The sequence below is a fragment of the Parasteatoda tepidariorum genome, chromosome 11 (genome assembly GCF_982258835.1).
Source record: "Parasteatoda tepidariorum strain Cologne lab strain chromosome 11, Ptep-v5.0, whole genome shotgun sequence".
Taxonomy (NCBI): Eukaryota; Metazoa; Arthropoda; class Arachnida; order Araneae; family Theridiidae; genus Parasteatoda; species Parasteatoda tepidariorum.
This window is the reverse complement of record NC_141765.1, coordinates 66,646,722-66,790,900: the sequence shown is the minus strand read 5'-3', so window position 1 is coordinate 66,790,900 and position 144,179 is coordinate 66,646,722. Positions and strand designations below refer to the sequence as shown.

General features: G+C 29.6%; 2 protein-coding genes across 3 annotated transcripts; one reads left to right on the top strand and one right to left on the bottom strand.

Annotated features, from left to right (window-relative positions):
- Positions 1–7,800: 7,800 nt before the first annotated feature.
- LOC107437525 (uncharacterized) lies at positions 7,801–26,899 on the bottom strand. 2 transcript variants are annotated; one of them, XM_016049561.4, is made up of 7 exons: positions 26,334–26,899; positions 23,288–24,178; positions 21,785–21,881; positions 18,711–19,337; positions 14,601–14,682; positions 12,678–12,834; positions 7,801–7,970 (listed from the first exon to the last, which is right to left on the bottom strand). In XM_016049561.4, the coding sequence occupies exons 2-5, from the start codon at positions 24,155–24,157 to the stop codon at positions 14,648–14,650; spliced, it is 1,629 nt and encodes a 542-aa protein (XP_015905047.2). In that variant the 5' UTR covers positions 24,158–24,178; positions 26,334–26,899; the 3' UTR covers positions 7,801–7,970; positions 12,678–12,834; positions 14,601–14,647. The 2 variants fall into 2 exon arrangements, with proteins under 2 accessions (XP_015905047.2, XP_071043432.2); XM_071187331.2 differs by lacking the exon at positions 26,334–26,899 and adding an exon at positions 26,186–26,316.
- A 35,056-nt stretch (positions 26,900–61,955) lies between these two features.
- Positions 61,956–143,838, top strand: LOC107437522 (uncharacterized). The gene is made up of 5 exons (XM_071187967.2): positions 61,956–62,017; positions 122,131–122,285; positions 133,596–133,705; positions 134,631–134,810; positions 143,057–143,838. The coding sequence occupies exons 3-5, from the start codon at positions 133,624–133,626 to the stop codon at positions 143,305–143,307; spliced, it is 513 nt and encodes a 170-aa protein (XP_071044068.1). The 5' UTR covers positions 61,956–62,017; positions 122,131–122,285; positions 133,596–133,623; the 3' UTR covers positions 143,308–143,838.
- Positions 143,839–144,179: the final 341 nt, after the last annotated feature.

The following is a 144,179-nucleotide window of genomic DNA, read 5'->3' as shown; positions in this document are numbered from 1 at the left end:
AAATTTTTCTTAACGTGCAATAAAATCAGATAACCTGTCGAAATAAAATAAAAAATTTTTAAAGCTGAGTTAATATCTACGAAATTAAAGTTAAGTTTAGTTGTAATTAACAAACGGTACAGGAAAAAAATTTTGCATCATTCTAATATGTTAAACTTAAACATACTTACTTTGCTCTCTTGTTAAAAAGAACCAATTTATGTAAGTTGAAGTTTTAAATGAACAATGATTTGCCAATAACCGTCTCATTCTTAGAAACACTATTTGAAGAAAGATTTATTACATAACTTAAAACAGCTTTCGGTCTGGAGAAGCATAAATTATTGGATCGTATTATCCTTGGCAAAGGAGCCATTCTAAGAAAAAGTCAGTTCGATTATAGCAGCAATAGCAAAAGAATCAATTTCAACACTTTAGTTACTTACAAACATTGAATGAGATTGGGTTATTTTAGGCGAAGATTCAAAGAGAAGGGTGTTGTCCTTCACACAATTGATCAAGATTGTTAACCAAGTCTTACGTTGAACTTGCACTTTCTTCAAGACTTCGTCAATTGACAACATCCGTGATTCTAAGTTCAGTTAGAGAAACGGAAAATAAGGGTTTGTTCTTTTTATTTGTAATTTAATAGAAAGACGTTAGAATGCTTTAAGCTCCATAAATTAATTATACATTTAATTTAAATTTAGCAATTATCTTATTTGTCTTTTATTTATTTTTTGAGACACTATTGATCTTTAATCGGAAAGAGGAAGAAAAAATTCTTGAAGTAAATGCTTCTCAAATTTAAACTTGAACTTTTTCTCTAAAATCGTTATTCTATTGATCTAAAACGAAATAAAAATTTTATTTTATGTATTTTTCAATGTTTTTAACTATGTTGCTAGTGAAACATTAAACATATATTTATTATAAATATACATAATTGCTTGCTTACTGTTAATTATAGCAATCACAAATTTCCAACAATTGTATTATGATACAATAATGTACAAATAGAACTTTCTTCAATTAGTAATTTTTTAAAAAAAATTGTACTTAAAACTTCATAGTTTTATTTAGTATTTTCAATTTATCATATTTAACCCAGCTGAAGTGACTGGTTATTCATACATTACCAATAAATTTAAATATATTGGATAGTTGCATTTCTCACCTCACAGTACATATATATATTGTTTTATTAAAATTTATATGTTTTATTTATAAGTTTTTATTAAACAAATAGACGAACTCTTACAAAATTTGAGAAAAATAAAGGCTATCCAACTAAAGTATTTAAGTTCTGAGTAATCATTGAGTAAATTATATGTTATTATTAATAAACTTACGAAAAATTTCCTTGATAATTTATATTCTTACCGTGTGCAAATCCAATTCGGGCAAATCCGTGGATAGAAATCTGTACAAAACGTGCAAATCATACTTCTCTCTTTTTTTTTAAAAAAAAAAATAATGTTAATTTTCTAAAATCATTAAAATTGTGTAATTAAATATCAACCTTCTTAATTTTATTTTATTTTACAATCGTCGTTAAACAGCCGACCCAATTTTGGGTTTACGGCTAATAATGTTCAACTCCGTAGCCTTGTAATTTTGAACCAATCCAGAAGACAAGGAAGCTCCTGGAACCCCCAGAGGTATGATTTTTTATGAGAACATGGAGGACTTTGTTACTCAACAGATTTAACGTGCATCAATCACCATTCACTACGCGGGGAGTCATCTGCCAATGACGGTCGAACCCGCGACCTCTTGGACATAGGCCCAGTGCCCTACCAACCATATTATCCCGGTCCCAACCTCATTAGTTGTAAACTTCTTTAAATTATCCAGTATAACATTATCTTACGCAAATCCATTTTTGGGACAATCCTTGGTTACTAACAAATCAAACGAGCTGCAGTAAGAATGCGCCATAACAAGTCCCTCTATTTACGCTTCGAACTCCATTTGCACTTCTGTTTTCATAGTTTGCAATGTGGCTATCTTATTACTAAAGTATTTTAAAACATTCTTAAAAGATTTCGGTACGTGTAAGTTCAATTAAATTTGCAACTCACTTTTCTGCATTTTCGTTGCATTTTGTTTTCTGTTTCTTGCTTAATATATTTTTTTACTTAATGTGTTCTATTTTCGTTAAAAATTCGTTTTGAGTGCTCATCATACTATTGATATATTTTGCTGTGGCTATATTGATACAATATTAGAAAGGATTATTCTTGCGGATATAATCGTGTTAGCTGAAGACGAGATTATATCTTTTCATTATATCTTTTCATTATTTTGTTTTCTGGCTTTTTATCATAAGTACTTTTTCAAAAATATTTTTTTAATATTTTTAAAAATATTTTATTTTAATAATTTTTCTTCTTATCTTTGCATTAATCTTTATTATTTTCCACGTATATATATATATATATATATATATATATATAATATATATATATATATATATATATATATATATATATATATATATATATAGACAGATAGATAGATATATGTAAAATTTGTGCACGGTTAAAGCAGTTTATCTTATCAGTTCAGAATTATCAGAAATTGTTTGATTAAAATCGTATTAATACCCAAGACATTTTCTATTATCTATATTTCGGTTTTCAAATCTTAAATTTCTATTATGAATGTGTATAATAATATATATATATATATCATTTCAATACATTTTTTTAGCTTCTATACATCTCATGATAATTACAGCATATTACTTTACAAAAAACCAAGTAATAAGGAAGGAAAAAATATTGTACTTAAGACGAAATTCAAAAGTGTGCTTAATTTCAGTGCTACATTTTAGAAGTAAATATTGCTACATTTCTGTAGAAGTAAATAAAAAATAATGAAAATAAGCAAAAGGAGTAAACTGATTTTTTACGCAAATTCGGATTACTAACAAAATGATTAGTAATAGCTCGCAGTTTTAGCTTTCTATTCGCACATACTTTCCAAAAGTCTTCTAACTTATTAGCTGTATTCAAAGAAGAAAGAAAAAAAAAAGAACTCGAATTTTTATTTTGCATTTCAAAAAGATTGATTGCTTCGAGAGCATCCATCAGAGGAAAGTTAACCAAAGTATTCGCTAGTGAAATTTAAGAAAAATTTTAGCTTCAAACAATTTTAGCTGTAAAAATGCAATTCAGCACTATCAATTTCTTAGAACAACCTATGAGAGTGTGAGAGAAATCACTATCCATAACGAACAAAGGATCAAAACGGGTAGTCATTTCTCAGGAAAACATGGTTCATTACATTCACACTCATGAGGCATTACCATGAAGTGAATAAAAAACTAAATTCGCATTAGAGGACAAAAGGGCTTATGTTGTTTCCTGTAATGCCCCCTCAACAGTTCTAACTCGTTCATATGATTGCAGTAATTTTGCAATTATTTTGCAAGATTATTATTTTGCAAGAAACCACTTTTATAGATATAGAACTGTGAATGATCAGTTTTCTTACTGGTCAGAGGGGAAAAATTTTTTCTGCTCACATTAAAAGAAATTTTTTTTCCATGGGTAATAAAATGAGTTTACTTTAAAAGTATTTTAAGGTATTATATCCGTGTACAATTTGACGGGAGTCGGGATAGCCAGGTCGGTAGGGCGCTGGGTCTATGTCCGAGAGTTCGTGGGCTTGAACCCCGCCAGCCGAAGACTCCCCGCGTAGTTGGTGACTGAAGTACATTAAAATTCTGTCGAGTCGCAAAGTCCTCCATGTTCCCATAACAAATCAAGACCTCTGGGGGTACTGGATTGGAGATCGATCATTCTCTGATTCAGGTCAAAATTACGAACTGTGGATGAATGGATGTATGAATGGGTCCGCCTTATAAACAGGTGTGACGTATGATGTGGCAGAAGTCGAATTCTTGGCCATAGATGGCACCACTGAAAAACAAGAATCGCACACTCTGCCTTAAATTTGTTCGGTTTCACCGAGCAGGCTTACCCGTGTGGCAAATGGCATTAGAACCAACCAACCAACCAACAATTTGACCGTAATTTAACATTTGTTTACGTTAAGAGAAATTCACGTTAAGCGTTTTCACGTTAACAAAGTTTGAAGATTGATTGTATATATATGTTAAAGGTTTGTTCTCACAAATTTCAAATTAAACTTAGCATGTTAATTTTTTTTTAAAAAGTATTTTTGTAAAAAAGTACATTGGAATTATTATTTTGTTGTATTTAATTCGTATTCAGCGGCCAGACTCTAATAACCGGTCATTAAATTTCTGTTAGTTAAATGCTTTTTTTTCCCCTCCGGGTTTTTACTTCCGGAGCTTGTTTTTCTCAAGCTTTCTTCCTGTTTTTATTTATTTTTTTTATCTCCAGTGATGTCTAATATTAAGCAGATATTTTTTGACAGATCTATGGTTGATAGTTTAATTATTGGTAATTATATCTGAATTAATTTTGGTCATGTTAATTACGTTGTTATATGCAAGTGCATCAAAAAGTGTTGCTCCACAATGCATATAAATACTAAATACTTCATAATGTATACAGTATGATGTATTATTCTTTGAAGTATGTTCTGTTGGATAAAATATTTGAAGGAATTTGAAATAAGATATTTAGTGATGTTAAATTTGGAAGAAAAAAAAACTATAGATCTTTTATTTGAGTCTTATTTTTTCGTTTCTTTCGAGAACAGGCGTTGTAGCTTAAAGAAAGATACTTTGCTAAAATAAGATTTTTTTTACTTTTCAACTGTTTCTTTATTAAACCTTTGAAAAGTTAGGCTTAAAGCCTCTTTTGCGGTTGGAAGATAAACTTCTGTGAAACTAAAAGTGCAGAGAACTCTTTTAATCAAATTTGAAGATTTGAAAAAGACATTTTTATCAACTCCAGGAATAACCTTTATGTGGGTAAGTAAAAAATCTAGAATTTTTAACCTAATTATAAATAAATCGGTATTGGAATAAATTTAGTAGCAAGATTAGATTAGGGAAATGAAACGCTGGCAATGTAATTCGTATGGAAAAGTTTTGCGAGGTATAGTGCATAAATGTTGCATGTGCTTGCAATTTGTACTGCATCCCCTTAAACTAGGAATAAATTAATTAGTTTTGAACGATAAATTTAGTTTTTAAAACCATTTAAGAATGAATGTATTATAGTTTCAAGAATAAATTTAGCGAACGAAACTCAAATGAGTTAAATTTTTTTAAGGCACAGCTTTTAAATTTTGTATACTCTTAAATTTTTTCATTTTATGTTTACTCAACTAGGATGAAAAAATGTTTTAAATAGGATTGGATGTTGAGTTTGGCATAAGAGCAAGATCAACGTTATTACGCCTCAATTGAACGATATTAAGGAGATTTTGCAAAGCGTTACGTTGTCCTTTAACTAAAGTTGAGTTTCACAACGCGTGCACGAAAATTTACTTGCGAATTGCAGCGTTAATAAAAGGTAAAAAATAAAGTTTGCATAAGAAAAACGCTTTGCGAAACCTCGTGTATTCTAATGTAACGGAATCCAGAAGTGTTTCAAATTAAGCCTGAAGGGGGGGGGGTAATATCGCGCAATATTTCATTCGTGAGTTTTTAAATCTGGAACACCCCTCGAATTTACGAAAATTGACAGTTAAAATCTAATGCTCCCAATATTTTTTTTCCTAAAGTTCTTTACTACTCTATACGTTGGCTATTTTTCTGAACTGCAGACCAATTTCATTACGATTGTGAATCCCTTAATACCACTTAAATAGCTTGTGGTAATAATGAGTAAGGTAATACCTTAGTTTTCGAGTAGACAGACTAGTTACCGAAAAGATAAAGTTTCTATCATTATTTATAGTTAGGTAACAGAATGCCTGGTCAGTTTCTTGTATCTGGACCTTAAAAAAAATTAAATTTAAAAAAATACCTTATGAAACAGTATTGAACTGCAAAAATAAATAATAAAAAAAGTAACAATTTATCAAGTGGATCTACGGAACGGTATCTTATTCGCAATTCTACAAATTCAGGTCTTGAAGAAGTCAAAACTAAATCAGAAGTTTCTTATTACGAAACCAAATCATTCAGCTTAAAATAATTAATCTGTCATTTCAACTGAAACTAAAAATAAAAAATAAAAAAAGAATTTTGATGTTTATTAATTATTGAAAACCATTAATACACATAAACAAAAATTTATATTTTCTTTTTGCTATACAATAAATTTCACATTTTTCCCAGTTGCAATAGAATTTGCTTAATCTTACTCTAAGTGTACAGAAAATTGTGATTGGACATGTGTAGTTTTATGCATATAGTTAAGTGCTTTGAAAGAAATTGCATTCTTATTATCAAATGAAAGCTCATGGCATTTTTCTCCTACTCTTAAAAATCATATTAGTGGTGTGGTATTGATATCGCATATGAATATTTATTTACAACATAAACATACCTTATTATATATAACCTTGGCAAATTAATATACATATGTTAAATATTTGGCAATCAATATCGCTACGTTAATTCAAGATGGCGTATCTTAGATAAATTAATAATTTTTAATTAAGAATAATTGAATTGATTCAGCTAAAAATTATTAATTTAACAAAGATACACCATCTTAAATTAACGTAATGATATTGATTGCCAAATATTTAACATATGTATATCAATTTGCGAAGGACACATACGACGTATTTTTATGTTATAAATAAATATTCATATGTGTTATCAATACAAGGGGTCTAATTCACTTTTGTTTGTAGATTTAGTATGTTTTAAATAACAGTAGCGTACTTAAGTTTCCAATAAGTTTATTGTTAATCTCATTAAAAGAAATTCTTTTAAAGCAGTTTTATATTTTCAATATGGCACAGATTTTGCACGCTTATTTTAAAATATTGTTTCTTTTCAAAGAAATATATAAAGTCAAAAACTAAAAGAAGTTATATACTGGCCGGAGACATTTTTCCGCATGTCTATTTTTGCATAGTTATGATGACCACGATATATTGTGGATTAGTACAGCAACGCTTCCTAATTGTTTTCAGCTATATAGAACCCTAAATGATGAACTTCTTTCGGTGGAACCCAAACTTTATAAATACATAAACGTATTAAACAATAGTGTATTTTTTTAAGATTATTAAGACTAATGGATTTTTGAATGGGTTTTATCATTTATAATCTTTCATTAGATTTTAAATCCAACAGTTACAATTGAACTCCTGGAGCTTTGTCTAGATTAGTACTGAATTTGCTTTTAGTGTATATACAAACTGAAAACTAATTAAATAACCCGAATTATGGTTTTCTTTGAAATGAAAACATCAAAGAATTGTTATAAATGTTGAAAAATGGTTATTAGGGAAATATATTTCTGTATGAGAAAATTTAGTAATTTAATTTGATTTGAAAATTCCGGTGGGAAATACGTATACAATTTATTTTTAAACACATGTCTTTTTCAATTTATTTAATAAACTTTTATTAAAAAAATTATGTCTCTTTTTTTAAACACTATCATTTCTATATTATTGGCATTACAGTTAGTAATTTCATAAAGGCAACCGAAATATTAAATGTTTCATTGATTGAATTTAAATGCAATTAAAAGTTAAAATCATGGTGGGTTAAAAAAGAAAAAAAAACTATGGGAACCCCATAGCTATTCCACCGAACCTTAGGGTTCCGAGGAACACCATTTGGGAATAGCTGAAGTAGAGTAATAACTGATATTGAATTCTTTAGAAAAAATTGTGACCACCTTCCACGTTTTAAACCGAATCATAAAGATAAAAATATGTAAGAGAATCTAAGAGACCAAAAATAGATAAAGAGCAAAATATAAAATTTATTTTGCTCAAAAAATGTGGGTACAGAGGTATACAATTTCACTAGTTAAAAGTACAATAAACATACTGTTTTAAAAATCTTATAAAACCAATACGCATATAAAACTATCGCCCTGACAAAGGCTTGTCTTTTCAGTCCTTGTGATGTCCTATTAAAAAAGAAGACAATGTCAAACTGATTGTTCAAAAATCAGAAGTAAAATTAGCATAATACTACTACATAAAGCAGATACTACATAAACCAGTGGAGTACTCATTAATTTTAAGTAATTAAAAACTACGCTTAATGCTTTTTCCTCAATTCATTACGGAAACAAATTATCGCTATCTAATAAACTTATGAATCAGAATTATTTGCTATTATTTTTCAGTGAAAAAAAATATTAGGCAGATATTTAATTGACTCACTTATTAAAAATATTTCTTCAGTATTTGTATTTTAAATTATAAGCATGTAAAGAAATTTATACTAAATTATGATATAATAAAAGTAATAACAAAGTTTAATTAACTACCTTTGTGTCTGTTAAGATGAAATCTTAGTTAAAATTAGTTTCTTTTTGATAAACTGGAGGACTCAAATCTACCGAAGCTCCGTGGCTGGAGAAAATGCAATTTCAATAAATTCCTCACCGCTGCAAACAGAATTTATTACGATACATCATCGCCAAATTAAATTTATCTTGAGTCAAAATTTCAACAATTTTCAGACTAGCTAGACTAATTAAATTGAAGTTCTTTGTTGGATGCGAATACAAGTTGAAGTAATTTCCTGTCCGCTACAAGTAGAATTTATCATATTATAACCAAAGAGTTTATTGTAAATCGAAATTTCCAGCACATTCTGACAGGTTAGAGTATTTAAATCCAAACTGAATTCTATTTTATAGTCCTCAATTCTACGATAAATTAATGTTAATTCTACAAATAGAAATATTGTTAATTTTTCGTGGAATTTCTCTCGAATGAAATTTATTGACAATCGAAAAATCGATCATTTTGACCAACTGAAGATCTCAAATCTCACATGGATTTCTGCGACTATGACAATGTAACTTATTAACAAAATAAGTTACACTTTTCGAAATGGTGCAATCAAAATTTTTCAATTTTGTCACCAATCAAAATTTTGCCAGCAGACAAAACTGAAATAAACAGCTAAACTAAAGTGAAAATAAAATTATATATAAAAAAAAACATAATTATTTTAACGTAAACTAAAAAGGAGAAAATAGTTATATTTTGCTAGGCCTTAGATGTAAAATACAGACTTATGATCACTATTAACCCCTTTGTTTTCAGAAGTTATGAACTCTACTTGTTCTGTTTTAAGAATGACGATTTTCTCCCTTTTAGAGTACTTGGAAAATAGACTCTAAAATTTTATTTTATGTAAATTGTTAGTATAAATTATGTAAAGATATTTTGTTTGGTTTATTGTGTGCAAAAATTACAAATTCGAGAGTTTGAGTTAGGTTTTAATTTAATTCTTGTTTCAACATAATTTGTGCAATAAAAAATGAAATAAAAAACTTTTAAATAGGCTAATTTATTACAAAATAAAGGAACAGAAAAAGTGCTTGTAAAAGTATGGAAGGGAAAGTGATGATTTTTTCAAGTTATTTTAAAGTCGTTCAGAATAAATTTATGATTATCTTTAAAACGGACTGAAAATTGGACAAAATGCTGTTCTGTAAAAAATGTCATACGTAAATGATAAAAACGGAGATACGATCAAATCTAATGTAAATGATCATTTTACGGATAATGTTAAAATGATTGTGGGGTGATATCCCTAAGGAAAGTGATTTGATCAAATCCCTTAATAGTTTATGTGAAGAGACGCAATAAACGAATAGGATGAAAATTACAAACAATGAATAAACATAAGGATTTTTATTTACCCTTTAATTTAAAATAGCTTGATAATTTTTTTTTATTTTTTTATTTTTTTTAAACGAACATTGATGAATTGCAATGATTCACATAATTTGAAATCTTTAATTCATAAATTTTAATAACGTTATAAAAGATTAATAAAAATATTAGCGTATTGAATGCGGGTATTGACAATAATTGCTGTTTATTATTTTTAATAATCGGATTAATCAAATTGGCTCTATTGTCCGGTTTATTCTACACTCGGATTACGAATACATATTATATCTTAGTAATTTGATTTCCTATTTATGAATACACATTTTAAATTTTTTTTTTGTAACTAACAAAAAAAACATTAAAAAAAATTAGAAAAGAGGACTAAATGCAGAGATAAATAGCATAAAAACTATTTTAAATTGAAAACTTAAAGTTAAGTTACTGGAACATAGAATATTTAAGAAAAAAAAAATCTAGTTTAAAAAAATGAGTTAGTTGCAGTTTAATTTATACAACTAAAATAAACTTAAGATTTTCAATTTTTAATAAATGTTAGTAATAAAATATTGCTACTAGTAATTTAAGGCTGAAAATGTTAAGCTAATAACATTTTACACGTTAACGTTTTGGAAATATGAAAAATATATGTCCAATTAATAGCTTGAAAAAATTTATACAAATTTATGTTGGACTAAATTTTAAATTTCAGTTTCGTCACGAGGTTTTCTGAAACTAGATAAATGGTTTATTTTACAAATAACTAAAACTAAATTTGATGATAAGCATGCATACACTTTGAATAAATAAAATTTTACGAACTGAAAACTTCATTGTTTAAGAGGCTGACTACATCTAGGATTGCTTGTGGTAACCAGTTTAATAAGCAGAACAATAAGATTTAAAAATAAATGTAAAAATACACTGGTATTAACTACGACGTCAGTTTAATTTTTAATACGATTAAAAGATGGCAGCATGAGCGTAGTTGCAAGCCTAATCAATGAGGAATTCAGATTCTAACTATTAAAAAAGTATTTCTTCAGAGATATGATTTAAAAAAAAAAAAAAGCTATTCTAACTTCTGCCATAATTTTTTCAAATATTATTTGATGCTTAAGATATATCACGATAATTTATTTTCTTTACTCATAAATTTGATCCTAACAATTTAATTCATTTTAATTCAGAGATCAGACTCATAAGATACTTCATGAAATACGGTCAAAATATTGCGAAAAATGAAGATGCTGATCTTAAAAGCATTTAATTGACCAATAATTTTACTTTTCATGAAATAAAAAAGTTTTTATTTCGAAACTTTAAAATACAGATTGCGAGATATAGATGGCGCCATTAGAGCTGACTTTTTCTACTATCCTTAAATCAATCGCTATAATAAAAAGTCAAATTTAATATCAAAATTTTTAGTTTCTACTGAAGAGAAAGAATTAGAAAATAAATAGGAAAATAAAACAAGCTATGCGAAATTATAAAATGCTAATTATTTATTTGAATATTAAAATTTATTTTTGAAAATGCAATAAGACTAATAAAAATCTAGCTTTATTTAGAAATTCAAACTTTTTTTAAAATCTGTAATAAAGAAAAAGATTCCCGTTCTGATAAATTTAATTCTACTACAATATATTTGAGCCTTTTTTTTTAACACCATTAAATAAATAATTCTAAGAAACTGAATCGGTAAGAGAGTACCTGATTAAAAACTTGATTCATTTCAAAAATTCATTTTTCTTTATTCATTCTTTATTTGCTATTTACTTTTTAGTTTTAGTTTTAATCAGGTATTTATTTAATCAGGTATTAAAAGTGTATTTTGCTATTTATTTTTAATCAGGTAAGACAATGAATAGATTAGTGATATAGTTTTCAATGCATATTTTTAGACTAAGTATTGTTTGTAAGTAGTCTGTTTTTAATTTATTCTCATTACAGAAAAAAGAAAAATTAAAAAAGAAAAATGATTTTTTAAGACTATAATTATATTTATTTGCAAGACAGTAGCATTTTTCGACGACTTTTAACTTCATCCTGACAGGGGGGAAACTATGACCTACAGAGGGATAATTGCCCCTGGTGCCACCCTTGAAAATTTAGGGAAAAAATCCATCATGTGTCCTCTAAAGAAAGTAAGTCAGCTTTAAGATAAGATAAACACCCAGAAAAAGTTTTTGTAGAAATATGTAATTCAAGTTTAGATTTTCCTTTGCCATGAAGGAGAAAGAAGTGCTAAACTGATTTATTCGCAGTTTCATTATTTTCTTATAATAGCGAAAAATAGGGAAATAAATTGTTGGAAAAGAACAAAACAAAAAATTAGTTTCTTGTAGTTTATGGAATAAGAGCCGAAGTACGCTTAACTGCTGTAACATTCGCTGTTGCGCACTTGAAGTAAGCAGATCAGTGTTTTAAACGAAATCTATCCCCAAACAGAAAAGATTAAAAATTAGAGTTGCGGAACATGCATATATAGGAAAGAAAAAGGAATTTACTTTCGTAAATCAATTAAAACACTGCATTTATAGGATGCTGTTGTTGAAAATCGAAAGTCACGAGTTTGATTACCATTGAAAATATCCATTGTAATTATCAATTCTTTTGATTCATTTAACAGTGAGCTAACTGTATAGCTAGATTGCATAGTATTACTATTATTCACTAGTATTACACTAAATAAGATAAATTATTTCACCTTTGCAGTAAAAAATAAGGATATCAATTGTCCGGGTGCATAGAGTCCATAAAAAAAGTTAGCGATATTTCCTAATAAATCAGTCAAATTTCTTTTTATTAGTTTTCACTCAAAAATTAAATTAGATACTTCCGATATTATGACTAGATAGTTATTTGGAAGATGCCGCGATAACAAATTAATCTTAAAATCTTATTTTCTTAAATTTACCACAACTAACTTTAAGGACTGTATGAACCCTGGAAGTTTTAGTGGAAATAAGATTTACCTTTATTAGTGCTTAAGAAATGCTGCTTCCAACAACCCAAGATCAGTTTCTGCTTTTGTCTTGATGTATCTATTTTAAGACAGTCTTTCTAAAAACACTTCTGTGCCATCATGGCAACCAAGACAAATTGTTCAAATTGAAAGATTGATAACTTAATCTGTAAAAATAAGGGTTTAATGATCGGAAATTACTACAGAATTAACTTTTTAAATTTCATTTTATTGCTCCATATATCTCTATAAATTATTTTTAAAACTAGTATTCTAAGTATTATCTGGAATCTAGAACTCTGGATACATTTACAGAGCAATAGTAAGATTTCTGATATCTTGTACTGAGAATTCTGAAGATTACTAATAATTCAAGGGAGTTATAAATTGCTCTATTTGATTTTAGAGAACAGCATCGAAAACTTAGTATTTTATTCCTTATTTTTACACAATACTTTTAAGATAAAAACAAAATTACTAGCTGAAGCTGGTATTTGTTACAACGAAAGTCCAGAAGAATTTTAACTTTTTGGGACTGTTCTTAAATACTTATGCAAAATAAAGAGGTTTCTTTTTCCATACATGTTTTGCATATGCATCAAAAGTTTTTTTTGGAATTTCAGAGAGATGTCTCATTTGAGGAAATAAGAGTTACAGCCCTGGCATCTATATTTTAGAGTTCATGACAATGTCAAGTCACATTTTCAAATTGTTTAATAGACAGTTTAAGAGTTTTCGATAAAAGAGAAAAAAAAAAAACAAACGAGATTTTCAAGCAGACAATAAGATGCTTCAGTGTAATGTATTAATCCTTTCAGGCAGCATTTAGCAAACACATTTTTCCTACTTTTTCTGTTATTTTGTATTAATTTAAGTCAAAATAAGTGAAATATATTTAACATTTTAATAATTTATAACTAAGAAATACAGCACAAAACACTAGATGTTTTTTCAGTATTAAAGGTAAATTCTTCCGAACAAAACTCACTTCCGCACAATTTTTCAAATTTGCACTTATTTGAACCTAAGAAAGTTATTTATTGAAATTTCTGTAACTTCAAAAAAAAAAAAAAAAAAAAAAAAAAAAAAATTCTTTAATATAAATGAAAAACAAATTTCAATATTTTTTTTTAGAATCTTATATTTTAGTACAATTCTGATAATCTAATAGATTTTTTTAAATAACTATTAGACTGCCTGTTTAGTTAACAAAATACTATTTTACTTGTAATTAGAACGTCAGAAATATTACATCAAAAGGGACACTGGTGTCCCAGTGTCAAAGGGTTAATCTAGTGCCAGTGGAAGTTCTAGAAAATTATAAGTATCCGCCTGGAAGCATCAATAAGCAGTAGGATATAATATTTTTGGCAAAAATTTGACTTGTTACAATATTTATCCAAGCTATTCAATCGCAAAATTTTAGTTCCGGTAAAAGTCTGATCTAATCAATCTTGAAGGCTAACTACATAAGATACCGACTTAAATCTAAACTTCGAAGAAGCAGATTCATTTAATATTTAATAAAAATAAATGATTCATTGATATCAAATAAAGTTCACAACCACAAATAAGTCACATGAACTAGTTTAAAGGGGGCGACATTGTATTAACTTGGGGGCAAAATTAAATTTCTTAACGCGGAAGAATATTTTTAGGTCAAACGGCAGATGAGTTCCCCGGGCAACTTTCTCATTTTATTAAAGATCAAAGAATAACAACGCGAATGAGGACGGATGAGAAAGAACCGGTTATTGTCGCCATTCATTATTTTAAAACTTCTTTGATGAGAAAGCAAAGCTCATCTAAAGAGTTTCTATTTTTAATCCTGTCTGTAAAATATAAATTAAAAAACTTTTATACTAATATTTGTTAACAGTTGTTCATAAAAACATTAGCAGAAGAAAATGAAATAGCAATAGATTTTACTTACGTAAAGTTTGTCTCGTATAGTAATTGCAGTTTCTCTTCAAAAACATTTCAACTAACAGATCGTTTACATCTGAAGTCATGTACTGAAACAGAACAAGTTAATATTTGTATGCAGACAAGCTACTGGATTCAATAATTTTTAGACAACCGTATTTTATCTATTAAAAATATATTCGTATCTAATATTCGTATCTAAAATCAGTAACAGTTTGGTTAGATAAGAAGTTCCCAAACTTTGTTCACTTTGAAAAGCAGAAAGTTTACTATGCCCACTTTCAAAAATATTTCTTATTCACTTTTGAATTATTTAATATCTTTATGATTACACGTGGTGTTAAGTTCTAGAAAATTCCTACTGACCAATGCATTTGACTTTTAATACAAACAAGTTCTTGCGTAAATATAATATTCCTTCAATATATACTTTTAGACTTCATTTTTAAGGCAGTCAAAAAATTACACATTAATGGTTTTATAATTAGTAGAGGGGAAAAACACAATATAAATTTGAGGTACAAATCTAGTTTACTTAGTTTCGATAATCAGCAGCAGGAACAATATTACAATTGAAATACTAAGGAGAGTTACTACAGCAAATAGATATTTTAATGGAATTCGAAAATGCATAAAATGCAATGTAATTCCTAGAAAAACTAAGTTTTATTATACAAATCTCTTTCAATATCAATTTTAACATATGCTTCTGAAACCATGATCATATCTTGTACGGATGAGGCTATGTTGGGTACCTTTGAAAGATTTTGAAGTATTTTTCGAGAAATTTAAAGAAAAAAAAAATGATGCGTGGCTTAGAACAAATTTAGAGTTTTATCATTCATATAATGAACCTGACATTAACTTAAACGACAAATGAAATGGGCAGGCCACGTAATCAGAATGGATGAAGACCGTACCACAAAGAGTTCAATGCTAGACCAGTTGTTAGCACACGAAAAAAAGGCAGGCCGAATTTGAGATGGCCTGGAAAAAGACCTTTTGGTCTTAAAAACTAAAAACTGGAAAACGCTAGCAGGAAAAGGTTAGTCTGGAAAAAAAACTTAAGACCAAGGCCCCCCTTGGGCTGTCGAGCCATTTATGATGAAAAACAAGCTTCATTTCCAGATTCATAGAAAGGCATGAACGAAAATATCAAAGCCTATTTGATTGCCGGAGGAAATAGGAATTGAAAGCATATTATTAGAAACACTAGGTTTCAGTCAAACACGTTTGGATATTTCTTATCTACCCTTTCATTAGTGATTATACACATTTCGATGACTTTATTAGTAGCTTGCTTAAATATTAGTTTGAGACTCATGTGTGTCCTGGCATTTTCGACCAGGTTTCTAAAACTGTATATTAAAGGCATTGATCTCTGAACATATTGCATTTTGCTTATCGATACTTGAACACGAGATCTAAGAACAATGCTATCTGTGAAATCGACTGAAGCTTACTGTTCATAAGACACGGGTAGAGGGCCTTCGATTAAAAAGTTTAAGCTATTACTTCCTTGAAAGACATGTCTTAAATACTTTAAGGAAAGAAAATAATTTCCTCGTCCTGAGAGTTTCCTAAAAATGTAAGATCGAATAAGCCTCCTCTTACATTGAAATTCGAATACATAGTGCTTTATTAAAACAAAGAATTTCATTCAATTCAAACGCAAAATTTAAAATTTATTAAGACGGAAAAATTTCCAGGTTTCTAATAAGTGTTAAAATCTTGAGTAGAGCAGTGAACGTTTAAAGCTTGTAGTAGTTCAATGTGAGTATCGATTTCACTATAAAATATGTTCAATACTAGTTTACCAAATAAATCGCTACTTTAATTAACATGTTATGTATACAGTATTAAGAATGTATACGAGTTTTTGTCACAAAGCAAAATTAATAGTTTTAAAATGCACTCAAATAATCTCAGCAAGTTATTACTGTTCCCTCCGACAGATTACAACCGACATTTAAAAATTAATTTGGTAGTAAGGGTTCTCATCACGGCTTTATAAATCCTTAAAAATATTTAAAATTTCACCAACAATATCTAGTGTCGTTAACTTTGAATAAACTGTTTAAACTTATCAATCTGAAGACTGCACCCGAAATTAACAAATTAAAATCCACTGGATTATTCAAAACTAAATCCCAATGAGGCTCCAAACTTGCAAATCTTAAGAATCTGGACAATTCTCAAAACAAAAGGAATTACCACTCCAAACGTAAATATTCAGCACTCTAAATAGAGACATTATATGGGGCATATATGTATGAATGAAATAAGTAGTGTGACAGGGAAAAAAAAAGATTAATATTCTTGCGGGGTCATGGTAACCATGTTATCTTGAAAGAACCTTAAGGTCTGGTTTCTTAGGACAAGCGCCTTATCTGGGTATCAGCGGAAAGTTGACGTAAAGCTGACGCCAAAAAAATACTTTTTTGTTAGCTCAGCCTGAGCAGTCGGTCCAACGCAGACATTATCTCTCCATGCGCATGCGTTAATAACGTAAACAAATATTTATTTTGAATTTGTATTGATTTTGTTATTGTCGACCAGTGTTTTAGAGAACAAATAATGACTTTGTCCAAGAAAAAACACATTATAGCTGAGCTAAGTGAAGAGTGCTATGTTTAATGAAGAAGCTATGTTTATTGTCAAAATCTTGGCTGATTTCAATGTGCTGTTGGATGTTGTCCGCGATTGCTTCTGTGGTTAACGTTACGTTGTAATCCAACTGCAGTTGAGTTGGACGGCAATTGTAGTTCAAGATGAGCGTTCGATGACGTATACTATCAAACTCACAAATGGACCAATCAGAGGTTAGCGCTGATTTCCAGCTGACGGCGTCCTGTCCTAAGAAACCAGGCCTTTACCGACTTTATACGATTTAGTTTTGGTTTGCACAATGTCTGCATAAAATTTTGCACATATTTTCTGCACGGTACTCAAAATATCAAATTAAAATGGGCATTCTAAATAAAATGTTTGGCAACTTGAAAGTACAAATTTCTGCAGAAGTTGCTTTACAGATTCGACAAGACAGAACTATTAATTAAAAGTCAAACGGCTTAAATAATATCTAATTTTAAATGACGTTTAAGATTTGGAAGTAACCTTGTTTCCTTACTATGTTGCCACAAACGAACATTCTTAAGTTATCAAATTGAGGCTTGCACAAGACCCGGAAAACCATATATTTAGTCAAATATAAATATTACGTTTTTTACATTGAGTATGCTCACAAATCGATGGCTATAATGGTCCTAAATGACGCTATAAGCCATGATTGACCAAAAATAAGAGAAAACAAGGGTGACATTTAAGGGTGACATGGTCATGACCTTCATGACTATATAATAAACTAAGAGGTCTTTTATAAAGTTAGATGTAGCTGAATTATCATGCAATCAATAAATATAATACGCTATCTATATGCATTTATATATCTTTTATAATAATTGGATTAAGGTCTTAAATCAGTTTAATGCATAAACGATAAAGCAGACTAGGAGAACTATTATGTTGGTCGTAAGTCTGGGTTTACAAATCTGTCGCAGAGTCACTGAAAATCGAAGCTAGAGCCCAGTATTTTAGTTTAATTTAAGTTATTAATATGCTGGCTCCAAAAAGTTGGTATTAGAAATTTTTTAGATCCTTCGTAGTAAAAATAGTCAAGAGTATTAACCCTGAAATACTTTGACTTTCTGCACGTGACTAAGTATGAAAAGCGTGAAAACAGTAAGCTACTTTTTTACGTGACCCGTGAAAAAATCTGCCTTTGAATACTGACACTTTCTGAAATACATCGAGTACAGAGTAAACACTCTACTCGCATGTCACCCTATTTTGATGAAATCGAAGCAAACTTGACTCACGCGCAATTGTGAGAAAGGTATTTCCATAATAAAATACTCAATTGCTTAGAGTAATTTAAAGATTTCCTTTTAAAACTAACTAAAACAGCCCTTCGTCATTTTGATTTGAAAAGCAAATTTCACACACTGCTAACAATATCGCTAAGGTTAATTCAAATCATTTTTTTAGTGATATACATACTTTAAATGCATTAAATTAGAAACCTTATATAAAATATTATAAATACACAAAATCTTACCTCGTTTATGAGGAAGAGGAATTTTAGTATTTGTTTCTACACATTCTGGTAAAGGCTGCCAAAGACTATCTTCGCTATTCACAAATTTCCACATCGAGTCCTTTTCACAGATCTCGTCAAATATATCATCTTCCGAAGACGATCGGGATACAAATCCACTGTCTGAATCATCCCAAGATCCGCTTCCATAATATGACTTGGAATTTACGGCGTCCTTTTGAAGAAAAGTGAACTTTTCTTTTGATGTGATCAAGTTCGAAGCATAAGCAGTTACTCCAATGTCAACATTTGTTTTATAGTAATAGGGATCCCAATCACCCATTTTATTACCACAGAATTTTGGAGCAGACTTCAACATCATGTTTATCGGCTCTGTTTTCTTTTTTGAATACAGCTGTTCTGAGGAAACCAAATCAACCAAATCTTTAAATCTCGGATTTTCTGATAAGTCGGAAGGTATTTTTACTGAATCTTCAACGCCATTTCCTTTCTTTACTGAATCGCACCATATACTGCAAGGAGGGTCACAGACCTCTTTCTCTTCATCCACAACGAAAGGGGTTATGAATTTGTCTGTCGTAGGAGTTAAGCTCTTCCGAATCATTTCTTTAACTTCAGAAGACACGTCTAAATATTAAAAGAAAAAAATTACAATTTGAAAAGGTCTTAGCAACGATACAAATTTTAAAAAATCATAAATGGAATAAATAGTGTAAAATTAAAATTATTTTTACGTACAGTAAAAAAATTCGAAAAAAATTACTAGTGGGACCTTGTTTCAAACAAACTATTTTAGAAGGTTGAATATTGTGTACAACTTGTTTCTTGAAAGTAAAGTTAAAATCTTGCCAATCTTATTTTATTAATAATTAAACTAATAACGTAGAGTTGTGACGTCACTTCGCTCCAACTTTAGCAGTGACTTAGAATTTCATTTAATTTTGTGATTTGTTTATTTTTCATTGAAGCATAGGCAAGTCGAAAACTGATCTAATGAGAAACTGAAGCACGAATTACAATCTTACACCGGAACAGTATGATATTTAAGGGAAATTTCTAAGATTAGTTCGTTTTTTTACGATTGTTTCGTTGTTTATAAATTAGCTCATTCTACAATGGAGAAATAAATCTAGCAATAATTTAAGTATTTTCAGAATTCTCAAAGAATTTCAAACTCATCTAAGTTTCCTTAACGGGGGAATTTTATATGAACGCATTGTTTCTTTTAAATTTCTAAATTTCAACTAAACACAGAAGTATTTGTTTCATTAAAGTTTGAATGATTCAATTTTCCAATTCAAAGAACAAAGATACCAAATTGAATGAAGCGAAAAGTTGGAAATTCATTTAAGGGTATAAACTTATATATTCTTTAAAATTTATCAGCTTACTAACTTCGGTAGTTGAAAGTATTCGAGGTAACAGTCAAGTAAACTTAAATATGAATATTCCATATAGAGAAATTTAATAAAGATCACTTTCATTCTTTTTTCATAACAGTCGTTGAACACCCGACCTAAATTTGAACTTACGACTACCAATGTTCAACTCCGTAGCCTTGTAATTTTTAACCTAATCCAGAAGACAAGGAAACTCCTGGATAATATATTGGGAAAAATTTGCCTTCGTGAAGAACTTTGAGGAAACTTACACGCATTTAACGAAAACGACGAAGATTTGCACTGTTAGCTTGACGGCAAGGGAACTAAACCATGATCCATCTATCACTAAGAACATCTTACGTCAGCACTGTGATTGGTGCTAGCCGGGTGCGGAATTCGAACCAACCAGCTATTGCCGGGATTCGAACCTGGCTCACCTCATTGGGAGGCGAGCACTATCACTGAGCCAACACGTCTCGATCACTTTCATTGCATAGATTTGAGTCCTTAAACGCACAAGGTTGACGCATTTCTAGGAACTATCAGAAAAATATTTCAGAATACAAAGTAGTAGGAGCATTTTCCCTCCAAATAGTTCTGAGATTTGGATATTTCTTTAAAAGCTTATTGACTATCCATCCTATTAAACTTTTCTATAATAAAACGAATTTTCAGTTGAAGCAATTCTCATGCTTTATTAAAAAAAAAGTTATGTAAAATTAAAAACTCTTTCATCGCAAACCAAATGCTTTACCTCAAAGATTTACAGCAAATAGATTTATCCTTTAGCAAAAATCGCAATGAAAAATGTAATTAATATATAGCATCGTTGTTATGCCACCAAAAAAGAAATAAAAAGAATTCTCAAAGCTAGTGTTGCTACTTAACATCTGCTTATTAAATACTCACAATAACTAGCTAGAAAATTTTTACAGGAGATTTATAAAATTACTTATCAGTATTAATTTACGACAAGAGTGACATCCCAAGTCAAAATTCTTGATGGTCCCATCAAAAAACTGATAGTTTATGTTGTTTCAGTGCGATCCAACATCATTTGATTGTCACTATCATCCAACATTTTCCGATTTTTGATATGCCAACAAACTTTCATCATTCCATGATAGAAAATGCTATTTTAATACCATGATGGTTAACCATCAAGAGAAGTTTGACTCTCAAGGACCAACAATCCATGATGATCCTTGATGGTTCAAACTATTCATTTCTATGATGGTTTAATGGGAATTCTTGTTGGTTCTCTGGAATATACCATCAATTTCGGTTCAACAGAATTGTTAAAAACCAATTAAACAGAACAATTTCGGTTTTTTATGTTGGATCATAATAAATCAATCCGAATTCCTACATTGGGATGGTGGTTGTTCATGATCGTCCCAACATTTGATTTCTAAGATACTGTGATGGAAATTCGTTATGGTTCAACATGAACAAACCTTCCAAAACAAGTTTCTATTCTTTCGTTGGACTATCATAAATCAGTCTGAATTCCTACAATTAGGTGATGGTTACTTATGTTGGTTACCATCAAAAAATATAATGGTTCATGATGGAATTGATGGTTACCATCAAGATTAGGTTGGTCAATCAATGAAAAACAATCAAAAATTTTGAATTTGGATTGAACAGATAGTCAAGCAAGACTTGAAACAAAAACTGCATTAAGATTACCTTGTTCCTGGCTCATTTCTGTGACTACCAAAAGGGGGTGGTCATCGTCATCAAACAAAGTTTCCCTGTTCTGTTGAGAGAATGGAACATGCGAGATCTGAAAAATTATAAATTTAAACTACAATTTAAACATATTGAGGCATTTAATTTTCAGGATTTCACAAATATGCCTTATTATCTAAAAAAAGTATAAGCACTGGCCAGACTGTTCATAACCAAAATAATTTGAGAGACTAGTTTCTTTGCAAAAAATAATCAAATTGAAAGATTTTAAAATTTTTACGAACGTTTCGATTTTTTTTTCAAATTATATAAACCTTGCATGCCTAAAAATAAATATTTTTTTTAGTTTAGAAAAGTAGTTTTCCCAGATTACTTTGTGTTGGAAGGTTTATGGGTAACTACCAGAGACTTCATACAATAGGCAGTTAAATTTTGTTAATAAAATTGGTTTGGTAAATTTTACAATTTAAGTTACCTTGCGTTGAGCTTAAAAATTATCACAACGTTTTCTCAAGGGGAAATAAGAAATAAGACACCGTTGAAAGAAGGAATTTAATGCATTTTGTAATCAATTGCGTCTAAAAACTATTTCCAACATAAGTAAAGAATTTAAGTTATTTTGTAATACACTTGCGTACTTTTCAGCTCATTTTGGAAGAAAAAAAATACAGCACTCATTGTAATCAATGCATCACTGATATTGCATTGTAACCAATGCGATGTCAAGCTAGATCATACTTTTTGAATTATTGCCGACATAAAAGCAAAATTAGGAAATTTTTGCTAATCTAAATGAATCTTATTTTTGGTCATTATCCCGGCATATAATCATGTATACCAAAATTTATATTCTCTTAACATAAATTTTTATTTTAATATCACTACTAAGAGAGTCAAATTTATCTAAATTTTATTTCATTAAAATATCACTTAATCTGTTATAGTTTTCTTAATTTTAAAAACAGAAATGAATTTAAAGGTATTTGACGTTATCAAGGGTAACTTAAGCTGCCTCCAGGGTGATTTAAATCACTTTGGTAGGTTGAATTTAGGACACTGGCTTTAGCAACACTGTTTCGAGTGTGATAGTTAATTTAGTTCTGTCACAAGTTAGAAGTTTCGGATCACGTGCATTAAAGAAAAGCTTACGAGTCTTTATATTTAAAATTATTTCATTAAACTAACTTTAATTACCAGGCTTAATTTTCCGTTCTAATTTCTGCAAACAACCTCAATCCATTTATGGTTAGTTTAGTTTGCTTAATTTATTATATTTCCATTTTTCTCAAAATTTTAATTGGGTACTTTTATAAGTAATGAATTTGATTTCACAAATAGATATAAGAAAAATCACCTACATTCTGTAATCTAATTAACGTAATTTATTAAAATTCTAATAATTTAACATGCTAAGTAAAGCTATAAAGGGTATGTGTAACCTTTAATAACGATACATTAAAATTTTATAAATTTTTTTAAACCTAAATAAGGCAAACTTACTTTTGAAGGGCTATCATCCCAAAATGAATTGTAAAAATCAACTTCATCCACTTCCTGGTCCTCGATTCCACTATCCGTATCTTCTTCACACTTTATGAGTATGCTGCAAATTCCCGATACAATAGTTTCAAATTGGTTTGTAAGAGTATCTACATCAGCTACGTTGCTTGTATCCACTATTATATCTTCAAACGGCTGTTCATCCACAAATCCATGCCAATTATTGGTCAAAATGAACTCATTGCCGTTAGTACTTTCAGGATAGTGATTAAGATGTATCTCTTTTTCTGAGCACGAATACACGTAGAAAGACACACCAAAGAAGTCCGATGGGATTGAATATCCAAACATAGGCGGGCATTTGCATACTTTTGAAACGCAAGATTGATTCCACAACTTGTAATCTGATGCATCGACTGACCATACCTTATCTTTCAAGGCATCAGGACGATTTGTTAGAGATAATAGCGGTCGTTGCGCTTGCTCATGTCTATACAAACCCCAAAAAGCAACCAACAAAAATGGTAGGTTTGGTGTTTCAAAAGATTCAGGTTTCGTGCGTTTCATGCTAAGCTTTGATCTAATCTTGCAAAGATCTGATATCGGTCTTACAGAAGGGACCTTTGTAAGTTTCTTGTTAATGTAATTCTGGATTTTTACTTTGTCAGAATGAGCCAGTTCTTTGAAGCCTATGGAAATAAAATGTCCCACGAGTTTCGCTAATTCTTCATTTGTTACTGTTGTTTCACCATTAGCTTTCTTTTTCTCCCATAGTTCTGTAATAGACTTTGCAGCCATTTCTCTTATGACTTCCGTTTTTCGATTTGGTATGAAAGAAGAGGCATATGGGTTTAATCTGCTCTCGAACATCGTGAATCAAATACTTCAAGACTTGAAAAAAGATAAATAGTATTATTCCAAGTCATAATTTATATTAGATACGAAATACAATAAATGTTACGAGATAAACTTTAGTTATACCAGGACGTAGCTTCCCCAATATGATCTAACTCAATTCCAATAACAAACGGAATTTTTTGGGTTTGCGACAAAAAATGGAACTAATACTTGATGGTTAATTACTAATTGCTGTGAATTTATTGACTTTAGCAAACCGGAATTCTAAAGCAAACTTTGCACTCCAATATCAAAACATTGGGACGAGTACATGTATTTTTGCATTTTTTCATTAATGCAAAGAAAAAATTCACATGAAAAAGTTGAGTAAGAAAACAAAGTCCAAAAGGGTAAGATATAGAATAAATTTATAAATTTTAAAAGGACAGTACAGGGATTTACTTAAATTGCAGAACTATTTAAATTAATTTAAAAAGCATTAAATTCTGAAAAATTAAAATTTGAAGGAAAAAAAAACCTTTTTTGGATGGTGCAATTTTATTTACAATGCGTATTCTAAATTTGCATCGTTACTAACAAACATGGCAAGGAATTTCCTTAAAATCCCACAAATTGCACTGCTATCTTTCTGAAAAAAATGAACCAGTTTCCTATTTATTCTTCAAATACATGAAACACTAAGCTCATATGAATTTAACGTATTATATATCAATTTTTAAAATAAAATATGCTCGCCGTTCTGCATTAAAAAATGAAATTTGACTAAGATCTAAATTATTGACTATTGAATTCTCGTTAATGGTTGAAATCTGTACAATTAGAGAGTTAAATTTTAGGAAGTTGTCACATATAAAACTGCAACTATTGATTTACAACATATGTTATTGATTCGTTATTATTATTTTTAAATAAAGTAGATAATTTCGTACATTAAACAGTGCAAAAAATACAAATAACATTGCAAATAAAATTTAATAAGTGAAATTTTAGTTTTGAACATCTCAAAGTAGTATTTTTGTACGAGAAAGGATGAAAATTTATTCATATTGATTGTAAATTTTACACTATCATTAAACAAATTGATTAGTTATTGCCCAATGCATGGAAATGTTAGGTTTTAAGAAATTTCATTAATAATCGATATTTTAAGATGAAAATATTTAGGCAAAAAATTTTTTTTATACAGGCATACAGTGGGACGAAAATTACTTTCGGTCAAAAATTGGATTTTCAAGATTGATATTTTCAAGAGTTACTTTAAACATCTATTTGTTGCAGTAAAATGTCCGAGGAATATGATAGTGAACTTTATTTAGGTGTTAAGTACTAAGTGCAATAAAATTATGATAAAGTTAATCTAAAAATATATTGGAAAATAGAGTTATGTTTATCAGAATAAAATAACCGTCCACAATAGATATTTATATGAAAATTAAATCTAAAAATTTTATTAATAACCCTTCAATACTTAAATAAAGAAAAATTTAATACATTTTATGAATCGTGTAATTATTGGCATATTTCTATATTATAAACTCAAATTTTATCTTTTGTAAGGAGTATACTTACTAAAGGTATATCTTAGGTATTATATTTTGTAGACAAAAAGGTAGAATGAATGAAATTTTACAGATCTTTGACCCATGTACTTAAGAGTAAAACAAATTAGCAGCAAATATATGCTGATTCGGTTTAAGTATCAATTTTCATAATCATACCGATTTATTTTTTAATACTTTATTTTTCATAAAAATGACTACAATATGAATAATAGTTTTAAAGTCTTATTTCTCTATTAAAAGGTTATTAATTTAAAATTAATTTTTAATTTTCATGTAAATATTCAACGTTAATGTTTATTTAATTCATATAAACACATCTCAATTTCCAATATTATTTTAGGTAAGCTTTATCTGAGTTTTATTGCATTCAAATTTAACAGCAAAGTGAAATTCATTATCATAGTCTTTGGACACGTTACAAAAAAGAAAACGCTTGAAAATAATTAATTTTTGCTTTTGACGGCTGAAATCTATTTACATTTCACAGTAAGGCATAATTTGCTCAGAAAACTAGAAGAGTAGTTTAGCTTATTTTATAAACCAAATCAATCCTGTTGGAGTTACTAATATTCAAACTATTTATAAAATGGTTGAAAAGAGCATTATATAAGTGCAAATTAACTCACCAAATGATAGAAATAAATCAACATCCAAAAGATCAAGGGTTGTATGGAATAATTGAAATATTTTGATTATAAGACTTTTAGACTTTCAAACAAATCAGTTCACTTCACTGCATGTATGCTACTTTTCCAATTTATATTCAGGGTTCTTCCGCTAAGCGTTTTAAGCAGGTAGTGGGTTTGATTCCCAGTCTAATCCTAGGAATATCCTCTTTTTGTCAGGTTCTATAATTTATATTTTTAGTCTTTTCTTTTGACAAGGGCCTATAAATCCTTACTATTACTGAGAACACAAGTCTGTAGATTTATGTATATGGGAATAAATAAATAAATTATCTACATTCTTGGTTATGATAGGTTATTGCTCCACGAAACATTTTGTGGTAATCGGACTTTTATTGCTTTTGAAGTATGGCTGCTCCACCAAATGTTCAGAGGGGTCGTTATTGTGGTTTCGTAAACCAGTAAGATTCTTTCATTTCATACATAGAATTTATTTCCGTAAATTGCTTGTCTGTCTTTCAATTTGACGTTGACTTGTAATCCTCATTTTGTTTATTTATTGTTACAACACAAATTTGTAGGCTTGTGTGCTTAATTAAGACTTATAAACCTTTATTAAATAGAAGGACAGATAGCACAATGCAGTGAAGGACAGCATGAATACACGGGTAGCAGAGGGATTCGAACCTGCTACCTCTACGCTTTCCATAGCTGTTTGGCGGGCACTACCCTCTCGACCAGGGAGGTTTCCGCCTTCTTTTGTATTGAGTACAGAAGTACTCAATTCAATGTATGAGAAGTAAAGCTTGTCCTACTTCAATGAAGCGATTATATGGTATTGGGCTGTCCCGTGCAGGCCTCGTCCTTTTGGGGAAAATCAACACGAACTTTCCGGAGTACCATACGTGCTAGTAAACATTGAGATTCTCCAGTGATATAAATTTCCGAACATGACAGAGAAACTAGCAAATCATAATTCCAACTCATAAACGGACACTCAGGGTAAGAAGTGAACCCCCTTCCGTCAAACATTTTGAATCTCGTTTTAACCCTGGATTCTCTAATCTGCAATTTGACATATATTGAACTCACAGACTTGTATATTTATGTTAATATATGCATATAAATAACTCACTTTCTAAACATATCTTCTCAGCAAAATTGTTCGAATTTTATTGTTGTTGTTGTTGTTAATTTACGTCGCACTAGAGCTGCACAATGGGCTTTTGGCGACGGTCTGGGAAACATCCCGGAGGATGATCCGAAGACATGCCATCACAATTTTGATCCTCTGCAGAGGGGATGGCACCCCCGGTTCGGTAGCCCGACGACTTGCATGCGAAGACGAGCACTTTACGGTAGAACAGACGCACACCCTCGGTCCCTACGCAGACTGATCCAAGTGGTCACCCACCAGCACACTGACCGTAGCCAGTGATGCTTGACTTCGGTGATCTGCTGGGAACCGTGTCTTAACGATCAGTTTACTGCGGGACTCAAATTTTATTGAAGAAGCTTTTTATGGCAATGGTTGTTGTAGGAATGTAAGCTAAAACCTAAAGGATTAAAGGAAGTTCATGTACGCATTCAAGTCTGAAAATTTATGTACGAATAAATGAAGAATATTGAAAGAAATAATTTAAGTATTAAACTGGGAAGAGGAAGGTTGCAGGTTTGTGTTCATAATTCAAAATTTTATAGCTAGAATTACACAAATTCATTGCAAATGGTATAGAAGGTAGCATTTTAAATCCAATAGTTACTCTAGGTTTGTTTAAATTTCTCCGCACACAGTCATTTGAACTTTCTGTCTGTTGTTCGTAAAAAAAAAGTTTTTCAAGTGTCCCAGTTATAACAACCTCACTGAAGTTTACAAATTATTTACATTAATTTATAAGTATAATACATTGCACAGAAATACGTACAACGCAATAGATGATAGGTTCAACTTCTGAATTTAGAGAAGAAAGTCTGTGCTTACAAGCGAATAACGTTCAAGTAGCGGTCTCTTAATTCAGGAGCTAGTAATGTATGGTGAACACAAAGCACTCGAGCTATTATATATTTATTTCCGCGCATAAATATGCAGGATTGAGTTCTCTGAACAAATAAGGCTTATAAAACCTTGTCAATTTGAGGAAAGGATAGTACAAGTTAGAGGCAGGTATTACAAAGATACATAGCAATGCATAAATATTGCAGCGCTACGGTGGGATTATAACTCGCTATCTCAACGCTACAGAGCGTTTGGTGGCAAGAAGAGACTGTGTGGCTAGGGAGGCTCCTTTTTAATACAGGCATCTTACCATTAATAAACTTTCTGATCTTCAAATAATAATCGTCCCGCAGTGGACTGATCGTTAAGACATGGTTCCCAGCAGATCACCGAAGTCAAGCATCACTGGCTGCGGTCAGTGTGCGGGTGGGTGACCACTTGGATTAGTCTGCGTATGGATCGAGGGTGTGCGGTATTGGCACTCGTTAAACTGTTGCTCGACTTCGCGTGCAGGTCGTGGGGCTACCGAAGCGGGGGTGCCATCCCCTCTGTAGAGGACCAAAATTGCGACGTCATGTCTTCGGATCATCCTCAGGGATGTTTCCCAGACCGTCGCCAATAGCCCATTGTGCAGCTCTAGTGCGACGTAAATGAACTACAACAACAATCAAATAATAATCCCAATAGCCTCTTGTGCAGCTCAATTTCGACGTAAATAAAAAACTACAACTCAAATAATAACCAAGTTTTTTAGCATTATTGCATGCACTGGTTCGCGCGCAGGTCGTCGGGCTACCGAAGCGGGGGAGTCATCCCCTCCGCAGAGGATCAAAATTGTGATGGAATGTCTTCGGATCATCCTCAGGGATGTTTCCCAGACCGTCGCCAATAGCCCATTGTGCAGCCCTAGTGCGACGTAAATGAACAACAACAACAACAACATGCACTGGTTCAATTTTATTTGGACACAATGAGAAGACTATTAAGAACGTTTTTATATATGGACTTACTATATAATAATATATAATAATAATGTATTATTATTATATATTATTATTATATATCACTATTGTATATAGTAGGTAGATACTTTATTTACGTCGCACTATAACTGTGCAATAAGCTATTGGCGACGGACTGAAAAGCATCTATGATGATGCTCCGAAGACATGCCATAACGATTTTGATCCTCTGCAGAGTGATGGCTCCTTCGCTTTGGTAGCCCGACGAACGCGTTCGAAGTCGAGCTCTTTACGGTAGAACAGTTTAACTAGCACCTGTACCGCGCATCCTTGGTTCCAACGCTGGCTGATCAAAGGGGTCACGCACCCGCTTACTGACCGCAGCCAGAGATGCTTGGCCTTGGTGTTCTACTGAGAATCGTGTCTTTACGATCGGTCCACTGCGGGAGGAAATGCTACTTTTAGTATTAATTTTCCTATTCACATAGATATACATATCATAAACCTTTGTCAAACTGAAGATCAGAACAGAAATTAGAGAAGGAATACACAAAGATGCAGTCAGGACTACGATGGGATTCGAACCCGCTATTTTCACACTCCTGAGCACTTTCCTTGACTACAAAGGTTCCTACTGTTAAAATTAACTTGAGGCTAAAAATGACATTTCTCACTACCAAAACTTTGAATTAAAGTAGTATTTCACTTACGTCGAGCTAGATCTTCTCAATTGGTGACTGTCTGGAAAATATACCTGAGGAGGATCCGAAGATATGCCATCTCATCTTTTTGATCTTCTGCTTCCCCGTTTTGGTAGCCCGACGACCTGCGCGTAATGTTCCTTTCTAGGTTGATCAAAGAGGCCTGTGCACAGTGGGCCAGCATCCAAGGTTTCGTGGCTAAAATTAGTATTTTGATAAAATTTGTTTCAAAATTTGGGGATTTTTATTTAGGGGTTTTTATATGCAGGTAAATTGAATTCATAGTTGAAATTTTGAAATACCCTAAAAATACCCCAAAAAACAAAATGGCAGCTGAAATACGGCGAGTAAAAATAAAAAAAATAATATAGTACGTTTAAATAATTAAATATAGCAATGGAAATATAATAATTTTCGTAATTTTATATTAAAAATGAAAAGCAAATTATATTTCCGAAGTAATATTACAAAATAACGCGAATTAATTACAAAATAACGCGAAAACATGAAAAAAAAAACATAATTTTCGTTTTTTCGGTATATTTAGTTCTCTTTTGCAATGCGGGCTAAACGAGGCAGGTTTTTTCGAAAGAAGAAACATCAAAGAAGACAACAAAAAAAAGTTTAGCTAATTACCTCGTGGAACTTTTTGGAACTAAGTTTCGAAAGTAATTCAAACATTGTAAAATGTAAAATGATAAGATATAAACTATAAGTTTGTCAAGAGTATTAACTAATCCAACAAATTGAAAAATTGTACTATAATTTCAGACTAGTTACTCTGATAAAAATGTAACAGTAAGGTGAAATTCCTATATAAATTTCTGAAATAAAAATTTAAAAGTTACATTAAGAAAATTTTTTTTAACAAATTTTTCATTACATTGTACTCTCGTCGGTCCAAAAAGTAAATTATAATGTTTGGAATGATTACGAATACTTAATTTGAGCTATGTTAAAACAGCCTACACACATTTTAGTTGAAAATTCAATTCTTGACTTTAGGCCAAAGATCATGGTCTTCTGGCCTACAGTGCAGTGTGCTTAACTTCAGTGATCTACTGGGAGCAATGTCTTACGATCACTTCACAGTGGGGCATCATTAACGTGGTGACAAAATAACATGTCATTTCTCAGTGCCAACAGTTTTAGCTATTGGAGGAAAATGACCAAGAATTGGACTTAAAAATAAATTAAAGCATTTTTTTTTTCAAATTTGAGTAAAATAAATGGAAGTGTGTTTTGTTTAACAAACTATCTGAAAGCTTAAAAGGAAGGAATCAGCTGTTATATAAAAATTATATAAATATTTTTGGGCTAACCTTGGCAAAGAAACGCGATTTTTATATCGAAACATTGGTTAAAATTAATAGGGGAGGAATAAAACATGTCATTCAATTTTCTTCAATGAAACTATGAGCTTTTTGAGAAAACTAAAGAAGAATCGAATATTCAAATAGGTTAGAACTTTTTTTCCCTACCAAATGCTAGTGAATAAGAATGTATTCTATTTAGTAGTCAAATTTGAAAACTTAAAAGTCAGGAATCAGCTATTAAGGAAAAAATATGGTCTAGATCAATGATGTAGAGTGAAATAAAAGCTGTCTTTTTTGGAAATCTAAATAAAACACTAGATGTTTAAAATAAAGTAACAAAATATGGTAAATAAAAGACGAAAAGTGATAAATTAAGGATGAAGACAAGATGTAGTTCCATATTTTTAAAATTTGCATACAATTTCATTTGTTTTCTTAATTCATGGAAATATGCATTTTTTAGAAAATAAAAAATACACTAGATGATGAATAAATAAGGATATTTAACATTCGTTCAATTAATCGTAAAATAATTTAGAAGGAAGTTAATAGTTATCTGAATGTTGTTGATAAGTTTGCAGTAGTGGGGTAAAATTAAGCAAATACAAATAAATCTTTAAAAAAATGCTTGTTTTCCATTTACCTCATAAAAGCTAGTTTAATATAGATAAAAAAAATAATCTTTCATTATTCTGAAAAATAACATAAAAAAATATTGATGGAAATAAGCAAAAACTGTCAAATAAGCATTTTCTGTTCGTAAATATATATTTTATATAGATGGCAGTCTTTTCAATGCTATAAAATTTCTTTAAAGTATTAATTTAATTTTTTGAAATCAAAAGGAATGTTAAAAAATAGAGTCACTGAAAAAAAAATTTTTTTTCGAATTGCATCGACCTGAAATGTTTAATTTTTTATCAATCCGTTTAAAATATTCGTGGGTCTTAATTGCATGCACTAAAATTCCATAATATTAGTAAGTTACGAAAATAAATCCTATTTCCTTGCCAGTTGTACTTTTTTAGCCCTTGATTATATGAATCTATGGTCTTATTTGAACAGAACCATGGTTCATTTCCTAACTTTATTAAGATTATATAAAATTTGTTGCTCATGCTTTACCGTACTTTAAAATGAAACCAAGCTAGACAGGGTGTTCCATAAAGAATGCCTTTAATATGTATTTTTAGAACTCTTATGAACTCTCTAAAATGTAATAAAAAATATACTCATTGGGAGTATATATTCATCAAATTAATATTTAAGCCTTATACCTTTAAATAAGTATTTTTAGAATTCTTAACAAAAATTAAGAAAATTCAGTCTCATATTAAACTAACAGAGAAACGAAGACACTATCGATTTTTGATCAATTACAGTAGAAAAAGGCGGTTGCAAAAAACAGCAAAATATGTTTAATTGAAGGTTAAAACTAGAAGGTGTTTCTAACAATCGTCTTTCAACTCATCTCTGTTTTCGATTTTAATCAAATCAGTGTTGTTGTTTATTACTTCTTTTTTCCTGTATTGTGATTAGTTAGATTTCAAGAGTGTTTCTGCTTTTATATTGGTAAAATATTAATTTTCGATCCCCAATGTGAGTATTTTTTTATTCTCATTTTTGATGACAATTTACGTTAGACAATTCTTTAAAAGTATGACCTTTCTTTTCACTTTTACGATTTTATTTTTTATTTTATAACAGTCGTTGAACAACTGTTTGGGTTTGACTACTAATGTTCAATTCCGTGGACTCGTAATTTTGAATCCAATGCACAGAAGACAAGGGAACTCCTGGATGAAATATTGGGAAAAAATTTCCCTTCTTGGAGGATTGTTGCCGTTGTTTTTTTAATGCTACTTGCCACCCGGGCAAGCCTGCTTGGTGAAACCGACCGAATTTAAGGCAGAGTGTGCGTTTCTTGCTTTTCAGTGGCTCCATCTATGGTCAAGAATTTGACTTCTGCCACACCATACGTCGCACCCGTTTATAGGGCGGACCCATTCATACATCCATTCATTCATCCACAGATCGTAATTTTGACCTGAATCAGAGAACGATCGATCTCCAATCCAGTACCCCCAGAGGTATTGATTTGTTATGGTAACATGGAGGACTTTTGTGACTCAACAGATTTAACGTGCATCAGTCACTTTACAACACGGGGGAGACTTCGGCCGGCGGTGTTCGAATCCACGAACTCTCGGACATAAGCACAGCGCCCTACCGACCAGACTATTCCGGCCTTCGTGGAGGACTTTTTGATTGAACTTACCCGCATTTGAGTTACATGGAAAGGAAAACCACGAAAACCTCCCATGCTTAGTCTGACGGCAAGGGGACTCTAATCCAGGCTCCGTCTACCACTGAGGATATTTTTTGTCAACACTGTGGTCGGTGCAAGCTGGATGTGGAATTCGTATCGACCAGCCATTGCTGGGATTCGAACCCGGAGTTACCTCATTGGAAGACGAGCGCTTTATCTCCTGAGCCGTCACGGCTCTCACTTTTATTATTATCATTATTGGTGCTCATGGTTTTGGAACTTAAAACCATGATAAAAGAAACTAAGCTATACTCAATCTATATAAGCGCTTTGGTGCTGCTGTAAACCGAACCAATGATCGATTTTGGATTTTTTTTAAATTTATTTATTTATTTTATTTATTTATTTGTAATTTTTTTTCCTTAACAACTTTACAATGTGGTAAATCCAAGCTGAGTTTATCCTTAGTTTATAATTTTGATCTAGGAAATAGAAAATATGAATTTTAAATCTGTATGATTTTAGTTCGGACAGCGGTTAGAAAACTTTCAATAAAGAAAGCGTTATTCGGAACTGTAGTATGAAAATAGAATGAACAGCAGAACGTAATAAGAGAAATCTTGCCACCATTTTGAAAAATGTTTTTTTTGGAATAAAACAATTTCTGAGGAATAAAATGTGTGTTAAAGTTCAAGGTAGGAAAGAATAAAATCTTTTTTTATCATATTTTCAAATTATATCATAAAAAATTTATGTTTTAATTTTTTTTATCTAAAATTACAGCAGATTTGCAATAAGACACATCTTTTTTATACTAAGGAATCTTCTTCAATTTTTTACATCATATGTCTTATTTTGTAAAATGGCAAAAGTTCCTTAAAAAGATCACCGTGTTAAGAAGAGTCAAAGTCGGAAAAAAAGCAGTAATATTTCTTTGTCCTACTTTTAAACATCAAGTGATATATACATCCGATGATTTCTTTCCTTGGATTTCAAGAAACAGAATGTGAAAATATTACAAAAAAAAAGTATTTCATGACTGTTTTCTTTAATAATTGCTTTCATTAATCTTTCTTCAAAATACTTTTCTTTTATTCGCGCGTGTTAAAGTTCAAGTTAGGAAAGATTCACCAGTTTTCCTTTTTGGCTTATGTTCAAATGCTTTTACGATTCTTTCTTTAATCGCAAACTAATTTCTTTCTTGAAATTCTTTTCTACTTTAGGAACGAAAGAAAAAATAAACTGCAAAAGTCATTTTTACTTCTGTTGCCTGATGAACAGTCTTGACACTAAATGTAACGAAAATTAAACTTTTTGTACTTTTCTCATTGATTGCTTCGCTGTGGGAAGTTATTTCCTGGTACATGCTAATTACTTTGGGAGTTATTAGATTTTTCTTTATCTTAGTGTTAAATGATTTCATGATCGTCTCCACTGATTAATTTTTTACGTAAAAGAAAAATTAAGGCAAACTCATGAGATGAAATCAAATCTTGTATTTCATTTAACTTTACTTTTATGACATTAAAAAACATTTAAGGTATTTGTATTTACCATTAATGATACCTACTTAATTGGTTATTTAAATGCAAAGGATTTTAAATTTGACTTAACCTGTTTTATTGAATTCTAATCATATTTATAGGACTTCATAGCATGTAAATGCAATTTTACTTATTTCATTTTATATTTCCAATTAAGTGGCTAAAATAAAAAGAATTAAGTTACTTAATAGACAAAAATTATTTTTTAACGTGTTTATGACAAAATATTATACACACGAGAATCACAATAGCCAATAAGTGTTTTTATGGTATAAGAAAATATCTTAAGTCAAGCCAAATAAAAAGAAAAGCAAAAGTGTTACTCTATAAATGTCTCATACGATCAGTGCTTACATACGCATGTGAGACCTGGACAATGACCCGTGGAGATGAAAATATGAAAACTAGATTTGAGAGAAAAATACTACGAAGCATTTTTGATGGAATAAGTAAAAACGGTACCTGGTTTACAAGATCAAACACGGAACTTTACAAAGCATATAAAGAACCTAATGTCATTAAATTTATCAAAAATCAAAGGATTAAATGTGCAGGCCACATTATAAGAATGGAGGATAGCAGGACAACCAAATAAAGTTTTCAGTGCCAGGCCAACAGGTACAAGAAAAAGAGGACGACCAAACCTAAGATTTTTAGACTGTCTTGAAAAGGACCTACGATTTTTAAAGATAATGAACTGGAGAACCTTGGCTAAAGGAAGAATGTTTTGGCATAGGCTTGTTGAGAAGGCCATGGCCCTTCCTGGGCTGTCGTGCCAATGAGAGGGAGAAGAAAGACAAAATATTCATAAAATTGATTAATTTTGTTACTTAAAATTAGAATTAAAATTAAAGTAAAATTAAACTGCATTAAGATACTTGCAGTGTAAGCTTTGCATTTTTTAATCTATCGATTGTTTAGTATAATTATAAACAGGGTTACTAGACAAGTATTCTCATTAAATGTATTATAGAAATTAAATTAAAAGGAACAATGAAATTCCCTCCCCGATTCAAACACCAAATCATTAAAGTACGAGAAAACAACTATTTCTGAGCATATTTGAATGCATTTTTCTACAATAACGATGAGAAAGCATAAAATTAACATAAAATTAATATAATTCAGATGAATAAAAGTACTTTTTCAAATGCGTATGAACAGCCAATTCATAATGGAATATTGAGAAGGTGCTCCTAACGGCGTATGATGACATCTTCTCTCAGAGGTTCTATTCTAATTCCTAATAATAAAAGTTGGCTCCTCTAATTTTGAGAACTCTCCACACATAAATGCGTAAAACTTCGAATAAAAACTGAATGATCAAATACCGAGTATCCCAATAATGACTGACGTTTTGAAATGACATTTAAAATCAAAGCAAAGTAATAAAATTATAAGGTCTGCTGCGTTGTGTTGAGGAAACCAGAGATCTCGCAAAGTTGGTACTGTATGAGGACATCTAAAAGACTATTTTCTTTTGCTACATATTAGTTCATTCTAATAAAAAATATTTGCGTATGAGTATTTAAGTTTTGTTCTCAGTTTTCATCACGTTATTGTACAAATAGTAGTTATTTCAAAAATATTGTTTTATAGCTTTTCATATTCAACACTACCTTTTGATAAATTTGTAACCAATTTTTTAAATTTTTGTGTGAATAAAGAAACTGATTTTCAAAGCAGAAAGCAGTAAATCATAAATTCTCCAACTCCTTCCTTTTTGTAAGTGATTTTTCATATAATTGGTCATTTTAGGGGCATCTAGTATTATCTTTTATTAATTTATTTAAATGCATATATCAATATATAAATATGCGAGCTTCAATCTATAACCTTCTGAACTTTGGCTGCATGTGGAACTTTTTCATTTGCGCATCGTATAAAATTCTCGAAAATTTAAATGCTGTTTGAGTGCATTTAAAATACAAAATATAACAAAAAGGTATGTTTAATATGTCTAAGCCTATTCTTAAAGTATAGAGGCTGTTCAAGAAATTTTGCATTCTGTACAAGATTTAAAATACTTAAAAATTAATTAGCTTAAATAAGCATTAAAAACGCGGTTAAGCATTTCTTTAAGTGTTGTTCATTATGCGCAAATAAATTCGCGTAATCTTGATCTTGATTCTCATTTCTTAATAGGATTTTATAACACATTCAGATACTTTTTAAAAAATTCCGCATTGAAAATGCTACACATTAAAATCATGGTCGTAGTTTAAGGAATTCACATATGTTTAAATTACAAAATCATTTAAAACTGTAAAAACTTTGAGGGTATTAAACTAAATGAAGCGTAATAATCGTTAAACCATAAAAGAAGATGCTTAAAACTTGAGACTTTGTAACAAATATGGTAATTCTTATTTGAAAAGGATATAGTTATTTTTTTTATCATTTACATCTCTAAAAATGTAACCGTCTTCTTGAATCGTAATCCTACTCTTAAACTGCTACTTTATTAAAGTCGAATATACTTTTTTTTATATTCTTTATTTACTAGATATGAAATTCCTTAAATCAAAAGCATTTCTCATACATTCTTTTCATTAGTTAAAGTGCTCTCTTTAACATTTTTCTTTAAGATTTCTAAGTACTACTCAAATATTTTCTTTCTAATTTGTAAAAGGTTGCTCATTGGAAGAATACTATGATACAAATAAAAATTGTTTTTAGAAATCAATTTTTTTCTTCCTCAATTTCAAGATATTTGTCTATTCGAGTAAAAATAAAAAAAAGCTAAAAATTAGACTGAAATAGAGAAGATAAAATTTTTAGGTTTTATTTAATAGTTTTTAATTTAAGAAAATGTTCGCCGCACGAAATGCTTCAAGGTTTTGAAATTTTTTCTTGAATGTTATTAAAAAAAGAAGAAGAATTAATAATGTGAAAATATAAGTATCTATCATAAAGAATATTTTTTGGTTTTTATCTTGTGTTATAAACTCGAACAATTTCGCAATTTAAACACTTTTTGTTTGATGAATATGTTTTGTGTGTCCAATCCCAAATAGAGGAATTTAAAGCAATTTCTTTTAGTTACCACACATGAGGTAAGAAAATTTAAAAAGCTTTTTCTGCGGAGCAGCTAGCTTTTTTAATTAAAGAAGAAAAATAATTAAATTACTAGATTCTTAAAATTTGTCTTCAAGAAGTTAAGGGCCATATTAAAAATGTTTTAATTATGTTCATACATTAATGTATGAATAAATTCTGATGAGATATCAAAACAAACGAATCTTTGCAAAATTATGAGTAAATGAATATGAATATTTATGAATCTTTTTTACTTAAAACTGTTAGTAGCACTATTTTTATTATTCCAATTGCAAGTTAGAATTCTTACTAAATATGCATCAAAACTTTTGACAAAATTATTAAAAATTTTTAAAATTATTAAAAATATTATTAAAAATTTGACAAACTTACAGACTAACTGAGACTAAAATATCTGATTCACGTTTAAACATATTTTTAATCTCAGCAAAACGTGGAATCAGTTTTTAGATGATCAATGATGTTTCTTTGATTTAGATTTAAAAATATAACGTTTTGGTAGTGCATATTTGAGATACTTTATGAAAGGTTTAATTCATATTGATCATACATAGTAGTAGTGGTTTAGTTCAGAAAACTCGTGTGAGTATCTTATTTTTTAAATGAATATCAATGAGTATCTCTACAGTGGTTTGAAACTAAAATGAAAAAAACAGTTAAAAGATTCAAACTTAGTAAAAGTAGATGAGAAAATATTAAACGAAAGTGTCTTAAGTTTCATCAGTTTCTTTGCTATTAATGTTCGAAATGTGCATTATCTATTGCAATTAAACAAATTAAAATCGTTTGAGTATTTATTAGCTATAATTTTTAAATAAACAATTAATTACTTTCAAAATACTAGACCTAGTTTTTAACATATAATAATTGTTCTTCATGATTGTGTCAACTATTGTTTTTATCCGCATGCGGCTTGCACCGACCACAGTGCTGACGTGAAATATCTTCAGTGGTAGGCGGATCATGGATAAGAGTCCCTTTGCCGTCAGGCTAACTGTGGGAGGTTCTCGTTGTCTTCTCCACGAAGGCAAATTTCTCCCTATACTTGATTCAAGACTTCCTATATCTTCTGGATTGGGTTCAAAATTATAAGGCTACGGAGTTGAACATTAGTAGTCGTAAACCCACAAAAAAATTGGGTCGGCTGTAATAAAATGAAATTAGTTATTTTGCCACTTTTCTATCTGATTTACGTTTTCGATTCAGAATATAAATTTTATTTCCTTATAAATTTTGTTTTATTTTTATGGCAGTTAAAGAGTATATTAAACGATTGCAGCTTGCTCGCAAATTTATATTTCTGAATCTTTCTGAAAATGTTTGGAAAAAAATATTTTTTAATTCTGTATTATCTAAACAGGCACCCATTATCAAAATCAGCTGACAGGTGAATGAGGAAAAAGCTTGAGAAAAAGAGAAACAATGTTGCCAACAAAACACGAAAAATTAAAAAAAGTGAAAAACAAAACATAAAAAATCACGGTGACCGAGAGGAGCAATGGTGGCTGAAAGTGGCAAAGCAAGACAAGGAACACTGTTGTATTTTTTCTTGTTTTGTTTTTCTTTTTTATTTTATTTTCGGTTTTTTTGTTGGTAACTCTGTCTTTTCTTTTCAAATCTGTTTTGTTTTAATCATTCACGTGTTGCAGGTCTTGAAAATGAGTACCTGTTTTGAGCGTTGGAAACATGTCGACTTTTTCAACCTTTCCTTTTGAAGCTACTAAAGTTTTTCTTCTGAAATTTCTTCTACTTCAGCTCTTATGGAATATTCATTTCCTCATATCGATGTCTAACTTTGCAAACAATCTAAGTGTGCAGAGGTAAAAAAAGTTTCATCGAATGACTTTTAATCTAAGGTTCAGAATTTCAAGAATTAAGGAATGAAATTTAAATTTTTTTGGAAACAGAAATACAAATGAATTAGATTCGCTTCCACCCCCTGCCTATTTAGAATGCTTAGATTTGAAATGTGTTAAAAGAAGCACATTTAGATGAAATCGATTTCCTTGTCTATAAATTATCTAATGACTATTTATAAAACATCATAAACTTTAATGTCTTAACATCGTTTAAATTACTTATTATTAACGGTGCTCAAGTCATTTTAATTGGGTTTATAATATTCTGTAGTTTGTAATTAAGCGTTTGTTTAACTATTAGGCATGCATTATACTCACTACGAAGGTCTCATATGAATGATAGTTTAATTATTGTCAGAATACAGAAGACTGAGCAGTGTAGTTTACTTAAGTTATTATTATCGATTTTAACACACTTAGCAGTTTCAATATATTTAAGCGATTGAATACTTACACAATCGTAAATTATATGTTTCACTTCACATTTAAAATAGTGTCACAATTGTTATTAAATTACATTCTATTAAACAAGATATAATTTCTTATATTTTGTGAAATTATATTTAGGTGAACGTAAAAGGGACTAATCATTCCAAAGCAATCAATAAAAGTGCAAAATTCTTTGTCCTGTAAGTCCCGTAGTGGATTGATCGTTAAGACACGGTTCTCAGCAGATCACCGAAGTCAAGCATCACTGGCTGCGGTCAGTGTGCGGGAGCGTGACCACTTGGATCAGTTTGCGTAGGGACCGAGGGTGTGCGGTATTGGTCCACGTTAAACTGTTCTACCGTAAAGTGCTCGACTTCGCGTGCAGGTCGTCGGGCTACCGAAGCGGGGGTGCCATCCCCTCTGCAGAGGATCAAAATTGGAATAGCATGTCTTCGGATCATTCTCAGAGATGTTTCCCAGGCATCCCCACTATTAGGCATGCATTATACTCACTACGACAGTCTTATATGAATGATAGTTTAATTATTGTCAGAATACAGAAGACTAAGCAGTGTAGTTTACTTAAGTTATTATTATCGATTTTAACACACTGAGCAGTTTCAATATAGGGCAATTCCATATGTGACGGAATGACATTTTGACTTGCAAAATAAGAATTAATTGAAGTTTCTATGTATCTAATTTCAAATAAAAAATTTTTTTCTCATGCATATCATTATTATTGGCATAATGCGCTTCATAAACTAAAAAAACAGGATTTTCTATCTTTTTTACTTTTAATTTTACGAACTTTTTATTTGCGTGACGGAATGACATTTTGGCAACCAGGCTTTTGGCATGCCGCTTAGAACTAGTAGCTTCTGCGAATTTTGCAGCTATTATTTTTCTGAACTATTTTATACTTTTAGTATAATGTGTAAGCAATGTAAAATGTGAATTTGGAAAATTAACCTCATGTTGGCTTGCAGTTATTAACATCTATTTGCTGTGACGGAATGACAAAAAGTTTAGTAGAAGAAAGCCTTCATTTAAAAAATGTTTTATTAATATGTAAATGATAAACAGAATGTAACAGATAAACAGGATTAATATTTATTTAAGAATTAGTAAAAATTTCAACAGTTTGAAAATTAGGTTGTCTCTGAAGAGGTTTTATATCTAACTTGCCAATGTCACATCTTATCTTCGTTCTCAGGAAATTTTTGCATTATTAAGACATGTGACGTAATGACCCAAAAGAAGTTACTTTTATTTCATATATTAAACTTAATATGTTTAAATTCTGTTCTATATGCATATTTTTATCAAAATATTGCAATAGAAAGATACATTTCTTTCATTTTATAAGTATTTTTCAAGAAAAAAATTTGAGCACAAATGTGAACAATTCACTTGTCAGCCATGTGATTACTTTAGAATGCTGCCAGATTCAAAAAATTTGAAATTATCAAAAATGAAACGGCAATATGTAGACTTTGGCTATTTTAGAACATATTTTTAAAATTAAAATATGCAATTCATAAAAAACGAAAATTTCACTTAAAAGTTGACACTTCTGTGGAATTGCCCTATATTTAAGCGTTTGAATACTTACATAATCGTAAATTATCTGTTTCACTTCACATTTAAAATAGTGTCACAATTGTAATTAAATTACATTCTATTAAACAAGATATAATTTTTAAAAAAATTATATTTTTGCGAAATTATATTTAGGTGAGCAAATTGAACTCCAAAAGGGACTAATTATTCCAAATCAATCAATAAAAGTGCAAAATTCTTTGTCCTGTAAATCCCGTAGTGGACTGATCGTTAAGACACAATTCTCAGCAGATCACCGAAGTCAAGCATCACTGGCTACGGTCAGTGTGTGGGTGGGTGACCACTTGGATCAGTCTGCGTAGGGACCGAGGGTGTGCGGTATTGGTCCTCGTTAAACTGTGCTACCTTAGAGTGCTCGACTTCGAGTGCAGATCGTTGGACTACCGAAGCGGGAGTGCCATCCCCTCTGCAGAGGATCAAAATCGTGATGGCATGTCTTCGGATCATCCTCAGGGATGTTCCCCAGACCATTGTACATGGCCCATTGTACAGCTCTGGTGCGACGTAAATTAACTACAACTACAACAAATTGTCCTGTATACTATCGGTAACATACTAACCAAAGAGCAGTTTATAGGAAAAAGCTAAATTAATTAATTTTGAATTAAATTTGCTTAAATTTGCTTAAATATTTAAAATTGCCTTAAATTTGCTCGGTTTCACCAAGCAGGCTTGCCTGTGTGGCAAGTGGCATTAGAGACAACAGCAGTTTTAACTGTATTCGCACCAGATATGGATATTTTATGACTGCACTGTTGTTGGTGCAAGCCGAGAGCAGATTTCATATTCTCTAGTTATCGCTGGGATGCAAGCCTGGATTACTTTGTTTGGAGGCGAGATCTCTGTCCCCTGAGCCATTGCTGCTCTTGTGTTTTAGTATTTTAATTTTTTTAAATTTTATAACCGAGTAGCTGACAAAATTTTGAGTTAACGACTAGAAATGTTCAGCTCCGGGGCCTTGTAATTTTGAACTTAACACAGAAAATAAGGGAACTCCTGGCTTAACCATTGGGACAAATTAGCCTTCGTTACATGGAATCGAAAACCATGAAAACCTCAACAAGGAAACTCTAACACATGATCCGTAAATCACTGAGGTTTATTTACGTCAGCACTGGGGTCAGTTCTGACACCGCTAACCAGCCACCTCTGAGATTTGAACCTGGGTCACCTCATTGGGAGGCAAACGCTCTATCCCTGAGCCACCACGGTTTTGTGTTTTATTATGAAGAAAAACCAGAAACTGTCTTTGCCTGAAAAGTCTTTCATATTGAAACCATACTTAAGTGTAAAAACGTTCGAAACTATCGATTACAGTATATTGATTACAGTATAAATTTTAAAACTAAAACGAAGCAAAGGTTCTAGTAAAATGTTATATATTTATAATTTTGAAATTTAACAATCACTTTGTGAATGTTTTTTTCTTCAAATGTGTTTGCTTGAAATTTTAAATTCAGAAAGAAAATAGTAAAGTTAATTTGATGCAGATATATATCTGCATGAAATACAGGAGTAAATTTTTTTAAAGTTTCTTTTATCACAAATAGAAAGCACTCAACTTTATTCATATCTTACAGAATTATACGCTTCATCTTTTACAGACTGATTAAATTTTCTTATAAATTTTATTAAATTATAAATAACAACTTTCTTCGTTAGAAGTAATACCTCCTGAAAAATATAATAACTTTTTTATCTTAAAAAAGTAACTCAACACAATAGCAATATTTTTATTGAAATGATCTAACATATTCGTTTAAGCTTTACGAAGTGATTGTTTAATTTTTGTAAAATTCAGTTGAGCTGATTTAATTTCTTCTACAGCAGTTTTTTTCTTTAAATATATCTTTAATTTAATTTATAAATAGTTTTTTTTCATTTAATACTTCTAGATACTAGAAATACCATACTTTAAACTTTTTTTTTTAAATGACTTGCTTCATTATTTCTTTTCCTTTTGACTTTTTACCGTGTTTAAAATTTATTAATTGAATTTTAAAAGCTTCGCATTCTTTTGTTTAAGAGTTAGTGTAAGTGCAATAACGAAATTTAAAAAGAAAAACTTTTTTTTCATCTTTGAAAGAAACGAATAAAAGTAGTTTGCTGAATTATCGAAAACTGGAATTTCTATTTAAGAACTAATTGAGTTTAGGAGTATATTCGTTTGTTGCGGATTAGGAATAAAAAATTAAAAAATTATTCTATTAATGGTGTTTTTGAATTAGAATAAATTATTCTTGCACTGATAAAAATTAAATTGATTTTTTAAAACTGTTAAATGTCTGGGTAGCTAATAAATTAATTTAAAAAAAACAATTACCTAAATTAAAAGTTACTTAAAAATAAAAATATTAGAGAGAAATTATTTTCTTTTAAGCAGAAAAATGCATTAAAGTTAGCAATTGAATGACCATAACTTCCTTAAGGTAAAGATAAATTAACTTAAATACAATATGACTTAAATACCTTGTGATCCTTTTTGTAAAATATTTTTGTTAAAATATATCGGGCAAACGATAAAAAGTTTTTAATTTTAATTTTGTTGTTTAAAAAAATGGTGTGATATAAATTTCACGTACTTTTATGTTGGTAAGTACGAAAAAGTGTCTACATAAAAATATGATGTATATGATAAAACAGCTTAGAAAACATTAAGAACATTTTAAATCAAATATATAATATAGGTATGTAATATATATTTTTAAGCAAATATATATATATATATGGGTCATTCTCACGAAAACTGTCATTTTTCAGTTCATAAAATCCCAAAAAAGTAAAGTGAATAAAAAGCTCTGAAACTTTCTATATTAATAGAAATATGTAATGGCATTATAAAGAAAGTATATATCCTATAAATTATACTTAATATTTAAATTAATTAATTTTTTAAATAATTAATTTATAATTATTAATTTATAATAATTAATAATTAATTAATTAATTTAATAAATAAATTAATTAGTTTAATAAATCAATTTATTAATTTATTTTTCAAAGTAATTAATAAGTAAATTAATTATTTTCACTATTTAAAAAGTGAGGGACTGACACTAATAGTGAGGGAATGATATTTTATTTTAATACATGTTTTTATCTAAGTTACATCTACCTAAAGTTTGAAAATGATAAAATACTAAGTATATCTAATATTTATTATAATTTAATCTTATATATTTAATAGTTTTTACAGCTTTGGGAAATAAAATTGGCTGGCACGATTGAACAAAAAAAAATTTAATAATATACTCATCTTGAATCATTCCCTCACTTTATACACTAGTGAGGGAATGACGAATTCAATAAAATTTAAAAATAACAGTTAGGCTTTATTAATTTCTGAAGTCAATCACATACAATTATATTCATGCAAGAAAGCAACATATAATTATCCACTTTCTCGCTGAAGTTGTATTTTATTTTACTCTAAAAAACGACATGAGGGAATGACAAATGTAAAAAATTTTACCTGGTTTGATTCATTCAAATTTATTCCACAGCAAAGCTTCTTTAAGTTGAAGATGGAAACATACTGCAATTTTGTTCTATGATGCCAGTTGTTAACTTCTGAAGTTTTTATTAAAATATTTTTATTCTAAGATGATTGCAGGTGATAAGAACATTGTTGTGAGGGAATGACGCGAAACACTGGGGACAAAGTTTAAAATAGTGCTGTGTTAATATTTTTATCAGAAATTAAATTTAAAATTTATTTTCTGAATTCTATATTTCAATATTCTCAAATAAAAAACTCAAATTTGTAAAAAAATTTTTTTTATTTCAGAAACAATTTTTTTCTTTTTTTAAATCAGCAGTGGGGACAAGTGAGGGAATGACATATTGGTATATTTTTATTACCTAAAATTAATAAAAAATAAAAATTGATAATTTTATTTTTATTCTTTTGTTAGCTTGCATTCTGAAGGACACTTTCCCTGAAAAAATTTTTTTCGTAGGTTGTAAAACAAACATAAAATATACTGGGGACATGAAAATGACTGTTTTTGTGAGAATGACCCATATATATATATATATATATATATATATATATATATATATATATATATATATATATACTTTCAATCCCCACCTGGCGAATGACTTACGTCATGCAGGCATCTGAAGGGCAGATTTGTTGGCCACTCTTTCAGGGGCACCATATTAGGTGGGCCAACGTTGCTCCCTTACTAAGGACAGATAGAACAGAGAAGGAAAGAACATCTATGCCTTGCCCGGGATTCGAACCCAAAACCATTCTGATGCAAGGGCAGTTCCCTAATAGACCGGTCGGCTAGCAAATATATATAAAATATAATATATTTTTTCTTACAATTTCGTATGAAAATGTAGCTTTTTCAATGAGAGGGAAAATTTCATTTTTTTAAGATAACAATAAAAAAATTTAAAAAAAAAAGAAATTTAAAAAAAATGAAGTGAAAAATACAAATAAAAATAAAATTTAGAATAAATAAGTTTAATATAGAAAACTGGTAAAGCTATACAATAAAAATTAAAAATAAGTAAACACGAAATAAAGACACAGTAAAATTAAAGGCAAAACCAAAATTAGATTTTATAAACAAACAAAATAAAGAAAAATTAAAAAACAGGGGGGTAATTCAACAAAAAATGGTAGAAGAGTAAAGAAATGAAACAAAAGAACAGTTAAAAAAAGTAAGGAAAAACATATGAAATAAAATTTAAACTCGAAACTAAAATTTGAGGTGAATTAAAATAACATTAAAAAAAAGAGTTCAATAAAAATTAAGGGGAAAATAAAACAAAAGTTAAAATAGTATTTGAAAAGTCAAATTTAATTTATTCAACTAAGATTGAAAAACAAAATCAATAACCAAATTTCAATTTACATACTATTAATACAAAGTGCTTCGTTTATTTACCCCTGTATTTACAATATTTAAAATTTCAAATAAGAATGACAAGTTGACAGAACAGTATCATTTACGAATTCTGAAATATAATAGTAAAATTAAAGAACAATAAATACGCAAAACATATTTTACTATTTAAATAGACTTGTCATAATCCACACACATACACACACAAAAAATTATTTTGGAATATTCTGAATGGATCATTATATCTCTTCAACTGAAGTTTCAAAAGCATAAATTTCTGCATATTAAATAAAATAAAGTGATGTTCATAATAAAGATTTCGAAATGATTTAAAAGAAACAAGATTTCTTTTCTTTTCAAAGAAATCTTTAAATACTAGAGTTATCTTTGAATTTTGATGTACGGTGCCCTGGTAAAGCAATTGTTAGTCTTTCAAATGCCACACCATTGTCGCAGTATTTTTTCTCGACGCAAAGATACATTCCTAAATTCGGCGATTATTCATGAAAATCACGTCGTTTCTTAAATGAAAATACTTAGTGTGTTGAATTTTAAACTATTTTGGAGACAAATCGTTATTAACCTTCGAGGAAAGACTTGACGTTTTGACAATGAAGCTTTTAGCTGTTATGATTGGATGCAGTGAAGAATATGAAAACACCTTTCAATAACTTTCATCCAACTGGTTTATAGAGAATATTTGTTTAAATGCCTGAAATCCTTTTATTTAGAATGTAATGCAAATGTGGGTTTTTGTCATGTTAAAAATTATTAAGCAATAACATTGTTATTGTTTTAACTCTTTTTTTATTTATTTTAATGCAAGTATTTTAGTTAGCTAACATTAAAAATAATGGCTTGGTGAAGTCATTTATTTTTATCATTAACATAGAGTAAAGTGTTAATTAAAACTATACAGGAACTTTAAACACAGGATTATAACTTTAATTAACATGTTACATTTACTTTCTTCAATGTAATCGTCGTTACTATTTAATAACCCCCCGTTTATTTGTTTAAATGTCTAAAATCATTTTATCTAGAATGTAATGCAAATGTGGATCTTTGTCTGTCATGTTAAAAATTATTAAACAATAACATTGTTATTTGTTTAACTCTTTTTTTAAATTTGTTTTAATGCAAGTATTTTAGTCCTCTAACACTAAAAATAATGGCTTAGTGAAATCGTTCATTTTTATCATTAACATAGTGTGAAATGTTCATTAAAACTATACAGGAACTTTAATCACAGGATTATGACTTTAATGAACATGTTAAACTTACGCTTTTTTTCTCTCAATGTAATCGCAGTTAATATTAAATACCGCTTGGCGACAACGTTTTGCATTTAAACGGTGGTGGAGGACGGTTTCCATATAACACAGATAAAAATGTCTGAAACAGTTATTACCATGTTATTAGAAGAAGAAAAGTTACAGAAGAAGAAAAAAACTAAAAATAAAATAAAGGTGAAAGAACACAACTTAAAAAAACTGCAGGAGCCAAGAGGCTTAACATGGCAGGCTGCATTTCTGAGTGTTAGTGAGAAGAGCTAATATCTTTAAACAGGGTATCGGCCAAAATAAGATTTCTATGCATGAAGATGAATTGATTAACAGAGTTGGTAAGAATTTTGGCGTTATCAATAGTAAATTTGTCCTAGGTTACAACAATGTTCAGCAATTAATGATTCGCTAAATCCTTCTGTTCCTCTTTTCGTCTTGATAAGTTTTATTGAATCCTGTTTCATTCATATCGACGTTGTTGTTGTTGTTGTTGACGTATGCCTGTTTAGGCGGAAGGGGTGCGATTGTTCTTGTTTTCTAGTGGCGCCATCTATGGCCAAGAATTTGACTTCTACCACACCATACGTCGTACCCGTTTACAGGGCGAACCCATTCATACATCCATTCATTCATCCACAGATCGTAATTTTGACCTGAATCAGAGAACGATCGATCTCTAATCCCGTACCCCCAGAGGTACTGTTTTGTTATGGGAACATGGAGGACTTTTGCGACTCGACAGATTTCAGGTGCATCAGTCACTTTACTACACGGGGAGTCTTCGGCCGGCGGTGTTCGTGGGTTCGAGCCCCACCGGCCGAAGACTCCCGGGCTCTAACGACCAGGCTATCCCGGCTCATATGGAAGTGGATTTTCTGGTTGACGACTTGAATTTCTCACCCACCCTCAACAGCACTTTAAATGGCATCCTGCCATGATTAGCCTCTTGATTGCTGCGGTTTTCTAGTTTTGTTTCTTCCCCGTTTCAATTTTTCGTTGGCAACTTTGAGTTTTCTTTTTTAAATATGTTTTGTTCATTCACTTCTTAAGCCTATTTTTAAGCGCTGGAGACAAGTTATCTTTTCCACCTTCAAAATACATGAAGCAAATGAAGTGTTCACATTGTCAAGTATATACTACTACTTATTTTATTTGAGATTAGTTCCAACAACAATAATATCTTAAAAAGGCGAAGTTTTCGAATGGTTTTGTTAGAAATTAAAAAATGTGGCCTAACAATTATGAAACGATTCTAAGCAATTAAAAAATTCAAAACAATTCATAAATAATTTTTAAGAATATCTTTTGAATTATTATAATAGGATTTCAATTAATTAATTATTATTAATTATTAACACAATTTTAATATAATTCTCAAATATAATTTTTGAATTTTTCATTTTATATACCGAAGTATCAAAGTACTTTCTTTATTTTTAATTCAATGTTTTAAAGGAAAACTTTAAAAACTTATTATGTATTTTTTAAATGAACCTTATTATGTATTTTTTAGAACTTTATTCTGTATTTTTTGTGTAAATGAGCTACTGCAGAGTAAGATGATAATTTGATTGACTTAGTAGTACTTAGTAGTATTTGATTGTTGTTGTTGTTGACGTATGAGGCAGAGGGGTTGCGATTGTTCTTGTTTTCCTGTGGCGCCATCTATGGCCAAGAATTCGACTTCTGCCACACTTATACGTCACACCCGTTTATAGAGCGGACAAATTCATACATCCATTCATTCATCCACAGATCGTAATTTAGACCTGAATCAGAGAACGATCAATCTCCAATCCAGTACCCCCTGAGATATTGATTTGTTATGGGAACATGGAGGACTTCGAAACTCGACAGATTTAACGTGCATCAGTTACCATTTACTACACAGAGAGTCTTCGGCCAGCAGGGATAAAACCCACGACCTCTTGGACATGGGCCCAATGCCCTACCAACCAGGCTATCCCGGCCCAGCAGTATTTGATTAACTTATAATTTGATTAACCTAGTATTCTTATTTAAGTTATGAACAAACTTGCTTCAATTTATATTTTTTTCATTGAAAAATATTTTTAAAATAAGAAAACACATTTGTGATAAAAATATTTCTTATATTCAGAATATTGAGAATTATTAAGACATTGAGAATTTGGATTAAAAGTAGTAGTTAAATAACTGACAAGTAGTTAAAAAATTTACTAATAAAATTGTATAATTAAGTGTCAATCTACTTTATCTGTTTTAAAAATATTTGGCGTTCATTCCGTAAATATATTTGGCGCAAACCTACAGTTTTTCAAAATATGTATATCTAAGATGTAAATATTTGAAGACCTTCAATTATATAAAAAGAATTCTCAATTGGAAAGAGTCTTGTTTGAAACATAAAGCTCGAAATCGCCCTAAAAGGTTCTGTTATGCATGCTTTCTACCAAATATTCGAATGTCTTTCCACTTCAGTACACTTGTGTCATAATCGTATATATTTTCGCGTGTACTTGAGCAGTTAAGATGAATAATATATATATATGCGACTCATAGGAAAACAATGAAACCTAGTAATGCAGCAGGTCTGTATTATTTTGTCTATGTTTCTCAAGTAGAATTCTTTTTTCGGAATAAACAGGTTTGTTTTCCTAAGTTAAAGTGTAAATTTTTTTAAATTTTAAGTAACTGTCTTTAAAGCATTTTTCTAAGTTTTAAGTTTAATTTTTGATTAAAAATTAAATGGACATTTTCCTCTGTTAGTCATCACTTCCTGACTTAAAGATTTTGGACCAAAATAGACATGATTTTTATATTATTAATTTATTGTAGCGGGTACAGTCATTATTATCTTAGACAAATAATTATATAGTGCAGTAAATTTATTATAATTTTTAACATTTTTGTGTACTTCAGATGCGTACAAGTACACTGTTAGAAATTTCTCGGTAAAAATGGTTAAATAGCAGTTTATTTAATTGTTATTTTACCATATTTAATCAAAGCAGTCAAATAATCATAAGGAAGATGATTTTCAAACTGTTAAGCGTGAGAAAAAACTTTATCGATTGCTTTTTCTTAATAAAGTTAAGCAACCAGAATTCTATCAGCGCCATCTAGGTCCATCTTAAAAAGGCATTTTATCCCGTGAAGCTGTTTACATACTATAGCTGAGAGAGCTAATCTGCCAATCTCATGACCGTCAGAACAAGGGTTCGAATGCCAGAGTTGATACTACATTATTTCTTTCCTTCCTTCAACACAGGAAGGGTTTCTAGTGTCATGCACTCTTTAATTGGTGACCCTGGACTACTAAAATACGAAACTATCATTCACGCATAAATGGCGCAGCACCCACAGTGCTCCAAATTCCGTTTAAGTTTCATTTCTATAGTTTAGAGTCTAAGCTAGTTGAAAGAGGTTACAGGACAGTATAGTTTTGCATTTACGAATTTTAAACAGTACCAGCTGTAAACGATTTCAAACCGTAAAGATTAAAAAAATGTTTCGAACCATAAACTTTGTGGTTAATGAAATGGGCAGACTGCTGTTGATTATTTTAGAATAAAAATTCTTTCAGTGTACCATCATAATTTCAGTTAAATTAATGAAGGAAACAAGCTTTCATAGTCGTGATTTTTAATCTCTAAATAATCCATTTATGAGAGAAATATTTCCACTTAAAGAAAAATATTTTCAATAAAAAAATATTAATATGCATGGCAAATGATTCCGTATTTTTGAGAAGATAGCATTTCAATCTATTATTTAAGCTTTTAATTAGCAAATGCGCATTGAAACCTTTTCTTTTACAATTTTATTTCTTATAAAAATAAAATAAGCATAAAATAAGCATCGTAATTTTAAAATTTCAAGCATTTTAAAAACAAAAATAGATTTAAAAAAATATTTTTCCTAAGTAAATTTCAGTTGATTTAAACTTCAATGAGTATTGTAATTGATGGACTCTGAGGGAACAATCAAAATTCTTTATTTTTTATTGCAAGACTTATAATCCTGAAGTTGCTGCGATTTAAAACAATGAAAATCACATGCAAACTTCTGTATACAACAATTTTATGCCTGTAAGTCTTTCAAGAAATCTTTGAATTTGCTTCATGCGTGAGATTTTTCGAAATGATAAATAGAGGTGGAAAAAGATGTAGATGACGAAAACGCATCACACATAAATGACGCTGATTTCAGAAACACCTTTGAATTTAATTTTATTTAAATATTTTTCTTACAAATGGGTTTATATTTTTAAAAAAGAAACCCATTATCTAAAACTAAATGCTGGGTTTTGTGAAAGAATAGTTGGGTAAAATGAATAGGGGATGAAAATATAATTAGTCAAATCAAGTTCTTTTCATACTTTGATCGATATTTTTAAACTAAGAAACGTGACTGATTCTTTCATTTCCTTTTGCTTACCTCGTAAAATAAAACGTTGAGAGCTTTGTTCAAAGAAGGATTTTTTTTTTATCTAGCCACTCTCAACAGCTGACAAAGTTATAAAAGGGAGAAATTAGTTTAATTCATTTTTTATGGACTTGATTTTGAAGTATTTGGAATTAATTCAACCAGAAATAAGTGAAGTAATTTTTGTTTACTTAAATCTCAGTATTTAAAATATGCATACACGTAGTTGATAACAGTACATTTAAAGTACATAATAATTTTGTAACAAACAGGGGGGAATCATATTTATTTAATGTGGATAATTTGATTGATAGAATATAATTACGAAAATTTATTAGCATAATTAACTGAATTAAAAAAAAACTATGCGTTTCGAAAATAACTAGCTTTCTTTCATCTGGTAGTTAAAATGTAACTGCATGTAACTTTTTAGCTACTTGATTAAGGAAGGTCTTTTTTTTTCTATCGAGCTAAGTTGCTTTATTCTTTAAATGTTGTATTAAGAAGTGTTGAGAAATATTCAAGCGTCTTACAACATTTTTGTTTTTTTCCATATTAACTAAATATTTTTAAATAAAAGTTGGTTTAAATTAAGTTATAAAACTGCGACAAAAGTGCTTTTGAAATTTGATGATGGAGGTTATAGTTTTTCAAAAGAAATAGAACATTATCTTATTTTTTTGATAAATGCTTCCATTTTACATAATTTGCATTACATAATTTTTTGAAGCGTATTAATACTCATCAAAAAGTATAATGTTAATGTTCTTCTTTTGTTAAATTTCAAATAGTATCGCTAGAAATAATTTAATAAGTTTATCGTTTTGTATAGCTCATCAATATTTCTAATACAAGAAAAATATTATTAATAAACATAATTAACGTGACGGGTTAATTATTTAAAGAAATACTTTTGAATAAGCACACAGGATGCAGTTACATTAAATTTATCAGTAATATAATAGCATAAAATAGTGACTACGACTAAAGTATCTTGAAAAAATGCTTCCCCCTTTTAAAGGTAGTGGTTAGTACCACTAAATTCCTTTACAAATTTCTATATTTATGAACTATTTCACCACTTTTAATTTCTCCTGTTGATAATTTCAGTCAGTTCTGATGAAGTACATTTAAATAAAATTGGTTGCATACTATAGGAGTTACATACAGGAGCTGTCGCTTGTGTTTATCGAAATTTGTATCAAAAGAAAATACGACATGTGAGCACACCTTGTGGCGTCCTGTTATATATTTCTTTAGTTCTAAACCCAAAACTAGATCGGCTGTTCAACGACGGTTAGTTTTGTTAAGTTCTAATTATAAATATGATCATAAAGTTTGAACATACGATTCCTTTTCAGTTTAAAGTGTTTACAAAATCTATTTTACAAATAAAAAGAAAAAATCACAAAATTTTTTATTTTTCAAAAGCCATCATTTAGAAAATCAGACAAAAATCTGAAATCTTAATTAGTTGTATTTTTTGATTGGCTTGATTTTTTTTAAATATTGTTGTAGGTTATGAAAAACTTAATATTGGGCAAGTTGGAGCTCCTAACAAAAATAGAATTACCTTTCTAAGCAAGAAACTAAAACTAAAATACAAACCACAAGTGTAATAAGCGTTTTTAATAATAAAGAAAAAGTAAATTTGTTTAATAGAATTTGGAAAACTTCTTTTTTATGTTCATTGTTTTTTAAAAAAAACGCGTATCGCGTTTTTTTGATGAGTAATACAGAGTAAATCTGTCAACGATCCATAAAGCAAGAGAGCCAAAACATTTGAAAAAATATTCAAATATTTCGCTTATGAATGTACAATAAAAAATTTACCCAAAATTAACACAAACACATGCAAAGATTTTGTTGATCAGGCTATGTTTAAATATTAACCATATTTGTTTAAGTATTAACCATATTTAAACATGATTTCCTGAATATTAACTAAATTTTCTAGAATTCTATTGTATGTATTGAAATTGATTTATAAATAATTATGTTAAATTAAGTAATAGTGTATGAAATATATTCATTCAAAGACAAGATATTGTTTATTATCTGAAATTTGCGGTTAGAAGCTAATACTTAGTTATTCAATTGTTAATGAATAATGTGATACTTTACGAATGCGCCTTTTCAGATTCAAATGAGAGTTTTCAATTGTAGTTTAGGCTATTAATCATGATTTTATGTCATGTTTCCGTCATTAATTTAAATAGCATTCATATTCGCTATACAAAACGTTGTTACTTTTAGTTTTATGGAAAGAGCTGATTGGAAAGAAATAACAATCGTCATTTTACAAAAAATTGCGAAATTTCATGTTAAAAAATATATTGTGATTAGTCGTCTGAATGGATCTTTATTATTTTTCGCTAGATCATTAAAAAAAAACGAATTTTAGTAATTTGAAAAGAAAAAAAAAAGAGCTTCCTATTCTTGCTATTTTTCCTACATGTGATGATTCTAAATTCTCACTGTATGTCTCGAAAAGAGCTAACGATTTTAACAATTAATTAAAAGAAAAAGCATGGAATGACGGAGAATAGCTACGCTCTGCTTAGAAAACGACAATTTATTTTCTCCAATTTTTAACAGTTAGTTGCCGATTTCGTCAAAACTATAAAATAGTTTTTTTTAGCTGAGTTGAACGCCTTGTATGGTTAAAGAACTGACCTCAAATTAGAAAGGTCCCGGGTTCGATTCCCGGTCAGAGACATGTCTTTCCTTCTTCTCTCTCTTTGGAATCAGTCTTTCTTACTGTGGGAGCAGCGGCGGCCCACCAAATGCGGTGCCCCTGAAGGAGTGGTTGACAGATCAGCTTTTCTGATACCCCAACAGTGATGTCAATTTGCACGTGTGGCTGGTTTATTTTATTTTATAACCGTCGTTGAACAGCCGACCCAATCTTATGGGTTCACGACTACTAATGTTCAACTCCGCAGTCTTGTAATTTTGAACCCAATTCAGAAGACAAGGGAACTCCTGGATCGAGTATTGGGAGAAATTTGCCTTCGTGGAGGACTTTTTGTTGGAGCTAATCCGCATTTGCGTTACATGGAGAGGAAGACCACGAGAATCTCCCACGGTTAGCCTGACGGCAAAGGGACTCTAACCCATGATCCGTTTACTACTGAGGATATTTCACGTCAGCACCGTGGTCGGTGCAAACCGGATGCGGAATTCATATCGACTGGAATTCGAACTCGGTTCGCCTAATTGGAAGGCGAACACTCTATCCCCTGAGTCATCGCGGTTCTTGTGGGTGGAGCATTGTGAAAAAATTTTTGGGCTGCATAGCAGACCATTACTACTACAAACATTTGATAGAGCGTATGTGAATTTTGTCCTCAGACTCCGCCGCGTTGTTTATGCAAATGGTGGTTATTTTTAAAACGATGCAATTTTGATCCTCTGCAGAGGGGATGGCTCCTCTGCTTTGGTAGCCCGACGACCTACGCGCGAAGTCGAGCACTTTACGGTAGAACAGTTTAACAAGGACCGATACCGTGCACTCTCGGTCTCTGCGCAGGCTGATCAAAGTGGTCACCCACCCGATTACTGACCGCAACCAGTGATGCTTGACTTCCGTGTTCTACTGGGAACCGTGTCCTTAGGATCAGTTCACTACGGGACGAACTTAGTAATAATTATTAAAACCTGGTGAGAATAAATTCTCTAGTTTAAGCAGAACATATCACACCTTACTCTTCTCTTTCCATGATTTTTATATCGTTAGCCGTTTTGGGGGCACTACTAGAACCTCTTTTAACTGAGTTCTTTATTTCACTTCCGTTCATAATAAATTTCTTTCATTTACTTTAGTTGCTATCTTTCATATATCTTCATCATAATTTTTACATCATTTTAACTTTCGTTTATATCTTTTTCGTTTTCGCTAGCCATGCATATCTTTTTAATTTTCGTTCAGTGTTCATATCTTTTTCGTTTTAATAAGGAGTTCAAATGCAAGTGTTGTTTCTGAACTATATTTTAAACGAAAAATATAACATATACATTTCACATACTCATATATATACATTTCATATATATTATTTACTTATTTTTTTAATGAAAAGGAATTTTGAACTGATGCAGAGTTATACAACTTAGAAATGCGCGAGAATTGAAATTTTTTTTCTCAAGGAAGATCTTAAGTTCGGAATTTAAAGAAGAAGAAGAAGAACTGCGTTGATTTACCTCTAGGCTACTGCGGTTTTTCTAGTTTTGTTTTTCATCCTTATTTATTTTCCACTTTTTTCGTTGATAACTTGTCATTTCCTGTTTTAAATTCGTCATTCACTCCTAGCATGTCTTAAGAATTTTGCCTAAACTTCCTTAATTAAAATTATTTAATTAAAATTATTGATAATAATAAAAAATAAGTTTGCAATGTTTATTTAAATGAAAACAGTCATAGGAAATAATTAACATTGTTTAAACATCTTTAATTTGATGCAAAGCACAATTAAACAATGACAATTAATAAGAGCCGTTATCATTGTTCAGAACATTATAAAAATGATCCTCAAAATATTAAAAAAAAACGAGTACATCTTCAGTATTTTATTAAGTTATTTTATGAAAGACTAGCAGATAAGAGCTTTATTCAATAAAAAAAATACTCAAAAAATGTAATATTCTATTCATAAAAATTATTTTAATGGGAAAATATTTAAGCTTCATATAAAATTCAATCTAAATAAATAAAAGAAAATGGATGGTCTCTTTAATGCCGATAGAATAAAAGTTCGCCCGCAATGTCTTCATAAATATAAGAAAACCTCCTTGCAAGTCATCTTTATGGCCCTATTATTGAATCCAAAACCAAAGCGGGTATATTTTAGCTTAATAAAGGGTATCACCAAATAAATTAATTCTTTGGAGAATTGCGTTTTGCCTAGTCTTAGTGGATTTCGTATAATTAACACCAAATTTCATTCTACCGCTATTAAATAACTAATGCTCGTGAAAATTTTGGGTAATATTTTGACACTTGTTTAGTTTTAAATTCAACAATAACAATTAATATAAAAGCAATTAATATAGAAACAATTAATATAAATAATATAAAAACAATTTTATTTCATAAATATTTTTTATAAGAAATTTATTTAATAAAGTATTTTTTATAAGGTAAAAAAATATTTTTCAAAATTTAGTGAAACTGCTTCAAAATAGCCCCGAAACATATATAGTCGAATTTGAAAACCCCATTATTTAATGTTCAAACAGAAAATACTAATTTTTAAGCAAAATGCATAGTCTCAAAAGTGATGTTAAACTGGAGGAGGTAGGCAGTTTCACGCTCGTTGAAGCATAATTAATAACAAATCAGGAACTGATGAAGATATACTAAATAAATTAAACAAAGTCCGAAGCCGTTACGCTATTCACAGTAAATTTTCGAAAAACAAAAGCATAACAAATTCAACAAAAATTATAACTTTCAAACCCAATGCTAAATCTGTCCTACTATATGGATTTGAGACATGACACTGCAATAAAATTACATGAAAACTCTTCAATTATTTATTAACGACTGTTTAAGAAGAATAATGCGTATCAAGTGGTTCCATAAAATTTGTAAGGCAGAAAACCTTAGAAAAGTAAAACAGAAATCGATTGATCAGGAAATTGAAAAAACGAAAATGGAAATGTATTGGTCATGTTCCACGTAAACCTGAAAAACTAAAAGTAAAACAACTTTTTGATTGGGGACCTCAGGGCAATAGAAAAAGAGGGAGACTTGAAAATACTTGGTGCAGAACGATTCAAAACGAATTGAAAACAATGAGAAAGACACGGAGAGTGTTAAAATATCTGGCCAAAAATAGAGCGAGATGGAAAGCCATGATAGAAGCCCTATGTTCCAATTCGAAGTGAAGAGGAATATGTATGTAAACGTGATATGGAGGAAGAAATGTGTGAGAAAGGTGTTCGTTGACTGCCGGCAGGATTCAAATCAGGGACATCTGGGATAGTAATAGGATGCTCTAACCACCAAAGTTGTACACCCCGGTACATGGAGAACTAGGAAGCTTTATATAGTGACCGTTAAAATGACACATAGTCACATACATTCCATTCGCTGAAACGTTTTTAAGGTATAGTGATTTAACCCCTTCCTTCTCGTTCCCGTGAAAATGACGGGATGAGGTTTCGCCCTCTATTTCTCGTTCCCGTGAAATTTTTGGCAGGAGTGTTCAGTAGTAACGCGCCAATAAGAATAGAATAATTCATTTCTTTTGCCCAGAAAACATTTTATTTCTCATCTTACACACCAGATGGCAGTACCAGGATATTTTTAAGGTAATTGTAAATAGTTAGCTTATTTTAAACTAGATGTCAGCACTAATCAAATACGTGTATTTGGCAAAATAGGCACTTTTATGACCGTTTTCTTTAAAATTAACCAATCGTTAAGGGAAGAGTGAAATTATCGGTCCCCTGCCTAAGCTATTGAGAGCATATTTTCCTAACTGCATCGCTTATACATCCCTTGAAATAATATGTCATGCTTTTGTTTTGTTCCCCTACCTTTCATAATTTTTGAGACTATGCATTTCGCACAAAAATGAGTGAAGACTGTTTGAATTTTGAATACATAGGGTTTTTAATTTCGACTATATTTGTTTCTGAACTATGTTGACACATTGTTGCTCAATTTTGCGAAATCCTTTTACAGTCTATTTATTTTCTAAAGTGTTTGTTTTATAATGTATGTGATAATAAAAAGCATATCTTTGTATTTAACTTATTTCATTTAGCTCTTAAAAATATAGTTCTTATATGATTGAAAATTGTGTTGAAATTAGAAAGTGGGGCTGAGAAGATGTGATTTTTTTCAGAATTACATGGTTTATTAAACAAACAAGAAATTTTTTAAATTAAATTATTATGAGGTTTGATCCCCAGAGGAGGCCTGAAGCCCACGTAGCTTTAGATTAGGTATCAAATTTATTGGGAAGTAGTGGCAGCCTGATCACAGTTTTGATCACATAGCCTCCATCATGACGTTAGTCATTAAAGTCTTAATTTCCATGGCCCAAATGGGTGGTTGTTGGAATGCTTTATTTTATTTGTCTGGAACCAAAGAAGCCATAAAATAATGAATCATGACGCATTTCATGAAAGCCACTTGTGACTACATTTACCAAGAAACAAGAAATGAATGGAATGAACAAGGTAGAATGGTATTACAAAATAAAGCATAATTTTTATAACCATTTAGCTTTGAAGTGAAATATTTTTTCAGCTATAAATTTTCCGATTCATTTAATTAATGTAAAAACAACAAATCGTTCGAGGCGAACGAAATATTCTCTCAAAATAAAAAGATTGTGCTGTTTACTTTTGCAATACTCTAATATTAGGAAAACCTATTTTTGTTTGTTAGAAAACTTTTAAAATATAGTTTTAACTGATAGAATTACAAAATTATGAATCAAGGCTGATTACTTGGAAACGACTTGTGATTTCATTTACCAAGAAAAAGGAAACAGTAGGAAAATATACTCTTCTTTTGCTATGAATGTGCGAAAGGGGTAGTATCACAAAATATAGTACAGTTATTATAAAGTTTTAAAAATTTAAATACAAAACACGAAATTTTTTTTTCATCTATAAATTTCCCTATTCATTCAATCGAGATGAAGCAGCAAAACGTTTGTAACGAACGGAATACTGTCTTAAATAAACGATAATTTTTTTGTTGTCTAAAAATTCTCTAATATTAAAAAAGCTTATTATTATTTCTTAGAAAAACTTTTAAAATTTAGTTACAAATTGATGATACTAGACAGCTATGAACCAAGGCAAATTTCATGAAAGCCATTTATTTCATTAAGAAAAGAGATAGTTACAAAACAAGAAAGCATGCTTAATTTTAGTAATGGCAGATGGGTACTTTCCCAAAATAAAGTATAGTTTTTAAAAAAAGTTAGTTTCAATAGAAGAATTTTTTCCATTTATTTATCAAATAATTTAATTAAGATTAAAGCCACAAAACTTTCGTAATGAACAAAATAGTCTGTCAAAAGGAAAATATGATTTTAAACATTTGTTGCATTACACTACTCTTACATTTAAAAAATCCTATTGTTGTTTGTATGAAAAACTTTTAAAATATGTTCACGAACCATTTCTAATTAATTGGAAAATTTATGGAGGATTTTTTTTTCTTATTTATATATAGATTTAAATTTCCCAATTTATTTAATCACGATAAAAATAAAGCAAAAAGTTCGTAACAAATGAAAAATTCTCTCAAAGTAAAAAAAGATTTTTTCTAAAATTGTTCAAAAAGTTTTCTTTATGTTACAATACTCCGGTGTTAAAAAAATCCTATTGTTGCTAGCTGCAAAAATTTTTGAAATCGGATCATAAGCCATTCGGAATTAATTAAAAAAAATATACTTGAAAAAATGTTCTTCATCTATAAATTTTCCAATTTATTTAATCGAGATGAAAACAGCAAAAAGTTCGTAACAAACAAAACATACTCTCAAAATAAAAAAAAAAAGATTTTTTTTGAAAATCACTTAAAAAAGTTTTTATGTTACATTACTCCAATATTAAAAAAATTATATTTTAGCTGGTTAGAAAAACTTTTAAAATATGATCGTAAACAGATGCCATTCGTAATCAATTGAAAAAAATATACTTGAAAAAATTTTCTTCTTCCATAAATTTTCCAATTTATTTAATCGCGATGAAAACAGCAAAAAGTTCGTAACGAACAAAACATACTCTCAAAATAAAAAAAAAAAAGATTTTTTTTTGAAAATCATTTAAAAAAGTTTTTACGTTACAATACTCCAATATTAAAAAAATGTTATTTCAGCTTGTTAGAAAAACTTTTAAAATATGATCGTAAACAGATGCTATTAGAAAGTTACGAATAGAATCGGATCACATGAAAGCCACTTGTGAGTACATTTACTAAGAAGATTTAGTCAATAAACGAGGGCAGAGAAAACCATTCTTGTGTTACAGTAATGAATGCGCAGAACTTTTATAACTCCCTAAAAGCTTTGTTTGTTAATGCAATCTCAGAATGCTTTGACGTTATTGCCCGAAAACCCCATACTTAGCAACTCGTCAAAATTATTACTCTTGATAATAAGCGATTCCGAAAACAGATTAAACCTTCTGATCGAATCATTCCAATCGATTTTGAGTCTTACAGCCTCATGATTGAATTACGAAGAAAACGTTACGTTCCTTTTTTTTTTTAACATAAACAAAGCTTGTTGTCGCCAGATGGCGCAGATTTAGAAATACAGGACAATTTCAGGAGAAACGGAGTCCTGTAAATTCATCACGCGCTCATCTCTCTGGAGAAACAGGAGTTCCCGTTCCTGAAAAGGTAAGGAAAAGTTTTGAAGTTAGTTTAGTTTCGTTGTAAGGAGAGTTGTTTTCGTCTTATGCATACACCAGAAAAAAATCGTAATTAAACGAAACTATTACAGGAGTCTTAACTATTTTTTTTTTATATTCGATTAAGTTTTAGTTTTTTATGCATGTTCGATTAAACTAAAAGATAAGAAAAATATACATATTTTAAATAAATAAATTAATAATGCAAATGATAAAAGCGTTTTGCTTAAATGAATTATTGACAGAAATGCGATTTGAAAGGAAATACAAAATTGACGCAATTTAAAGAATAATTATTTATTTAACTAAAATTTGGTAATAGAAGTTTCAATTTTTGTTAAGCTTATGTGGATTTAAAAATTCAGTTCCTTTTAAATATGATGCACTTGTTAATGAATTACTATTGAAATTATTTGTCGTATAATTTGCGGTTTCGGTTTTCATTGTTATTCTAACTATTGAATTACCATAACGATAAAATATGATGTTATGTATCTTGAAAAAATAAGAAACGTAGAATTAAATTTTAATTCCTTCTAAACCTTTTTTTATTGCCTTTTAGGATAATTAAATTCATTCAAACTTTTGATTTACGAGCGAAAATATTTTTTTAAAATGATTATTTTGTGTCAGAATGTTAAAAATTGAAGCTCAAAATTTTTTATTTAATATTGACTCATATCTTCCTTTTCCAAACTTTGGATATTTGATTTATATACGGATATTTATAAACGGATATTTGATTTATTTTTACATAAAAATATAGTTTTATTCAAAGATTGTTTATGAAGTACAATATTAGAAACTTAAACTCAAAATTTATTTATTTAAGAAAACATGAGACACAATAATATTTTAATTTTTCTTCACTGTAAGATGCTATGAGAACTTTAACTTTTCAAAGTGATAAAATGATAAGTTTAATTTTTAAAATCATGACAAGCTGAAATATTTATAAGAAACTATTAGCTTCTTGAATACTAAAAATTTTACGATACATGTAACATTCTAAATAATTTCAAATCATTTAATTGTAATTCCTACAGTATGCGGAAGATTTTTCGATAAATTTCATATGATATTTAAATACAGAGGACCCGTATTCAGGAAAGGAAATCTCGCTTTACATTGCCCACCATAAATGAGGGAGGGGCATTATATACTTGATAAATTTATTCATCTATATTTTTAATCTATATTTGCTCATTAAATATTATAAACAATATTAACACATATAAATAATATATTAACCTGTATATATATATTACTCTTTTGAAAAAGTTAATATTTTAAAAATCATCCGGGAAGGGGGGCAAATGACCCTGTTAAGTGGGGCAGAGCCCATTTCTTCCCCCCCCCCCCTTTGCTAATGGCCACAAATACAGAGCACAGCATCATAGACATATTTAGTTAAATCGTAGAAAAACGAATTGTAGGTTAAATAACCAGAAAATTAAATTTAAAAAGATCGGTTTATTTTTCTTCAACTGAATAAACGAGAAAGTCGTTAATTTAAATTTTAATTCTACGAGTGCTATGGTTTCACTTATAACTTATTCTATTTTAAATCAATTAATTTTTTTATACCATAGTAACCAGAATATTTAAATAAGCAGCATATTTAATTGAATTTAATTGAAACTGATTTCTAAATTCTGAAAATGAAACACCTGAGTAACATTCAAATTAACGTCAATTGAAGAGAAATAAATTGTAAGCTAACTAAATTAGTTCAGGAGAACTAATTTAGTTGGCTTATTTAGTGAGAGTTTAAGAGGAGTTTGGCCTTTAAACCTCTTCTCAATTTCTATAAACACGAAAGTGTTTTATTCAAATTTTACTTACTTAAGTGTTGTGATATCTCTGACCATGCACATGTATAATTTTGAACTTTATATGGTTAACAAAATTATAACTATATAATTGTAATCGTCTTACTATGTACCTAAAATTAAAAGTATAAAATCATAGATATAGTATTTTAAATGCAATATTACATATATAATGCTATTAAATATTGACTATAAGTTAGCTATTACAAAACGATGCTGAATCTTATAAAAAGATGTTTAAACAGCTATGAAACAGCTGATTCTAAAGAGAACATTTCAAAATTAAATTATTTAACTAGTTTGGATAAATAAAACAGAAAAGGAAAGAATATCTGTAAAATACAATTTAAATGCTTGTTTTTCGATAAATGAAATAATAATCGGTCCTTTTGAAAGTGAAAAAAATGATCTCTCATCTCCTTCATCTCATCTACTTCTCATCTCATCTCCTTCAACTCTTTCAAAAATGAAATAAATGACTTTATGATCCTAATGTTATATTTTTTAAATAATGATGAATTCCGTATTACATTGGTAGCGTGATGAACACATCTTAAAAACATTATATAGTAAGAAGAACTTCTTCTGATGAACGTAACACATTTCACAACTAATAAATACGAAACAGTTTGTTGTTATTAAAATTTAGGAATTCGAACTATAGATAGTGTATCGAAACTCAAAGCCAAACAAGACTTTATTACTTAAATTAATTGTGAGCAAATATTTTTTTAATTTTCAAATATAAAAATTTTTAAATTAAAAAAAATTTAATTGCGTGATTATTAAAAACTAAATACAAAATTTGATCAAAATTGTTCGAATAGTTACTGATAATTTAAGCAAAAACTTAAAAGCCATATTTTTAACTTTTTTTCTCCCAAGAACTTTTTGATTAAGAAATTCGAAATTTGGTTTCTTTTTAATTCGAAATTCGGATTTTGCCTTTTTTTTAACACCTGTGGATAAAAATGATATAGAAATTATGTACTTTACAATTAAAAATTTTAAAATTGTTTTTAAACTAAATGAAATAATAAGTGACTTAGGACCATAATAATAGGACCATATTTTCCCCATTATGCTTACACCCTCTGTTAAAACAGTTAAAAATACAAATTCGTAAAAAAAAGAGAAAAAAAAAGAATATTTTTTCGAAGAAATAAAGTTTCTGTGTCTAATTTCTCAACACGAAAATCTCATCTGCTCTAATTATATAGTTAAGTTACACCTTGCACAGTTCCAAAACTAATTTTTTTAATTCAGTCTCAGTTTTTCGTGTAAGTGGAGCTGGGTAATTGTTTAATCATTAAATTTTGATACATGGTCAAAGCATACTGCATTGTAAAAAAAAAGATGTTGGAATGATGCAAATACTTAAGGCTTCCAACTGGGGGAAAATAGACAATTTCTACGAAAATTTCGCTTTCTTTTTATAGTCTATACATTATATATATGTTCAAATTTTCCCTTATTTTGCGAAAAATATTTTTAAAATTTGTGAAGTTTACTTCAGATTTATAATTTTAGGACCTCTACTTACAAAAACTAAAATTATAATCATAATTAAGGCTGTTTTCAAAAAACTTGTGTCGACGCCAAGGATACCTTAATCACAGTATTAAAAAATTTATTTATTCTGAATTTTGTAGTATTAATCAGGATTACTTTATACATATTTTTATATGGCTTTTTCTTTTTAATCATTTCTTATTAACCAGAAAATCTTTATTATCCAAATATACCAAGTACAGAAATAGGCTATGTTCTCGCATTTCAAAATGTTGTAATATCTTAATTTATTAAGAGATAAGGGTATTGAAACTCTTCAAAATATTTAATAAATATTGATACATTTATTTCCATAAATTTAGCGCACCTAGAAAGAATTGTCAGAATGAAATAAAATTTTGCATAAGTTAACATAACGTAAGTGATTTAAAAATTAAAGCAAAATACTTATTTATTAGAAGAAAAAAATACAAATGAATGAGGTTTTAGTGCACTTTTGGGCCACCTATAACGCGAATGCAGGATGGGATACAGGTGGACATTGAGGCATACAAGTGTCCCTGATGGCGTCTTTGCGGCACCTCGTTCCACAGTTGGTATAAAAACAAATCTAGGGATCATTCGGTTCCTAATGTTATCTAGCAGGCCATGGAAGGATGGTAAAGCAGTGGAGAGATTCCTGTGTCATCCTTGTTGTCTGTGTTCGTGACATATTTCAGCCAAATGTGTTGCAGCTCATGGTCGAGCTCCAGAGAACCATCTTTTAATAAGCAATTCTCAGTCTCACACAGCAAGAGTGTCACAGAAGTGCCTCCGTCACATTACCACCCCTTCCTGGCCTGTTTGATCCCCATATTTTTCACCGAAGGAACATATCTGAAATCTCCTGGGGTGAAAGTTGGACAACCTCCGTGTTTAGTCGATTTAGTGTCATTGCGAGACGATATTCAGCAGAACATAATAAGGGACTTGAATGCTTCAATGTCTGACCGTATTGCATCCTGTATTCGCGCTAGAGGTGGCCCAAGAAGGTACTAAAACCTCCATTCATTTGTATTTTTTCCTGCAATAAGTGACCATTTGCTTTGATTTTTTAATCATTTACTTATGCCAATGATGTAATTGCGTAGAGGAAAGTTACCTGGATTGTTCCTCTTTCCTCAATCGTAATCGTTCGTCAATCTCCCCGAAAATTAATGAGGGCAGAATGCCCCAGCGGATAAATAAGGAAGCTTTCTTCATCCTGAGATCTGGACAGAAGAATCAAGTCGTTGTGTACACGCTTTAAGTTTTTATTTAAATTTATTGGTTTTACAAATTTTCCACGTAATTTCTGAGCATCCCGTGTAAGGATATAGCAGATCTAATGTTGTGTGCAAATTATTAAATGCACCAGATAATTGTTAAACAACTTATTCTCTTATGTTCTACTTGTTCATTAGGCTTCTAACTATTCCTTAAGACTAGGAGTAATGCTTCGTTTTAAAAGTGACGTAGTTGCCGATTCCAAGATCCACAACTGCCATATAAGTTTAATATCTTTTAGTATCAGTTAAATTTATTCCAACACTTTGGCGAACAATAAAAAAGTCATAACATTTTCACACGATTGAAATTCATGAAATCAGATAGCACTTTTCATTACTCATTTAATGACATGCAAGTTTGCCTACCTGTCCTTGTATAGTACAAGTTCTACTTCTTTTGAATGGTTATTTGAAATGAATGATTTTTTTGGATGGTTATTATACATTCAAAAGCTCCAGATGCTTTAGAGTTGGCAAAGAGTGCTGCATTAATTACGTTACAACTACCAGGAAACACGACGCATCTTTATTCCCATTCATTTTTCAACCCATTTACTCCCATTCATTTTTCAACAGCTTAAATAAGCTGTAGGTTATTTAAGCAGTTGAAAAGTGGGTACGAAGTTATACAGGCCTGATTATTATATAGCAGCAACAGCTGAATCGAGTGACCGAATCCTACAATGGGCAGCAATAATTGAAAATTCTGTTCAAGGATTTCAGTGTTTATGTGTGTGGCCCTTTGATCCTCCAATTTTAATGAAACTGGCTCTTCATCAACTGAAATTATAAACATGGAGACGAATCAATCGGATCCAAATGATAAGCTTCTTGGTGATGCGAGTAATCATATGTTTGGTAGGCATTTAACAGACTAATCTGCTTCAATGCTTTCCTCTGCACCAAAGGTGCAGTAAAAAATCAATTTCTATGACTCCAATACCAAAGAAGAAAAAAAGTTGCTTTTAAACCACTAAGAGCTGCAGTTTTAACAAGTAGTCTTTCTAAAAATAAATTGGAACTTTAGATTTAACTTAAACTCGCCAAGAAAGAGTTAAAGAGATGGAGATGAATGTAAAATTAAAGAAGTTAGAGCAAAAACCCTCAAAATCAGGTTAAAAAAACAGAAAACAGTAAACTAATATCTATGAAAACAGCTCCTTGAAGAAAAAAATCGAAATAAGTTACATGTATTAAATAAATAATCCCAAGAAACTGAAGTGGTTAGATAGTACTTGATTTAAAAGCTAGTGGTTTGCTTTGTATGTAAGACTCATTCACTTGAAGATATGGTGCAATGTTTAACTTGGGTTTGCAAGAAATGTGCCTACACAAAGTTTAAAAAAAGTTTTGTATGTTGTACCTAAAATATAACTAAACTAAACACCCATCCAACATTGAACCTAATTATTTGTCTCATGAGAGATTGTTTTAATAATTAATTATGTTTTTAATTCCAAGTAAAAGTCATAATTGAGTTTTGTAGTAACAGTCTGTTATATTTTATGGCAACATTTTTGACTTATAATACCATTTATTGAACTCGTAACAGTTCAGAAAATGTAGGGCTATATTTTACATTATAATACTAAATACTTGTTTTGGATTACTTATTCTCTACTTATGTTTTCTGTCACTTTCTCAAATTTTCTAGGTCGATACGATTTAGGGAGCTGGTAGTAGACATTAAGCATTTGGTTTCCTAAACCATACCACTCGCAAAACTTGCAAAAAAAAATAATTTTTAGTACTTACTGCAAAAATACTTTCACCAAAAAAATAACATAAGTAGCTGTTTAACTATATTTTACCATTAAAATGTTTCAAACGTAATTGTCAGAGATTTGTGACTGATAAATATTGAAGTGTGAAAAGTGGTATGAATTAAGCAACTTTATGTTAAATTTTGTTTAATTTTGTTAACTTTTTCTAGGTGCGTTAAGTTTTATGCCAATGAGTGCATATTTATACAATATAGTCATGATTTTTGTCTTTCTTAATTTCTTAACCAGCGAATCTTTATTATCCAAGTGTTTCAAACTAGACAAAGTTTTGACATTAAAAAGTTGTATACTGAAGGATAAGATCTTCTTTTTAACATTTTAAAATATTGTTTTATCAAATATTAATTTATTTATATGAAAAATATTCAATTTAAAACTTCCAATAAAAAATTAAAAGAAACCTCTTATCTCCGGAAATTACTTAAGAACTTTTTCGAGCGTGATACTTATTTCTTTTTATCAAATCAATTATTAGTGTCGATGAAATATTGCCCAAAGAAAGTGCCGGAATAAGGACTTTACTGGCTAATAAATTGAAAGTGAATAAGGTCATCATCGAAATTATTGGATTATTTTATATGAATTCCATTTTCTTTTTTTTTACTTTTCTTTATCTCTCTTCCAAAATGTATAAAGTTATGATTACTTTAAGTAATCCTATATATCTTAGGATAATTGCTCAGAAAATTTGGCCGCAATGATGCATGAACAAGTTTTTTACTCTTCTATAAAAGAAATGTCTTTATTTTCCTTTTTAAAAATGTTTTAAGAGACTTTAATTTATTATTAATTTGTTTTTGTCGTCACTATCAATAATTTTTTTTACTATATCTACTCTCAGTAATAATTCAATTGTTTAAAATCTAATAAAAAATTCAGATGAAAAAAAATATTGAGTCCATTCCTAGTTTTAAAAATGTATTATTCAAGGTAAAAGTTTTAAAAGTAAATTCCACAGGATTGAAATTGTTTGGTTTTTTATTCATTATATTCTAGAAATTAAAAATATTTAAAATAAATTTTTTGAATGATTATTTTAAATTATTTTCGAGTTTTATTTACGCCAAAATCTTTGGTTTAAAGCAAGACCTGATTATTACATGGGTCGAAGGAGCATTTTTTCATGGTTCCGCATATAATGGGCATTTATATGTCACTGCATAAAATTTTTATTTTTGAAGTTTTTTATATTTTAAGTTTTTCACTATTTCAGTGATTGCTTATTAGGATATTTGATTTATAAGTTTTTGAAGTAAGATTATTTATTATTTATTGAATTTAAACATTACAAAGTTTATCATAACAAATATGAACATTTAATGACATCTTGAACATAACATTGTACATAACGAAGTAAAATGTATTGAATTTGAACATCATGAATAAGACATCAACTTTCATTAGTATGTTTGGATATTTGCGGGGATCAACACTTAACATAAAACAAATTAAAAATTTAGTGGTAGATGAAAATATTTGTTTTTGAAATTTGTTCAAGTTAAACTTGTCATTCTGTAAGTAAATAGTTTTCTTGATTTCTGTTTCTTTGCATTACTCTAACTAGTTACAACTATTGGAAATTTTCTCATCTTAGTTTTTCCTTCCATTCAACTAATCAGATTTTCTGTAAAAGTGACAAGGAATAGCTTAGATGTTGTTCTTAAAAGTGAGATAATTGCTTCGTTAGTAACAGAAGCAAAAATGATGAACAGAATAATTTTAGATGTTTCTTATTTCAAAATAAATTATCACGCAAATTTATACATATTCGACACAAATGCGAGATGCTTTGCTTATAAATTCAAATTTTGCCTCAATATGTTTCGGGCCACGTTATAGTTTCAAGGAAAACAAAACACAAATAAGAATAAAAAATAAAAAAGTAACAAAAATCCTAATTTATACTTAAATATTTTGTGATAGTTATGACATTAATTATTTAATTTAAAAAAGCATTTTTTTAAACAAATTAAATGAAAATAGTTTAATTTAATAAAAAAAGCGTGGTCAAAACTACCAGAATACGGAAAAATTTACAGTGTTTTTGATTCTATAGGAAAACAAAAGAACTCGGTAATTTTTAATTTAACTTGGTAATGATTTTGGTAAAATTAACAATAAAATATAATTTCATAATATGTGATAAGATTTAGTAAGTGTGGTAAAATTTGGTAATTTTATCGTGATCCTTTGAGCATGGTATAAATTAACTTTTTATACCATGCTATTTTATACCATTTTATTCGATTAAATTTACTTTTCAGTTTTGTATATTTTACTAAAATATGTACTAATAAGAACTATAATTTTAAAAACCAAAATTTTAGGTAAACTGTTACTATATGAACGGAAAAATCACAAGAAGAATTGCTTAAATACCGTACACTTTGGTTTCGATTACCAAAATTATGAATTTCTTTTACCAGGAATGCTAATACGATCGGTAATTTTACCAGACTTTTTTTCTCCATGCAGCGCAAAAGTTTTCAATCATACCGTTTCTCAAATTTATTTCCGAAATAGCAATAATATAACCAAAAATTTGAGCATATATTAAATATAAGTTATAAATCACTTGAGTGTAAAGCCGTGAAGTCATTAATTAAATGATTCTCTAACTCACCTCATGTATTATTCCAAACAACATATGAGTGTAGCAATAAATGATTCCTTTCAGAAGTTAGCTGCGTTTCTGAATAATTACAGAACTGATTTATAAGTATTCTGCATATTTTAAGAGAATCCGTTAGCGGAAAATGTCATCCTATTTGCAAAACTTAAATAGGAAACTTTTGTTGATTATTTTATTTAACAATTTACTTTTATTTACATCTTCTCTAAAATAATTTTTTTCTAAATGAAATAATTTTTATTACAAATGTGGTTTCAATAGTATGAAATTACAATTTACATAAAACAGGATATGCACAGATAATGTTCAGTTATAGGAATGCCCTACCAGCTAAGATGAGTATAATGCTTCCAGGACCTAAGCATTACAAATAAAATTTTGTTGCTCAATATTCGATGACTAAAATGCAATCTGGAAAGGACTTTTTTTCATAAATATCACATGCTATTTTACTATATCTCATATGGTGGATAAAGTAATGCAGAAAAATCCTGACGGGCGTGGTTTGAAGTCAGTTGAGGGAGCGTAGAGAGCGAATATTGCTATATCAGGCGATTTATTCAATACAACAGTGTGCAAAAAACCTCAACCTGTTACAACTTCTTTAAGATTTTGGCTGTTTATATTGGATTGTTTTGAAAGTACCTTTTTTTTCTGGAAATGAAAGTCGATTTTCTTACAGTGAATAAATATTTTATTAAATCGTATATTGTTCATTCTGGTTCAATACTTTTTGCCATCTTTATGGCAGTGGTAGGATTCTACGAGCATAAAATTTTTGTTCTTTTCTGGCAAAAAACTGATCTTTGTGATTTTTGACCTTCTTGTTTGAAGTACTGGATTTACAGACTAAAAATTTTTATAGAGACTGGAACATTGTAGACAACCCTTTTCTTGTCCCTAGTGATGATGCGCTTCAAAAATGGAAAATTTTCTTAACGTTTGAGAAGCAAATCACAGACGTCAGCGTGACGACAAAAATTTCTACTAGTAAGAAAATGAGAAACACACATGTCGCGCTTTGAGATTATAACTTCAGGCTTTTTAAATGATCATAAATGGTCCAATTCGAAAAATTAAGGAGCGCCTATTCACCGGTTTGTTTTCATTAATGCTTTTATTGTGTCTTCATTGGGTTTAACTGGTGTGGTCGTGATACAGCTTTATGCATCTTAATCGAAATTTTTCAAACCAGTTTTAGCTCTTTCGCATTGCCAATACATCTACTTCATACACATCGGCAAATTTTTTTCTTGCCTGAACGTTATTTTTTTCTTTTAGATAGTAAAAAAATTAAATATGCCGAAAATTCTGCTTTTCACTATTGAAATTAACATCGTAGAATCAATCGAACTTTTATACAAGCAAACGTTGCTATATCAGTTGTTAAAATATATAATGATTATGTGGCTGAAGCGAGAAGGTGGCTGTGAAAAAATATTATTAAGTCCTCTGTTGGGAAAAAAAACGAAATTATTTTTCGAGCAACCCAATACATATATCTTTAAAAAGATACAGAAATATCTTAAAAGATTTACCTAAACACTGTACTATATTCAAAGATAAATTTTCTTTTATTGCTTACTCTTATCTAATTCTCCATCCTATACTAAGCAAGCCAGGAAAAAAACTAGGAACAGCAGGCCAAGCGAGTTATTTTGTCATCGGAGTCTCTTAGATGCAAGTTTTTTCGATTAAGCACCTTTGATGATTTCAAATCTTCCTAAACTTTATTAAATGATGCTACAGTTTAACTTGAATAAAAATGTTGTTCAATTTCAACCTCATTAAGATTTCAGCAAACTTTCACCGTATTATAATCATGTTGTAGATACACTGGTCGACAAAATTTAGAGATGGAAGACATTTTCCCAAATATCTCAAAAAATACTGAATATAAATAAATGAAATTTGGTAATGATATAGCTTATTCCATGATAAAAAAAGTATGCAGAACAAAAATGAAAGTGCCATTCACTGGCAAGACCTATTGCCAATAAATCCAATGTAGTCGGAACTTAAGGATAAAAGATGACAATAAAAGTGAGGCTTGTACAGTGTGTGTTGCCTCTGGTGTATGGTCACCCCTGACAGACAGACAGCATGCACAACGAGTATGCATGCTGTTAATAAGGGAGTTAAGGAGGACTTGTGGAAGATCCTTCCATTCTTCCACCAGAGCAATTTTTAACTACAGAATGGCTCTGGGGGGAGGTTGGCACTTCGCAATAGGATTTGGATCGCCAATCCATTCGTTGAATATCCTCGCTTTCCAGATACTCATCAACCATGAGAGCCCTATGTGGTCGCGCATTGTCGTCCATAAAAATGAACTCAGGGCCAACAGCGCCCCTGAAAAGACGCATATAGGGCTCTAGGACCTCCTGCCTGTACATCTGGGCATTCACGGAACCATTGTCAAACACATGGAGCGGTGTGCGGGTATCTTGCATGATCCCTGCCCAAACCATGAGTCCTCCACGAGCATAATGGTCCCTTTCGATAATGTTGCAGGGATGGTATCAGGTTCCAGGTTCCCTCCATCTCAATAACCGTCCAGAAATAGCGTCATAGCGTCATAGAAATGTGCGAAAATGCTTTCCATTTCTTAATTTTGTCTGCTTAATTTACTATTGTTCGAAATTGAAACATTTTTTAGAAGTGAAATGTTAGGCGGTATATTCCATTATAAAAGTCTTTATAATTCAGTATGACTTTTTTATGGAGAAAATACTATATCACATGACACGTATTTCCTCATTCCTATCAATTTTCTATTCGTCTAAATGTAAAGTTTCCTAATACGACATTAAGCATGTATTCAATTTTGAAATACATTGCATACAATATAATAGATTTTGATTCAACAATTGTTAAGAAGATTAATATGTCACGCGAAGCATATATTCCATTAATCTTATCAATATTTCGTTCATATTTCCTTTCTAAGATCACTTTTCGCGTTTTTAATTTGCGCTATCCGAAAAAAAAACGCTAATAAGAATGTATTTAGTTTTATAAGGCATTTTACATCGGTTGAACTAATTTTATCTCTCAATTATGAGAAAAATAATATATCATATGACATATATTTCATCACTCTAATCAAGTTTCCATTAGTACGCCTATTCCATAGTCATTATTAGTGTTTTTCATGAAGACGGAAATAAGCATAACCTTCCATTTAAAGAATTATTAAATATCAGTTGATTATCATGACAAAATAATCAGGTAAAATATCATCGATGATTTAAAATTTAGTTTCTCTGAGAGAAGAGGTTTCTTAAGTACTTAGTACGTCTTCGTACGTAAATTTTTGATTTCCGTTTCCTAGATGTTTTTTCTTTATTTCTTTTTTGTTGTTACAAACATTTAACGGTAGATAATACAAATACCTTGAAAATCGCTCGATATTGCATCAATTACACATCAGTATGGTAAATTTTTTTTCAGAAATAACAATTCTTGCAGCTGTTTTCATTTTAATATATTATTTTTCTACTAACTGACCATTTACTCTTGGGAAGTTAGCCAGAAAAATAGGCACTTTTGTATCGCTTACATTGTTACGGATCACCGCATTTTATCATTCACTTGGGATACTTTGTTCCAGAGTTATTCATTGTTGTGTGTATTTACTAAAGTTGTTCATATCATAAAATATTTTAGTCGCCTCTCCAAAAGGATGTGATTTATCCATTATGTTTTTCTTTTGTCACACTTATCTTTACTTGGATTATACTTTTACACATTTTTGGGTACTTCATTTTCTATAGAGCTATTTTCATATTTTATTAAACTCCTGTGGGCAACTTGGTTATGCGTAGAAAATATTTCTGTAAATATTTTTTCTTTCCGAAGTGCATTCTTCCATTAATAAGTTTGAAGATAAAATTTCAATGAAGTGTTGTATAAACAAAACTAAATCGCTTTACTATTTTAGTTTATTTTTGACGGAGGAGAAGAAGTATTGTATTTTAATTGTCATTTTTAAAATCTGTGATCATGAATTAATCATACTTATCCTTTTATCTGTTAATTACTACTTAAAAAGATTTTAAGCAGCTCAAAAGTCTACGTTGGCAACACTGCGCCAAATGTTAATGGGATTAAGTACTCTTAGATGATTTTATTTTATTAGCGGTGTTGAATAACTGACCTAATTCTGAGTTTACGACTATCAATGTTCAACTCCGTAGCCTTGTTATTTCAAACCCAACTTAGAAGACGGGAGAACTTCTGGATCTAGGATTACGACAAACTAGCTTGCGTGTAGGACCTTTTGATAGAACTAACCCGCATTTGCGTTACATGGAGAGGAAAACCACGAAACTCTACCATGATTAGCTCGACCTCAAGGAAATTCTAACCCATGATACGTATACCACTGAGGATATTTTATGTTTGCACTGTAATTAGTGTGAGCCGAAAGCAGAATTCATATCGACCAGCCAACGCTGGGATTCAAACCTAGGACCCCTCATTGAGTGATCCCGAGTTTCTGCAGTGCTTCTAAGATGATTAAAGATTGTTATATACTAAAACTGTTGCAAATAAGAGGAAAAATGCAAAAAAAAAAATATCCTAAGGATTACTCAAAAAAGCAGGCTTTCTGTAGAGCAAAAATTTTAATAACTTTCAGTATCAATTATATGTCATGTTCGAAAATATTACAGTATTATAAATATGTATGTAATTAACATGATTTATTTACCGCATTGTCAAAATACCATTGTCGCGTATAAATAAAATTATTTAATGCATCTATGGCATTTGATAATATATTCTGTAATATTTAGGCACGTGAGAGTTAATGTTTTTTTGTCGGTAGAATTTAATGGTATGAAAAACATTTAACGGTGTGTATTTTTCTTTAAACTCTATCAATGTAATAAAACTCTCTGTGGGGAGAGTAATTATCGACAATGTCAACCTTCATCTATGAAAAGTTACCCCAACATAGAGTCGATTTAAAATGTCTTATATACTAGTGAATAGTAGTTGTAATTTTGTAGTGGTAGATATGCTACAGTACTCCCCCACAAGAATTATAGCTGTGATAGAATTCGATACATGGATACCACTAGTTGCTATATTTGCGACAGATCGGGAGAGCTGGATCAAGGTCACCTGGTTTTGAACATTAGTCACGAGAGCTGTATTAGGATCATGGTCGTAGTCGCTCCTGTGTTGCCTTTAGCAGTCGGGTGTATGCAGGTTGACGTTGTGTGTGATCGAAACTAGACTGAGTAACAACAGTGCAAGGAGGTGGATAATGTCGCAGTCACAAGTAGCAAGTCAACTGTTCAATGCGGACCATCCATCGAAGTAGGCGCTTCCCGATTGAAGTGGGCGTTACTGTCTAGATAGGCGTGTTCATATCGAAGTGGGCGTTACTGCCAACGTAGACGTGTTCACATCACGTCCGAAGGTCACCAATGTGGGGAGTGGAGTTACCGACAATGCCAACCGTCATCTATGAAAAGGTACCTCAACATAGAGTAGAGTTAACATGTCTTATATACTAGTGAATTGTAGTTGTAATTTTGTAGTGGTAGATACGCTACACTCTCAAGGTGTATCAAGCATATTCTCAAATACAAAACCATAAATCGCAGAAATTTTATAATAAATGTACCTAGTAAAAATAATCAAGATGATTTTGAATGTAATCAATCTATAAATTTAAGAAATTATTCATTATTTGAATTTTATATTATAGTTTAACACATTAATAATTAAACTAGAGATAGCTAAGCAATTTCATTTTCCTAAATTCTATGGACTCTTATGCCAATTAATTAAATTTCCAAACAGGCTATATACTTTAGCTGAGAGGATTGAACTTATTAGCCTGGATCATAAGGGGTTCAACTCCCAAACACATTTCCTACATTCCTTATATACATATGAGAAGTTCATACTCTCTTTAATTGGTGAACCAGGACAACAAAATCTCACAATTCTTTCATTTCTAGAAGGCAGTGCCACAGTCTTGCTCATCTCCACCAAATTTATTGCTATCACAAACTCAAGCACATTATTGCACTCTAAAATAGGGTTTTTCAGAATTGAGCAAAATAGTGTCAAAATTGCTCCAAAACAAATCATAGAAGAATTTAAACCCCATATATTCGAGATACTCATTTTCGAGCAAAATGCATATTCTGAAAAGTTATGCGTATTTAGAAAAGTGATCGAGAGTTGTCCGTTGGCTGGCGGCGAAATTCGAACCCAAGTACTGTGGAATGTAGTAGAATTTTTTAATCCCCATAGTTGTACGGCCCCGTCGAGGTAGAAATAGGAAGCTTTATATAGTGGCCACAGCAATGTAAAATCATGACATATCAACTTCCATTTTCAATGGTACAACAGGTTGCAATTTGGAAAATGGCCCCTATAGCTCAGTCAGGAGAACGGCAAATTTTAATTTCACTTTTTACATAGGTTGCCATATCTTACAAACTTTCATACGAATGGAATATATGAAGCTTCCCAGGACAACTATGTTGTTGTTGTAGTAGTTCATTTACGTCGCACTAGAGCTGCCAATGGGCTATTGGCGACGGTCTGGGAAACATCCCTAAGGATGATCCAAAGACATGCCATCGCAATTTTGATCCTCAGCAGAGGGGATGGCACTTCCGCTTCGGTAACCCGACGATCTGCACGCGAAGTCGAGCACTTCACGGTAGAACAGTTTAATGGGGGCCTATACCGCACACCCTCGGTCCCTACGCAGACTGATCCAAGTAGTCACCCACCCGCACACTGACCACAGCCAGTGATGCTTGACTTCGGTGGTCAGCTGGAAACCGTGTCTTAACGATCAGTCCACTGCGGGACAGGCAACTATGGAAGCATCCCATTAAGAACCTAAAGATCCATGGTTTGTATCCAGCCAACGAACATCTCTCTCTCTCTCTCTTGAGACTGAATTTTCCTCAAAAATCAGATGAATATATGGGTATTTAAAATTCGAATATATTTGCTTTGGATTTGTTTTGACCGCTTGACTTTGATAAATCCTTTTCTACAGCGTGTGCTAGATGGCGCCACTTAATCAACTAAGCCTAATTTTACGGAAGAAACTTAGCCATAACCCGAAATTGCTCATTTAATACAGAAACATTTCTGGCTTTTATCGGGAAGATTTATTAATACTTTATTTATTAAGTTTTTGGTTTATTTTTCAGAAAGTTTATGGACAGGAAGTAGGAAGGTTTCTGAATTAAGAAGTTTCCTGTTTTTGGCCAGTAATGTTGCTGATATAAATTAGGCATATTAGTTGAAATTTTCTTCCTGGAACATCGATGAATTATTTTTACAGTGAAATATAACAAGGATTATTGTAAATTATAACTAAGATGTAAAAAAAAAAGCATTCCAACAATAGCCGGATTTTGGCAACGTGATTATAAAAGTTAAGGTGTCACAGGTTCAAGACCTGCTCAAAATGTTGACAGCATTGTCTATTGGTCATATTCTACTTATTCAGACAATCTGAACTGCCATTGACCCATTGATATCCATTGATCTAAGAATGTGTATTCTTCAAACCGCCATCGGGTATAGAACTTCGGTCCTGTATAGTGTATCAACGTCTTAACCACTATTCCATCATGTCTCCAACTTTGATATATGATACTTTAAAATATTTCAGAAAGTAAATATCTAAATTAAAAGAGGTCTTAGAAATTTGATAGAAATGTGAAAGAGAAGGCTTAAAAATTTAAGTTTTTTAAATATGTCAAGATTAAATGAAGCAGGCTAAAAAATGTTTAAAAAAGGCTCAACCTTATACAAAATAAAGAGCTTCTAACAAACTATTTCCTAAAAAAATATCAAACATCGTTTCCTCAACAGAAAGATTTGAAACTGATAATCGATTTCTAGTAGCATTTGACCCTTCATTCACATATTACAGCAACTACAAAATATTGTCATGTTTTTTTTTTTTTTTTTTGGAAAACCCGACACCGATTTTTGTTTTCGATTTCCGAAGAAAGCAAAGTAAAAAAAGAGATAAGTAAAGGTATATTTTAACGTTATATAAAAGTAATAATACGGAATTTGAAGATAAAAGCGAAGATATTTTTAAACATACATTTTTGGAAAGTATGATTGAGAATCAGAGAGAATATATATATATATATATATATATATATATGGTTCTTAGGGGGTATCTGTTCTTTCTTCGATATTTCAGGTGGTCAATATTAAAGTTATGTACTGTAAAAATTGAAAACTTAAGACTTCGTTCATTTTGTAAGCGAAAATTTCGCCAAAGTGTGGAGATCATTATCTTAACTTCTTTTAGAATACAAATAAAGTCAAATGCGTTATGCTTAATACTCCATATCTACACTGTTGGAATTTTCATTCTGAAATAACTGTAAATAAATAACAAGCAGCAGTCTGTCCATACGATTTTTCATAAAGTTTATAGTTAGGAACATTTCTTTACCGTTACGGTTTTGAAACTATTTAAAGAGCTGGTACAGTTAAAAACCATGAATATAAAACTATACGGTTTTGAAACCATTTATAACTAGCATAGTTTCTATATCATAGACGTAAGGTTTAAACGGACATTGGAGCTGTGTGGGAACCGAGCTATTTATACGTGAATAATAAATTCGTATTCTAATAGTCTAAGGGCATCAATTGAAGATTACAGGATACTAGAAACTTGTTTATTGCTTATTGGTACAACATACATTTGCAGGCTTGTGTGCTCAATTAAGGCTTATAAACCTTTGTCAAGTAGAAGAACAGATAGCACAATACAGAGAAGGACATCACAAAGAATACATCCAGGGTTACGGCGGGATTCGAACCCACCACCTCCACGCTTAACAGAGCGTTTGGCGGGCAATACCGCTCTGCCAGGGAGGCTCCATACTAGAAACCTTTCATGCTTTGAAGGAAAGGAAGAAATATTGTGGTATCATAGCTGGGATTCTAACCTTGCTGGGATTCCTTGTCCTGACAGTCATGAGATCGACCGATCAATATGCTACAATATGCACAATATATTTCAGCTACAATATGCACCTAGCTGCAAGGGGAAAAATGGTTTCATGAGGTGAGTCTAGTTGGCCCAGATAGAATTGTGGTTGTTTAACCGTTTTAGATAAAAACAAGCAATAAAATGTTTTCTCGTATTTAACATTTGAATATCATCTTTTTTATAGTTATTTGATTGTTTTGGTTAAATATGGTAAAATAAAAACTAAATAAATTGATATTTAACCATTTTTACCGAGAATATTCTAACAGTGTATTACACAATTGATTATAAAATACAATATAAAATAAAATAATTATGATTGAATGAAACTTTATCATGACTCTAACCAAGGAACCATTTTTGACGAGCAAGAGTGCTAATCTTTGTAATATTCCGTTCTACTGTGTAAAAGATTCTTAAACAAAAATAAAAACTACTTGTTTAAGGACAAAATTCATTGAGAGAACACACAAAGTGAAAAGCAATTTCGTCAACTATTTGAGAGTTCTATGATTATTCATCAAAAGCCGCATGATTTCGTAACGAAATGATCGTCAAAAATAAGGAAACACATCTTGAGTATAGATGGGGAAAAAATCAAAATAAGTTCAGAATTTTCAATATGCTCTTCTTATGTAAAATTGAAAGTCTTCTATTCAGGAATAGTCGTAGTTGAGAATTCTTATGTTTTTATTTTATTTATTAGAATGTTTTATTGATTATTTGAATGTTTAACTGTTAAATTGCATATTTATTTTATTAAAATGTTCAGATTAAAGAATCACTATTATTTAGCTTCACAAAAAACAAGCATTTAATTTCTTCATTACATTTTTACTATTATTAAAATATTTTCTGATATGAAACGCCAGATATTTTTGTCAGCATATAAAAAGTATTTCTTGTTTAAAATCATACTTAAACCAATTATCCATTTAGAAAAGAGTACTTTATGCAAAAGTTAAAACTCTTATAAACTTTGTAAATTATAAACAAAAAGAAAAGCTTACTTTCCAAATAATGATCAAGGCATTTTCAGACATTTAATGCCAAAATGCACTTTGTGATAACATGAAAAATATTATTTGTTCAAGATATTATTTGAAATAAACGTCTATTCAGAAAGGAATAATTTATGAAATATTTTAAACTCTTGTAAGTATTATAAATTTTAAACATAAAAAGAAACTTACATGTTTATTTTTTAAATATGGATGAAGATAATTGTTAAAATAATTTTTGACATATAATGTCAAAAAACATTTTTGGTGCATTTAGAAAATAATATTTGTTTAATACGAGTGTTTAAAGCAATTGTTTACTTTAGAGAATATTTAATTCAAAATTTAATATTCTCTCAAATATTATAAGTTGCAAACATAACAAAATAGACTTACTACTCAAATTCGACAGTAATGATTTATTAAATTTTCTCTGATATTTAATGCGAAAAAAACATTTTTTGGTAGCATATAAAAGTATTAATTGTTTAGTATCTTGTTTAAAACAAATGTCTGCTAAAAAGAAAAGAGTATTTTATTTCATTCAGAAATTAAGTCGTGTAAACAATGTAAGTTGTCGATACAAAAATACTTGTTTATTTTCATAGTATCGATTAAAACGATTAACTAAGTATTAAACTTGTACCAAAGGCATTAAGCCTCAATGATCACAGAAAAGACTAACTCGTAAAAGGCATTAAAATACCCTCTGCTTTCAACCAACTAATTAATAAGTTACTTGGCTTTAGTTTGACGGGATGGTTGAAATGTCTATATATGCGTTTATGATGCTATTAATAATCTTCTGAAGGCTCTAATAGCTCCCATGTTATAGCTGATTGAGATTTGGAAATCGTCATAGCATCGGTGCTAAGTAAAACACGTTTTAGCATTGTATAATTGTGTTACATTACCAGTTACATTTTCCTACAATATAACATTAAAAAAATATTAGTTTAAAATATTTAGTTTTGCATCGGTGCTAAATAAAACACGTTTTAACATTGTATAATTGTGTTACATTACCAGATACATTTTCCAGCAATATAGCACTTCAAAAAATATTAGTTTTAAATATTTAGTTTTGCATCGGTGCTGAATAACACACGTTTTAGCATTGTATAATTGTGTTGTATTACCAGATACATTTTCCTACAATATAACATTTAAAAAATATTAGTTTAAAATGTTTATTTTTGCTTCGGTGCTAAATAAAACACGTTTTAACATTGTATAATTGTGTCACATTACCAGATATATTTTCCAACAATAAAACGTTTCGAAAAGTATTAGTTTTATATACTTAATTCTGCATTTAAAGTTCTACTGAAATGTTTATACGTAAAGAAAGATCAAATAAATGAAGGAAACAGTGCCTATTCTATACGTGATTTATTTATTTATTTAGTTTTTGTTTGAACCCAGTTAAGTTTGATTTTTTAAAAACGCTTTTCACGTTATTCTGAATATATTTTATTTTAATTTTTCCTTTACTTAATACATTCTTTTTAATTATAAAAACTTATTTAAATTACGAGTAAAGAAAGACTTACTTTATTTTGGAGCTTTGATTTATTTGATGCAGCTTAAAGATTTTAAAAATTGGATAGGATTGTTCTTTCGAACTAATTTGCTTTAAATTATGTTGAAAATATCATATTATAGTAATATTATAGAAGAAATTCTGAATGAGTTTAAATTTATATGTCGTTAAATTGCCCGAAAATTTTTGAATCGTTATAATATTGCATATTAATATTGTACTCGATTCATATCATTATTTTGATAATAAAAATAGCAGAGTTGAAACTGCAGGAAAACAAATATTTTACGGAAATATTTGGTATTAAGCTGATCAGTATATTCATACGAACAAAAAAAATAATGACAGAATAACTTGTTATCTAATGATCGGATATGCAATCTTAATGGATCGAAAAGTTAACTTGGAGTACTTTAATAAATTAATGAAAATAATGTTTTTCAATATGAAGTTTGAGAAAAAAACCTTGCTTTGAATAAAAATATATCTTTTACTCACGAATTATATTATTAATTTCTTTTTTTAAAAATTTTTTTATAAATATAGTGAAATACACATGAGATAAATTTAATAACTTGATATCTTTTAATTGACTGCATTTTTTCCTGGATAAACAATCGGGTCCATATTTTCCGAACTGCGACAATTCCCTATATTTCAAGGCTCAAAAATGCACATAAGTCAAATATGAATTAAAATTATCTTCATTCAAAGAAATTATAATTTTTTGCCTAATTTCATAACTTAAAATAAACGAATGCACAAATTAATTAGCATATGTGGTGCTGGACCCTGGAACTATTGAAACTACATCCTAGTACGTGGAAACCCTATCGTTAGATCAAAAGTCATTCAATTGTTCCACTTTTTTTTAATTTGCACACTGTACACCGTGAAAAGTTGGTAATCGCTGGTTCAATATTCACAGTTCAAAATTCACAAAAAATTGTTAAATAACAACTAATTTAATTGTTATTTTATCACATTCAAATAGAACAGTCAAAGAATCATAAATAAGATAGTATTGAAACTTTTAACTTTGAGATAAATCATTTATTAACTGCTTTCACCTAATGCAGTTAAATAACCAGAATTTTATAGCACCAACTAAGCCCACTTAATGAAGCAAACTAGTTCCTTGCAGCTTGGTACTAATTATAGCCAAGAGGGCTAATCTGCCAGCCTCATGACCGACAGAACGGGGGTTCGAATCCCAACATTGACACCACAATATTTCCTCCATTCTTCCCTTTAACACATAAAGAGTTTCCAGTCTCCTGCACTCTCCAATGCCCAAAACTTGGAGCCGCGATTGCTCAAGGGATACAGCGTTCGCCTTCAAATAAGGTGAACGGGTTCGAAACCCCAGCGATGTCTGGTCGATACAAATTACACATCCGGATTGCACATACCACATTGCTAACGTAAAATATCCTCAGTGGTAGACGGTTCTTGGGTACGAGTCCCCTTGCTGTCAGGCTAACCGAGGAGGGTTCTCGTAGTCTTCCTCTCCTTGTAACGCAAATGCGGGTTAGTTCCATCAAAAATCCTCCACGAAGGTAAATTTCTCCCAATACTTGGTCCAGGAGTTCCCTTGTCTTCTAGATTGGGTTTAAAATTACAAGGCTACGTAGTTGAACATTAGCAGTCGTAAACCCAAAAATTGCGTCGACTGTTCAATGCCGGTTATAAAATGATCATTACTTAACGAAAAGCCACTGTTCAATGTCAAATTAAATTTATATTTCACGGTTTTGAAACTATGCTTGTTGTAAATGGTTAAAAAAACGTATAGTTTTGTATTCACGGCTTTATAACCATACTAGTTGTAAGCGGTTTCAAAACCGTAAAATTAAAAAAAAAATGATCTTTACCGCAAACGCTACTGTTAATTGGGTGGACAGACTGCTGTCTAATATCTACGAAAATTTGAGAATGAAAATTCTAACAGTGTTATAAATAAATAAATTTAAATAAACAGATATAAATAAATTTTTGCGTTGTAAGTGTATGTGAATTATCAATAGCTCGATCATCTATTAAATCTATTATTTTAATGGAAGTCTATATGATTCGTTCCTAAATCTAATAAATGTTATTCAAATAATTTTTATTTAAATTTATTTTATTTTTCTTAAGTAGTGATCCTTTTTTTTTAACAAGCATGACTTTCAAATAAATAAACAACTAAATTTTAGCAAAAATAGTTTCCTTTATCAAGGCATACTCGACACTTTTTCGAAAATTAGAATTTATATATTTTTTTATGCTTTCGCAGCATTTTTGGTATCTTTTAGAATTGGGCGCTTTTCCCTTTGCTTTCTCTCTCGTTGTTCGAAAAGGCACAGGTATTTCGGAAATCGAATTTTTTGGTTATAATGATTGTGGAACTCCTCTTCCTGTTATTTCGAATGTTCGTTTAATTTAAAAATGATTACCTTCGTAATTATATTCCCCAGTGTAAAACTTTTACAAAGCTATTTATTTTTATTTTGCGAAGTTTTCAGATTCTACCAATTTGCAATTTGTTTCATTTCGCTCCAATCTAAAATATAAGTTGTTTCTGTAAAATGCCTATTTTGGCATTTAAAGGGATTTGCAGTTTCACAATGAACAATAAATCATCATTTAATATTATTTTTACGAACTTTTTTATTGCGTAGAACGGGATAAAATATTTCTATGTCTTTTATTTACATAATTATTTACATCGGAGTTAATATTTTTACTAGCTTTACAAAAAGAAGTAAATAATTAATTATGTTAATTTTTAAGAATATTTCAATAGAATGAAAGAATATTATATTATTTCAATAGTATAAGAAATTGCGTTGTTTCTTAAGTTTTACATTGACAGTTCTATTTTTACATTGATAAATGACTTTTTTTCCATCTAACTCTCATGAACTTTTCAATTTTATAAGAAAATAAATGATTTTTATTAACTTATAGATTCAGGTGGTGTAAAATGGTCATTCGTAGAATTAAAGTAAATAATTAGTATCAAAATGAAGTGTAAAGGACTATTTTTTCTAATCTTTAAACATACTTCAATAGAATAGAAAATTTGAACATTGCGTTCCAATATTTTATAAAACTGCGCTATTTTTAAAGTTTAACGATATCAAAAGTTTTATTAAAGTTCAATAGTTTCGCATTGATTTAAAATGGTTTTTAATCTATCTCCATGAAGTGTTCAGTTTTATAAAAAATAATTAATTAATAAAATACTATTAATTCACATCGTCAGATGGTGTAAAGCGGTCATTCGTAAAATTGAAGTAAATAACAATTAACGAAATAAAATTTTTTTAAAATAAATAATTCATCAAACTATTCTACAAACAAGCTGTTTCCAAGATATTTAAGGGGATCTATAATTTGAAATATGTACAATTACATTCTATATATTTAACACCTTCCGTACTTTAATTCTAGCAAAAAGAGAAAAAGAGTGATTTTAGGAATAAATTTTAGCATCTGCTGTAACAATGTAATTTGTTTTACAGATATTAGTGATCAAAACAATTGAATGAAACTTTTTGGGTTATGTGAGCAATTATTTTTTTAATATTTAACACGTTTTTGTAGTTTCATTCTAATAAAGAAAAAAGAAAGCTTTTTTTAAGCAAATTATCGCATTTGATCTGACAAACCATGCAAGCAGTTAAAGAGATCTTTGCGATTTTCTGAGTAATGTGGGCAGTTGTTTTCGAAATAATCTAGACTTTATTCTTTAAAAGGATTTTTCCAAGCGAACAATTATTATTTTTGGTTCAATTGGTTTCATTTCATTTATTTTTGTTAACAAACTTGTTTAAAAACCTGAACTAATGTAGTTCTTAATAATTAACGCTAAAAGTTTATCTCATACAAAATTTAAAAGAAATGTTTGTTAAAAATAGTTGGAAATATTTTAATGTACATTGTTCTATAAATTGATAATCTAAATGCAACTAGTTTTGAATTTAAAAATCGATTTACGATCTATTCAAATTCAATCTAATTTTGTTGCTGTGGTAAAAATATAATTTATATATAGCGTATCTTTTTAGACAGAAAACATAGCCAAAAATATTTTTTTGACGTAACTTTCATAATCAAGAAAAACTTAATTTCGTATGAAGACAAACCAATTGACTGTAATTTAGTGCTTATCTGCTTCCTTCTGGATTTATGTATGGGTTTTTTATTGATCTACTATATTTTGCTAGCAATATTCTGATTATATGCGATCGTTTTGTTTGCTCAATGAAACATGGAGGGAAAGGAAATTTGGGTGGAGTATAGCCTACATTTCATTCGCTATGACTATAAAAACTTCCTCTTTATAGGTAAATACTCATTAAGATAAGAAGCAAAAACGCTTCATTTGAGGTAATATCTATTCTGCTTTTTTCGTTATTAATGAAATAATGCATGGAGTTGTTAAGAAAAAAAAGCAAATATTTTTGCTTGGGTTAATCATTAATCGACTAAAGAGAATTAATTATTTTTTTCCTCTCTCATGCAAGAACATTGAGAGGAAGCATGCTCTTGAAGAATTCTTTATTTATATTTATTTTCAATGATGAATTTTCATTGATGAAGATTTCAGTTTTTCTTCAAAAACGCTATATGCGGTACGAAAGAAAATAAAAAAATATAGAAAATAAATAAAAAAAACAAAATATTTGAATAATTTCTGGTGCAATGATTACATTTTCGTGAACATTGATAAAATTGTATTTGTTCGAGAGTAGTTCAAAACATAACAGGTATGAAACATAAGAAGCATGAATGAATAGAGATAACAAGCATAAAAGCGTTCTTTCTCTAAAAAATCACAACTGTAACTTTTTAGTACGACTTAGAATTTCGACTTCCAGAATATAGGGGGGGGGGAGATGGGAGAATAGCTAAAGTCTGTAAAACATGTTCTGAGGGGAAAAAAAGTGTAATCAAAAGTATTAGAATAGGAAAAAAAGCACAATAATTTCGATTTCATTAAAAAAAAGCAAATAAGGAAGAAAAGCAAATATTTTTTGTTAGGGTAAATCATGAGTCGACTAAAGAGAATTAATTCACTTTTTTTCTTTCTCTCATGCAAGAAAATTGAGAGGAAATATGCTCTTGATGAATTATTTATTTATTTTTATTTCCAATGATGAATTTGTATTGGAGAAGATTTCCGTTTTTTTTTAAAAACGCTATGCACGGTACTAAGAAAAAAGAAAGAAAAAACGAAATATTTGAATAATTTCTGGTGTAATGATCAAATTTTCGTGAACAGTGATAAAATTGTATTTGTTCGAGAGTAGTTCAAAACATAGCAGGTATGAAACATAAGAAGCATGAATGAATAGAGATAACAAGCATAAAAGCGTTCTTTCTCTGAAAAATCACAACTATAACTTTTTAGTACGATTTAGAATTTCGACTTCCAAAATATAGGGGTGGGGAGAAGAGAGAGTAGCTAAAGTCTGTAAAACATGTTCTGAAGGAAAAAAAGTATAATCAAAAGTATTAGAGTAGGAAAAAAAACACAATAATTTCGATTTCATCAACAAAAAAAAAGCAAATAAGGAAGAAAAGCAAATATTTTTTGTTTGGGTAAATCATGAGTCGACTAAAGAGAATTAATTCACTTTTTTTCTTTCTCTGATACAAGAAAATTGAGAGGAAATATGCTCTTGATGAATTATTTATTTATTTTTATTTTCAATGATGAATTTGTATTGAAGAAGATTTCCGCTTTTTTTCAAAAACGCTATGCACGGTACTAAGAAAATAGAAAAAAAAAACGAAATATTTGAATAATTTCTGGTGCAATGATCAAATTTTCGTGAACAGTGATAAAATTGTATTTGTTCGAGAGTAGTTCAAAACATAACAGGTATGAAACATAAGAAGCATGAATGAATAGAGATAACAAGCATAAAAGCGTTCGTTCTCTAAAAAATCACAACTATAACTTTTTAGTGCGACTTAGAATTTCGACTTCCAAAATATAGGGGTGGGGAGATGGGAGAGTAGCTAAAGTCTGTAAAACATGTTCTGAGGGGGAAAAAAGTGTAATCAAAAGTTTTAGAATTGGAAAAAAATATACATTACTTTCGAGTTCATAAAGAACACAAAAAATACGCCATTTTCTTACCATATCAATCTGATTGAATAAAAATATCTTGATCACTAGTATGTTTTCTCCAAAAAATAATTTAGTTTATTGTAAAATTGATAAAATAATATCGCTAATTATCATGCTCTTTGTAGAAAATTTGGTTAGTTTCAAAATAACATAAGTGCGTAGTAAATTTACCGATTTAGAACACCTGATCTCTTGAAAGACACGCGTTTATTATTGCTCCACTAGGGCATATTATTTCCGACAATCTTTTTCTCCTGTTTCACGCAGCATTAAACATATTTTAGACCACTGAGGATTCAAAATGCGTAATTCTTCTTACAAATAAGGGTAATAATGGGGCAATTATATAAAGCCATTCAATGATAGCAGATACGAAAATCGAATTTAGATGGAAGCAATTATTTGTATTAAGTCAGTTTCCATCACAAGTATTAAGAAACAATGATTAGATATGCTTCAAAGAAATATGAATCACCAATATCAAAATACTGTTCGAAACTACATATTAATTTAGACAGGCAGTTTTTACGAAAGAATTTATGTGTGTCACATATTTATATATGTCTTTGCAGAGATTATATAATGGATAGATATTTTTCATATCAATAATAAAAAGTTTCGCAGTTTAAGAGAAATCATAAATTAGAAAAAATATAGAAATTAAAGAAAGATTTAAGAAATTTAACCTCTTAAGGCACGAGTTTTATTCGGAAAAACTGCTAAAAAATGATCAAGTTTTTTTTTTGGAGCAGAAAATTAATGTATAGTTATTTAATTTCAATCGTGGGGGGTGACTAGGGGGCAAGGGTTGGTGTAAAAGTTGTCAAAGAAATTACTGCACAAACAAATTGATTACAGGTTTATTTTGAATTTCAAAATATTAAAATGAAATTAGATCAACTTAGACCAACTGATCTAATTAGATCATCGCTGAAACTTTCTGATAAATTGTCTTATTCAAAATCGTCTCTCATTATCGGATAACTTTTTCAAAACAAGTTACAAAAACACTTAATAACTTATGCTTAACTGTTTACTTTTATAATATTTAATGCAATAAAAATGGATATATTGCCCATTTTACACCAAGCAACTGCTTTAAAACAAAGAATTCCTAGTATACTTATAGCTAATCATAATCATCAAAATGCACCACGTGGTTTACGCAGGAAAAATGCTGCATAGTGGTTTCATCTATGGTAAATAAATTTAATTATTATCTAGCCTATACATTTTTACTAGAACGGATCTCAGACGGGCATTCGAAATTAAATAACGCGAGGGACAAGATTGTCCCGTGAAACATAATCATATGCAAATTTGCCGGTAACATTTGTCAGTGTCAGACACGAGCAAATGCCTTAAGGGGTTACTGAAAATCCTAATAAAAATACAGCAAAAATAGAATATTAATTTTTTTTTTAAAAATGCTCAAGAAATGATGACAAATAACACCGTTGAACCGGCATCCTCGTGAACCAGAAATACACGGGTATTCCTTTGACTCCCTAAGGCATCACGTGATAAATGCACTATTTTACTTTCAGTTGTATGCAACATAAAACAATTATTTTTCTGATGAAAAGGATAATTTACATGCAAGGATAATTTACATGCGTTCGCCTTCCACTGAGGTGAACCGGGTTCGAATCCCAGAGATGGCTGGTTCGTATCTGGCTTACACCAACTACAGTTCTGACGTGAAATATCCTTTGTGACAGACGGATCACGGGTCAGATTCCCCTTGCCGTCAGGCTAAGTGTAGAAGGATCTCGTGGTTTTCCTTTCAGTGTAACGCAAATGCGGGTTAAATCCTTCAAAAAGTCCTCCACGAAGGCAAATTTCCCTCAATACTTGATCCAGGAGTTCCCTTGTCTTCTGGATTAGGTTCAAAATTACAAGGCTACGTAATTGAACATTAGTAGTCGTAAACCCAAAATTAGGTCAGCTGTTCAACGAAGGCCATAAAATTTACACGCCATGGTGTGACCTCAACATAAACATTGACATTCCAATTCAACGATTCATAATTTGTTTGAAAAGTTTAGTTTAGTCAAAATTTTATGTGACACTTGATAGACGCAAATTTAATTTAATTTTATCCGAGTGAGACTTAAACAAAAATATAGTAAATACCATTACCCACCAGATAAAATCGAGGCAACAGTAGTCTAGTATAGCAATAACTCTCTTATAGCAAGCACTTGAAAGCACCATTCATGTTCTTTTCCTTTGGTCATAGTTGATAAATATATTAGCAAAAGACAAAGTTAACCGTCATCTAACAAAAGTCAATGCAGTGCCGCTATTTTAAATAAAACATACGAGAAAACATAATAAACATTTTATAATATTTACTATCATTCTATTAAGTAAAAGGGATTGTCATCAAAAATATTTTATTGATTGATAAATAGCAAAATTAATGATATATTCTGCAGAATATTCTTGTACTTTTAACATGATTTCTCAAAGCATTGCGTAAAAACCGTTTCTTACTGTTAAATTTATTTGTCAGTGTTATTTTTACTAAATATGTGTGCAATAAGAACTTAAATTTTGAAAACCAGAATTTTCTAAAAACCGTCACCATAAGTTGAAAAATTTGTAAATATTAAATAAAATTAATAACTGTCTTAATTATAGTAAATATTGCTATTTTTTACTGAGTTTTCATTTTTCAATCAGAAATGTCTTTGCCACACGGAAAAAAATTCTGGTGAAATTACCGTAATTGTATAGTTATGACATTTCCGAATTCAAAAAACTCCCCGTAATTCTGGATAATAAAACCAAAATATACTGTATTTAAACTGTTCATACGGTTTACCGGAAATTCTGGTTTTCAAAATTATAGTTCTTATTGCCACACATTTAGCAAAAAATACAAAACTAAAAAGTAAATTTGACCGAATAAATGGTTTTTATGCCATGTTCTAAGGTTTCATAGTAAAACTACTTAATTTTGTCATGGATTATAAAACTATAGTTTATTGTTAATTTTACCAAAATCATTACCAAAGCACTTTGGTAAAAAATACTAAGCTTTTTGGTGCTCCCGTTGAGCCACAAACATAGTTAATTTTACCATACTTCAGTTATACAAATGACATCATAAATGTGAAAATAAAATTTCCATGGAATAATGTTCTTAAATTACTATCCGTTTGATATATAGTGAATTGCTCTTACTTCGTTCATAGTCTGGATCAAGCAAAACGGATAAGGGTAGCAAAGCGATAGTAATAGGGAACTGTGGACATTTTTGCCTCCTATTTAGTCCCCAGACTACATAAAAATCAGACTTTTTTAGGGGAGCCCTTTCTGAATTTTTTTTAAACTGATCTTGCTTATTTTAATTTATCATAACATATCCGCCTCACAAAAACGGTCAATTTTAAATTGCAGTTTGCAACAGCAAAAGTATAGCAATAATAGTCACTAAACTTGTTATAATTGTAGCTCAAAAATATATCAAAGTTATGTTAATTAAGTTATCCAGCATTACAACATTTTAAATTTATAATACATTTTACAATACAATACATGACGCATGATATTGATTTTCTAAATTAATCTCTTTTGTCTCAAGTTAATTACTATCATTTAAATGTCAGCACTCAGTTTTAAATTTAATTACTCCATAACCATTCTGGACTTCACATTATTTTTTTAATTATCATGCTATTGGTTCAAACAAAGCGTAAATGCTTATTAACTTAATAAATACCAGATGATGAATTGGGTTTGATATTTATAACTAAGCTCAATTGCGCTAGTTCCATTTGGAGTCAATTTAATTACGAAACCATGTTCACCGTAAACAACCAGCTGTTTCTATTGATTGTTAAACTAATTAAGCTCTTTCGTAAAAAATATCACTTATAGAACACAAAATTAATTAGATCCTTTTCAAACTTTATACAAATTAATTAAATATGTACGCGTAACTATATTACAGATGGATATAAAGAAAAATTAAAAAACCCTTTTTTATCAACTTTCAAACAAAGATTGCAAATAAATATAGCGAATAAATAATTTTAAGTAGTTATTATTTTAATGAATAGAAAGATGCATCGAAAAAATGGGCGTATAACATACTTTTACTGCAATTAAAAGTTTCAAATATTCAATAGTGAAATAAAATTTTAATTAATTTACGATAGATTTTTATTGTAATATTTACTGCATTAATACGTTTTGTTTCAGGAAAAGGTGTTAGGCAATTTTTGATAACAAAATTCTGCGTTTTTTTTATTAACAAAATGTTTTTTCACTTAACAAATTCTGAAGTTTGGTTAAAAGCGATCATTTAATCTTAAACATTTCGTTTAATATAAAATTTTCAGAAAATGGTTGACTGAGAAATTCATTTAGATTTCGAATAGAATAATTGAGATTTCTCATGTTCTGAAAATTTCCTTACAGAACAGAGAAAATTAAGTGATTTTTTTAAAAGGTATAAATTTTAGCATTAAGTTAATAATCGCTTGTATCAAAGCGTATATTACTTCCAATTGCTGATACTACTAAAATTAAAGTTTAAATGAATGAACTGACTAAAACTGTTTTATAAAAAAGTGAAAAACCATTATAAAAATACATGAAAAACCTTTCAACTTAGTGATTTTAATGGAAAGTGAATTATTGCTTCATTGAATGAAAGGCTATTTCAAATAGAAATGCAGCTATTATACTGCTGTTCAAGCATTTGAAATGAGCAAGAAAACTTAAATAGTAAAATAATTTTATAAATGCTTTTAAGTTAACGTTGTATTGCGTAAATCTATTTAAACGAATTTTATGAAACGAATCTTATCAATACAGAGCACAAATATTGTACAAAGCATTGAAACTACGTTTTAGATATAAAGTCATTAAAAAACGCTCAGAAAATTTTTTCTGGAATGCTTTTTTGTATATGTAATTGAAATATTACTTGACATGCTTTAGAAATATATCTGAAATATTTCAGAAACATTTTGTAAGACAATATTCTACTAGAATTATTTTAAAATGAACAGATCTGAAATATTTCATTACATTTTAGTAATATTTCGGAGAATGTGTTATATTTTTTACGAAAATTTAATAGATTCCTTTGATTTTAGAATGAAATTTCATCTAAATAAATGACGTTTTGGGCTGTAAGTCTTGACGTTTCGGACTACACATAGAATTTCGATTCCAAAATTACTTTAAAATAACAAGCAGCAGTCTGTCCATCTAATTAACTCCAAGTTTAAGGTAAAAAAAACATTTTTTACCTTAATGGTTTTTGAAACCGTTTACAATTAGTATGCTTAAACAAACATTTACAACTAGCATGGTTTCAACAACGTAAAAACGAAATTTAACTGTACATCGGAGCTAGGCTTTTCGTTAGGTGATGGGTATTGAGAGGTAGGTAGTGGTTGAGTTGTGTTTTATCAAATGAAGCAGGGAATGTGGCTTAATTAGTTTATCTGGTTGTTTCACATATCGTAGGAGATGGGAAATATCGGATATTTTTGTGTTAAATAGCTTTATGGTGATGTCATCTATGCGGGAATGAGAGTATGATATTCCAATAGTTCAGGCTGATTAATTAAGGACATTTGAAACTCTTCATATGTTGAAGGGAATGGAGGAAATATTGTGATGTCAGCGCTGGGTCTTGAATCCCTGTTCCATCTGTCATGAGATTGGTAAATTAGCCTTCTCAAAAATAATTTGTACCCAGCTACAAGAAACTAAGTTGCTTCATTAGGTGTGCCAGGTTGGTGTGATAAAAGTCTAGTTGTTTAACCGTATTAGGTAAAAGCAGTCAGTAAACGGATTTTCTCACAGTTAACAGTTTAAATACAATTTTATTTAAAGTTATTTGACTGTTTTGCTTGAATGTGGTAACATAATGATTAAATAAATTGTTATTGAACCATTTTTTCCTAGAAATGTCTAACAGTGACATTTTGACGTTTTGGGCTGTATGTTTTCACGCTTTGGATGGTACGTTTCCACGTTTAGGACAGTATGTTTCAATGCTTCGAGACTTTACATTTCAGGCAACATTACGACCTTTTGAGTTATATGAGTATATATATTTGCGATTTTACAACATTGATGTTAATTTTATAGTGCTTTGAGCTTTAATATTATTCAAATTTGCTTCACCATTAGTTATTGCAAATTTATCATGCAACTTAATCATTCTTAAACTTGATTACATTGTACTATGATATAGTTAGTGTTAAGTGGGAAAACGACTCAATTTAACACATAATTAACATTGCGACGAATTTCCACGATATTATTATTATTTAAATTACAAATAATATGATTCAACTTTGACCCGAGTTTTTTGAGAATGTATAAAAGGGTTATCGGTATTGAATCAAAATATTTTATTTTCTACGTTTATTAAGTCTTTAAGTTTTTAGTAATATTCAAAATTTATTAACATTTTCTTTATTAGAATCTATTTTTTTATAACTTTCGAGTCAATCAAAATACGTAAAGTATCCTAAGTTGAACATATAAAAAAAAGTTTAATGTAAATTAATTTGACTTATCGAATATAAGCAGTTAAAATATCCAAACATTATTTAATTAAACCAGTCAACGACTTTGACATTATAGTTAAATATGCTTGATATCATGAGTCATTTCATTTTGCTTTAAAGAAAATCGATAAAATTTTACTCCAAAATGACCCCTTTCTATAGCGGCGAAAGTTTGGACGTAGGACAAATGATAAATTACTTTAATGAAATGCTTGAATATGACAGCTGCTTTGATAGAGATGTTCTTTCGCTTAAAGCAGAATATACTCAAAATCTTAATAAATCACACTTAATGATTCTATTTTGTATAATAATAACAATAAAGGTTTATATTGAACATTATGTGGATTAATATATTTGATTTGTACTTTTATTATACTATATATTTTTAATGCATTTTAATATTATTTAAAAAACTTAAATTGATAATTTTTATAATATTCTTTAAGGTAATATTATTAAAAATTATTATATTAAATAATTTTTCTTGTTTAAAATATGTTTATCTGTAATTTTTAAGTCAATAAAGCTAGACAAAAACTACAGATTATTAATTTTTTAACAATCAGAGAATTTTGAGAAACACTTATTACCTAAAACTTATGATTGATATAGTTATTCTTGCATTGTAAAAAATGACTGTCCTATTCTAAAATTTGGATAAAAGGTTTAAAAATATTTTATTAATATTATGAAATATTGCGATAATAATGATATGATTCGATTATATTGTAGTGTTATTTGCATTCCTTCAGAAGTCTTGCTTACCTTCTTGCATTCATAGTGTTCCACCAAATTTCATTGCAATAGTAATTTCGAATTTTTTTTTTTTTAAATTGCTCATATTGAGCAGTTTTATAAGGCAAGCTGGTTGTTCAGCGCGTCTTATCAAACATCATCTGACAAATTTCTTTATCCTAAACTTAGAGTAATAAATTTTCTTATAAAACTTTCAGTTCCCATGAATGGATATTTCATAGTTTAAAATTATAAGTTCACAAATTATATCAAAATATTCTATGGTATAAGGAATTTTTAATTGAACCCTTAGAAGGCGAAATTAAATGTGCCCATAAAAATCTAAAGGTAAAATTTAATTGCATCTATTTCCTTTCGATGCATATCTTGAATACATTTCTTTTAGAAAAACAAACGGTGAAATGAGAAATTATCTACTGAATGTGGATGAATTTGTTATATAAATAAATTAAGAAGCGAGAAAAATTTCCCAGTGTTCGGACGCCCCCAAATATTTTCGAAATTTTTTTCGAATGAAAAAAAAATGCGTGTGCAATTATCTATTATCTCAAAGCATTCCTTTTAATGGGACGTAAACTAAAATATTGAGGTAAATTTTGAATTTCTAAGGAATAATAGATCTATTTAAAAAAAAATCCATTCGTTCCAAGTTGCAAATGGTTGCAACTACTTTGCATCTGAAGCAGCTAGCCACGCTACAGCAGGAAGGACGCAATCGTTTTTCAAGACGTTCTCATACGACGAAAGCGATCATAGAGGTTTTTCAAAATACTTTATAGACCACAAAAACAAGTAATAATATTTTTTCTGGTTGAGAAAACCGTCTTATTTGCAAACATCGCTCAGTGGTTTAACAATTGTTTTTAGCCATTGATAGCTATTTGCATGAACAACAAGGTATGAAACTTAGGGTATGGAACAATTTTGCAGGACTAAGGACAAGAATTTCTTAAATATATATTTTGTTGTAAACGAGTTGTGGAAGCTTAAGAGGATTATTTTGCTAAATAAAATTTATTTATAAGAAGTTCATTAATATTTTCAGAAAAATGCTACGTGAAATTTTCGGGATATTGGATAGCTTGAAAAGAATATTGAATGTTTAGATTTTGATCAATCTTTGGTGCCAGAGGATCTAATCAATACATTCAAAAGAAAAACAAACATGGGCCTTACGTGTATTAGATAACATAATATAGCTTAAGAAATTGATTAGCAGGAGATTGATAACAATTAGTTTTGGCGTTGGCTATTAAGTAAGTTGATAAGTTTTAGCAAAGTTTATATTGCTTCTAAAAATATTACTTACTTTCTTCAACGCATAGTTTTCTTGATTATGGTAATGTTTTATGATGACTTAAAGCTTAATTTCTTCGTTTTACTTAAATAATTGCTTGTATTAAGGCAATTGTATAAACCTGTTCTATTTGAAACATTAAATCTTCGAATCTTTCACGTAATTAATATAGAAAGTAAACTATTTTATGATATTTTAAACTTAGGTTCTAACAATTATTTCTACCAACTCTAATTTTATTATTTTTGGTAAATATATAAAGGAAAATTTTCAACCGTTACTAAAAATTCAACCACGTGATTACAATGCGAAATTTGCTTCAAATTTTCATTTTATTCATAGTTAACTATGTAAATTAGATTCAGTCTTGCTAGAAAAATACTCTGAAATAAAAAGTGATTTGAGAGAATTATGCATAATTACAACTTCAAGTAGGTAGAATAATATGAACAAAAGCAACAAAATACAAAAAAAATAAATAAAATGAAAATGGAAAACAAATCTGGGAGAAGATTAAATTTCATTTCTGCTTTCTTATGTCACACTTTATTGTTCTATTTTTCATATTTTTTTAATATTTGTGTTTAAAAAACATCTACTTTAATTTCATTGCTCAAGTAATTTAAGTTCTACTTAATTATGTTTAAGTTTGAATATAAGTTGCTATTGATATTGATAAAGAAAAGTATCGTAAATGCAACGATTTATCTAAATTATTCAACGCATTTATATTTTTTTAAAAATTTTCTATGAGCTTTTTTCATATTTGTGATTTAATAAATTATGTTATAGGGTAACTATAATTATCGCAGATGTGTTTAAGGCCTGGTGGAAAGAAAACTCTCCGAATCGAAGTTAAACTAATTTGCAAAAGATGCTATTCAGAGTATGGAAACTTTATTTTAAGAAAAGAGAAGAAAAAAAACAGTTTAGTTTTCGCTATATGGGCTCTTTAAGGCCTTTATATGTAAAATGGGTATAGAAAGTACAGAAATTTTTTATTTTTTATGCATTTTGATACTTACATCATATTATTCGGTCAGAATAGGAGAGAGACTAAGATCTCGGATTGGGAAAGAGTAGGTTCAGGCTTCAAGGTTCTTGAAAACTTGTTCTTGATTTCTTACAAGCAAATAGCATCTAAGCACTTAACTGAAATAAAACAGAATTCAAACAATCTTTTTTTTTCTGCATATAGCACACAGAAGCTAAAAAATTTGCATATAGCACACAGAAGTTTAAAAAACATGGTTGCGAAAGTTTTTATAAAATGTACATGTAAAATGAAATTGTAAATGTAACTACTGTAGACCCTATTTCAGTTCTCTGGTCTAGAAAATCTGAACTATTTCTCTTTTCAAAATTCAGTGTTTCTAATCTAAATAGTGCTTACTGCAAATCAGATTGCGTATTCTGTACCCATGGCTTTTGTTTAATGATCAAAAAGAAGTATTTAAAAATTATTTATTTTAATAATTATCACTGTTTTTTTTTTAATTTTAGTTGAAAATGTTTTTACTTTTTAAATTTTTGGTGATCTAAAAAAGTTTATTAACTTATGCTTCGCGTGAAAAAATAGGTGTGTCAATTAAATTATTTTTAAATAAAATATTGATTTATTTCAACTCTTTTATCATCATGTAATCAGAAATTTCTCAATAAAATATTTTAATATTTTATTCAAGTATTTAAATAAAATATATATTAAATATTAATATAATATTTTATTAAAACGGTAATATTGGGATCTATAATGGACATCACTTTTACCATTAACGCTAAGGAAAAAGCTTCACCAAGCCAGGATTAATGATCATATATTTTTATGTTTGAAAATTTATGAAAATAAGTCATTTTAAAATATATATTCAATAATGCTTTTTTTCGTTTTTAAATATAATTTTTTTAAATGTATTACTTGGGAAAAATTATCCATACAAACTGCTCATTACTTAAAAAAAATGAAAGAGACATGATGAGAAAAATGAAGAGAAGTTAAATGAAATAGAAATTCGTATGGCTCGATAAATGCGTTTTATTGGCTATAGCAACAGATTAAAGTTTCCCTTTACGTGACTACTGAAATTTTTTTTAAAATGTTTTCTTTTCTTCCTTTATTGACTACATTCACGGAGCAAATAAATTAGTTTTATTTGTCGAATTTCTATTTCTCTCTAAACCAGATAAAATTAATGTATACAAAATGTCTGTAATTTGAAAAAATGTACAGTTTCGTGTCTCCTTAATTGGGAGTAGAAAATTAATGATCGTTAATAAGATATTATGATATGAAAGTAAGCTTTTTGTGATGAGTGCAAACAATAACGTTAAAATTGCACAATAAAAATAAAAAATAAAGGATGTTGTTTTTGTGTATTCACACGAGACTGCGCTCGAAAAATTTTAGAACAGCTTTTAATAAACTTCCTAGAGATAAAAATGTTCTCCGAGAGCTAAAATAATGAAAATTATGTAACCATTATTAATAATTCGCTTTTCGTACAAGTATTACTCTTGTTGCATTTAAAAAAAATAATAAAAAGGCAATATATAAAGTCTTTTCAAAACTTTTAGGCACCCTTCTACAAAGCGTAGTATTGCATGTTTTCCCCATTTAAGTCGTCTAACATGCTTAAATTTAAGAAACATCAAGCTTTGCAGTTTTTGGTGAATTTTTAGAAAATTTAAATAAATTTACTATGAAATTTCATAGAAAAAATTAATAACTGAGGAACAAATTAAATATATAAGCTTAATATTATTCTACTTCCTTTTATAAAATTTTATTCAATTTTAAAGTACCAATGTGTAAGTATTGTAAAAAAGAGTAAAAAAGCATCACCAGTATTATAGCATAACATTATGTGGTATTATTTGCGTTCGTTTTCGTGTTAATTAGCTTTCTACATTTATAGCACAGAATCAGACAAATGTGCATGGTTTACAATATTTATAAATGTTGTTAGAAATAAATATAGGCAATGATATTTTACGTGAAAAATGTTATAAATTATCATGTGATCAGGTTTAAAAATATTAAAATGCTTGCATAAAATTTTTCTTCCCAGCTCAATTTTTCTAAACAAAAATATTGGTCAGTTTGAATGTTGAAAACAATCAACATTTCACTTTTTTTTAATTGTTTTCAAGGATATAAAATCTTTATACTAAGTTTTTCTAACTGCAAGTTTTTTCTAGCACATAATTCAGTTGTTTTTGAGTAGTAGTGCTTTTTAAAGAATCATTTTAAGATAAATAATCCCTAAAGTTTAAATGCTACTTCTTTTTATGTTGTGCGCTTGACTTGTTGGCGTTGTAGTTCATATAATTTTAATTTCGATAATATTTCACTAAAAATAAGCTTGTTATATTTCGAATTGTATTAATTTTTTTTCCCAATGCCCATCTGTGTTAAAATTTTTTCGTCAATTCAGGCATTTACAGGGCAATTTTGTTGACCTCACTTTCAGGGGCACCCTATTAGGTGGGCCAACGCTGCTACCATAGTTAGGACAGATAGTACAGAGAACGAAAGAACACCCATATATATCCGGGATTCGAACCCAGAACCTTTCGGATGCAGGGACAGTTCCCTTAACCCTACACAGGCCGGTCGGCATAGTAATGAAAATGTTTTGAGGAATAAAAATTTGAATTTATGGAATGTTTACAAGCATTCTCAACTGTCAATAATGTTTTTTCTATTAGCGAAATTATGTTATTTAAATATCGATTAATGAATACGCATTGCTTAATATAACAATATAAATCTTTAAAATTCAAAAGTTCTGCAACAAACAGCTAAAAACTTGTAAACTATTATGAGGTAAGTGAAAAAAAATATTCATCAATTAAAATTTTCAAAGAAAATTTATAAAAATTAAAAAATAAAAAAATATTAACGAAAGTATCATCTTGTTTCAGCTAAATTAAAAATAATTTCTCGAGCAGCATGCTTCGAATGTGTTTGTTTTTTAGTATTTTCACTTACTTTATTTCTTTGAATATTGTTTACTTTGTACTCATTGCTTTATTATCACAATTTGAAGCTTTTAAATTTATCTCTACAATTTGGAAGGATTTTTTTAAATTACTTAGGAATGGGTGAAGAAAAAATATATGAACGAAGATCAAAACTGTATAATCGTTTTCTTTTTTTTTTGAATCTTCCAATCACGTTTCTATCTGTGACTTTTGTGAAAACAGATTTCAGCTTAACTGTAATGTTGATCGTGACTCGCGCTTTAAATCTTCAGTTTTACGTTCGTAATCAATCTCAGCAGCATAAAACTTGCCTGATAAAAGACGTTTCTGAAGAGTTTCTTTTGGAGTGAAGACAAAATCTTAAGATAGAAAAGATGTAGCTATATATCTTTCAAATATACTTTTATATCTTTTCTAGTCTACTTTAAAAGATTTTTTTTTGTTTCCAACAGTAGCAAAAATGGGAAAAGCTAAATTCTCCATAATGTTATAACCTTACCATTTTTTTTATTCTAATAAAAAAAAGAAACACATTTAGAGACTTTCTATATTTCTATTTTACAGCCGTCGTTGAGCAGCCGACCCAATTTTTGGGTTTACGATTACTAATGTTTAACTACGTAGTTTTGTAATTCTGAACCCAATCTAGAAGACAAGGGAACTCCTGGATTAAGTATTGGGAAAAACTTGTCATCCTGGAGAACTTTTTGATGGAGCTTAGCAGCATTTGCGTTACACGGAGAGGAAGACCACGAAAACCTCCCACGGTTAGTCTGACTGCAAGGGAACTCTAACCCATGACCCGTCTACCACAGAGGATATTTCACGTCAGGACTGTGGTCGGTGCACCCCGGATGCAGAATTCGTATTGACTGGGACTCGAACCCGGTTCGCCGCATTGGAAGGCGAACACTCTATCCCTTGAGCCATCGCGGCTCGGTGACTTTCTATTTTATTTTATTTTATAACCGTCGTTGAACAGCCGACCCAATTTCATGGGTTTACGACTACTTACGTTCAACTCCGTAGCCTTGTAATTTTGAACCAATCCAGAAGACAAGGAAACTCCAGGATCAGTACCCCCAGAGGTGTTGATTTGTTGTGGGAACATGGAGGACTTTGAGACTCGACAGATTTAACGTGCATCAGTCACCATTTACTACACGGGGAGTCTTCGGCCGGCGAGGATCGAACCCACGACCTCTTGGATATGGGCCCAGCGCCCTACCGACCAGGCTATCCCGGCCCTGGTGACTTTCTATAGAAAAAATACGGCAACTTTGAACGAAAACCATTGAAATAATTCGAATTCAATCAAAAATTATCAAGTCAATAAAATTTTTTACACGCAATGGAAATGACATTATTTATATACAAAACAGTTGAAAAATATTCGACAAAAATTTTAAGGGGGTAAAAAAGACCAAAAGACCGGGATATTATAATGGTAAGGGTACGGAGCTGTCTTTGTAATGTACGAAAGTTGTATTCTTAGTGATAGTTAAAAGTCCACCCAGCTTTAGATTGATGAGTACTTGCTTGGCTAGGATGCAAAATCGGTTCATGCTCAATACTGACTATATTAACACTATTTTGAAATTGAGTACGAAACTAAGGAGCCCAGATCTCACAATCACTTGGCTATTGCTGGGTGTTGCGCAACTGCTTTTGTAAGAAACCAATTTGTGCATTTTTTTGTATAGAACTAGAGTCCGGAAATGATACGTTTAAATGCCATTAGGTGGCGTAGATTTTTCTATTATTTTTACTTGGGAATTGAAAATAAAGGAGAACTTTGCTCACTGGAATTTAGAATATGATGCATAGATTTGCAAAGCCATAACTTGCAGTTAGCCATTGTCAACAAAATTTTTTTTAGAGATTGTACGCACAAAAAACACTTTTTAACACTAGAAAGACTGAAATTTAGTATATACCTATATTGCCCAAAAGCAGTAAAAATGACTGGATTGTAAAAGAATAAATAATTTGTAAAGAAATTTTTTTAAATTAATTTTCAATATTTTTTATATTATTTATAGTTATATAACAAGTTATTAGTAAATATTAGCAATAAAAAATTGTATGTTGTACAAAATTCCAAGAAATTTGTTGTACAAAATTCTAAGAAATTGTGTCATTTTATACATCATTGTTTATCTAATTGAAATTAGAAGCAGTCAAAATGACTTCCTTAGGCAATCTAGTGTTAAACACCAAATATTTGAAACTTTGTGCTTGACAACTGGTGTACAAACCGATTGTTCAGAATCGGACATAAATACACATTCATCGGATCGGAGTGCGTGCAGTTAATTCAGCGTTTGTGAAGTGACATTTGAAATTCGAACTGATAAGAGGCATCTATATGACACCGACTGCAATAACTGTCTACCGGCATGCCCAAATTTATGTTCTATGACAAAAATTTGCCAGATATTTGCTTTTTTTTTAATATTTTGCCAGATACTTTTATGTTTTTCAAAAACGTCATTCCGAACAAGTAATTAATCGTTGCAAATGCGTTTCAATATAAAACGCAATCTATTTTGATTACTTTTAATCCATTTTTCATAAACATGTATCTTTTTCATAATCTATTTTTCACTTTTCTCGAGCTATATTTTCCTATCTCATTCGTATATTAAAAAAATGTTGCTGAACATCCACTGTCAACTTTAAACATAATGAAATAGATTTTTAGAAAAATTACAATACCATTTCTTCCTTAATAATTTTGTTAAGAGTTTAGTAATATGATGACACTAAATTTTAAATGAAGATTGAAAGCTTTGAAAAAAGATCCCAAATAGACATGTTTTAGTTACTTTAACGGAAGAACTTAATTAAAGTTAAGTTCTTAGATTTAGAAGATTAATTTTGCTTTTGAACATTTTGATCTTAATTCAATCTAAATCTTCAGTAAATCTTGAAGCGCAAGTTTAATTTCGAAAATCCCGTAAATATCTCTGTTTTCCTTTGAACAACAATGGAACGCTTGATGCAATTATTCCACTTGACCGTGTTTAAAGTCTATGTCTCTAGGAATAAAATTCTTAAATAAAAACAATCCCAAAGTCTAGATAGGCATTAAACCGGAGTTTGGAAGCTTTTTCACAATCTAATTAAGGTCATAAACTTTTTGTTCAGAGTTTCTTAATGAAATTTATATACTGAAAACAATAAAATGAATTTGGTTTAATTTTTTGATGGTCTTCTAACATATCATTCAATCTTCATTTGTACTACCTAAAATAAGAGTTTATTTTTGCATTATTAACTGAAATTAGAGATTTATGTCATGTAATGTTTTTACAAAGGAATAATATAAAAAAACCCAGCTATATGAAAGTCACTGGAAAAATTTAAGTTTTCTTAAAAGTCTTAAAGCAGGAATGTTAACGATAAATAATGGAAAATAATCCATATTTCCATAAAATAAATTAAATAATAAGTATGTAGGTATTTTACATAACCCATAAGAGATTAAATTGTTATGAAAATTTGGTTTTTATTACTGTTATACGCTGCTATTACCATACCACAAAAAATTACGACTATATTTTAAGGTAACGTAAGGTGTACGCAAGTTATTTTACAAATTTTAACCGCTAGCGCCACCTTTGCTGAGCGTTATACCGTTATCCAACCACAAACAGCGAAAATTAGAAATTTATTTAATAACTATGAGCTTGAATAAAAATATATTTTATGTGCATAATAAACAAACATATACACATAGAATAACTACGTGTATAACTTGCAATGATGAAATCAAATATACACAAAAACCACACTAACCGCACATTTATGAAAATTAACTTTTAATTTTTCTGCAGTGAAAATTCCGGAGCATAAATGGTTCAGTAAAACTTTAATTAACGTTACTTTTTAAAAATTGTTTTTTGCTATGTTGGTGTTGATAATAACTGCATATTTAATCATTAATAAATAACTTTCCGAACTAAGAAGAAAAAGGTAAAGGCATATATTTTAACAAGAAAGCAAAGCTTTAGCGAAAGATCCTTTATTCCTTAAGTAAAATCACCATCTGGAGAGTTTTGAAAAATAAATGAAATGCATATATGATTAAAGCTATTTATTATGATGCTCCTTTGAAATGTACTCAAATTTGCATATATTTACGCTTTTATTGAGTAAGTGAAAAACTATCTTAAAAACTTAGTATGAGGATCAAAATTTAATAACTGAATTTGAATAGGATATTGGAAGGTTGGTGAATTGCAAAAAACGATGCATTTTGGATGGTTGATTCAAATTAAATAAACGTTTCGCCTGATAGATTCTATAATCGTTTTAAATGAGATGTCATAAGCAAAGGGTGCCCTATATTTATTGTGCTTTTGAATTCAAATTCATATCGATTTTTCCAGAAGTGATCTTCTATTTTGTGTATTTGTATATTTGTAACAGTGGAAATCGATATTTGTTTGCCAAATAGAAAAGTGGAAATTTTGATATAAGTTGTTTGTCTTTTTTGAAACTGAAACTAGTTTCACTGGTTCTTTTTTAACAAAGTGAACTTTAGTTGAAAAAAATTACTTTTGAACTTTAAAGATTTTTACGTTTAAGCGTGAATAAGTGTAAAAATATACATTTTAGAGAATACTAAACTAACATTTCAGAAAACTTAAACATTAAATAATGATAAGAGAAGTAGAAATAAATAAATAAATAAGTATTTTTATTAACAGGAAAAATATGTAGTTAGTAGAACAGTTTCAAAAACTAAAAAAAAAATTAACAAAAAAGATCGTTTCTCTCTCTCTCTCTCCGTTACAAACTGAGGTTTTGTTAAAAATCTCTTATAATTTTAAAAGAATTTGAATCTCAAATGTGCCATGTAAAACCATTTTAGAGAATAGAAATAAAGAACAGAAGTAAATGGACTTCAGCAAATATTAATAACTAAATAAAATAAATTAATAAACCGTTTTATTAACAGAAAGTTAAGTTGTAAATAGAAGGTTTTTCGAAAACAGAAAGAAATATGTTATTAACAAGAAATTTTAAGGATTAAAAGAAAATGAAATTCAACGTTTACATGAATTGTTTGTTTATGTTATAATTCTTGTCATTTCTTTCGTGTTTATGTAAGTAGTTTTGTTTAAAAAATTTGAACGTAATTTGTACATATCGTTTTGCTTCAACTTGCTATTTTCCAGAAATTTGATTCCAATTGTAACCTCTTAAAAATTTCTACGTCAAAAATATCAGTTAGCTTAAAAATGTTTTAATAAATTTTTTTAGTAAAATATTTCACTAGAGGCAATGAAAGTTTACATAACAAACTAGACACTTGAAAAATTTGAAAGCTAGGTTCCTCTTAAGACATCATCAACATCAGCAAATATAATAATTTTCGACCACTCATCTTATTCTTTTTAAAATTAAATGGTGTTTTCCATTTATATCTATTTTTCATAGGCATATTTTGCGCAGTGTTTTAAATCACAAGACTTCAAAGTATTTCACTGTTGTTGTTGTTGTTATCGCCAACCATTAACGCAGAGGGGGAACGATTGCTCTTGTTTTTTCCAGTGGTGCCATCAATGGACAAGAATTTAGCTTTGCCACACCCATACGTCACACCCGTTTATAGGGCGAACCCATTTATACATCCATTCATTCATCCACAGATCGTAGTTTTGACCTGAACCAGAGAACAATCAATCTCCAATTCAGTACCCCTAGAGGTTTTGATTTGTTATGGTAGTATGGAGGACTTTGTGACCCGATAGATTTAACGTGCAACAGTAAGAATTTACTACAGGGGGAGTCTTCAGCCGGCTGGATTTAAACTTCCATCCTCCCAGTGCCCTGCCAACCTGGCCATTCCCGGCCAAAGCATACCAGTAGATTTAAAACTTGAAATCATACATAGATGTGACTATTGCAGTAGGTGTGAATGAAAGCTATGCGCTCTCAAAAATTTTGTTAATCCATAATTGATGTATAATACAGCAGAAAGAGTTACTAAATATATTGAAATATTCACAAAATGCAATTGAGTTATGGGCATACTGGATTTAAAAGTGAAACTCTTCGGATTTTTTTAAATTTAAACTGATATGGAATTTCTTAGAAAATTTTATTAACTGCCTGGCTTTATTTCGAGACAGATGGCAGCCTAGAAATATAGTAATGTGCAACAATGAAAAAATATAACAATTATCCATCGCTTCTCAAATGTCAGCAGAAAATCTGTCTGTAGAAGCATAATAGGAATAAAAATCAATGCAAAAATCAGTTTCTGTTTCACTTTTGCAGTATTTGAATAAACAAAAAAAAACATAATTTTTGCGGGACTTTCTTTTTCGAAAGTTCACTAACAAAATGTTTTTCTCGCTTCCGTGAAAATGACGGGGTGGAGTGTTCAGCAGTAACGCGCCAATAAGAATAAAACGAATTCATTTCTTTTGCCCGGAAAAAATTTTATTTCTCATTTTACACACCTGATGGCAGTACCAGGATATTTTTAAGGTAATTGTATATAGTTAGTTTATTTTGAACTAGTTGCAGCAGTAATCAAATACATAATACAAATACAAAAGCCAAAAAAATAGGCACTTTTATTACCGCTTTCTTGAAAATTAACCGATCGTTAAGGGGTTAAATGATTATTTCAGCAAAACAAACATTGAAACTCTTTTTAAATCACAATATAAAGCTTATGTCAAACTGCTGAGAAAATTAATGTAAAATTGCAATGAGCGAAATAAAAGAAGAAAAGATATTTTACTACGAAAAATTCCTTTCGTGCAAATTAAGACATAATTTCGCCAATCTAATTGTTATAACATCTTTAAAATGTCAATACAAATAGTGAACATAATAAAATAGAAACAGTTGTAATTTTTAGACAATTTTTTTTTAAAAATTTGGTGAATTTAATATCCCTTGTCTCCGTTAGTGAAATAAAATCAAAGTTTGCTTATTCTCAATAATAATTATCATAAGACAAACCATGAATTGTACAAACTTAAATGGATCAATGACTTGCATAATAGCTGCCCGAGTGTCACATAAATTAGCTTAGGATTTCGAGAGTGACCCCCCTCACATGCCTTTCCCAAATGTTATGTCCCCATAGGGACATAAGTCTATGGCTCCCAATATCCAATTCTATGGCAATAATTCAGTAAGCTGTTTCTCGAAGGAAGTCCATAGACTGCTTTGATCTGTGACAATCAGAATAATAAGGATGGCAAATACCATCGTCTTAAAAGTGACAATCCTCAGAGTGACAATAATTAAGGAATGTTACTATTATCTCAGCAGTTTTATCCAATTGCAGGTGGGTTTAGGGAAATTTTCTCCCATTTTATGGTCTAGATATTTTCTAGAAAATACAAATAAATGAGTTATAGTGATAACAAGACTACTAGGTGGTAATGAAATAAATAAATAAATGCTTCTTTTAAAAGCATAATATTTTGTCCAATAGCCTTTATCCATTCATCAGTAAATTCAAAACAAAAATTACAGAATTCATTTACCTTCCCTCAAAAATTAATTAAAAATGAAGGAAATAAAAATTCCGGATCAATCTAAGCGAAATTTCCCCTTTCACAAATTGTTCGAATCTGAGTACAATTAGTTATATCATAATATTTTTAAATAGATCGTAATAGTTTTATGGGAAAAGGGTAGTTGAAAAGTCAAGATTGCATACCTATTCACACAACACAAAATTATCAATTTATATTTTAGAAATATTTTTAATATTAACGTTTCCATACCTTTAATATTTAGCATTACAATAATTAAGTAAAAAAAAATTTTAAAGTTTTTTTCAAATACTTTAAGTTTTCTACGTAATTTCTTTGAAACTTGCTAATACATGATGCTAACATAAGTGTAAAGGAAAAACTGTAAAATGATTTTTAAAAATTTCATAAGCTACCAAGTACGATTCGTAACAAAATTATGAACAAAAAATTTCAAATGTTTTCCACGCATGCGTGTCATGAAAGCGCTACTTTAAATGCTAATATCATGCGTAATTTTTAACCAATTTTTTTTTCAAAATTCAAATTATTAATTTTTCTATTAACTAAAAATTAATTCAAAAACTTTGTTTGATTTTATTAAATACTTTTAAAGTTATAATAAGGAAATGTAAGGCAAAAAAATATTTTTTTTCATAAAAATTATCCGTTTCTTCAAGAAATTTTCTGTCTTTATTACATAGAATTTTCAAATTAATGTTACAAGTTACAAGCTTATTGTTTTTCTGGCTTAGGATGTACAAAAACACTCTTTTTTTTGTTCGTAATTTATTGCCTGTCCCTCAAATCTCAGAAAAATGTGAACTTTTTTGATAAGTTTGTGAAATCGTTTAATCTAAACACCTCTAAAGTTATAAAACTAATATATTAGTATTTCTTCAGAAATTTGAAAAATATCAAGTACTAAAGGTGTGTCTTCCATTATTGTTGGTTAACCAATCAACTATCTATTCATTTAAAGTAACTTGTTTGCGAATTTTTTACTATCTTCTTTATATGCAATATTTATTAATAATCTTAAAAGTAAGAGAATTTAAAAGTATCGGAGTTTTCAAATTCATACTTTCAACTTTTAAACAATAAATTTTCATTGAAAACTTCTTTATTCATAAAATAATAATAAATTAATAAGAAATGTTAAAAATGACATAAATATTGATCTGCATGCATCGATAGGAGGCACTGAACAATATGAAAGTCAAAGTATTATAACACAGCATTTAAAGCTTTTGAAGAGTAAAAATAAGCACCAAAATCGAAGCAATAATGTAAGAACTATAATTTACTGCAATATTCTTTGACTGCTATAATTTTAAATATTTTGTAATGCATCATCGTCAACACCCAAGTGTCAAAACATTCTTTGAATCCTAATAATACATGTTCTTTTTACGTGAAACATTTAATCATATTTTGATTGGCAGTTTTCCCATAACGTATAAGCATTGGCAAACTTAGCATTATCATTTTTTATTGAAAAAAGAAGCAGGTTAAAACATTTAAAACATTTTTTTTCGTCATTAGATTAATTTTACCTTTTTTCAATTCCCTTTTTATTTTTTCTCTCAAAAGAATATATACTTAAGAACTGAAAAAATAATATAGTTTTCAAGCAATTCTCAACTTTTTGAATTAAATATGAATCAGCAATTCTTTTAAGACATCATTAATTTCACAAAGTAATTAATTGTGAGAAATTCGAAATCCAAATTTCGGAGCAGTAAGAAGCTTAAGTGGTATGCTTGTGTATGTGTAACAATAAGAAAATAAATACCTAGAATAGTAATACTTTTTGTAGGGGCTTCTCTGGTCAAGCCCAAATCCCTTTCCACACGCTATGTAAAATGGAGAGAGAGAGAGTTTGAATCCCACTGTAATCCTGAATGAGTGACAATAAGTAAATAATTCTTTTAAGACATCATTAATTTCACAAATTAAGTTAATTAATTGTGAAAAATTCGAAATCCAAATTTCGGAGCAGTAGGAAGCTTAAGTGGTATGCTTGTGTATGTGTAACAATAAGAAAATAAATACCTAGAATAGTAATACTTTTTGTAGGGGCTTCTCTGGTCAAGCCCAAATCCCTTTCCACACGCTATGTAAAATGGAGAGAGAGAGAGTTTGAATCCCACTGTAATCCTGAATGAGTGACAATAAGTAAATAATTCTTTTAAGACATCATTAATTTCACAAATTAAGTTAATTAATTGTGAAAAATTCGAAATCCAAATTTCGGAGCAGTAGGAAGCTTAAGTGGTATGCTTGTGTATGTGTAACAATAAGAAAATAAATACCTAGAATAGTAATACTTTTTGTAGGGGCTTCTCTGGTCAAGCCCAAATCCCTTTCCACACGCTATGTAAAATGGAGAGAGAGAGAGTTTGAATCCCACTGTAATCCTGAATGAGTGACAATAAGTAAATAATTCTTTTAAGAGATCATTAATTTCACAAATTAAGTTAATTAATTGTGAAAAATTCGAAATCCAAATTTCGGAGCAGTAGGAAGCTTAAGTGGTATGCTTGTGTATGTGTAACAATAAGAAAATAAATACCTAGAATAGTAATACTTTTTGTAGGGGCTTCTCTGGTCAAGCCCAAATCCCTTTCCACACGCTATGTAAAATGGAGAGAGAGAGAGTTTGAATCCCACTGTAATCCTGAATGAGTGACAATAAGTAAATAATTCTTTTAAGACATCATTAATTTCACAAATTAAGTTAATTAATTGTGAAAAATTGGAAATCCAAATTTCGGAGCAGTAGGAAGCTTAAGTGGTATGCTTGTGTATGTGTAACAATAAGAAAATAAATACCTAGAATAGTAATACTTTTTGTAGGGGCTTCTCTGGTCAAGCCCAAATCCCTTTCCACACGCTATGTAAAATGGAGAGAGAGAGAGTTTGAATCCCACTGTAATCCTGAATGAGTGACAATAAGTAAATAATTCTTTTAAGACATCATTAATTTCACAAATTAAGTTAATTAATTGTGAAAAATTCGAAATCCAAATTTCGGAGCAGTAGGAAGCTTAAGTGGTATGCTTGTGTATGTGTAACAATAAGAAAATAAATACCTAGAATAGTAATACTTTTTGTAGGGGCTTCTCTGGTCAAGCCCAAATCCCTTTCCACACGCTATGTAAAATGGAGAGAGAGAGAGTTTGAATCCCACTGTAATCCTGAATGAGTGACAATAAGTAAATAATTCTTTTAAGACATCATTAATTTCACAAATTAAGTTAATTAATTGTGAAAAATTGGAAATCCAAATTTCGGAGCAGTAGGAAGCTTAAGTGGTATGCTTGTGTATGTGTAACAATAAGAAAATAAATACCTAGAATAGTAATACTTTTTGTAGGGGCTTCTCTGGTCAAGCCCAAATCCCTTTCCACACGCTATGTAAAATGGAGAGAGAGAGAGAGTTTGAATCCCACTGTAATCCTGAATGAGTGACAATAAATAAATAATTCTTTTAAGACATCATTAATTTCACAAATTAAGTTAATTAATTGTGAAAAATTCGAAATCCAAATTTCGGAGCAGTAGGAAGCTTAAGTGGTATGCTTGTGTATGTGTAACAATAAGAAAATAAATACCTAGAATAGTAATACTTTTTGTAGGGGCTTCTCTGGTCAAGCCCAAATCCCTTTCCACACGCTATGTAAAATGGAGAGAGAGAGAGAGTTTGAATCCCACTGTAATCCTGAATGAGTGACAATAAGTAAATAATTCTTTTAAGACATCATTAATTTCACAAATTAAGTTAATTAATTGTGAAAAATTCGAAATCCAAATTTCGGAGCAGTAGGAAGCTTAAGTGGTATGCTTGTGTATGTGTAACAATAAGAAAATAAATACCTAGAATAGTAATACTTTTTGTAGGGGCTTCTCTGGTCAAGCCCAAATCCCTTTCCACACGCTATGTAAAATGGAGAGAGAGAGAGTTTGAATCCCACTGTAATCCTGAATGAGTGACAATAAATAAATAATTCTTTTAAGACATCATTAATTTCACAAATTAAGTTAATTAATTGTGAAAAATTCGAAATCCAAATTTCGGAGCAGTAGGAAGCTTAAGTGGTATGCTTGTGTATGTGTAACAATAAGAAAATAAATACCTAGAATAGTAATACTTTTTGTAGGGGTTTCTCTGGTCAAGCCCAAATCCCTTTCCACACGCTATGTAAAATGGAGAGAGAGAGAGAGAGTTTGAATCCCACTGTAATCCTGAATGAGTGACAATAAGTAAATAATTCTTTTAAGACATCATTAATTTCACAAATTAAGTTAATTAATTGTGAAAAATTCGAAATCCAAATTTCGGAGCAGTAGGAAGCTTAAGTGGTATGCTTGTGTATGTGTAACAATAAGAAAATAAATACCTAGAATAGTAATACTTTTTGTAGGGGCTTCTCTGGTCAAGCCCAAATCCCTTTCCACACGCTATGTAAAATGGAGAGAGAGAGAGTTTGAATCCCACTGTAATCCTGAATGAGTGACAATAAGTAAATAATTCTTTTAAGACATCATTAATTTCACAAATTAAGTTAATTAATTGTGAAAAATTCGAAATCCAAATTTCGGAGCAGTAGGAAGCTTAAGTGGTATGCTTGTGTATGTGTAACAATAAGAAAATAAATACCTAGAATAGTAATACTTTTTGTAGGGGCTTCTCTGGTCAAGCCCAAATCCCTTTCCACACGCTATGTAAAATGGAGAGAGAGAGAGTTTGAATCCCACTGTAATCCTGAATGAGTGACAATAAGTAAATAATTCTTTTAAGACATCATTAATTTCACAAATTAAGTTAATTAATTGTGAAAAATTCGAAATCCAAATTTCGGAGCAGTAGGAAGCTTAAGTGGTATGCTTGTGTATGTGTAACAATAAGAAAATAAATACCTAGAATAGTAATACTTTTTGTAGGGGCTTCTCTGGTCAAGCCCAAATCCCTTTCCACACGCTATGTAAAATGGAGAGAGAGAGAGTTTGAATCCCACTGTAATCCTGAATGAGTGACAATAAGTAAATAATTCTTTTAAGACATCATTAATTTCACAAATTAAGTTAATTAATTGTGAAAAATTCGAAATCCAAATTTCGGAGCAGTAGGAAGCTTAAGTGGTATGCTTGTGTATGTGTAACAATAAGAAAATAAATACCTAGAATAGTAATACTTTTTGTAGGGGCTTCTCTGGTCAAGCCCAAATCCCTTTCCACACGCTATGTAAAATGGAGAGAGAGAGAGAGTTTGAATCCCACTGTAATCCTGAATGAGTGACAATAAGTAAATAATTCTTTTAAGACATCATTAATTTCACAAATTAAGTTAATTAATTGTGAAAAATTCGAAATCCAAATTTCGGAGCAGTAGGAAGCTTAAGTGGTATGCTTGTGTATGTGTAACAATAAGAAAATAAATACCTAGAATAGTAATACTTTTTGTAGGGGCTTCTCTGGTCAAGCCCAAATCCCTTTCCACACGCTATGTAAAATGGAGAGAGAGAGAGTTTGAATCCCACTGTAATCCTGAATGAGTGACAATAAGTAAATAATTCTTTTAAGACATCATTAATTTCACAAATTAAGTTAATTAATTGTGAAAAATTCGAAATCCAAATTTCGGAGCAGTAGGAAGCTTAAGTGGTATGCTTGTGTATGTGTAACAATAAGAAAATAAATACCTAGAATAGTAATACTTTTTGTAGGGGCTTCTCTGGTCAAGCCCAAATCCCTTTCCACACGCTATGTAAAATGGAGAGAGAGAGAGTTTGAATCCCACTGTAATCCTGAATGAGTGACAATAAGTAAATAATTCTTTTAAGACATCATTAATTTCACAAATTAAGTTAATTAATTGTGAAAAATTCGAAATCCAAATTTCGGAGCAGTAGGAAGCTTAAGTGGTATGCTTGTGTATGTGTAACAATAAGAAAATAAATACCTAGAATAGTAATACTTTTTGTAGGGGCTTCTCTGGTCAAGCCCAAATCCCTTTCCACACGCTATGTAAAATGGAGAGAGAGAGAGTTTGAATCCCACTGTAATCCTGAATGAGTGACAATAAGTAAATAATTCTTTTAAGACATCATTAATTTCACAAATTAAGTTAATTAATTGTGAAAAATTCGAAATCCAAATTTCGGAGCAGTAGGAAGCTTAAGTGGTATGCTTGTGTATGTGTAACAATAAATAAATAAATACCCAAAATAGTAATACTTTTCACAGGGGCTTCTCTGGTCAAGCCCAAATCCCTTTCCACACGCGATGTAAAATGGAGGGAGAGAGTTTGAATCCCACTGTAATCCTGAATGAGTGACAATAAATAAATAATTCTTCTAAAACATCATTAATTTCGCAAATTAAGTTAATTAATTGTGAAAAATTCGAAATCCAAATTTCGGAGCAGTAAAAAGCTTAAATGGTATGCTTGTGTATGTGTAACAATAAGTAAATAAATACCTAGAATAGTAATTCTTTTTATAGGGGCATCTCTAGACAATCCCAAACCCTTTTCCACACGCTGTGTAAAATGGAGGGAGAGAGCTTGAATCCCACTGTAATCCTAAATGAGTGACAATAAATATATAAATTTGGTTTAAATACGTATACAAGCTTGTCCGCTTAATACATAGAAAGGCTTCTTGTCAAATTAAAGAAGAGATAGTACGAAAATGAGAAAGAATTATATTACATAAACTATATAATACCATACTATATAAACTAAATTATGATACATTTTATACAGCAAAACTATATAAAACCCTCTACATCTACACTTCTAAGACTTAGGTAGAAGGGACAACAATCAAACAATCTTACAGTAATGTAGGATTGTTTGACTTTCAATAAATACTAGGGGGCTTAGTGCATTATTGCCGTTCTGTTAACCACTCTGAAGTGTGAATACAGTAGGATTGATTCCAGATGAAACCCTGGACTTATATTCTTGTTGTCTTTCTCAAACTTGTGCTATCTGTTTTTCAAATTCTGAAAAGAATTTTTAAACTATTCTATGAATTTATAAAACACATGTGAGTGAATAAATGAATCCGACTATCCCCCCCCCCCGCCCATAAAATATATCTGCAACAGACACCACAGCTTGATCTATCCGAGTACAGTAGTTTCAAGATAATTGAAAGCATTATTTAGGCACATTCTCTTTCTAATAGATGAATGTATGATGAAAATAAAATAATAAATCAGCCATATAAATAAGCCGCTGTTTTTTTTTTAAAGTGTAAACAGGCTGATACTATTTTCTTCGGTAAAAGATTTAGGCAAATATTTTGGTAACTTTATCACATTACTTTAAAGCACGGCATAAAAACCATTTATTCGGTTAAATTCACTTTTCAGTTTTGTATTTTTGCTAAATGTATAGTAGTTAGAAATAAAAATTTGAAAACTACAATATCCGGTAAACTGTTAACAAAACGAACGTAAAAATTGCCAAATGAATGATTTAAATCAACCTTTTTCGACCTATCGCCTGTCTTTAGATGTTGATTGTCTCCTATTGCCCCCCCCCAAAAAAAAACGTCGACTGCCATCTATCCCCCTTCTCTCTCTCTCTCTCTCTCTTTTTTTTTTTTGCTTAAAAAAGCATGAGTTGTCACTAATAAGAATCGACAATCTGAATTTTGCAGTTTTTTTTCTTTATTTTTTCAAAAAGAACAGATATTTGAAATAAAATAATTAAAACAAGAGTCCATTTTAATTTTTTTAATTAGAATCTGTGAAAATTGAAAACGTTGATAATTAAAATTTGAAAACTCTATTGTTCATCTTTACGTTGACTGCCTTACCGAAGTATGGCGTGAAAATTCAGAGAGTTCATAAACTTCTTTTATTTACTTTCTAATCTATTTTTTTTTAATACGTGATTCTTTGTCAGAACAATAAGCGATTAGTTTTGTGTACTGTTTCATTTTTGATATTTGCAAGCGAGACGTAGATAAAATGAAAAATTTTCTGAAAACACAAAACCTTAACTAAAAAACTTTCTGCAATTAATTAACTTTAGTGACATGTTTCAACCATTTTGTCACCATCTCTAGGTGGCGAAATTCGTTTGAGAACAGCTGATTTTTTTAAAATGATTTAGTTTTTATGAAACTGTACATTAATTCCTACCATAGGGATAAGTTGAATAAAAGAAAAAGCTAAAAATAGAAATCCAAAAATGCAACATGCAAGAACACTTCTTAAATAATTAGAAAAATGCCTGAAAATTAAGCAAGAAAAAAGTATGTGTTGGTAGCATTTATTCACAGAATGTAATCAACGTTTTTTTTAAAGTATCAAAGCGAGATTTTATTTATTTATTTAACATTTGCGATTATGAATATCAATGTGTAATTTTTAAACCACGCGAATACAAATCTCGATATGTAATTTCAAAATCGAATGGATACGAATCTCGTTTGATTTCAAAATCGCGTGAATACGAATCTCGATGTTTGGTTTTAAAATCGCGTTAATACAAATTTCAATATTTGACTTTAAATCGCGTGAATACGAATTCCGTTGTATATTTTTTATGTTAGTTGAACACGAATCATAATATTGGCTTATACGTGATGCATGATTTAATATCATGAAAATACGAAACACGATGTGTGATTTTAAATCACGCGAATGTGATTTTAAATCGTGTTTGCATAGGTAGGATAAAGCATGAAAACGAATAATTTTTCTTTCTCGGAAATTTGAAAACGATTCTTCGAAAAGGCAGTTTTTTTAAAAAAAATTAAATTGAAAAAAAAAGCAGAAGATACTAAACCGGCATGCCTGAAAGTCATATGCAGAAAGGTGTGAAACAGTAATTCTCATATCAATCTCTGTCAAAAAGCGTTAGGATAAGATAATTTTGATAATTTCGTCTTCTTTTTTTTGTAAAACTAAAGAAATTACTGCGATTGAGACGAATTTTCCTCGAACAATGTTCATACATTCTGCATAACTGCCGCCAGCTTTTTATTGTTATTTTTTTCTACTTTCTTTTGAATATTCATCGCCCCCCTGATCGCACCATTCAGGGGAGAAATGGCCCCCAGAATACTACTTATTTACCAGGAGAAACTTATGTAAATACTGTAATTTATATAGTAAATAAATTTTTTTTGTAGGAAATAACTTTACAAATATGGTATTTTTGCCGGATTTTTTTTCTATGTGCATAGATTTTTACTCCGTTTTTAACAAGGATTTTAAAACAAATTTCCAGCATAGCCTGGTCGGTAGGGAGCTGGCCCCATGTTCGAGAGTTCGTGGGTTCGTACCCCGTTGGCCGAAGAATGACTGAAATGTAGTAAAATGACTGATGCACGTTAAATCTGTCGAGTTGCAAAATTCCTCCATGTTCCCATAACAAATCAAAACCTCTGGGGGTACTGAATTGGAGATTGATCGTTCGCCGATTCAGGTCAAAATTACGATCTGTGGATGTATGAATTGGTCCGCTCTATAAACGGGTGCGACGTATGGTGTGGCAGAAGCCAAATTCTTGGCCATAGATGGCGCCACTAGAAAACAAGAACAATTGCAACCCCTCTGCCTAAACAGGCATACGTCAACAGCAACAACAAATTATGTTTTTGATGTTGATTTCGGAAAACCCTTCATAGATTAATAAACGAAAATGCCTATAATTACAAACAAAAAACAAAGCTTTGAATAAATGTTTAATCGTTTTCTAAAAAAAAAATTCAATTCTTACTTTTTCTTTTCCAGATTTAAAAATATAACAAAAGATCATATTAAAGTTTTCAATGACGCTTAGATCAAGTCGTCATTGTCAATTAATTTAAACTTAAGAGAAATAAAGTAAATATAGTTAAACTTCTAATTAAAAACTCTCTAGACAATATTTTATCCAGCTTAAAAATAATTGTCATCATTTATCTTGTCAAAAAAAGTGCAATGTAATTTAATTGAGTATTTTGTTACTTAAACTAGTTATTTCAATAGAATTATTCGTCTATTGTTCAACTAAAACTGCTGTTAATCTGTAGCTTTCGTATAGTGTCATCAGCCATTCTTGGAATTTGATAAATTACTGGATATCTAATCTTGAAGAAGACGAGAAAATTAAATCAAATTTTTGTTCTTACTTCCGTTACTTAAGCTTTGTCATATAATGCTTAGTATATTAATTTCTGAATTTAAGTTTAAAAAAACCTTTCACGTGAATGAATTTTTATTATTTTCGCACTCGAGTTTAATTTCATTGGTTTTGTAAACGCTATTATTGTACATTAATAGCCTCTAGAAGATTATTTGTATAGTAATTTATCAATTACTTCGAAACAAAAAAAATGATAAGCAATCGTGAATTAGATTATTATCATAAATAATGTTTTCGAAAATTGTAAATAGTTAAATATTATGGGTTTCTATGGCCGGGATAGCCTGGTCAGTAGGGCGCTGCGCCCATGTCCGAGAGTTCATGGGTTCGAACCCCGCCGACCGAATACTCCCGGTGTAGTAAATGTGTCGTAAAGTGACTGATGCACGTTAAATCTGTCGAGTCGCAATAGTCCTCCATGTTCCCGTAACAAATCAATACCTCTAGGGGTACTGGATTGGAGATCGATAATTATCTAATTCAGGTCAAAAATTACGATCTGTGAATGAATGAATGGATGTATGAATGGGTCCGCCCAATAAACGGGTGCAACGTATGGTGTGGCAGAAGTCGAATTCTTGGCATAGATGGCGCCACTGGAAAACAAGAACAGTCGCACCCCCTCTGCATAAACAGGCATACGTCAGCAACATTAGGGCTTCTATAATTGTAATTAAATATACATTGATGAAAAGACAAATTAATTACATTAAGCAACTTCTGTTTCACTTTTATTTCGCAGCTGTGTTATTCTCGAGTAACAATTGAGACTATTAGTGAGATGTTATTACAAAACGTGGAGGTGAAAATTAAGTGACATTTTTAAAACAAGGAAAAAAAGAGACAGTTTTGAAAAAAGAAACGTTTTTTACTTTATTTAATTATAATGTATTGATTTATTTTGCTTAGTTATTAAACATCAGAGATCTTAATATTTGAATGCACTAAGGGACGGTTTTGAGTATCTTCGGCGTGGAAGAATGTTCCAAGTGCAATTTGTCGTTTTGTCTTCATTTTTGATCATGATTCTAAAGATGCACTTTAAAGGTGTTCTTTCTGGAGCATCTTGTATAGATTTTGCAAATTGAAAGCTTGCTGTCAAGAAACAAAAGCAAGGCATAATCTTTATTTCTTCACTCATAAAGAGCAACGGATATTTAAATCAATTTACACGAATTCACTTAGAACATACATTCACTCATCTATTGCACTTTGAATCTGCCATAATATTTAATAATTTATTATTTATTATTGCACATTTTACTGTTCCAAGAGTTACTCCAATTTCGAATCTGTATCTATATCAAATTTAACATAAAAAAAAGCCGCTTTATTTATTGTTTTTTTTTTGCTGATAAAATGTTGAAAATAAATTATAAGCGTTTCAAATAGTTATTTAGAATGTTTTATGATTTCAATGTCCAACAATCAGGATTTTATGATTATTTTATGCCCCATAAAAATTTGTGTTGGATTAGAAAACAACTTCCTTTGAGAAAAATATTAGGCTTCTCAAGGTGCTTACAGTGCATAAAATGTGCAAAAATGTAATATCATCCATATCATCCCATGTAATATGAAATGTATCCATTATTCTATAGTGTTTAATATGCACCTATAACATTCATTTCAGTGAATTCTGTTAAGTAAACTAAAACAATACTTTTTGAACCACATTATCGATCATATTAACTATTTTTACATTGAGATATTATTGTTCAAATTTAACGAAAACATTGTTAACTTTGACAAGCTTGCAACAAATTTTTATTGTATCATTGCTACTGATTTTCTTGTTTAACGTTGAATTAATTCTTTTGAGTGTGTAAGGGATATATACAAAATGAAACTTTATTACAACATGATTTTTGAAAGATATACACCGAAGAGCCATTACATTATGACCACCCTCCACCTATAACAGTGGGCTCACCCAGGTTTTCATGGTTTCTCGCCCAGGAACAATGTTTTCATGGGGCACATTAGGACCCATAATCCTCATAGAAAAATCCCTGACGTCTGTAAGCTACTTGAACATAGTTGCAGACCAGGTTCACCCATTCATGACAAAAGTTTTTCCTGCGGGGTATGGTGTCTACCAACAGGATAATGCATCATGTCATAAGGGTCGAATCGTCATGGATTGGTTCGAGGAACATTCCCGTGGCTTTCAAGTCATGTCTTGGTCCCCAAATTCACCTGACCTTAATCCAATAGAGCATTTGTGGTCCTACTCGGAAAACCAACTTCGTGCTGCCACGCTACCCCCTCGCAATGTGAGGGAATTGCAGGACCAGTTGGTGAGCGCTTGGTACCAGATACCTCAGACTACCTATCAGCACCTTGTAGAATCAATACCACGGCGGGTGCTAACAGTTTTGAGGGCTAAAGGTGGTCCTACATGTCATTAGCAGGGTGGTCGTAATGTAATGGCTCTTCGGTGTACATGTTTGAATGTCGGATTAAAGTTCTCTTTAAATATAATTGTCGACTATATTAAAAGCTCTTATAAAGCAAAAAATACCCCTGCCACGATTTCAAAGGCATTTCTACTTTTGTAAATGGTAATAAAAAGAAAACTTTTAAATAGTGTCCTTTTCCCACTATAACTATCCATTTTTCTTTAACAGCTTATAATGTTAAAAAAACATCGTTGAAACACTGCAGTTTTAAGTTGGTATTGAAAGTGAAATATAGTCTTATTAAAACGAAAAATAATTTTTTAATCGATTATATTTTCTCGCACTCAAATTACATTATCAACTATGCTTATAACTTTGTTCTGTTATAAAGAAAGATACATGATCGTTCAAAAATATATATATTTGAATGATTAATAACATAAATCGGATAAAAAGTCTAAAGAGAAAATCTTCTGCCAAGATTCTCAAGACATTTCTCCTTTTTGTAAATGGTTGTAAAAAATACATTTCTTGAAAAGCATGTTTTTCCATCAACTATCACGAACTATTTTTGTGGCATGATGAACAAGTAGGTAGATTGAATGCATTTGAATTTTAAGGTCGTATAAAGCCTTTTGATCGTCGCTTCATCTCTTTTATTCCGATTTCTTAAAATCTTATTCATTTTATTTCTCTATAGGATTCATCGATTCTTCGTTTTTGAATTTCTTCAGGAAGAGTAGTGTTTCCTCAAAGATTTTTCTGCAACACCAAGAGATCCTCTCCTGGGAATGCAAATAACAGGGGTAAAAGAAGATTCGAAATTCAGGCTGGCGCTTTAGTTTTCCTTCGAAAGTAAGTGAAATCGTGTGGAGTTTTTTTCCTAATTTTTCTTTTCTTCTTTTTAAAATTTGCATCATTGCTTTCATTTTCTTACTATGAAAAAAGTATTGCCGCTTTTTTCATTGTGCTTTGAAATTGGAGAGAGATTAACAAGGCGTGCAAATAATGCTTTTAACAATCTTACTTCGATAGTGTTTATCAGAGCATAAAAATCAGATGAATAAGTACCTAAAAATTATTATTTTTTCAATAATATTTAAATTTTGAATAAAATGTATGAGTCAGATCTATAGTATTTTTTAATCCGCATATCCTTTACTATCTGCAACATCTTAACCTACAATTAATTAAAAAATAAAGTAGGTTATGTAAAAGAAAAATATTTTTACTATAAATATGTATCAAATGTAATTTTACTGTATTATGAATCAAAATAATAAATGTGCAGATTATTGAATTTGAAATTATACTATAAAAGAAACTCTACTGAAGAAATTACATAGATGAAACAATTTTGTAGTAAAATCGTTTTTTAAACCTTCACGCAAATCCATAAGTTAACTGTTATCTAAAAATGGCAAAAAAATTACAATCCTAAATTGCATTAAACCTGGTGACTGGATTTATACTTACTCAGTTCTTATTTTAATGATTTGAAGTACACACCTAAAACATTCAGGTTAATGAAAGCGGACAATAATTTAGGTTAAACTTAAAATGTGTTTTCTTAAAATGCATCGACTTTCTCTATTTTCTATGATTTTTTAACCTATTCTTATTATATTTGTTTCTAAAAATAAGGAAATTTGTTTCTAAAAGCAAACTCCATTGAAAAGTTTTCATTTCATGTGATTTTGCGTTCGGTTGGAAAATTTTTATTTCGGCGTATAAATATTTTTCTTATTTTTCAAAGTAGTGAACATAAATGATTCATATTATGAGTTAAAGAAAGATTTTATTAATGTTACTGAATTTTGTTACTCTGCGTAAATTTGTTCAAATCATTCAGAAACATGGAAAAAATGAACCATATAAGAACTTCGCTTTAGTCATAAGCACTTTTCATTCACTTTTAAACTTCGCTACTCTTTGAAGCAGATCGGACACCGCTATACCTTTCATATATATTTTTCGGACGCTCCAATTGCAAGTAAAAAAATATTTTGGTGATTTTTGTTTATAAAAAACAGTCAAATAGTTACTGAAAAATCTGTAAGATCATTGGAATTATATTAGTAGTAAAATATTAAATTTAAAAAAAGCAGTCTTTCTTTTACCGCAAATAAGTGCAAATTTGAGGAATTATTCTTTGGTAGTGAGCCATGTTTGGAAGATTTGACCTTCCACGCAGAAAGACACCAGTGTTTCTAGTTCCATATTTTTTTTATTTTTTATTTTATAACAGTAGTTGTACAACCGGCCCAATTTCGAATTTACGGCTACTAATGTTCAATTCCGTAGCCTTGTAATTTTGAACCCAGTCCAGAAGACGAGGAAACTCCTGGATCCCTCTCTGGTATGATTTTTTATGGAAACATGGCTGACTTTGTGACCCGACAGATTTAACACTCATTAGTCACCATTTACTGCACCGGGAGTCTTCGGTAGGTGGGGATCGAACCTACGACCTCTTGGACATGGGCCCAGTGCCCCACCAATCATATATATATATATAGCACAATAAAGTCAAAAAAGATAAAAAGAAGAAAAGTGAAGAAAGAGACGGTTTAGTGGTGATTTATTTCATAATCGTCTTTGAACAGTCGATCCAATTTTGGGTTTACGACTATTAAGGTTCAACTCCTCAGCCTCGTAATTTTGAACCCAACCCAGAAGACAAGGGAACTCCTGGACCAAGTATTGGGAGAAATTTGCCTTCGTGGAGGAATTTTTGATATAACAAACCTACATTCAGGTTATATGGAGAGGAAAAATATGAAAACCTCCCAAGGTAAGCCTGATGCAAGGGGACTCTATCTCAAGATACATCTATCACTGAGGATATTTTAAGTCAGCAATGTTGGTGAGAGCATTGTGCGGAATTCATATAGACCAGTTGTCACTGGGATTCGAACCTGGTTCACCTCTTTGGGAGACGAGCGCTCTATCCCCTAAACAGTGGAGATTTTTCGTACTTTACTTTTCTTATTTATTGTACTATACTTTCCTATACATCATTTTAAAATGTAAAGGGATCTTTTCTTTGTATTTAGAGTCGGAGTTTGTTGGCTGATTTCAATCTTCATTTAAATCACTTTATAAATGATACAATAAAAAGAAAACAATTTTGGCAGAGATACTACTTCAGAAATATTTAATAAGACAAAAGGGTTTCCGAAAGCTTTCTTTTTTATCATCAAAAATTAACGGTACATTCTAGAGTTTTTACAGCACACAAATTAAGATGGAAAGCCGACTTTCTTTTAGAAGAAGATTGTTAAAATATTAATGCATACATTTTCCAAAATGTCTACTTTGTATCATACAATATAAAGTACAATGCTTTTTTACAGTAAATATATGGGTGTTTTATTCTTATACGAGAAGAAGGAATGCTTGTCACAATATAGTTAGTGCAAACGTATAACAATTATATAAAGAGATATGCAAAATACAGTGCAAAATATTTGGTATGAATTAGCTACAACCATATTTGATGTTAAGGCAAACAAACAATTTTTACAGTGCATGTAGTTATATTTTTTATTAACTTTTTCACTGTTATACCTTAAAATTATTTATTTATTTGTATTTGTGAGTTTGTTCGATGACAACACATATTTTCATGAGCATTTCCATCAGTTTAATATCTTCATTGCAAAAACATTTCGCTTAGAAACATTTTTAATTATAAATTGGCACTAATTCGTTCTAAAAATTGCTATTTTGTCAAATTTATGAATTTTTTTTGCACTGAAAAAATTTCGTATGTCTGAATGTCAAAAATGATGGCAATTATTTTACATCAAAGTGGTGCTTCACTATGTGTTCCACACAAAACTAAAGGATAGTTCCTGGTGTAGCGAAACACTTAGAATTACTTAGAGTAAAGTAGTAATAACTTAATTATAAGCTTGGAGTAATTAATTCTTAAAACGGTACCTTAAAATGCATTTGCAACTAAAGTATAAAACTAATACAAGTTCATTCTTAAATATAAATTTTTTACATTTACATTTTTAAGTACCGATTTGTAGGTACCATGCTAAAAATTACACGAAATTGACAAATTAACAATTATTTGAATGAATTAATGAGCAAATATTTCTAAAAATGAGCTTCTTTAAAACAAAATTTTCCTTGAATGAAGCTACTAAATTGACTCTAATGAGCTTAAAATTACTGGCTGTTAAGAAGCAAACACACGAAAAATGAATAAATAAGTAAATAAAAACTATAATAGTGACGAAGTAAATAAATTTCCGTTATAAGCATAATAGACATTGTGTTCGTAGTCCCAGTCCTTAATGTTTGCATTTAGAATTACTGTAAAAATTGTAAATTAGCGAAATTAATTAGCGAAAAAAGCGTGATCTAAATCTGGCGGATCATTAACGAGCATAGGACAAAATTAATGGTCACTACCGGCACAGGGCGACTAAGTATAAGAAGTGGTGATAAAAAATAGTATATCAGTCGACACCAGATCTCGACTTTTTTCGTCAAAAATGAACCCCATATTCTGAAAATTATTTTTCTCGTGCTTATTTCTTTAAATGTTTCCTAATTTCAGAAACAAACTTTGCAATATTTGCCATGTTTTGAAAAACTCTCCAAGAAAAGCCTATGACTATTAATGCCCACAATTTCGTTGAAATTTTTCAATTTCTAAAAAGTAGTCCTGTTTTAAAAAGTAGTCTCTGTTTAAAATGCGACAACTGTCAATGGCCAGTATCAAAATTTCCTAATTTTGCTCTATATTAACGAGCAAGGCTAGATTAAAAACATTAAAACATTGCCAATAGAAAAAGAGAAAAAATGGAAGACGAATGTAATAAACACATTCAAGTTTCATTAGGCAATCAAACAGACTGCGATGTTTCTAATCCCATCTGATTCAATATTGAATATATTGATTCTGCAGATTTCGTTATTGCTTTTTTTTCCTTGCTTAAATATTGTTTTGCCATTTCTTATGTGCATTCAGTTTTGATAATGATTTTAAACATATATAAAGAACTGTAATTAGATGCCACGCTTTATTATAAACATATGTACTTTATAAATGAGTAAAATAACTAAAAATCTCCCTCAAGATATGAATTATTTTATTCGGAAATATTATATCGATATTATTTCAATCGGAAATAATATTGATCATATTGTTTTCAATAATTAATTTGTGTTCAAGATCAAAATTATTATAGCTAACTTTTTTTTTTTTTGTAAGAGCATTATAGTAAACTTTCATTGTATAATTTAAACCTGAAATTAATACAGCTTACAGATTTGCATTCTCCAGTTTATTTATCAAAGTTCCGCATACAATTCCATTTATTTATTTCAAAGAGCCAGACAATAAAATTAAGTGCATTCAGTAAACCTCTTAATATATTCAAACCATTACATTAATGGATATTTTAAAAGGTTTAATGTGATGATAGCATATTTATGGCTCATGGGCAATATTTGAAACGTTATAATTTTTGATACTTCGAGACAAATATTGCCTTGCTAACATATTAAAACGTAAGCTAATTAAAGTTTTGCTATAAATAATTAAAGCGTTTTGCATAAATAAGTGGAAATATCAATTTTTAAAATTTCCCTTAGCAAAACTAACGATAAAATAAAACTGGAAAAATATTTCTACGGAAATAAAACTAAAAAGGTTCATTTATATTTCATTGTATTTCATTGTTTAAAACAAAGATATAAAAATATTTTGAATTCAAGTTCTTCGAAGAAAATGCATTTAACTTTCTTAAAGATCGAACAAAAAGATGTCTTAAATCTAACAAAAAAAAGTTTATGATCTAAAAAGCTTTGATATGACACGAAAATAGTTTTTACTTGATGTATCTGTTAACGAAAAATAAAAATCATTGGATATAAAGTTCAAATGGTAAAAAAAGAAGAAAAATCCTATACTTTATTTATATAAACGTTTTGCTTCTGTTTTCTGAGAGTGATAAAAGACATAAATTTTTATTTATTTTTTGTGATTCTTGGTGTTAAATTGATTAAAGTTCTGAGTTCCATTACATAGTAGAACTAAAGCAAAAAAATAAAAAATAAACTTTTGAATTGTACGTTTTATAATAGCTATACACTAAAAATCAAGCACTTCTGTTTATTTTATTTCAATAAGCTTGTTTTATTTCGATAAAAACTTTCATTTGAGGGTAGAACATCGTTTTAAATTGCCTTAGGATACTAACACATTGTTCATCTTGCACCTAAGAGTTAGGCTTTTATATGTATACGTTTTTTCATTGATCAATATATAGTATTCTCTTAATTAATTGGTTCAACACTATGTGTAATAAATTTTATGTATCGAGCGCATGTAGAAATTTCCCGGAAAATGGTAAAGTAATAATTTATTTAATGTTATTTTACCACATTCAAACGAAATAGTCAAATAATCATACATAAGATGATATTCAAACTGTTAACTTTGAAAAAACCGTTTATTAACAGCTTGCGCCTAATACGGTAAAACAACCAGAAATCACACCAACTAGACCCGCCGAATGAGGCCACCTAGTGGTTTGCAGATGGGTACATAGTACAGCCCAGAAGGCTAATCTGTCTATCTCATGACCGACAGAACTGTGGTTCGAGCCCCAGCGTTGACATCACAATATTTCTTACGAGACATGAAGAGTTTCCAGTGTCTTGCACTCCTCTATTTGTGTGAATCTGGGCTATTAGAATACGATGCACTCATTCACACGTAGATAGCAGACTGCTGAACTATCTCCAATGTCCAGTTAATTTTTCTTTTTCACGGTTCACCATGCTGGTTGTAAATGGTTAAAAAACCCGTATAGTTTTGTATTTATGGTTTTATAACAATACCAGCTGTAAACGGTTTAAAAACCGTAAAAGTAAAAAATGCTTTTCACAGTATAGTTTGCGGTTAATTGGATGGACAGACTGCTACCGGATATTTTACCATCATTTTAGAAGGAAAATTCTAACAATGAATGTGAATCTTCTATATTATCATTTTTTTTTTGCGCTCTGTAAATAACAGCAATTTAAATTATTTCAGGTGATTTTTGTTTCTAGAAAAGATAGCCGAAAAATAACTATACATCATTCATTGCTTACGCTGAAAGAAATTCTAGAGCATTTCGAAGCATAATAAATGCCACTCGTAGTTTCAGCAAATTTAATATTGCGCTAAATTAAATATAACATCGCACTTCTTAAACTTGATTACACAATACTGTGATTTAACTTAAAAAGAAACATGGTTTAAATAAATACATTATTAAGGCTGTAGCAAATTTGTGCCGTATTATGGTTCAAGATTGACCCATTTTTTAAAAAGATTAAAAGATTATTGATCTGAGTTACATTACATTTCAGAAAAAATTAACTTATGAGCAATATTACTGAAATAATAGTCATAACGCATTAAGTCTTTAAGCACTTACGTTATTTTAATTTGAACAAAAGTTATTTCTTAATGCCTTAATTATTTTGTATTTTGGTTTCAGACGTATAGTTTGTAAATTAGATTGTCTAACTTTGTTTCGCAGATTAATAGTGTTTTAGGTTATTGGATGCCTTATACCTGTCTTTTGAAGTAATTTATAGATACCAATTAAAATCAAGTTCTTCCCCTATTTTTTTTTAATTTTTAGATTTTTTCTATATTTTTATTTTTTAGTAAATTAATACTTTTACTTCTTTTAAATATATTTAAAGTATTGTAATAATAAATATTCTAGACATATTTTCGAAATATTGCTTTATTAAATTTCATTTAAACATTTTGAAACAATTGCAGTTCAAGTTTAAAATAAGTGAGCATCGTTAAAAATTTTCAGGGAAAAGCATTGAAATTAGGTTTTTGACATGTATAATTTGTATTCAGACAAGCTAAATGAAGACAATAGATAAAAGTTGAAAAAAGTATTTGTCAAGAATATACCTACCTTACGAAGGGGTAATTAAAGTTCATAGTTAAGAATTAAAATTATTTACATTAGTTTGGTGCAATAAACCTAACTCAGAAAATCTCGTTGTAACTTAAATTAAAACTAAAGTAAAACAGTTTGCAAAATATAATAATATCCAAATTCAATCAATCAAATAAATAAGAGGAAAAAAAGCTGGCAGCCAAATAATTTACTTAACTTAGAAAATCAGAAACCAAAATTAAAATTTAACTGTATCAACAACCCAGATTTGTCTTGGGCAATAAGAACAAATTTTCCTAATCGTCTTTGAAATTAAATGATTAAGTGAATTATTAAAAACAGGTGATATTCAAATAATAAATCATTGAATAAGTGCTATTCAATTCCTGCTAAAACCGAAGACATTTACCAACTATGTTCTTTGCTAAGGGGAACGGATCACTGCCATGATAATAATCAAAACTATTTAATTTCTCGATAAACCCAATTAAAATGCCGTTAAACAAGGCTTCATTCTAAATTTGCAAATGATATGGTCATGAAATAAACTTTTAAAATCTTTTTCCATCTTCAAAGCAATTTAAAATAATCAAACACAATTTCCATGCTAATAAACAAATCAGAAATGAACTTTAACTAGGATTTATTATTTTAACATTTATTCCTCATTTTAGTTATTCTTGAAGGCTCCTAAATCATTAGTTAAATTCAGACCATCATATGCTATTGAAAAGATAAGTTTACAGATGGATCATCACGGAGAGCATTAAAGCAACAGTATATTAATCAGTTGATTCAGCTTACTAAAAACACTTTCAAACCTTAGGTAAAATTAGTGTTTGTTATTTACTAATCCTATTGATCAGAAGGCTTGTTTTTGATGGAAATTATTCATGAATAATTTTTAAATCCTCACGGTGTTCCTTATAGTTCATAGCTGCCATTAGAGGTGATGTTTTTCCTTTAAAATAACTTCCGCAATTCCGATTCTTCCGCAATTCCGATTCTTTGAATCAACGGCTTTACATCGCTGTTACTGGTAACCTTCGATCATCTAGAAGCCACCGGACTAATATCCTCAGGTAGTTTAGATAAGGAATCTTAACTTCACAATCTGCCAAATCTTCTCATTTTTTTGGCATTTTTATCAGCAAACCACCACTGAAACTTGATGCTACCGCATAGTTATTCACAAGACATATTAACTAGGTGAGGACATAAAGCAATTTTAAAGGAATAAAAGAACCTTAAATTAGAGTAATATTTATATTAAATACATTTCAGCATGCATTAATAATTTGAGAAAAACTTTTATTATCTCGAAACTTCAAAAATTCGAATAAATATCAAGATTGTATTAGCTGCGCCATCTGCAGTTGTTTTTCAGAGATTTAAAAATTTTATTTCCAAAATTTCTTTATTTTTCTTTTAACTGTCGTGGCACTTTCTCTAATCAGAGATTGACACTAAAAAAGCCATTAGGAAAATATAAGTTTCAAATGAAATAAAAATTAAAAAACTAAAAACTAGAATTAACTTTAAAAAAAAAGCTTTCTAATATTTAACAGTACACTACACCATTTTCCACCCTGCACATTCAAGATGTAGGAATTCTTCAGAAAATGTTTTTAATTAACAATTTAATTAACAATTTATTTTCTATATTCTGTAAATTATTCTGTTTACGATTTAGTTCAAAGCTGATAAATATGAAACAAACCTATTTTTTTAGGAAATAATCATTTATTTTGGAAATAATCATTTATTTGGAAATAATCATTAATATTTTGGAAATAATCATTTATATTATCATCAAATCAATCATTTTGAGTAATTAAATTTTGAAAGAGAAAATAATTAAAAATTTATAATTTTAAACTCATTACTTAATTCTTAAAGTTACTCAGTACTAGAATTTTTAAATTTGAGCTAATTAGCTTTTCCAATTATTTCACCATTATTTAATAAGTTTGATGAGCATTCATTTTCAAAATTAGTTAAATAATTTCTAGTATACGCCTGTGTTCACTATTTTTAAAGCGGGTTAACTGATAATGGTAATACTTTTAGTTATACTTTTTGAATTATTCTGCCTTTACGAATTTAAAATATCATAGATCTGCTTACATATGACGTTGACAAGCATTTTACATATCACGTTGACAATTTTTTTTGTAACATTTTAAACTAATGCAAAGATATAGTTAATGATATAGTTCGGGTAAATATTCAGGATAGCTAGTTTTTTATACTACTGAGGTAATTTATTTAAATTGGTTCAAAACAAAGTTACGGTACGAAAGATTGTTAGTTTTTTTTTTAATGCTAATTTTTCCATATTGGAATCATAGTTGCTTTCCATTTTTTTAACAAAAAACCCCTCTACTTTTATAATTTGTTTCTAACATAAATAAAAATGTATAAATAACAGATGTCGTTTTTGATAAGGAAGCGGCAAGTGTACTTTCAAAATTCAATTTTTTGTTGATAAATTGTGTTTAAATGAGATACAATAAAGTTGCGTCAAAACAAGTTTTTGTATTGTATGGAGTTCGGTTGAACTTAAAATATGTGTCGCTATGTTTATCCAAAATTAGTTAATACAATAATAGTTCTTATTTATATCGTATTTTGTAGTCTGTGAAAAATGATCTTCTTATTAAATCTTAATATTAAACAAAATAATAGAAAAATTAATTGAAAAAAAATTTCATTTTTTTAAAAAAAAATTCCTAAAAGTACTAAATGCGTGGTTTAGAAGCAAAGACTACTTCCAATCGATAATTTATAGTTTTGAGATAATCAACTTTGAATTTTAATATCACTAGTTGAATCCAATAGTTATTCCTTAGTTTCAAGTACTCGTGTCTTTGGACTTAAAAATACTTTTTTGCACTTATACTTCAGCTACCAGAGCTTTAAATAATGCGATTATCTGTACATAAAAAGAAAAAGATAATGCAATTCCTAACAAAAAGGATTTGAAACTTTTAAGTAAAGTTACATCCACGTATGTTGGTGTCGTTTTAAGTGCAATGCCATCTTCTTTACTTAAAAACGGTTTTGGATTCTTACCATGAGAAGTAAAATCTTTCAAAAAGGAAATGAAACATAAATGAATTTTTTTTCAACATATGAAGCTACCAATCCCCTTTAAAACTCAGTAATAAAAATTGCGTTCAGTTTGAATTAATTTATGATTGGTTGGCAAGTACACTTTAAAAAATCCCGTAAAAAGTGCCGGCAATTTTTTTGATAAAATCCATTTTTACCATAACATGTTACGGAGCAAAATATCTGATATACTATAATTTTTACAGTAATAATCACCCTCAAATTACGGAGTCACTCTAATTAAATAAATGTTACTGCAAAAATTACGGTATAATATTTTACGGTTAAAGTGGAATTTTCTTGTTAAAAATGGATTCTACGTAAGATCCACTCAAAGTGCCGATATTTCATACCGTGATTTGAGCCGGAATTCTTTACAACTCATTAAATATTTTTGTGATGTAGATAAAAGGATAATTTAAGTAAACAAATACTTTATATTATGGTCCATGTAAATACTTCAAAAAGTAAATTTTCTTTATGTCTTAATTAAATAATTGGATAACTACTAGTGCAACGAAATAAAAAATATTTGCTCTGTTAATGCTTATTTTTTCTTTCTAACTGATGGAAATTTCAGTCTTTCAAAGCTTTAGACATTTTATAAATATGAATAGCTTATCGACATTAATGTAAAGACATATAGCTTAAAATTACTTGGCATTTAATCACTTAAAAAAACTTTGAAAATTTAATTAATTTTCAAATTAATTGGCACAATATACTTAATTCATGAAACAATTTTTAAAAGTATTCCTTTTTCGCCTCAGTTGTTGCAATTAATCCAATTTATGATCATAATTATTTAATGTTAATTTTGTTAATGCTTTTTTAAAATTTAGTTTTTAATATTGCTAAAAGCAATAAACTAAAAAGTCTTCGATGCTTTTCATGTTCAAGTTCTTATTCTTTTTAATAAATGATTTTATAATACTTATTTAAATTATATGCTAAAAAGATTTATGATTTGATATTTATATGCATTCTCCAAATATGCAGTATTTTAATTTATTTTTCAAAGAAATTTTATAATGGGATGATAAGATTTCTTTGAAATCAAAAGCTGTTCTTAGAAATTTCTCAATTCTAATGAATTTTATTTTATTTTTAGGAAAGAGTTCTCTCATTTTTTCTAAATAATGAAGTCTTTCTCCGATTTTGTTTTGCTGTTTAGTCTGCCAATTATAATTCAAGTCTTTATCATTTCCTTATTTTACCAAGGTAAAGAAAATCTTTAGAACGATAATGCTTAATTTTAAATATTTAATTTGAAAATTTATATTCATATTTTTAATTAAAAATGCATCCGTTTGTTTCCTTTTTAATTCATAGATTTTAAATGATTTTTCTAAGCAGTATTATTTTATTTTTCACCTCTGAGTTAAAAATTTCCTTAATTAATCTAACTCGATAAAATTTATTATTGATTATTTGTAAATCTAACTCGATAAAATTTTGTGAACATATATATCAATAATTAAACTTTTATATTAGTAGTTTAACTTTTATATTAATAATTTAACTTTTATATTAATAATTTAACTTTTATATTAATAATGTAACTTTTATATTAATAATTTAACTTTTATATTAATAATTTAACTAATTATATTAAAAATAAAACTTTTTTGATTTGTGCATATTTTCTAAAAATATTTTGTAGATATTGTTATCTGATTATTGTTATTGGTATCTGAACAATTAAAACTTTTTTTAAATATTTTAATATCTGAAATACATGAAATTTAAATTTAGTAACTCAGTTTTATTTTCTTTTTTACTGAATAAAATGTATTAATCTAAGTAAAATAATGCACAATAATTCAAATATTTTTAAATAATTATTAATTAATGGTCATTGTATAGTAATACATGCATATAGTTTATTCGGTTAACTTCCTTTCTATTGAGATTGTAAATAAAAAACGGAATCAAGAAAAAACAGAAAGAACAGTCAGAAATTCTAATAATAATATATTTTATGTTGAATGTGGAAAATATATTTAAAACTTAAAAAGAAGGGTAAAGAAGTTTTTAAATTCACACAACAATATTTATGAACTATTTCATATTTGAATGAATTTAGAATTAAAGTTTTAATAATAAAATTTTCTCCAACTGTAATTCTTTTGTGTTTTTATCACAGGTGTTTTAGGTCTTGATTGTTTTAAATGTATATCTACTGCTGGCACATACCCCCCATGTGACGATCCTTTTCACAATAACTATACCCGAGACATTTTAGAGAGCCCATGTTGGGCAGGAAGAAAGCAAAGAAATGGAGTCTTTCCAGCAACTACGTGTGTCAAACTTGCCGGAACATATGGTATTGAAACTTTAGTTGCTTTGTCATTAAAAAGATTTGTGAGTGGCATTTATGGTTTGAAATGGCCGTGTTTTGTACTTTGAATATATATTACGAGAATTTAAAACTCTTGTAGAAAAAAAATTCTTTTATCTGAATGGAAACAATTGGAAGACATTTATATGTTTCTTTTTGTTTTATAAGTTAAAATACGATCTTATAAACTCATAAAGGGTTTGGAGCGCATTTAAATTAGTACTTTAAGATGTTACCAAGTTAAATCCCTTTATCTCATGATAATTACAGCATTATTATTATCCCTCTATAGAATGGTTACATAGTCTGGGTTGAATGATAATATGGTATAATTTAAATGGAAATAAGCTCAGTTAAACAATTTATTAAGGTTGTAGCACAGTTTCAAAATATTATGGTTCAAGAGATGAGATTACGGTTATCTTAGAGAGCAACAGTAACCCTTTCAGTCGTGAGAGTTTTTTTATTGGTACAAAGTATACTACCAGTTCTAGTATACTACCAGTACTAGAGTAACAGTAACCCTTTCAGTCTTGAGAGTTTTTTTTTATTGATACAAAGTATACTACCATAATGAGTACTATTTTTGTAACATTTTAATATTTTTGATTAATTTATACTCAAATAAGATACGAGACTTCCAGGTAAAATACCGGAAAAGTTCCGGAAACATACCGGAAAAGTTCTTATAATTACTTTATTTCAAATTGGTTGACTTTGACGTTCAGATAGATAAAACATTGCATATTTTGACCACTTTATTCAAAAATGGGGATATTAAAATTATGTGTATCACTTTTAAAACCAAAAATGACTACTTATTAAAAACAGAAAATATAGCAATTTAACTCCACATACCTTATTGTTGTTTATTAGAGAACAGAATAATTATAATTTGAAAAAATAGCGAGGACCTAGAAAGTACCGAAGTATCAGAATTAAAGTATACTGAGAAACAAGTACCAGTGTTTTAACCCTTTAACGATCGGTTAATTATTAAGAAAACGGTCATAAAAGTGTCTATTTTGCTAAATACACGTATTTGATTAGTGCTAGTATCTAGTTTAAAATAAACTAACTATTTACAATTACATTAAAAATATCCTGGTACTGCTATATGGTGTGTAAAATAAGAAATGAAGTGTTTTTCGGGTAAAAGAAACGAATTAGTTTTATTCTTATTGGCCCATTACTACTGAACACTCCATCCCGTCAATATCACGGGAGCGAGAAATAGCGAGCGAAAACTCACCCCGTCATTTTCACGGGAGCGAGAAGGAAGGGGTTAAATAGTTAAAACTTTTGGAGCGTATTGAACTATAATTTCGTTCAAATTCGCAATAACCTTATTCTAGTGTTAAGGGTGACCATGTTATTCATTTTCGTCTCTTTTTAAAATTTTATTTCGTCTGTTACTAACCTTCTTGCGCCATAAGCATTTTTCTCACATAATAAAACTCATTTTCTCTCCCAAGTATTTGAGAAGATGTTTGAATTAAACTTTTTTTTCTAACTACCATTCACGTTGAACTCTAAATTTAGACAAGTTTGTTGAGTAGACGTAATATCTTTGAAAGCGCACATTTACTCAGAATATATGAGCTTATCCCGAGAAGTACTTTCTTTTGTCCTAAATCTTCATCCTCAACAATTTCATGCTTAAAGTGTTTATTGCTGTATTCTCATAGCCAATGTTTGGTCGAATGCATACACTTTGATTTTCTTTTGGAAAACTTCAACGATGTTAATTTTGCTGAAAGGTTTTTGCAATGTTTTCCCGTTTGTCACTCAAATGGAGTTCGGTGAAACGAATAAGATTTCAAATTATGTTCTTATTTATATTTTTTCAAGACATTCCTTTCAAAAAATCACAAAATATTTAAAATCATAATTTTTACTAATTAGTGCAAATTAGATTTTGACTTACTAAACGAAAATTCATTTGTTATATGTAAATAAAAGTTCATTTTATATAAAAAAAAGTATGAAAATGAAAATTACACATGAATAAAAATTTCAGTTAAAAATGCATAAATGTTAAAATTAAAAATTATTATTTAAAACTTTTTAAAATATATACTTTTTTAAATTCTAAGGGCAATAATTACTAAATTTTTATCCCTTTACTGCTATAAAATGAGCAGAGCAGCAAACGTTACCTATCTAATTTTCCAATTAAAAATTTAAAAAAAATAAAATTAATAATGTCAAACCTTTAATGAATGTTTTTAAGCATTAGAAGGAGTTAACTTTTTCTAGGAAGGAAGAACTTTTTCTAATTACTACTGTTTCGCTTTTAAATACGCGATTAAAAGTAATTTTCTTCCCATAATTGCGACAGTAATGAAAACAATTAACTTTTAAAATCTAAGGTGTCGGTCATTATCTTAATTATTTATCTTTATCTTTTGGTTTAATAATCTTTTGGTTTTATTGAATTCAAAATGTAATATTTAAGGAAACTGAATATACAATTTCAGTTAAACTGTTAAGCTATGGGTCTAAAACTTAGGACAAATGTTTGTAAAACATGATAAATATTATGCAAATGTTATTTTTAAATTGAATTAATTTAAACATTGTTTTAATTTTTCGGAGTTTTCTTAGAAATAAGTTTGTGAAAGTAAAGAATAAAACAACGTTTTTAGCAAGTAGGCTGCTTTTTAACGCATTTTTGATCTTAATTGGAAATTCAAAATTAAAAAAAACTCTTAGACAAAGTCGATACTTTCTTTTTACTTAGATCTTAATTGGAAATTTAAAACTAAAAAAAAAACTCTTAGACAAAGTCGATACTTTCTTAAATACTTTGTTAAATTTTTTTGAACTTAAGAAACGCATTTAAGATGTCACTAGTTAGTGCCCCTTGTTTAGTTTTAGATACAAAAATAGTTTTCTTAATAAACAACGTTATTTTTCTTTGTCTCTACTTCTAAACATGAATAAACAAAAAATTAAAATATTCAAAGTCTATTATGGAACTACGTCTATCATGGAACTGCGTCTGTATACGTCAATTATGGAACTAGCTTAAGTTCCTGAGAACCAACGTCCAAAATATTGAACAGAACTTAGGATAATGTTATCACTTAAATATAATATTTTACGAACTTTTTGTTTGTATGCTTGTACAAAGAGATTTTCTATGTTAAATTTCTTTGTAAAGGCAACAAAACAAATTAGAGAATGATTTTCTATGTAAAAATACAATTGGTTTTATACCCTTAGGTCGGAGATTTTACAATGAGAAAGAATAGGAAATCTAAGAAATTTGATTCGAGTAATCTTTCGGAAAATTTTGTGGCATAAGACAATGTTATCTTATAATTTCAGTTCAAAAGTTTTTGTCTCATGGCCAAAACATGAAAAAATACATAATATCCTAAAATATGCAAAAAAATTCTAAACAATAAAATTTATCATATTTAATGCACAACATTAATTAGTAATTAAAAATAAAAAAAAAGTTAGTGTTGTGAATTTGATTGATTTTTTTAAAATATTTTATCACATTTATGAATGTCTGAACCCCTATACTTCTAAGAAAAGTAAATTGCATTTTATGCCATTATTTAAAGCTCAAGTTTTAGAAGCTAAAAGAATCTAAATCTAAGGTTTAGCTCAATATTTTAATTATTTATCATAATTACCATTTAGGTAAATAAACTTTTCATTTTTTTTTATTAAAAATACAATAAAGTAAAATCTAATAATTTATAAGAGTACTAAAATTAACGCCTTTTCAGCTTAATTATGTTTAATTTGCTTCAGTTCTATTTATAAAACAAATTTGTTTAAATGCATTTTACAATCTTCTTATTTATTTAACTCGAATGTCCCTTTAATTTTATGTAACTATTTGAAATAATCAACATGCTTTTAGTGTTTATGGATAAGATTAAAACTTGATTTTGGGAAAGTTAAAGATGGGAAAAAAACTGTTTATGACACAATGGCTAAATTATTTTTATTATTATATTAATTTTTAAGCTAAAATATATTTCAGTGGAAAAAAATAGCCACATTAGATAACTTTTGATTTAATATTTGAAATTTTATGAATTTTAAGAACACAATTCAAATATCACTAAACGAGTGCTAATCCTTAAAATTTCGCAACAAAAGGATATATTCCTTGAATAATCTTTGCTTGTCTTTATTTTCAAACATAAAAGTACCTTTTAACAATCTTTTCTAAATATTGATGTTACTGAAATTTATATGTTTCTTTTATACAAACCCATTATAAATAAATTTATACATTATTAAACTATATAACGAAAAGGAATTTTTTGACAGCTTAATAAAACATGTTTGATTAAAATGGCTGAAAAAGTAAGTAAGCATTTCTTGGAAAATGTAATCAAGGCAGTCTAAATTTGTTATAAAACTCCATAACATTTATTGCAATTTCGGATTACTACTACAGTATAAGAGGCGTTTGATTTACCATTTTTAAATTTTTTTCCTAAAAAGTTTCATTTAGCTATTTGAAATTGGATAAATATTTTTGGTGTTTCTATTTATATCAAATCTCTATCTATTCTATTAGACCCAGGATATATCTTGTATCTCAACATTTTTTTTAATGTTATGTAATTTAAAAACAGAATGTTTCTTGGTTTAAAATAGTTTTTGAATCGAGCCAGAGTAATTTTACAAAAATATGATAAATTAAAAGATGCCAAACAAGAAATTGTCTCAAAATTATCAACTTGAAATATTTATTGTTTGTTTTATTCTAAATTATTTTTATTGTACGGAATCACAAATTGTCGTAAAAAACTCAAGAAAAAATAATTTAAAAAATCAGTTTTATTACTTCATGAAAATTAGAATGGGTGGGCATGTTTTTTACACTCAAAACACGATGTTCATTATCAGGACCAATCAGCGAATGATAGTAAAGCGAGAAAAACAGATAAGAATACAATAAAGTCAATATTGCCAAAGTAAAGAACTTTTTTTTTTAATGGTGGGCCCTTGGAACTATTGTCCATTGGCCACAGAACGTGCCAGAACTGCTAACTCTCTTTTCGTTACCCAGTGGGCACCTGTGGCGAAGCCACGGTGGAGGAGCAGCGTCGCCCACATCACGCTACCACGACCCGTTTATAGGGCGGGTCACATTCACACACAAATGAGAAAGGACATAGAACACAGATAGAGAGAAAGAAACATCCATGCCTTGCCCGGGATTCGAACCCAGAACCTTTCTGATGCAAGGACAGTTTCCTGCACCCTACACAGGCCGGTCGGCAAATAGAGAACTTACTTGCAAGATAAAAAAGGGAAAATTGTACAATACAATAACAATAAACAATTTTATTGCTTCACGAAAATTCGAAACTCTGGGCATGTTTTTTGCACCCAAGACACGACGTTCGTTATCAGGACCAAACAGCAAGTGATAGTAAAGCGTGTGAAAACGGGTAAAAATACAATGAAGTCAATATTACCAAAGTAAAGACCATACTTACAAGACAATACATACTTGCAAGATAGAAAAAGAAAAATTATACAATACAGTTTTATATTATACAAATATAGTTATATTTCGGATTTATTTTAAAGTTTTAAAATATTCAATTTTTTTTAAAAATCATGCTTAAGGGGTAAAAATGATAAATTTTGTACGAATTAACAAACAAAAATAAATGAATAATTGAATTATTAAAAAGAAATATCCATTTTGTACATCGATTATAGTACAGATTGTAGAAAGAAAGATTGTAGTAAAGATGTTTGGATCTTAAAAAAACATAAGAGTTAAACTTTAACGTCACTAAAAGGTAAGACATGTTTGCGTGGAAAGAACATTAACCTCGGATATATTTCTTTATTCTCACCTCTACAAATATTTTACTCATTTGTCCTACAATTCTTGAGAAACCCCATTAACATAACATAAGGAAGAGTAAAAAATAACTTCCTTTAATTCTAAGTACATAGTTCTCTTTAGAGATTTTGACGTCGTTGGAATAATAAATTAATGCCAACTACTCAAAGTGCATTAAGCAGAATTCTCATAAAGTTTTCTGATAAACCATTATAGCACACTTTATGCAATAACACTTAAATTATATCAAATAGAGCAACTTTGCTAGTAATCTGGTTTCAATTAAAGCCTTCTGCAACATTCACGTACTTAGTAAATAGTTTAGTGCATTTGTGATAAATTTTATTTTATTTCATTAAGCCTATTGTCATCAGTTAAAGTTTAAGAATCAATTTAAAATTTAAAGTTTATCATATAAGTATAACTCATATTTAATTACATAACTGCTTGTATTTCTGTTTAATGTTTTTTAATTATGTGTCATAATTATAAATCAAATTATTTATTAGAGGTCTCAACAATCCTATGTATACATTGATTGTAATGTTTTTTTAAATTTATTTTGATATTCAAAATTATTTTGTTCCATATTTTTAAATAAATTAAATATGATATTTTCGGAGTAGTTAGAACCAGTGAGAACTGGTAATAAATCTTAAACACATTTTTTTTAGCAGTTGTCAAGTTCATGTGAAATATACTGAAACGATTTCATAACCACTATAAAAGAAATTGGCGACATTGACAAATACATCTATTAACACTTTACATTCACGATGATCACTTTCTCTTACCTATTATTATAAAACTTTTTTTTAAATAAAAACTGACATTTTTCCACATGACTCATTTGTATACATTACAACCCGCAACTTCAAAGTTGAAATTTTGGATTTTCAGTGGTGGTGATACATTTGAAGGTACATTTGAAGATAGGTGACACTTTTAGCCACGAAAGCTAACGTGACATACTATAAGATCAGAAGCTCTACAGCCACACGAAAGCACCGATCTCCATTGAAACTTACTTATAGTTTGTCTATGTAAAGAACTCCCCTATCCATTCGTCAGGTGCAATGGTGGTCACTACGGTTACGAGGTTTAATTATTTCAAGTAACCCCTACTTGAAATAATTAAACCTCGTAACTGTAGTGACCGCCATTACGCCTGACGAATGGATAGGGGAGTTCTTTACATAGACAAACTATAAGTAAGTTTAGGGTCATTATTTAAGACAGATTTTGACCCGGGTTGGTGAGAATGAAGCTCCTCTCTTTGAAATTCGCTATTTCTTATTTCCGTAGCAGCAGACCGCCTTAGACTTCATGACCAGGAGAGTTCTTTCCTTAGACAAACTATAGGCTTATTGTTTGAATGCAAAATGACATAAAAAAAACTGCGGCAATTTTGATTTTAATTTAAAGCAACACGAAAATTGCCAACAACGACTTATTTTTTACATGCCCAAGTCAAAATTTTTGATTTTTTTCTATTGATGGCCCAACATAATCTTGATGATAACCATCAATAATTCTATCATGAACCATTATATTTTGATAGTAACCAACATAAGTAAACATCTCCCCAATGTAGGAATACGGATTGATTTATGATGGTTCAGCATAATAATAGAAACTTATTTTGATGGTTTGTTCATGTTGAACTATCAGAAATTTCCATCACAGTTTCTAAGAAATCAAATGTTGGAACTATTATGAACCACCATCATAACAATGACTGATTTTGATGGGCCAACATTAAAAAAGCAAATTATTTTAAAGGTATATTCCTGCTGAACCAACAATAATTCTCATTAAACCATCATAGAAATGTATAGTTGGAACCATAATGGACCATCCCGGATCGTCATGGATTGTTTTTTGTTGTTGTTTTTCTTTGGTTAATGGCGGGCACTTGGATCTATTTCCCATTGGCCTCAGAAATTCCAGAATTGCTACTCTCTTATCATTACCCAGTGAGCACCTATGGCTAAGATACGGCAGTGGAGTAGCATCGCCCACGTTATTCAACCACAAACCCGTTTATAGGCGTTCATCATGGATTGTTGGTCCTTGAAAATCAAACATCTCTTGATGGTATTTCTCATAGTATTAAAGTAGCATTTTCCATCGTGGAATGATGGAAGTTTGTTTTCATATCAAAAACCATGAACGCATAATGGAAAATTCTGGATGATGTTGACCATCAAATGATAATGGGCCATCATGAATTGCACTGAAACCAACATAAGCCATCAGAATGTTTTCATGGGACCATCAAAAATTTTGACTTCCTAATTACATTTTTTTAAAATTTTAACTACACTTACGAATAAACTAAGAAATGTATTTTTATATTTAGTACATAATTTGTACTTTTGTACACTTTTAGGTGATACTGGAGAGACTTTAGTAGTTCGTGGTTGCGCAGTTGATAGCGGTACACTTACCATAGACACAGAGCTTGTTCGTATGAGCCATTGTGGTGGATTTTACTATGAAGACCGATACGTGAGAGGCTGTGTACAGAATTGTTTTGAAGATGGCTGTAACAGCAGCACTATTTTGCAATTACAAATAAAAATACCGAATTTGATTGTTCTCCTTACAATATCATATAAATATTTTATGCATCATCTCTGACCAACACTTATAAGTAATTAATTACTTATAAGTGTTAAATTACTTATATGTAAAAAAGAGTTACCAAATTTGGAAGTCATCAAATATTTTTAACTGCAAGTAAATTTTATCTCTTTCTCACTATAAAGATACAATAGATATAATAGCTTGTATTTTATGTACAATATAGTAAATTAATTCTTTTTTTTAATTTTGGTACTTAATCAATTTTTTAGATAACGTAGTAACTTATTTCTTTTCAATAAATTTTTTTTTACTTTAAAGAAGCAGTAAGTAGCTCCTTGACAGAATTGCGAAAGAACGTATTATGGGTCTGAAAGGAATAAAGTTAATTCGATTAATACCTCTTTTTTCTATCTGTATCAAACTATTTTAATGAATAATCACTAAAATATCGAAAAAAAAATTTAATTCAATAAAAACATCTATCAGAAGTTAACTTCTTCTTTTGTTTAATGAACCTTGCAGTTCAACAAATATACATGCAAACTATTTCCGGTAGTAAACATACAAAAAAAAAAAAAAAATAAATAACTAAGGCAATTTGAATTTAAGAATTAATTTATAATTGGTAACTCTTTTACTTCATCTAATGTTTTAGAAAATATTTAATTGGGTACATTTTTTGAAGCACTTAATATTTAGAAATATTACATCTCTCTTTTCAAGAACTGTTATATTTATAATTGGTTAAAAAGTGAGTATATAAGTTTGATTATATAACTGAATATGTAAGTTTTTTTCATAAACGGTTCTCTTATTTTTGCAAGAAGGTGGATTGGAAGGACGGTATTAGTGAGTTATTATTTACTATTTGCAAAAAAATATGTATTTTAATTTAAATGAAGGGAATGGAAATTTGTGAACAACGT

Excerpts from the sequence above, each read along its gene's own strand:
- LOC107437525 (XM_016049561.4), bottom strand. The coding sequence starts at position 24,157 with ATGTTCGAGAGCAGATTAAACCCATATGCCTCTTCTTTCATACCAAAT. Across the intron at positions 21,882-23,287 it reads GGGATGATAGCCCTTCAAAA|ATCTCGCATGTTCCATTCTC; the intron begins GTAAGTTTGCCT and ends ATAATTTTTCAG. Across the intron at positions 14,683-18,710 it reads TCCTCTTCCTCATAAACGAG|TACATGACTTCAGATGTAAA; the intron begins GTAAGATTTTGT and ends GTTCTGTTTCAG.
- LOC107437522 (XM_071187967.2), top strand. The coding sequence starts at position 133,624 with ATGAAGTCTTTCTCCGATTTTGTTTTGCTGTTTAGTCTGCCAATTATA. Across the intron at positions 133,706-134,630 it reads CATTTCCTTATTTTACCAAG|GTGTTTTAGGTCTTGATTGT; the intron begins GTAAAGAAAATC and ends TTTTTATCACAG. Across the intron at positions 134,811-143,056 it reads CAAACTTGCCGGAACATATG|GTGATACTGGAGAGACTTTA; the intron begins GTATTGAAACTT and ends GTACACTTTTAG.